The sequence below is a fragment of the Haematobia irritans genome, chromosome 2 (genome assembly GCF_050003625.1).
Source record: "Haematobia irritans isolate KBUSLIRL chromosome 2, ASM5000362v1, whole genome shotgun sequence".
Lineage (NCBI taxonomy): Eukaryota > Metazoa > Arthropoda > Insecta > Diptera > Muscidae > Haematobia > Haematobia irritans.
Genome location: NC_134398.1, coordinates 105,641,256 through 105,785,434, shown reverse-complemented (window position 1 = coordinate 105,785,434; position 144,179 = coordinate 105,641,256). Strand labels below are relative to the sequence as shown.

The window sequence follows — 144,179 nt, the reverse complement described above, 5'->3', positions numbered from 1 at the left end:
AATGGCTCTATTAACCATGTTCCTTAATCTATATCTGTCCATAAAGCTCGAAAAATAATTGTATAATTAGATATAATGCATTTGGACGTCAATTGCCTGTTTCGTTATCAGGCTAACATGAAATATAATAAGCAACGATGAGCCCGTCGTAAAACTAGGAAAAAACACGACTAATGTACGCGTTAGAATTGTTGTTGTATCCTGGAAACCAGTTTCTGTTAATCGTCATATGTTGTAGTTGACTGTAGAAACAATAAGCATTGTTCGACTGTTCACCACTTAGGTGAATTCTAACAAATTAGCTTTCTAAAAATAAATTTCGTGTTGTTGCATTACTATGTAACAAAACGAAATAAAAATAAGATTAAGGGACTTGTAAGTTATATGAAAAGATGATGTACAGTGGGAGAAAAGATGATTCAATTTGTAAGAGGAAATTTCCCAAATGTTTTCTCCATAAGGAGTTAGCATAAAGGGCCCAAAATTGAGTTATCTCTCCCAGCCAGATCTATACTAAAGGCTGTGGAAAGGTTCATTCGCCCGAACCGAAACATGTACAGTCCAGGCGTGTATAGATTGGTATCTGGCGTTTTCTTTTCAATGGCTCTATTAACCATGTTCCTTAATCTATATCTGTCCATAAAGCTCGAAAAATAATTGTATAATTAGATATAATGCATTTGGACGTCAATTGCCTGTTTCGTTATCAGGCTAACATGAAATATAATAAGCAACGATGAGCCCGTCGTAAAACTAGGAAAAAACACGACTAATGTACGCGTTAGAATTGTTGTTGTATCCTGGAAACCAGTTTCTGTTAATCGTCATATGTTATAGTTGACTGTAGAAACAATAAGCATTGTTCGACTGTTCACCACTTAGGTGAATTCTAACAAATTAGCTTTCTAAAAATAAATTTCGTGTTGTTGCATTACTATGTAACAAAACGAAATAAAAATAAGATTAAGGGACTTGTAAGTTATATGAAAAGATGATGTACAGTGGGAGAAAAGATGATTCAATTTGTAAGAGGAAATTTCCCAAATGTTTTCTCCATAAGGAGTTAGCATAAAGGGCCCAAAATTGAGTTATCTCTCCCAGCCAGATCTATACTAAAGGCTGTGGAAAGGTTCATTCGCCCGAACCGAAACATGTACAGTCCAGGCGTGTATAGATTGGTATCTGGCGTTTTCTTTTCAATGGCTCTATTAACCATGTTCCTTAATCTATATCTGTCCATAAAGCTCGAAAAATAATTGTATAATTAGATATAATGCATTTGGACGTCAATTGCCTGTTTCGTTATCAGGCTAACATGAAATATAAAAATTTTATTCCTATAGAAAATTTTTTCCAAAATTTTATTTCTATAGAAAATTTTTTCCAAATTTTACTTTTATAGAAAATGTTGTCAAAATTTTATTTCTATAGAAACTTTATATATATATATATATATATATATATATATATATATATATATATATATATATATATATATATATATATATATATATATATATATATATATATATATATATATATATATATATATATATATATATATATATATATATATATATATATATATATATATATATATATATATATATATATATATATGTCCTTTATTTACATATCGTGCATACATGTACAGTTTAAAAGTTCAGTTCTCTGAACATAGGGCGATTACAAAATCTTTCCATTTTGTTTTGTCGTAGGCAATGTGTTTTACTTGGCTCCACGACATATGCTGGCTTTCGCACTCGCGTCTTACCGACCTCATCCAGGTATTTCTTGATCTTCCCGGTCTTGGTCTTTAAACTTAATTATATACGTATTTAATCGGCCTTTTTTTAGTTTAGTATATACTACGTATGGACTACCTTGTAATTTAGAAGACGGTGTCAGGAAGTTTTAAGATATCTTGCCATCGGCAAGTGTTACCGCAACCCAAGTAATTCGATTGTGGATGACAGTTTTCAGTAGAAGTTTCTACGCAATCCATGGTGGAGGGTACATAAGCTTCGGCCTGGCCGAACTTACGGCCGTATATACTTGTTTTTAAATGTCTTTTCTCTGGGTTCCGAATGAATTTTCTCTCCGAATACTTATTTAATCTTTTTACTTAAGCATATACATTTTTTGGCGGTCTTATATCCCAACATATATATGTTTACTCCAAATTTGTAAATTTATACTTGTTTCTATTCACACATAGTATTTTTCCAATCTTCAATGGAATATGTGTATATATTCTATATATTCTTTGTGTATATATATTTTTTGTGTATATATATTTGTGTATATATATTTTAAAGGCGCCAATTGGTTACTTTCATTATTTTACTTCCAGCATACACTTTATGTCTCTCATTGTAAACACATATATGTTTATAGTCTATTTCTAAATTAATATATGTTTGCATCCAAGCATATTATATTTACAAACATTTTATGTCCCAAACATAATATGTTCTAACATATTAACATATATGTCCAAAACATATTATGCTAGTTTATGAACATTATATGCTTGCACTTAAAAATATTGTGTTTAAAAAATTGAGTTCCAAACATATAATTTTTACACCCAAACATATGAAGAACAGTCTTTTTCGTCAGTGTAACTATTTTGTCCTCATAAACCAATTTTTCCACAAGAGGTTAGCGTCACTGAATATTACCTAATAAATGAAGATCCAAAATGAAGACGAATGGAATGGTTGCTATTCTGCTGATGTTTTCTTTCTTTATACGCCATCACCAACATTGACAGACTTATTGTTTGTTATTTATGTTTAATAATCTTCTAAAAACGAAACATTTTCTCACTAATTCAAAATAACAAATATTTTATTTGTTATTTATTATATTATTTTTTTTAACAATCTCCCCGTAACAGGTTGGCTGATAAGTCCCCGGTCTAACAAAGAAAAACACATTTTTTTGTCAAATTTCGTTTTTATTATTCAACATAGTTCCCTTCAAGAGCGATACAACGATTATAACAATCTTCCAATTTGTTGATACCATTTTGGTAGTACTCCTTCGGGTTTGCCTCAAAATAGGCCTCAGTTTCGGCGATAACCTCTTCATTGCAGCCAAATTTTTTCCCTGCGAGCATCCTTTTGAGGTCTGGCAACAAGAAAAAGTCGCTGGGGGCCAGATCTGGAGAATACGGTGGGTGGGGAAGCAATTCGAAGCCCAATTCATGAATTTTTGCCATCGTTCTCAATGACTTGTGGCACGGTGCATTGTCTTGGTGGAACAACACTTTTTTCTTCTTCATATGGGGCCGTTTTGCCGCGATTTCGACCTTCAAACGCTCCAATAACTCCATATAATAGTCACTGTTGATGGTTTTTACTTCCTCAAGATAATCGATAAAAATTATCCCATGCGCATCCCAAAAAACAGAGGCCATTACTTTGCCACCGGACTTTTGAGTCTTTCCACGCTTCGGAGACGGTTCACCGGTCGCTGTCCACTCAGCCGACTGTCCATTGGACTCAGGAGTGTAGTGATGGAGGCATGTTTCATCCATTGTCACATATCGACTCGGGTGTATTACGAGTTAACAGCTGCAAACACCGCTCAGAATCATCAACACGTTGTTGTTTTTTGTCAAATGTGAGCTCGCGCGGCACCCATTTTGCACTGAGCTTCCGCATATCCAAATATTGATGAATGATGAATGAATGAATGATCTCGATCAACTTCATTTTACGGTCATTCAAAACCATTTTGTGGATTTTTTTTTTTTGATGTTTTCGTCGGTAACCACCTCTTTCGGGCGTCCACTGCGTTCACCGTCCTCCGTGCTCATTTCTCCACGCTTGAATTTTGCATACCAATCAATTATTGTTGATTTCCCTGGGGCAGAGTCCGGAAACTCATTATCAAGCCAAGTTTTTGCTTCCACCGTATTTTTTCCCTTCAGAAAACAGTATTTTATCAAAACACGAAAATCTTTTTTTTCCATTTTTTCACAATAACAAAAGTTGCTTCACAAAAGACGCTCTATCTCACAAACTAATTGACTTACAGACGTCAAATTTTTACACGAATCATTTGAATGTTATTACTATATAAAAATAATATGCATTTAATACTAGCGACGCCATCTATGTGTCAGACATAGATGGTTGAGTTATCAGCCAACCTGTTATACTATAACAACATGATTCCAACTAGAAAAATAAACTTAAGCACAAACATATCGATTAAATCGGTGACAGGTATCGATTACAAGTAGATAAAAGAAATAAAGGAAAATTTCCTATATTCTAACGAATCAACTAAGATATTTTTATGCCAAGTGTTATTTGTATGTATGATAAGCTTTTTATAAAAAGGAAGTCAGAATTATCATTTTATAAGAAATTTTACTAAATTTGGTTTTAGTTCAGTTTTTGTTTATTTTTACGAATGCTTTGTTATCAGTGAATAAAATTTTCTTGTTCATTATTAAATTCTTATACCCAGCGAAGAAAACAGTATTAGTAAAATGTCATGCCTTATTCTAGTTACTGAACTATTCCTAACTGCTTTCAGTTTAGGATGGTTAAACTAAATTTATGAAAATTTTTTCCTTTAGTTTCGGATGCACTTTTTTCTGGGTGTATTTTCTCTTTTAAATAGCTTAATGTATTTTAATTATCGTGGGCCCAAGCTCACTAATACTTGAACAATATTTTAGTTTGGCTCCACTCTCACTAATACTAGTACATAGTTTTTCTTTAGTATTTAAGTTATTGACTAGTGGATTTGAGAGCTCAGTTTAAGTTTTTCTTTCGTTGAAGATGTTTAAACCATATGAATTAAATAAAGTGAATTTTAAAATAAATGCCGAAAAGAAATACAGTGCACTCGCGGTAAAGTGAACTTGTTTTTCTTTACTGAATGCTTAGCCCCGAGAAATAAAATAAATAAAACACAAGGATTTAGTTTTTCTTTTCAATAATATTACAGTAAAACGTAATATTATTGAATTTTGGGAGACAATATTTACCTTTTTTCACAATTCGTTCTTACAAGGACGTAATCCAATAACGATCAATAAACAAAAGCTTAGACGTCGAAAGACGGCAATGGCGCGACTCGTTAGAAAAATGTAAAGAATTGTGCTGAAAGAGCAGGGCTGCATTCAACGCTTAGTGTACATTTTCTAACGAGGGAAAAAATTTTTTTTACAATATTTTAAGTCCCCATATAACGAACAAATTTTAACCATACTAATTTGAACTTAAACATTCCGCCCGCTTTGCAACATCCAGCTATGTTGTAATTGAAATTCAATAATTCATATAATGGTACATACAATATATTAATAACAAAATAAATATAAAATACATGGTGTTAGTATATGGTCTCTAACAACCATGCAGAAATTGGTCCATATCGGTCCACTTTTACGTATAGCCCCCATATAAACCGATCCCCCGATTTGGCTTGCGGAGCCTCTAAGAGAACCAAATTTCATCCGATCCGGCTGAAATTTGGTACATGGTGTTAGTATATGGTCTCTAACAACCATGCTAAAATTGGTCCACATCGGTCCATAATTATATATAGCCCCCATATAAACCGATCCCCCGATTTGGCTTGCGGAGCCTCTAAGAGAACCAAATTTCATCCGATCCGGCTAAAATTTGATTCATGGTGTTGGTATATGTTCTCTAATGACCATGCACAAATTGGTCCACATCGGCCCATAATTATATATAGCCCCCATATAAACCGATCCCCTTATTTGACCTCCGGAGCCTCTTGGAGGAGCAAAAGTCATCCGATCCGATTGAAATTTGGTACGTGGTGTTGGTATATTGTCTCTAACAACCATGCCAAAATTGGTCCATATCGGTACATAATTATAAATAGCCCCCATATAAATCGCCAGATTTGACCTCCGGAGCCTCTTAGAGGAGCAAAATTCATCCGATCCGGTTGAAATTTTGTACGTGGTGATAGTATATGGTATCTAACAACCATGCAAGAATTGGCCATAAGTATATATAGCCGCCATATAAATCGATCCCCAGATTTGTCCTATATATATATATATATATATATATATATATATATATATATATATATATATATATATATATATATATATATATATATATATATATATATATATATATATATATATATATATATATATATATATATATATATATATATATATATATATATATATATATATATATATATATATATATATATATATATATATATATACGTACCATATATTTTGGGGACGGTCCTAAAAAAAATGTTATATATACCGCATACTTTGGGGACTTCAGTCTATCGTATAGTTCAGGGACTGTTTTTGAAAAATTTGAGATTGCATTTTTGATTTATTGCTATGTTATCTTTATATATATTTACTTACTGTTTAACAATTTATAACCCTGTTTTCTAATATTTATAACAACTTTCATATTTCAATTTTTTTGGCACTGTTGCCACCTTACCTGTATTAAAAACAAACGTGCAAGACATGTGGCGACATCTTTGAGTACGCATAAAACATTACTATTGGTTCGAAGCTTTACTAAGTTAAACAAGCCATCTAGATTCTGATTCATACAATGATCATTTCTATTTCTAGAGTGCTACTTAAAAAGATTGGACTTATGCAAAACACTATTATTACAATTCATTCAAAAGGATATTTTATTTGTCTAATTAAGTTTCGAACATTTATGCTTTTTAAACTGAGTTAATAAAATTTGTTTGGGACAATTAAATAAAAACTATGAATATGTGGTCTCAGGGTGCAATAGGATTCGAACCCGGACTTCAGGGCTTTCACTCTAATGCGCTACATACTGAGCTATACACGCTCTTTTTGCTGGATGATATTAACACGTATTGCACATGTGCTATATTTGAACCAGTAAACGTAAGCAACAGAACAAAAAAAATTAAAAATGACATAATTAAATCGCAAACATTGAATCACCTTCCAGTGTTACCAAGTGAAAATACATATGAAACTAACCAAATAAACACAGGATGAGCGTTTTTCAAATGCAACAACTTTTCAGTTTGAGGGTAAATATAATTTTCAACATAAATTCAACCTGACTTGAAATAGCTCATCTTCAATACATCTTCAAATTGTTTGCGAATTACTTCCAATTTGCCAAAATGTTGACGAAATCTTTAAAAAGGTGTTGAAGATAATATGAGAAAACTTTGACAAAACACTACCCTAAAATGCAACGAAAAAACCATGTGGTTTTCAATACTTATTTGTGCAACGAAGTTCGTGGTCAATTGCAAGAAATAAAAAAAAAAATGGAAAATTTTAGACAAATAACCAAATAGTTTATAAAAATAGGTAAGTGAAAATAAAAAATAAAATAAAACTTTAAGGAAGTCACTAAATGTATATATATTTGCAGAAAACTAAAATTATGGATTCTACGTTCTTGAAAACATTAAAAAGCTGACCAATGAAAAAATGGTGGACAATTAACTGGAACTGCTTCAAATAGTTTATAATAATTGGTACGTCAATATGAAAAATTAAATCAACACTGTAAAGAAGTCACTAAATTTAAATCTCTTTGCAGAAAACTAAAATCTTTGGATGCTACATTCTTGCAAACAATAAGAAGCACAGAAATTGGTCCATATCGGTCCACTTTTACGTATAGCCCCCATATAAACCGATCCCCCGATTTGGCTTGCGGAGCCTCTAAGAGAACCAAATTTCATCCGATCCGGCTGAAATTTGGTACATGGTGTTAGTATATGGTCTCTAACAACCATGCTAAAATTGGTCCACATCGGTCCATAATTATATATAGCCCCCATATAAACCGATCCCCCGATTTGGCTTGCGGAGCCTCTAAGAGAACCAAATTTCATCCGATCCGGCTGAAATTTGATTCATGGTGTTGGTATATGTTCTCTAATGACCATGCACAAATTGGTCCACATCGGCCCATAATTATATATAGCCCCCATATAAACCGATCCCCTTATTTGACCTCCGGAGCCTCTTGGAGGAGCAAAAGTCATCCGATCCGATTGAAATTTGGTACGTGGTGTTGGTATATTGTCTCTAACAACCATGCCAAAATTGGTCCATATCGGTACATAATTATAAATAGCCCCCATATAAATCGCCAGATTTGACCTCCGGAGCCTCTTAGAGGAGCAAAATTCATCCGATCCGGTTGAAATTTTGTACGTGGTGATAGTATATGGTATCTAACAACCATGCAAGAAGTGGCCATAAGTATATATAGCCGCCATATAAATCGATCCCCAGATTTGTCCTATATATATATATATATATATATATATATATATATATATATATATATATATATATATATATATATATATATATATATATATATATATATATATACGTACCATATATTTTGGGGACGGTCCTAAAAAAAATGTTATATATACCGCATACTTTGGGGACTTCAGTCTATCGTATAGTTCAGGGACTGTTTTTGAAAAATTTGAGATTGCATTTTTGATTTATTGCTATGTTATCTTTATATATATTTACTTACTGTTTAACAATTTATAACCCTGTTTTCTAATATTTATAACAACTTTCATATTTCAATTTTTTTGGCACTGTTGCCACCTTACCTGTATTAAAAACAAACGTGCAAGACATGTGGCGACATCTTTGAGTACGCATAAAACATTACTATTGGTTCGAAGCTTTACTAAGTTAAACAAGCCATCTAGATTCTGATTCATACAATGATCATTTCTATTTCTAGAGTGCTACTTAAAAAGATTGGACTTATGCAAAACACTATTATTACAATTCATTCAAAAGGATATTTTATTTGTCTAATTAAGTTTCGAACATTTATGCTTTTTAAACTGAGTTAATAAAATTTGTTTGGGACAATTAAATAAAAACTATGAATATGTGGTCTCAGGGTGCAATAGGATTCGAACCCGGACTTCAGGGCTTTCACTCTAATGCGCTACATACTGAGCTATACACGCTCTTTTTGCTGGATGATATTAACACGTATTGCACATGTGCTATATTTGAACCAGTAAACGTAAGCAACAGAACAAAAAAAATTAAAAATGACATAATTAAATCGCAAACATTGAATCACCTTCCAGTGTTACCAAGTGAAAATACATATGAAACTAACCAAATAAACACAGGATGAGCGTTTTTCAAATGCAACAACTTTTCAGTTTGAGGGTAAATATAATTTTCAACATAAATTCAACCTGACTTGAAATAGCTCATCTTCAATACATCTTCAAATTGTTTGCGAATTACTTCCAATTTGCCAAAATGTTGACGAAATCTTTAAAAAGGTGTTGAAGATAATATGAGAAAACTTTGACAAAACACTACCCTAAAATGCAACGAAAAAACCATGTGGTTTTCAATACTTATTTGTGCAACGAAGTTCGTGGTCAATTGCAAGAAATAAAAAAAAAAATGGAAAATTTTAGACAAATAACCAAATAGTTTATAAAAATAGGTAAGTGAAAATAAAAAATAAAATAAAACTTTAAGGAAGTCACTAAATGTATATATATTTGCAGAAAACTAAAATTATGGATTCTACGTTCTTGAAAACATTAAAAAGCTGACCAATGAAAAAATGGTGGACAATTAACTGGAACTGCTTCAAATAGTTTATAATAATTGGTACGTCAATATGAAAAATTAAATCAACACTGTAAAGAAGTCACTAAATTTAAATCTCTTTGCAGAAAACTAAAATCTTTGGATGCTACATTCTTGCAAACAATAAGAAGCTGACCAATGAAAAATTAGTGGCTTATCGACAAGAAAAAAAGTTTCCAGAAACATTACAAGTGGAACCAATTAAAAACAACAAATTGTTGAAATCAACAACAATCAACAACTTCTGGATGAAAATGTGCATCACATCGTCAGTTTAATGCATATGCTATTATCAGTTTAAAATTGATATTTTGTGAATTCCTTCTGCTGGAAATCAATTCAAACACGCGGTCCAGTACGTTCCTAATTTCAAATTGCCCGCATGTTAATAAATTTTAATGCTGTTTTATGACACCAAAAGGAAGGAAATCGAATTATCAATGCAAAAGTGTTTACTAATAATGTTTAAGATATTTAAAGTTTTGTTGTTTGTTTGTTTGTTTTTTTTTTGTTCTTATTTGTTGATATGTTTAATAAGATTATTATTTATCAATTGGTATTGTAGTGTATTATGTAGTGTAGTGTAATATTATATATTTTATTTTGATAAAAATGAATAAATTATACAAAATTCATAGAATTTTGGCTTTGACTTTCAATTTGAAGTGGGGATATCATTCATACAAATTTAGGTTGAAAAGTATTTCCAACGATGTTAATTTTGAATTTGACTCGCATCGAAAATTGTTTGACAAATTTTTGAGTAGCGATGCATTTCAATTTGAGGATAACACTTGAGATATTATTGCTAATGTGTTGAATTTCACTGTTGAGGGTAATGTCTGTTTTTTGTTGAGAACGCGATTTTCTCAACAATTTCTCAACTTGAATATTACCCTAATCCTTTGAAAAAATGTTTGAAAAATTGTTGAAATTTAGCATTTTTCAAACGTTTGTGTTTATTGGGAAGTTACCTTTTCGCTGTAGACAAAATAAAGGTTTTTTTGAGGACGTTTCTCAAAATATGATGTAATATGTTAACATACTGTATTATAAACAGATCCAACAAAACAAGAGTGTCTTGCGATAGCGTCAGGTATACTTTATGAAAATACTTTTTATATATATACTTTATGAAAATACGTTTATATGAAAATACTTTTTAAAAAAAATTTATTATAAAACATTGTTATTGTAGAAAATTTTGTATAAAAAATTAGTTTTATATCCAATTTCGTTTGTATAAAAATGTTGTCAAAATTTTGTTTCTGTAGAATGATTTGTCAATTTTTTTCTATAGAAAATATTAACCAAACATTTCTATGGACACAAAATGTTGACAAGATTTTTTACAGCAACAAAGTTTTCTACAGAAAAAATATATTTATAAAAGCATACACTCAGAAAAAGTGAACCCTATTTCACTAAAGCCGTTTTAATTCTCCTTTAGTTCATGGAATTATTACGCTTTACGAAAGTTTAAATTTTCTAAAAAAAAAATCTAAAATTAACCATAATTTTTCTTCCTGGTGGGTTCACTGTTTTTTCAGTGTAACTTTTCTACAAATTTGAAAAGGTATTTCTATAAAAATTCAGTTTAGACATACTAACATGCTGTCACTAGACGCTCTCTTGTTTTTAGATCTGTTTATAACGCAGTGTGTTTATATCTATTTAACAATGCATTTTGAAAAAAAATGTCTCCAAAAAGTCATTTTGCCTACAGCGATAATGTAACTTAATTTTATGTTTATTTTCACTTGGTAACACTAGAATGAGATGCTAGTTTTGCGATATTCCCGCCATTTTTGAATGATTTGTTTTTCTGTTTGTTAAGTTAAATAATGCAAATATAGCATATGTATTGTACGTGTTAATAGCAAGTAGGCATCAACGCTTATGTAGCTTAGTATGTAGCGCAGTGGACTGGGACTCCTGAAGTCTAAGTTCAAATTCTTTTGCACCCAGAGACTATCTGTTTTTAGATTTTATTTAATTTTGATAGTTAAACCTAAAACATTTTTTGCAGACCTTTTTCGAATCTTTATTGTCCTTCGTTGGGAATTTTTAATCATACTATGTTTTTGGAAAACTATTAATAAAAACGATGTTCGAAATTGATTGATTAATAATTTTGTTGATAATATATTTAAAGAATTTGGAAGACATTTTCTAAAGGAATAAAGAATTGATAACATTTTAAATTTTTGAGTAGATTTTCAATAGATGTAAATTTAACAAAAATCCATACATATTACAATGAAAAAATATTGTTGTAAACAAAAAAATCTTGTTCTTCACACAAAGGCGAGTATTTTTCTAACAGAGAGGACACATTTCTCGGATATAAATTGTTGTTTTGGGTAGAATACCGTAGAGTTGAACGATTTGACTGAACAATGGCATTTTATACAATTTATTGAATTATACCATAATAGAAACAAAATTTGGAAAAAAATCTATTGAAAGGGAACTTTAAAAAAAATTTCTTTAAAAGCAAAATTTTGACAAGGTATTCTATGAAAAAAAAAAAATAAAAACAAAATTTTCTATAAAAAAAAGTGTTTTATAAAAGCAAAACTTTCTATAAGAACAAAATTTTGACAAAATTTTATATTGGCGAACATTTTTATATTTTAACCTCATAGGTTAGGTTAGGTGGCAGCCCGATGGATCAGGCTCACTTAGACTATTCAGTCCATTGTGATACCACATTGGTGAACTCTTCTCTTATCACTGAGTGCTGCCCGATTCCATGTTAAGCTCAATGACAAGGGACCTCCTTTTTATAGCCGAGTCCGAACGGCGTTCCACATTGCAGTGAAACCACTTAGAGAAGTTTTGAAAACCTCAGAGATGTCACCAACATTACTGAGGTGGGATAATCCACCGCTGAAAAACTTTTTAGTGTTCGGTCGAAGCAGGAATCGAACCCACGACCTTGTGTATGCAAGGTGGGCCTGCTAACCATTGCACCACGGTTTTAACTCCATAAAAAGTTTGTAAAACCAACATTTTTACAAACTTTTGTATAGCAACAAAGTTTTTTTAAAACTTTAGTTTTATAAAGTTCTTAAAAATATGTTTTTTCAATACAAAAGTTTGTCAAATTTCTTTATAGAAACTTTTTATCAAAATCTTCTTTTTATAGAAAATGTTGTAAAATGTTTGGTTTTACAGAAGATTTTTGTTAAAATTTTGTTTCTGTAGAAAATTTTGTAAATTTTTTTTATAGAACATTTTGTCAAAATTTTATTTCTGTAGAAAATTTTGTTAAAATTTTATTTCCATAAAATGTTTAATCAAAATTTTGTTTCTATAGGAAATTTTGTCAAAATTGTGTGTTTTATAGAAAGATTTGTCAGAAGTATGCTTCTGTAGAAACTCTTTTTTCTTTTTTCATTTTGAAAAACTTTATTTCTTGTTAAACGTTTAAAAAAAGTTTTTTAAAAAATAATTTAATTTAATTTCTTTTGTCAAAATATTGTTGCTATAAAAACTTTGTCATATATATAGATTTTTAAGAGTTTATATGGATTTTTTTCTGTAGAATATCTTGTCAACAGTTAATTTCATGAAAAAATATTTTCAGTTTTTATTTAAAAAAAATATATATATATCAAAACGCATGGTTTTAAGCTGAAATCAAAATAACAATAATGATTGCTCATTTTTTCTTTGTATAGAAAATTACGTTAAAATTTATTTTTTTTGTTATGAAAAAATTTATTTCTGTAGAACATTTTATTTCTTTAAAAAACTTTGTTTTTGTAGAAAGTTTTGTCAACATCTTTTTCTTTAGAATATTTTGCCACAATTTTACTTCTTCAGAACATGTTGGCAAAATTTTATTTTTTTTTTAGAAAATTCAAAATTTTATTTCCTCTAGAAAAAATTGAGAGATCTAATCATATCTAATTACTATGGAATTAGATCTGATCAGATCTCAAAATTGGCGTAGATCTAATGTCTAAGATGTAATTATATCTGCCCCTATATATTATTGGATCTGATGTTAGATCTGGTCATATATGGAATTATATACATTTGTATTTAATTCTATCTTATGATATGTTGGTATATCTGAGATCTAATCATATCTGACTAGATCCCTCAATTTTTAGAAATTTTGTGAAAATTTTATTTGTATAGAAAATAAATAAAAATTTGTTACTGTAGAAGGTTTTGTCAAAATTGTATTTTTTTAGAAAATTATATCGAAAGTTTATTTCTAAGAAAACATTATATTTCATTAGCAAATTTTGTTTCTATTTAAAATTTTTGCAAAATTATATTTCTTTAGAAAATGTTTTAAAAATTTTGTTTTAAAAATTTTATTTTGTTTAGAACATTTTGACAAAATGTTATTTCAATTGAAAATTATGCCAAAAGTTGATTTCTTTGAAAATGATGTTAAAATTTTCTTTCTAAAAATATGTTGTCAAATTGTATTTCTTTGCAAAATTATGTCAAAAATTTATTTCTTTAGAAAATTAAGTCACAGTTTTTTCCTTTTCTTAGAAAACTTTGCCAAAATATTATTTATTTAGCAAATTTTGTTTCTATAGAAAATTTTATGTCTGTAGAAAGTTTAATTTCTTTAGAAAATTTTGGCGAAACCTCATTTCTTTCTAAAATTTTGTCAACAATTTATTTTATTAGAAAATTGTATCAAAATGTTCTACATTTTGTCAAAATTTTATTTTTAGAAATGTTATTTCTTCAAATATAGAAAAAAAGCTTGCACAACTTGTAAATTATTATTAAAAGGACACCCTTAACATACTCCAATAAAAATATTAAATAAAGCTCAAAGTCATGTCCTCTCAGGTGTCCGACGGTAGCGAAAGGGTTAACCAACAGAAGAAAATTATTTAGACAATTTTTTAAGAAATATCAAAAACGCATTTTCTACAGAAATAATATTTTGACAACATTTTCTATAAAAATAAAATTTTTAATGAAATTAAATGTTGAAAAAAGTTTTACAGAAAAAAATTTATATAAAACAAATGTGACAAAGTTTTTATAGCAACAAATTTTTGACATAAGAAATTAATTTGTTAATAAATTTTGATTTTTTTTTCAATGTTTAACAAGAAATAAAGTTTTTTAAAAACGAAAAAAAGAGTTTCTACACAAACAAAACTTTTTATAAAACCAAAATTTTCAATAGAAATAAAATATTGAATAAATAGTTTATGGAAATAAAATTTTGACAAAATGTTCTATAAAAACATAGACAAAATTTTTTAGAGAAACAAAATGTTGACAAAAATCTTTTTCTATAAAAAGAAGACTTTGATAAAAAGTTTCTATAAAGAAATTTGACAAACTTTTGTATTGAAACACAATTTTTACGAATTTTATAAAACTAAAATTTTAAGAAACTTTCTTTCTATACAAAAGTTTGTCAAAATGTTCTCCAATATAAAATTTTGCCAAATTTTTTGTAAAAGACTTTGTTTTTAAAGAAAATTTTTAAAAAATCTTTTCTTTTCATAGAAGACTTCGTCAAAATTTTGCTTTTATAGAAAATTTTGTCAAAGTTCCCTTTCAATAGAATTTTGTTCTTACAATTTTTTTTACATTCGTTTTGTTTTGTTATTGTTGGTTTTGTTCTTTAAGAATTGTTGTTTTTTTTTTATAAAAAACAGAAGGTTTCAAAATTTTTAGGTCAAGTTGACATTTTTATTAATAGTTTTCCAAAAAACATAGTATGATTTTAAAAATTCCCAACGAAGGACAATAAAGATTCGAAAAATGTCTGTAAAAAAATGTTTTAGGTTTAACTATCATACCTTACATATAATTAAATAAAATCTAAAAACAGATAGTCTCCGGGTGCAATAGGATTTGAACCTGGACTTTAAGGCTCCCACTCCACTGCGCTACATACTGAGCTACATAAGCGATGATCCCTCATTGCTATTAACACGTACAATATGTATGCTATATTTGCACCATTTAACTTAACAAACAGAAAATCAAATCATTGAAAATGGCGGGAATTTCGCAAAACTAGCATCTCATTCCAGTGTTACCAATTTAAAATATATATAGGATTAAGTTAACTTATCGCCGTAGGAAAATGAAGAGTTTTTAGGAGTAATTTTTCAATATATATCACAATTTTATTTTAATTTTTGTTTTTAAATTTGATTTTATTTAGAAAATTTTGTCAACATTTTATTTCGTTTGTTAAATTTTTTTTTAAATCTTTTTTCAATATCAAATATTTTGAAAATTGTGTTTCTATAGACAATTTTATTAAAATTTTATTTTTATAGACAATTTTATCAAAATTGTGTTTCTATAGGCAACTTGGTCAAAATTGTGGTTCAATAGAAAATTTGGCGAAAAATTTGTTTAAAAAAAACTTTGTCACATCTTGTTTGTATCGATTTTTTTCTTCTGTAGATCATTTTATTCCTATAGAAAGTTTTGTCGAAGTTTCTTTCTTCAAAACACCATACCATTTTATTAAGAAAATTTTGTTTCTGTATAAAATTTTTCCAAAATTTTATTTATATAGAAAATTAAATTTTTCCGAAGAAAAAAGATTCTTCGAAAAATATTGGTTAACATTTTTTTCTGTAAAATATATTATTTTTTAGCAAATTTGGCTAAAATTTATTTCTTCAGGTGTTCAAAGAAAAACCAGCCCCATCACCATTTTCTATAGAAATACCATTTTTTCAAAATTTTCTGTAGGAGCAGATTTTTTTTAAAATTTTATTGGATTTGCTAAAGAAATAAAATTTAGACCATGTTTTCTAAGAAATAAACTTTCGACATAGATTTCTAAAGGAAGCAAATGTTGAAAAAACCTTCTCTATAGAAACAAAATTTTCTATATAAATAAAAATTTCCAAAATTTCTACGGAAATAAAATTTTGCCAACATGTTCTGATGAAATAAAATTGTGAAAAATTTTCTAAAGAAAAAGATGTTGACAAAACTGTCTACAAAAATAGAATTTTCTAAAGAAATAAAATGTTCTACAGAAAATCTAATTATACAATTATTTTTCGAGCTTTATGGACAGATATAGATTAAGGAACATGGTTAATAGAGCCATTGAAAAGAAAACGCCAGATACAAATCTATACACGCCTGGACTGTACATGTTTCGGTTCGGGCGAATGGACCCTTCCACAGCCTTTAGTATAGATCTGGCTGGGAGAGATAACTCAATTTTGGGCCCTTTATGCTAACTCCTTATGGAGAAAACCTTTGGGAAATTTCCTCTTACAAATTGAATCATCTTTTCTCCCACTGTACATCATCTTTTCATATAACTTACAAGTCCCTTAATCTTATTTTTATTTCATTTTGTTACATAGTAATGCAACAACACAGTCCAGGCGTGTATGGATTTGTATCTGGCGTTTTCTTTTCAATGGCTCTATTAACCATGTTCCTTAATCTATATCTGTCCATAAAGCTCGAAAAATAATTGTATAATTAGATATAATGCATTTGGACGTCAATTGCCTGTTTCGGTATCAGGCTAACATGTAATATAATAAGCAACGATGAGCCCGTCGTAAAACTAGGAAAAACACGACTAATGTACGCGTTGTTGTTGTATCCTGGAAACCAGATTCTGTTAATTGTCATATGTTGTAGTTGACTGTAGAAACAATAAGCATTGTTCGACTGTTCACCACTTAGGTGAATTCTAACAAATTAGCTTTCTAAAAATAAATTTCGTGTTGTTGCATTACTATGTAACAAAATGAAATAAAAATAAGATTAAGGGACTTGTAAGTTATATGAAAAGATGATGTACAGTGGGAGAAAAGATGATTCAATTTGTAAGAGGAAATTTCCCAAATGTTTTCTCCATAAGGAGTTAGCATAAAGGGCCCAAAATTGAGTTATCTCTCCCAGCCAGATCTATACTAAAGGCTGTGGAAAGGTTCATTCGCCCGAACCGAAACATGTACAGTCCAGGCGTGTATAGATTTGTATCTGGCGTTTTCCTTTCAATGGCTCTATTAACCATGTTCCTTAATCTATATCTGTCCATAAAGCTCGAAAAATAATTGTATAATTAGATATAATGCATTTGGACGTCAATTGCCTGTTTCGGTATCAGGCTAACATGTAATATAGTTCTACAGAAAACTTTCTTAAAAAAATACAATTTTAACATAATTTTCTATACAAAAACAATTATGAGCAATCATTATTGTTTTTTTATTTCAGTTTAAAACCATGGGTTGACTAAATTACAAGAGTAGCTTAACCAAAAAAGGAAAATTATTTTGACAATTTTTTTAAGAAAAAAAATTTACAAAGTTTTCTAAAAAAACTGAAAAAAACGTCTACAGAAATAATATTTTGAGAAAAATTTCAATAAAAACAAAAATGTTTAATGAAATTAAACGGTGACAAGATGTTCTACATAAACCAAATGTGACAAAGTTTTTGATAGCACCAAATTTTTGACGAAAGAAATTAAATTTTTAATAAATCTTGAAAAAAAATTTAAATGTTTAACAAGGAATAAAGTTTTTCCAAAACGAAAAAAGAAAAAAGTTTCTACAGAAGCATACTTTTGACAAAACTTTTTATAATAACAACATTTTGACAAAATTTCCCATAGAAACAAAATTTTCTATAAAAAATAATTGACAAAATTTTCCGCAGAAACAAAATTTTGACAAAAATCTTCTGCAAAACCAAAAATTTTACAAAATTTTCTATAAAAAGACAACTTTGACAAAAGTTTCTATACAGAAATTTGACAACATTTTTCTACGAACTTTACAAAAAGAAAAAACTTTATTTCTACAAAACTTTGTCAAAATGTTGGTTTTATAGAAAATTATGTTAAAATGTTGGTTTTACGAACTTTTTTATAGAATTAAAAATACACTGAAAAAACAGTGAACCCACCAGGAAGAAAATTTTGATTAATTTTAGAAAATTTTGAATAGTTTTAGAAATTTTTAACTAAACAGTATTACAAGCGCTGGCATCACGCCGATATCACAAAAATAAGTAAATATTTTTCGACAAATTCAAGAAAATTTATTAGACATAAATAATTTTTTTCACTTTTTAAAGAAATTTTGCAGTTTGAAGGAAAAAATTGGAGTTCAAAATTGCAAGAATGTCTTTAGTGACATACGAAGTTCATGATGGACACGGTTGTAGTAAAATTTACAAATTTAAAGAAATAATGAACTATTTTGTGAGAAGTACGAATTTAGTAAAACTTTTTACTTCATTTGTGTATAATTTTTTCCCGTCTTTTAGTTCATTTAACTAACGTACGCAAAAAATTATTAGAGTAAATGAAACTTTCTCCAAATATAATAATTTCATGAACTAAAATATAGTTAAATTGGCTTTAGTGAAATAGTGAGTTCACTTTTTTTTGAGTGTACATAAATGTTCTCCAATATATAATTTTGACAAAATTTTGTTTTTATAGAACATTTTCATTTTTTTTAATTTTTTTCAAAATTTAGCTTTTATTGAAAAGTTTGTCAAAGTTCCCTTTTACTAGATTTTTTTCAAAATTTTGTTTCTATAAAAATGTTGTTCTATTGAATATTTTGTTAAAAATGTGTTTCTTTTAAAACAATTTTTTTAGGACAAGTTGAAATCAATGGTATAAAATTCCATTGTTAAGTCAAATTTTCTAACTCTAAGGTATTGCAAAGTTTATTGTCTTTTAGACAAGACAACACTTTATTTTATTCTCCGCCAAAAACTACTCGCCTTGGTTTGAAGATTTTTTTTTTAGTTTGCGACAATATTTTTTTCAGTGTAATGTTGAAACATTGAAAATTTTATCAATCCTTTAATTCTTTAGAAAATGTTGTCCAAATTCGTCAAATTTATTATCACCATAATTAGTAATCAATCAATTTCTAACATCATTTTTATTTATAGTTTTCCAAAACCATAATATGATTTTAAAAATTCCCTACGAAGGATAATAAAGATTCGAAAAAGGTCTGCAAAAAATGGTTTAGGTTTAATTATCATACCTTATATATAATTAAATAAAATCTAAAAACAGATAGTCACCGGGTGCAATAGGATTCAGGACTCCCGCTCCACTGCGCTACATACTGAGCTGTTAATAGCAAATGAGCACCAGCGCTCATGTAGCTCAGTATGTAGCGCAGTGGAGCGGGAGTCCTGAATCCTATTGCACCCGGTGACTATCTGTTTTTAGATTTTATTTAATTATATATAAGGTATGATAATTAAACCTAAACCATTTTTTGCAGACCTTTTTCGAATCTTTATTATCCTTCGTAGGGAATTTTTAAAATCATATTATGGTTTTGGAAAACTATTAATAAAAATGATGTTAGAAATTGATTGATTACTAATTATGGTGATAATAAATTTGACGAATTTGGACAACATTTTCTAAAGAATTAAAGGATTGATAAAATTTTCAATGTTTCAACATTACACTGAAAAAAATATTGTCGCAAAGTAAAAAAAAATTCTTCAAACCAAGGCGAGTAGTTTTTGGCGGAGAATAAAATAAAGTGTTGTCTTGTCTAAAAGACAATAAACTTTGCAATACCTTAGAGTTAGAAAATTTGACTTAACAATGGAATTTTATACCATTGATTTCAACTTGTCCTAAAAAAATTGTTTTAAAAGAAACACATTTTTAACAAAATATTCAATAGAACAACATTTTTATAGAAACAAAATTTTGAAAAAAATCTAGTAAAAGGGAACTTTGACAAACTTTTCAATAAAAGCTAAATTTTGAAAAAAATTAAAAAAAATGAAAATGTTCTATAAAAACAAAATTTTGTCAAAATTATATATTGGAGAACATTTATGTACACTCAAAAAAAAGTGAACTCACTATTTCACTAAAGCCAATTTAACTATATTTTAGTTCATGAAATTATTATATTTGGAGAAAGTTTCATTTACTCTAATAATTTTTTGCGTACGTTAGTTAAATGAACTAAAAGACGGGAAAAAATTATACACAAATGAAGTAAAAAGTTTTACTAAATTCGTACTTCTCACAAAATAGTTCATTATTTCTTTAAATTTGTAAATTTTACTACAACCGTGTCCATCATGAACTTCGTATGTCACTAAAGACATTCTTGCAATTTTGAACTCCAATTTTTTCCTTCAAACTGCAAAATTTTCTTTAAAAAGTGAAAAAAATTATTTATGTCTAATAAATTTTCTTGAATTTGTCGAAAAATATTTACTTATTTTTGTGATATCGGCGTGATGCCAGCGCTTGTAATACTGTTTAGTTAAAAATTTCTAAAACTATTCAAAATTTTCTAAAATTAATCAAAATTTTCTTCCTGGTGGGTTCACTGTTTTTTCAGTGTATTTTTAATTCTATAAAAAAGTTTGTAAAACCAACATTTTAACATAATTTTCTATAAAACCAACATTTTGACAAAGTTTTGTAGAAATAAAGTTTTTTCTTTTTGTAAAGTTCGTAGAAAAATGTTGTCAAATTTCTGTATAGAAACTTTTGTCAAAGTTGTCTTTTTATAGAAAATTTTGTAAAATTTTTGGTTTTGCAGAAGATTTTTGTCAAAATTATGTTTCTGCGGAAAATTTTGTCAATTATTTTTTATAGAAAATTTTGTTTCTATGGGAAATTTTGTCAAAATGTTGTTATTATAAAAAGTTTTGTCAAAAGTATGCTTCTGTAGAAACTTTTTTCTTTTTTCGTTTTGGAAAAACTTTATTCCTTGTTAAACATTTAAATTTTTTTTCAAGATTTATTAAAAATTTAATTTCTTTCGTCAAAAATTTGGTTCTATCAAAAACTTTGTCACATTTGGTTTATGTAGAACATCTTGTCACCGTTTAATTTCATTAAACATATATATATATATATATATATATATATATATATATATATATATATATATATATATATATATATATATATATATATATATATATATATATATATATATATATATATATATATATATATATATATATATATATATATATATATATATATATATATATATATATATATATATATATATATATATATATATATATATATATATATATATATATACAGTTCGGCCAACCTGACATCATGATTGCCCACAATCATTTAAATCTAAATTCGATCTACTAGTGTGGCTTTTAGGAATACCGCAAATAATCGACGACTAAGGTGTCACCCATCTTCGAAGTCTTTTTGCTTCAATAATTCCTTTGTAAGGTATTTGCGTTAATTGACAATTATCGATATCCCGCACAACGTAACGATCATGATCTAAAACCTTTTCAATAATGTACGGACCTCGGTACCTTTCACAAAATTTCTTATTTTTTCCAACCGTATTATCAACATTCATAATGACTACTTAATTTCCCTCTTTGTAGCACTTTGCCGGTGCGACTGCGACTTTTGTATGGAATTCAATGCCTTCAATCTCATATCTACCAAATCCACCTTTTCAACGTGACCTATCTTCTCATCTAAATATTCAGACAACGTATCCACCAATTCTCCACGCTGGTTTATTCCAAATAGTAGTTTCGACGGTGTCTCTTTTGTAGACGAGTGAATACAGTTGTTTAAAGCATATTCCACCTGATTTGGACGACCAATCAGAGTGATCTATTGGATCACTCAACTTACTCAACATGGACTTTAGTATATGGTTTATGCGTTCAACTTGTCCGTTTGCTTGAGGGGAGGCAACTGCAACCTTTTTTTTTGTTTTTTTATTATTTTCATCTATGGATTAAACCCTTACAGACTAACAGTTATATATTACATTATATACATATCGTTTGTTAATATATCAAGTATTTAATAATAATGTTATCTTTTTCTTTACATTGTATTTCTCTTCTGACAAATCAAGATAATAATAAAATTAATTGAATTCTTTACAAAGACGGTGAAGTGGATCATTGTTTTCAAAGTTCGTTCGAAAGTATTCAATGTGGAGCAGTTCAAAGTTGCGGGTAGGTCTAAAGGGTACATTGAATGATATGCTGTTAATAAGGAAGTCAGATTTAAATCTCCCGTTAATTAAATCAACCATAAAACAGATATTCAGCATGGTACGTCTACTTTTCAGTGTAGGTAATTTGATGAGCGATAGTCTTTCTTTGTAAGACGGCAAGGTTTGAGGTGTCCAGTTATTCCGACGTAAACAAAACAGTAAAAATTGTTTCTGAACAGATTCAATACGATTGCAATGAATTTGGTACTGTGGGTCCCAAATTACAGATCCATATTCCAGGATAGGACGCACAAGTGAAGTATATACGTTTCTTGTAACAAATGGGTCAGAAAATTCCTTACTCCAGCGCTTGACAAATCCAAATGATCCAGGGGCCTTATTTACAGTCATAGAAATGTGAGATCTAAAATTTAGCCTGCGATCCAAAAGTATTCCAAGATCTTTAAAGGATTCAACAGTTTCAAGCGTTGTGCCATTCAAGTTATAATTCGTGTCGATATAATTTAATCTATAAAAGGAGATATGCTTGCATTTCCTTATGTTCAGTTCCATCATATTTGATGAGCACCATCTGTACATGCTATTCAGATCAGATTGGAGTAAGGATTGGTCATCACTATTCCGAATAACCTTTATAATTTTAACATCGTCAGCATACATGAGAGTGTAACCATATTTAATGGCTGATGGAAGGTCATTTATAAATAAGCAGAACAATAGAGGGCCAAGATGACTGCCTTGTGGAACACCAGAAGGCACATGTATTGATTTTGAAAGAATGTTATCAAATACTACGAATTGTGTACGATTCTTTAGATAACTTTCAAACCAGGATACCATTAATTCACTGAAGTCCATGCGATGCAGTTTGTACAGTAAAAGTGAATGGTTTACTTTGTCAAACGCCTTACTAAAATCAGTATAAATGACATCAGTCTCTAAACGATCTCTAAAGCCTTCATTAACCATTGTAGTCAATTCCAAGATATTTGTTATGGTCGAACAAGATTTACGGAAGCCGTATTGTTTAGGCGATAGAAGGGAGGAGACTTGATGATTCAAAATATCAGAAATAATTTTCTCCAACAGTTTTGGAATAGCACTTAATTTAGCAATACCTCTATAATTCGTAATATCTGACTTGCTTCCATTTTTAAATAGCGGAATGATAAATGAATTGTTCCACAACGTAGGAAAGTGACATGTGCGCAAAGATTCATTAAACAGAAATGAAAGAGCAGTCGAAAGAGAATGAGCACAATATTTGAGGATGTTACTGGGAATCCCATCAGGGCCCGGGCGATATGAACATTTTATCTTTTCCATATAACTCATCACAATATCAGGAGAAATAAATGGAGTAGTGAATGTCGAATATTCCTGTATCTTATATGGGTACGCATCAGATTGCTTGAAATCCTTATGGCAGTAAGTTGTTGCAAAGAACTTTGAAAACAAATTACATATAGATTCATTATCATCCCCTTCAACAGCACCATAGTGAAGGGTTCTTGGATACACATTTGATTGACGTTTAGAATTAACAAATCTGTAAAATGACTTTGGATTAAGCTTCAGTTCATTTTTAATTTTCGATAAATAATTGTTATAGGATTGTTTATTCCACAGGTTGTATTCTGAACGAGCAATTGAGTAGTTTGCATAGTCAGTCACAGATCCAGATTTTTTATACTTTTTATAAAGTTTATTCTTTCTATTCTTCAAGTTACGTAATTTACTGTCATTCCAAGGTGGACCAGTGTGAGAAGTTATTCGAATTAATGGAACAGATTGGGCAATGAATGAATTCAAAGTTTCATAAAATGTATTTATTGATTCATCAAGATTTCTCGCTGGTAAGATTTTATTCCAATCCACATTTAATAGTAATGAGTTCAGTTTTTCGTAATCAGTTCTATTAAAAGAGAATATTTTATCAGTTTTCAATACGAGTTTTTTTCGCATAGATCTCGAAAAAGACATATTTATATTCATACAGACAGTGGGATGATGAACATCTTCAGGATTTACAACGGCGTTGACGCGAGATAAAAACACATCTTTTAGTTCATTTGTAAAAAATAAATCAAGTAATTTATTTTTCGAATTTTGTATGTTGCTAATTTGAAAAAGACCATCTTTTAACAAGTTTTCAACAAATTCAGATTGATATCCATTTCTTAGCATTGGTACGGAGTAATTCATTTCCTCACAATATTTCCATGTAATAGATAGGATGTAATAGATAGGCAGTAGATAGGACCGATTGGATAGCAGTCAAATGAGCATTATAAACATCATTACAAGAACCAGGAGGAATATAGGAGCAAGTCACAAACAATGAATTATGACCGCACCTTATTTTCACTCCTAAATATTCAATTTGAAGTTCATTTGGAATATCAATTTTTGATGAAGCAAATTTCGAAGAAACAGCAATTAGGACGCCGCCACCAGATTTCTTCAAACCATTTGTGCGGTCACATCTATAAATTTGGTACTTGTCGCATAAGATTTCAGTATTTAAGATATTACTTTGAAGCCAGGTTTCAGTAAATATAATCAAATCATAATCAAAGCCAAATCTATCCGTATATAGGTTGCATAATTTTGTGTTAAGTCCCCTAACATTCTCATAAACTAAAGTAAAATTCGTATCAGACAGGGTTTTATTCAATTTTTTATTTTTTATTGCTCAACGGGACGTGCAGGTAAACGGGCAACTCTATCTCTAAAAACAAATTCATGCACCACAGCTCTGTAAGGCCAAAATTCCGGATTGACCACTGTGTCAAAAATGTCCTCAGGTACGAAAATTTTGAATGACGACTTGTTCCTCCTCTCTACAAATTGCAGTTTAGATACCTTAATGTCTACATTTGCATTCAGTTTTGATTTTGACATGCTTTATATTATTCCTTAAAACAAACTCTGAAAATTCCAATGATGTAAAACATGATCCTCTGTCCGAGATAAGTCTTCTTGGTCTACTATAATAATTAAAGTATTTTTCCAGAGAAAAACAAACTTCCTTAGTGCTTGTTGAATTCACCGGATATAAACGTACAAATTTAGGTTAGGTTAAAGTGGCAGCCCGATTAAGATTCAGGCTCACTTAGACTATTCAGTCCATTGTGATACCACATTAACTAAAAGTACCTATTACATATGGGCACTTCTAGTTTTAACCGTTGAACCTTCTCGATTATTTTCTTCTGTTGAACCAGATTGTTCCAAAAACATTAGCAGACTGCTTAAGTTAACGTTTTCCAGGTCCGCCAGTAATATGAAGCTATATGCCCCTAAAATTTGCTTACGCCTTACACAAAATGCAGGACACTGACACAAGAGGTGTTTTATTGATTCCTTTTCCTTCGCATCATGACAGCTCATACAATAGTCATTATACTTCGCACCAATAGTTTTTGCAAAATCGCCTATCAGGCAGCGACCCGTTATAGCAGATATCAGGAGTTAAATCTGGCATCTCGAGAACACTAGCATATCTAGTGTGCGGTTTAAGTTTAAATGGGGCCATATTTGCTTGGTGTCGTTACAACCCTTACAATTCTCCCATCGAACATTTGCCATCTTGACAGCCTTCTCACGCAGTAAGAGCTTGCAGGTAGCCAGAGGCACACCAACAGATTCTAGTTCCCCTGGAATATGTAAGGTAGTTCCTAGCCTTGCTAGCTCATCTGCTTCGCAGTTCCCCGGTATGTTCCTGTGGCCAGGCACCCATATTAGGTGAATATTGTGCTGCTCAGCCATCCCATTGAGAGATTTGCGGCAGTCGATGGCCGTTTTCGAGTTGAGGAACACAGAGTCCAAGGATTTTATTGCAGGTTGACTGTCTGAGTATATATTAATGCCAATATTGCGTGGAGCATTACTTCTCAGCCAATTCACCACTTCTCTTATTGCTAATATTTCAGCCTGAAAAACCCTACAGTGATCAGGTAATCTTTTCGCTATTCGAAGTTCCAGATCCTTAGAATATACTTATACCCACTTGGCCATCCAATTTGGAGCCATCAGTTTAGAAATCTATATATCTTTTATTCCCCGGGGTCCGTGTACACCACGCCTCACTGTTGGGAATTAGAGTCTCAAACTTTTTGTCGAAAAGTGGACTCGCCAAAGTGTAATCCACTACGTTAGGCACATCTGGCATTATTTTGAGGACCGAACTGTGACCGTAACTTTTTTCCGACCACAGCGACCACTACCGCACAGCCGTTGTTGCAGCTGACTGTTTGGCCAAAATGTCTAAAGGCAATAGATGCAGTATGACATTGAGGGAGTTTGTTCCTGTCTTGCTGAATGCACCTGAGATACACAAGCACGCCATACGCTGAACTTTGTCTAAACTTGTCGGCTGGTGAAGTGCCGGCCACCAGACTACAACACCATATAGCATTATAGGTCTAACCACTGTCGTGTATAGCCAATGTACAATTTTTGGTTTTAGTCCCCACTTTTTCCCTATTGCCTTTTTGCACGAGTATAAAGCTACCGTTGCTTTCCTCGCCCTTTCTTCAATATTAAGCTTAAAGTTCAGCTTCCTGTCCAAAATAACGCCAAGGTATTTTGCACACACCCTAAAGGGAATTTCAATACCACCTAAGGAAATGGGCCTAACCGTGGGAGTTTTGCGATCTTTGCAGTACATGACTAGTTCTGTCTTTGCAGGATTTACCCCAAGAACGTACAAATTTGGTAAAGGAGTCAACTACTACTAAAATATGTTTACGTTTTGATTTCAACGATGGAAATGGCCCGAAATGATCAATATGTATTGTATCAAATGGTTCCGCCACTTTTGGAATGCTGAAGATATTTTGTTGATTTATTCTAGCAGGTGCTGCATAAATAATACATTTTATGCAATTCTTTATGTAACCGTCAATTTTTTTTCGCATATCAGGGAACCAATAGTTCTCACGAATCTTATGGTAACATTTCTCTGTTCCAAGATGTCCAATCTTCTCATGTATCATCCGCATGACATTCTCTTCCATTCCTTCGGAACGTACAAACAAAGACTGGTACCTACCTTCTTAAATACAAGGCCATCTACCAAGTCAAATCCACTAACATCCTCTCTTTGCAGGCGTTCACCTATATTTTTTATAATAGGATCTCTGGCTTGGGTCAATTGAATCTGGACATCCAGTTGATTAGAATCTATTGAACAAATCATACTACAGTATGTTTCAGGGGTTTTTTCATCCTTAATACATGTGCTAAGCATATCTACATGTCCCATCGAAGAACCCTTTCGGTGTTCAATTGAGTAATCGTAATTCTCTAGTTCCAATGCCCAACGTGATATCCGTGGGTTAACCTGTCTTTTATTGAGAGTCATAGTTAGAGAATTACAATCTGTCACAATAGAAAAATGTAATCCTTCCAAATATACACGGAAGCGTCGCAATGCATAAATAATCGCAAGTGTCTCTAACTCAAAACTATGATATCTCGATTCCGCGGCGGTTGTCGCCTTTGAGAAAAACGCTACGGGATGAAATTTGCCTTCATCTTGACGTTGCATCAATATCGCACCGAATCCATGAGAGCTTGCATCACAATGCAACTCAGTCTCTCTTTTAGGACTATATATGGCTAACACTGGGGCTTGAAGTAAGCGAGCTTTTAGTTAATTGAACGCCATTACACATTCCTTGGAAAAAATAACCTCTTCTCTTTCCGAAGCAAATTTAACAACGGTCTGGCAATGTGTGAGAATGATTGTACGAACTTCCTAAAATAGGAGAACAAACCAAGACATGTCTGTAACTCTTTATAATTCGTAGGCATCGGTATTCTCTTTACAGCCAGCAAATGGTCATCTGATGGTCGTATGCCTTCCGGCCTAATTACATACTCTAAATATTCTAGACTTTGATATCCAAATCTGCACTTACTTAATTTTAGACTTAACCCATATTCGAAAGCGCGTAAAAGTACAATGGATAATATGTTCAAATGAGTTTCGAAGTCGGTTGATGCAATCAATATGTCATCCATATAAATAATTAGCTTACGTTGTTTTATCAAATCGCGAAATATACCATTAATAAATCGTTGAAAATTTGCCGGCGCATTTTTCAACCCAAATGGCATTTTCAAATATTCATATTGACCAAACGGTGTTACGAACGAAGTGTAAGCGATTGAATCCTTGTCCATATTTAAATGAAACAACCCATCCTTTAAATCTAACAGGGTAAACCATTTTTTGCCGGAAATATTTTCAATACAGTCCTCGATAAGTGGCAAAGGAAAGTTATCTCTATATGTCTTTTTATTTAATGCCCGATAATCAACACACATTCGTGTCTCTCCCGACTTTTTCTTTGTCAATACAATTGCAGACGTATATGGGGAATTACTGGGGCGAATTATATTCCTTTTCAACAGATCTCCAACAATTTTTCGTGCTTCTTCACTATCTCGAAACGACAATCTGCGAGGAGAACAATGTATTGGGGTGTCGTCAGATAACTTAATTTGTATTTTGTAGTCTGATGTTTTCCTAGTAACTCCGATTGGACTAAAGTAACAATTCCGAATGACATTGCTTAAAGCACGTTTCTGATTTGGACTAAGTAATGGATTTAGATCAAGATCGGTAATGTTTTTATTTTCTGGCAATTTAGTGTTCTCAATGCCCTTATTTACCGCCTGAACCAATGACACCGTAGACGTAGAATTATTATTATAATTTTGATTTCTTGTGGAGTCAATTATACGAACATCATCTTCTTTATTTTGTAATAGTAACAATTTTACGTTAAATTTATTCATGAAATTACGACAAAGAATGAGTGGAACATTAATACAATTATTGGGAACAACCAGTATTTCTAAGTGTTCGAACAAGTTCTTAAATTTTATTAAACTAGTAATAGTTCCGAATATTTTCAAATTGTAATTACCGACTCCAGCATATGTGGTCGGTTTTAAGTCCCTCGACTGAATCACGCCAGCCGGCAATACCGACTCCTTAATCAAGCTAATTGGACTACCAGAGTCGATTAAACATGAAATATTTATGTCGTTAGTATACTTGGTTCCACAAGGTTGTCTAAAAGCCACACTTACCATTTGTGTTGTATCTACAATATCATTATTTGAGAATATTGGAGCAGTAATGTGTCTTCTTTTGGGGCAATCTTTAAAAAAATGACCCATTTGATAACAATAAAAGCAGGATCCGGGAGGTCGTATGGGCTTCTGACAGGCATTCTTCGTGTGACCGAATTGAGAACAATTGAAGCAACGTATGATTTTTTCGTTGCTAGCAAATACAGGATCAAAGGATTTATTTGAGCGACGCTTCTCGTATCCTTCGATTCTGCACAATAATTCTTGTAATGAGTTTGAGCCATATAGAATTGCTATATTATTAGATTTGTCTTCCATTCCGTCAATAAATAAATCAATAAGTTCTTGCTCGTCGATTTCGGCATCCGCAGCTATAGTTTGCATTGCGACAATATAAACGACACAAGATTCGGTTGGTTTTAATTTACGCAATCGTAACCTGCGATAAATTTCTTCTCGCGTAATTGTTCTCTTAAATATACCTAAGAGAGATTTGTTTTAATTCTGGATAGTCCACGAGTTTAGAGTTTTCCATAAATTCTCGGGCTGTACCAACCAACAAAAATCTCATGCACAAATATTTGTCTTGCTCCCTCATGTTTTCAGTATATGTTTCGAATATATTAATCCATTTACTAATATCACGGTCATCATTACCAGAATATTTGAGGACCATCTTTGAAAGTTCTTCGTAATTAATACGTCGTGGGGAGTTTCCAGCATCTCTTTCTAGAATACCTATATGGTTGCGAAGAGTCAACATTTCTTGCTTCATTCTTATAATTCTTATCTCATTTTCGAGCTCCAAAGCTTCTCTCGACAACACATTAGGATTGACGGAAACGGCATCCAATCTTGTATTTGGCAGAGTTACGGAAGTTTCAGGAAATACTTGTGATCCTAAGTTTACTAGAACGGAAGTTCAAAAAAACCAAAAAAAAAAAAAAAAAAAAAAAAAATATATATATATATATATATATATATATATATATATATATATATATATATATATATATATATATATATATATATATATATATATATATATATATATATATATATATATATATATATATATATATATATATATATATATATATATATATATATATATATATATATATATATATATATATATATATATATATATATATATATATATATTAGACCTGTCCAGGAAATGTATGAGATTTTTCAAAACACAAATTTTTTAATGAGCACTTACAGTTTTAGAATCTCTCAATGATTGTAATAAAAACTGTGAAAAAAGATTTTGAAAAACTTTTGCCAAAAAATTGCTCAACGCGGTTGAAGTCAGGATTTTGGCAATTTTCGAAAATGTTAAAGGTATACGTACCAACAAAATTTTAAATAATTTATTAGTAAATATAAGAAATATCTAAAAGTGCAATCTTTGAGCTAAATGCTCAAGCAAATAACAAAAAATTCAAAACGTGAAATTTATTGAGCCGTTTGCTTGCTGTAGCCTCTGGAAATAAAAAAATGCAGAAAATTTCCGCAATTTTTTTTTCAATGCTTTATATTTTTTCGAAAAAAAAAATTATATACGTTTGCATATTTTTTGTATATTCTTGGTATAAAAAAAATTTAGATTAAGAATTTTTGGATGTGTCATTAGTCGCTAAAAAATGAATTTCTTTATGAAAGTCTCACTTAAATATTTTACTTTTAGTTATATGTGGCAGATTTTTTCTATGTTCAGCTACGACTTGAAGCAAATATTGTTTTTGCTCTTCATCCTTCGTTGCACTTGAGTTGTATGATGTTATTAGGGCTTCTCCTCTCTCTGCAACGTCGTTCACTATTTGTAAATTTTTAACAATTAAAAGCCCATTTATATAAGATTTGTTGTTTTCCCAATTGTCTACTGCATCGTCCATAAATTCAACTGATAGCTGCAGCTTCTCAAAAAAAAGAGTGTGTTCTTTGTTACAAAATGCTCCAACTTTAGATCTGATATGTTGTTGATAATAGAAGCAGGTGCTTTTTTGGCCCTAGTGGTATTGCCAGGATTGTTTCTGATGGCGTGCACCATATTGTTTCGGGTTTCGTAGCTTAATAATACATCATAAAAAGCTAAACCAACTAATTCTTCACCTAAGTACCAAAAATGGTTGCTTAATTTTTTTAACGCTATATCAGCAGCACTTCTGTAAATTTGTAAAAAAACGTATGAACTTTTTATGTTTAATTCAATTATTATAATTAATCATATCTTATTTGAACGAAGATGTAACTAACCTGTCAAGACTAAAGATCAACTGAAGATCGAACACTTTTCTTTTCTTCCATACGCAAGTATAAATAAGTAAGGAAGGTCTAAAGTCGGGCGGGGCCGACTATATTATACCCTGCACCACTTTGTAGATCTAAATTTTCGATACCATACCGCATCCGTAAAATGTGTTGGGGGCTATATATAAAGATTTGTCATAAATACATAATTTAAATATCACTCGATTTGGACAGAATTTGATAGACTTTTACAAAATCTATAGACTCAAAATTTAAGTTGGCTAATGCACTAGCGTGGAACACAATTTTAGTAAAAAAACAAGTAAGGAAAGTCTAAAGTCGGGCGGGGCCGACTATATTATACCCTGCACCACTTTGTAGATCTAAATTTTCGATACCATATCACATCCGTCAAATGTGTTGGGTGCTATATATAAAGGTTTGTCCCAAATACATACATTTAAATATCACTCGATCTGGACAGAATTTGATAGACTTCTACAATATCTATAGACTCAAAATTTAAGTCGGCTAATGCGCTAGGGTGGAACACAATGTTAGTAAAAAACAAGTAAGGAAAGTCTAAAGTCAGGCGGGGCCGACTATATTATACCCTGCACCACTTTGTAGATCTAAATTTTCGATACCATATCACATCCGTCAAATGTGTGGGGTGCTATATATAAAGGTTTGTCCCAAATACATACATTTAAATATCACTCGATCTGGACAGAATTTGATAGACTTCTACAAAATCTATAGACTTAAAATTTAAGTCGGCTAATGCACTAGGGTGAAACACAATGTTAGTAAAAAAATATGGGAAACATTTAAATCTGGAGCAATTTTAAGAAAACTTCGCAAAAGTTTATTTATGATTTATCGCTCGATATATATGCATTAGAAGTTTAGGAAAATTAGAGTCATTTTTACAACTTTTCGACTAAGCAGTGGCGATTTTACAAGGAAAATGTTGATATTTTGACCTTTTTTGTCGAAATCAGAAAAACATATATATGGGAGCTATATCTAAATCTGAACCGATTTGAACTAAATTTGGCACGCATAGCTACAATGCTAATTCTACTCCCTGTGTAAAATTTCAACTAAATCGGAGTTAAAAATTGGCCTCTACGGTCATATGAGTGTAAATCGGGCGAAAGCTATATATGGGAGCTATATCTAAATCTTAACCGATTTCAACCAAATTTGGCAAGCATAGCCACAATGCTAATTATACTCCCTGTGCAAAATTTCAACTAAATCGGAGCAAAAAATTGGCCTCTGTGGTCATTTGAGTGTAAATCGGGCGAAAGCTATATATGGGAGCTATATCTAAATTTGAACCGATTTCAACCAAATTTGACACGCATAGCTACAATGCTAATTCTACACCCTGTGCAAAATTTCAACTAAATCGGGGCAAAAAATTGGCCTCTGTGGGCAAATGAGTGTAAATCGGGCGAAAGCTATATATGGGAGCTATATCTAAATCTGAACCGATTTGGCTGATATTTTGCAAGTTTTTCGAGACTCATAAAATATTCGGATGTACGGAATTTGAGGAAGATCGGTTGATATACACGCCAATTATGACCAGATCGGTGAAAAATATATATGGCAGCTATATCTAAATCTGAACCGATTTTTTCCAAAATCAATAGGGATCGTCTTTGAGCCGAAACAGGACCCCATACCAAATTTTAGGACAATCGGACTAAAACTGCGAGCTGTACTTTGCACACAAAAATACATCAACAGACAGACGGACAGACAGACAGACAGACAGACAGACAGACAGACAGACTGACAGACAGACGGACATCGCTAAATCGACTCAGAATTTAATTCTAAGACGATCGGTATACTAAACGATGGGTCTCAGACTTTTCCTTCTTGGCGTTACATACAAATGCACAAACTTATTATACCCTGTACCACAGTAGTGGTGAAGGGTATAAAAATTCGCCAACACCGTACGCTTTGTGGGACAATTATCACTGTCCATATTTGTAAGTACATTTCCTACTAAATACACTCTTTTTGAAGTTACCCTGGTTTTAACCATGTTTTTATAACGGATATATTCAGAAAATTTTCACGAATTTATGAGTTCTGGATGCAGCAATTAATTTGCACTTTTTAAAAATTTTACTCTAGCTTATTATTGCTTTGACTTTTAGCTCATAGACTGCTATTTCACAATAACAAATATGGGTTAAGTGAGACTTTCATAAATAAATTAATTTTTTAGCGACTAATGACACATCCAAAATCTTAATCTAAATTTTTTATACCTTATTGTTCCAAGAATATATAAAAAATATGCAAACGTATATAAATTTTTTTTTTCGAAAACATATAATGCATTGAAAAAAAAAAATTGCGGAAATTTTCTGCATTTTTTGATTTCCAGAGGCTACAGCAAGCAAACGGCTCAATAAATTTCACGTTTTATTATTTTTGCTTGAGCATTTAGCTCAAAGATTGCGCTTTTAGATATTTCTTATATTTATTAATAAATTATTTAAAATTTTGTTTGTACGTATACCTTTAAAATTTTCGAAAATTGCCAAAATCCTGACTTCAACCGCTTTGAGCAACTTTTTGGCAAAAGTTTTTCAAACTCTTTTTTCATAGCTCTTATTACAATCATTGAGAGATTCTAAAACTGTAAGTGCTCATTAAAAAATGTGAACTTTTTTTTTTTTTTTGATCTTATGGTTTTTGTTGTGTGAAGTTTTGGTATAGATTATCGGCAGTCGGTATTCTTCGGCGCACTGAGCGTAATTCATTCATACACTGAGAGAAATAGTTCGAAGGCTTTGGTAGAATTTTGATATTTTTGGAATTCGACTTGAATAATTTGCCCATTTTTTGTACACGGGAGGAAATATATTGTGAATTCGGTACGCTGTGCGAAAGTTAATTGTTTCTACACTGAGAGAAAAATAGTCCAGTATTTTGCAAAGTGTTTGGAATTTGTGATTTTAATTTTTGAAGTGGCTGTTTTGCGAATAATTGTTTACACTTCAAGAAATTTTGTGATAATTTCGGTACCGTGTGATAATTTGATACACTGGAAGAAAAATTTCTTTTTTGCATTTCGTGCAAATTTATTGATTTTTTCGGCAAGTTTTCGCTGTAGATAAGTGCTTTTTCACATACTTTACGAGTTTTGTTTTGATTTTCAGTTATTTTCGATATGCCACGTTTCCTCTATCGAAAGGAAGATAGACTGTCTGAAGGCCGTTCCCAGGGCTTCAACTCCTATTCCTCAGGCCCATGTGGCGGATATATCTGCTCGTTCTGAGAATGGTAATATTTCGAGGAATTCATTTTTGTCAGGTGTTGACCAGGGTCCATAGTTTGGCGTTACCACCATGCGAGTGACTGCCAGACGGTGATATATAGAGGATGTATAAACTTAGCATATATTCCAGAAAAGTGGAGGGAAACAGAAGTCGTTTTCATAACTAAAGCAGGAAAAGCCTCTCACTCGAGTGCGAAGGATTTCCGAGAGGATGATAGACATTTATTTTAGAACTAGCGTCGATTCAAGTTTGCTTTCGAAACGACAGCATGCATACTCGAAGGACAAGTCTACTGATAAAAAATTAATTGGACCAATTAATTTGGTGATTGAATCAGAAAAAATTTTTTTGTGTGTAAGCAGACGATGTGGTCCTAGCAGTCAGGGGAAAATTCCCATCCACAATCAGAGATGTTATACAAAGAGCCCTTCGGGTGACTGAGAAATGGGCGGAAGAGAAGATCGCAAAACTCCCACGGCTAAGCCCATATGCTTAGTGGGTATTGAAATTCCCTTTGGTGAGTGTGCAAAATACCTTGGCGTTATTCTGGACAGGAAGCTGAACTTTAAGCTTAATATTGAAGAAAGGGCGAGGGAAGCCACGGTAGCTTTGTACTCGTGAAAACAGGCAATAGGAAACAAGTGGGGACTAAAACCGAAAATTGTGCATTGGCTATACACGGCAGTGGTTAGACCTATAATGCTATATGGTGTTGTAGTCTGGTGGCCGGCACTTCAGCAACCGACAGGTTTAGATAAAGTTCAGCGTATGGCGTGCTTGTGTATCTCAGGCGCATTCAGTAAGACAGGAAGAGATTCCCTTAATGTCATGCTGCATCTATTGCCTTTAGACATTTTGGCCAAACAGTCAGCTGCAACAACGATTGTGCGGTTGCGCGAGCTATCGCTGTGGTCGGAAAAAATGTACGGCCACAGTTCGGTCCTCAAAATAATGCCACATGTGCCTAACGTAGTGGCGAAACCACTTTTCGACAAAAAGTTTTAAACTCTAATTCCCAACAGTGAGGCGTAGTATACACAGACCCCGGGGAATAAAATATATATAGATTTCTACACTGATGGCTCCAAATTGGTTGGACAAGTGGGTTGCGAAGTATATTCTAAAGATCTGGAACTTCGAAAAGATTACCTAATCAGTGTAGTGTTTTTCAGGCTGAAATATTAGCAATAAAAGAGGTTGCGAATTGGCTGAGAAGTAATGTTCCAAAAATTGTTGGCATTAATATATACTCAGACAGTCAACCTGCAATAAAATCCTTGGACTCTGTGTTCCTTTACTCTAAAACTGCCATCGACTGCCGCAAATCTCTCAACGAGATGGCTGAGCAGTACAATATTAACTTAATATGGGTGCCTGGCCATAGGAAAATGACGGGGAACTGTCAAGCAGATGAGTTAGCAAGGCTAGGAACTACCTTACATATTCCAGGGGAACTACAATCTGTTGGTATGTCTCTGGCAACCTGCAAGCTCTTACTGCGTGAGAAGGCCGTCATTATGGCAAATGTTCGATGGGAGAATTGCAAGGGTTGTAACGACACCAAGCAAATATGGCTCCATTTAAACTTGAACCGCACACTAGATATGCTAGTGTTCTCAAGACGTCAGATAACTTCTGGTATCTGCTATAACGGGTCGCTGCCTGATAGGCGAAAAAACTATTGGTGCGAAGTATAATGACTATTGTATGACCTGTCATGATGCGGAGGAAAAGGAATCAATTAAACACCTCTTGTGTGAGTGTCCTGCATTTTGTGTAAGGCGTAAGCAAATTTTAGGGGCATATAGTCTAGAATAGTCTAAGTGAGCCTGAAACTAAATCGGACTGCCACTTTAACCTAACCTAACCTACAACCATGCGATATTGAGGTTTTCGATGGAGACTTTAAGTCTTGGCTGATTGATAGGCGATTTTGCAAAAACTATTGGCGCGAAGTATAATGACTATTGTATGAGCTGTCATGATGCGGAGGAAAAGGAATCAATAAAACACCTCTCGTGTGAGTGTCCTGTATTTTGTGTTAGGCGAAAGCAAATTTTAGGGGCATATAGCTTCAGATTACTGGCGGACCTGGAAAACGTTAACTTAAGCAGTCTGCTAATGTTTTTGGAAAAATCTGGTTGGTTCAACAGAAGAAAATAATCGAGAAGGTTCAGCGGTTAAAACTAGAAGTGCCCATGTGTAATAGATACTTTTAGTTAATGTGGTATCACAATGGACTGAATAGCCTAAGTGAGCCTGAATCTTATTCGGGCTGCCACTTTAACCTAACCTTCAGTCTTGGCCAACTGTTTACTGTAGTTTATGTCAGGAATTCCCGTTTGAGTGATATTGAGCGCTTGTGTCATCTGCTTGTGTCAAAGCCATCATCTTCGTGTTTGTCCGAAATTTAGGAATCTTTCTATAAATGATCGATTAACTGCTGTGAAACGGCACCGCTGTAGTTTCAATTGTCTATCGCATAGACATGACGTTAATAACTGTGCTACATCCCGCAGTTGTGAGAAGTGTCAAGGAAGGCATCATACTTTGCTTCATCGTGATTCTTCCCATTCTACGAATGTGGCGAATACGTCTTCGACAGTTTCGGCCGCTCGTCCTACGGATTCTAGCGGTTTGATTGACCGCAGCCTTCCACTTTTTCTGGAATTGTATCTGGTAATTCGACCAGGCAAGTATTTCATGTTTCCCAGAACAGGTCGGTCCTATTAGGGACGGCATGGTGAACATCGTTCATCAGGGTATGACGTACCCATCTTGGGCTCTTATTGACCCAGCATTAGAAACTTCCTTTATTACCGAAAGTATGCAGAACTTGCTTAAGATTTCGACAACGAGTACGAAGTCTTCAATATCGGGCGTGAATCAATCGGTTTCTATAACTTCTCGCGGTATTTGCCCTGTAAGTATAGGGTCACCAATAGATAAGTCGTTCGTGGTAGAGGCGTTGGTCCTGTCTAAGATTTATGGGAATTTTCCGTCCTTTCAAGTGAGTCGAAATTATATGTCGCGTTTGCCCAATTTACGTTTGGCTGATCCTAATCTGTTCGATAGTCCGGTTGATTTATTGTTGGGGGCTGACGTGTATCCCAGAATTATATTACAGGGGGTTCGTCCCGGTATTTTAGGTTCGTTGATTGCTCAACAGACAGTTTTCGGCTGGCTCATTACTTGTTCAATTCTCACTTCTAATGTGACGGTTCAACGACTGTTGAATATAGAGGAAGATGGTCTTGACAAGACTCTTCGGTTTTGGGAATTAAAGGACTTACCAAGACGGGCAATTTGTTTGCAGACAATTTTTGTGAAGAAAAGTACAAGAATACCACATGTAGGGATTCCAATGGAAGATATGTAGTGACTCTTCCGATAAAACCCGAATTAAAGGGACAGGTCTTGCTTGGACAGTCGCGGGTAAGTTGTTTCAAACAGTTTATTCGTGGTGAGGCTTCGCTTTTACGAAAGCCTGAAACAAAATTAGATTATGATGGGGTGATTAAAGAATATATGGACTGTTGTATCAGACCAGTGTCGTCGACTTCTCCTTCTAACCAAACAGTGTGTTATTTGCCTCACCACCCAGTTATCAATCCGGACAAATTGACGTCCAAACTTCGAGTTGTCTTTAATGCTTCGCATAAGACCTCAAATGGCAAAAGTCTGAACGACATTCTTTATGTGGGACCCACATTACAATTGGAATTGGTTTATTTGATTTTGAGGTGGAGATTTTTCAAATATGTTTTTAATTGCGATATCACACAAATTAGGGTAAATTAGACCCACACTCCTCTGCAGCGAATTGTCTTTAGGGACTCCCCTCAAAAAGATGTATGTATGAGCTGCAGACCGTGACATTTGGAGTGAATTGTGCTCCCTATTTAGCCATACGAACGTTATTGCAATTGGCCGATGACTCCGAAAATGATTATTCCCACGCGGCACATATTCTACGAAGGTGCATGTACGTGGATGATGTTTTTTGACAGGTTACCCGCTGTTGAATCTAGGGACCAATTGATTAGGGTATTATCATTGGCAAAGTTCGAACTGAGGAAGTGGACTTCTAATGAGGTAGCCATTATAGAATCGCTTTCGGCTGACCATTTGGTTAACACCAAATTACTGGCTTTTGTTGAAGATAGTGGTTGGAAACCGTTGGGCATTAGGTGGAATGCGCAGTTAGATTTCTTTTATTTTGATATGAAGCCGATTGAGCGGAGATCTCGGTTTACGAAGAGGTTTTATCGGCTAAAGCTAGACTATTTGACCCTGTTGGCTGGCTGCGCCAGTTATTATTGTGGCGAAGATTATTATGCAACAAGTTTGGTTGGATAAGATAGGATGGGACGAGTCACTTCCGTCACGAACTGAGCGACAATGGGGAAAGTTTGTCGAGAACTATCATGATGTGAATAACGTTCGTATTCCTCGATGGGTCAATTATTCCACAGACTGTGAAGTAGAGGTGTGCACGTGACACGAAATTGTCGTGACTCACGAAAACGGCAACGGCGTGAGTGTGCGTGATTAACCAATCAAATGTCGTGCGTGAGAGTGAGTCACGAAAATGCTATCATAGTGAGTGTGCGTGAATACCAAATTTCGGAAAAACATGCTCACGAAAATAATCCCGCTTACGAACATAAAGTGCTTACGAGTTGAGTTCATTTATAATTTTAGTGACATCCTAGGTGTTAAGAGTTTTATAACGCTCTCGTTTTTAATCATACTCATGTTTTTAGTCAGGTTCTATAGGTAAATTACTCATAAAATTATTCGTGAGTCACGAGGTTTGTCGTGAGTCACGACATTTTTCGCGAGTCACGATATTTTTCGTGAGTCACGACATTTAAAAGATTTTCGTGCGTGAGTACAAATTTTCTTTTCGTGAACGTGCGTGAGCGTGAGTCCTACCTAAAAATATCGTGCGTGAGTGTGCGTGAATAAGATTTCTCCGTCGTGAGTGTGCGTGAGCAAAATATTACTCACGTGCACACATCTACTGTGAAGTAGAATTACATGTTTGTTCCGACGCCTCGGAAAAAGCATACGCGGGGGTAGTATATGTTCGTGTGGTTACGCCGCAGGGACGTATCTTCGCCCATTTTCTATCTTGTAAGACTAAGGTAGTCCCCATCAAATCTATATCTTTGCCACCTTTGGAGCTTTGGGGAGCAGTTTTGGCCTCGGAACTTTACAAGTCTATAGCCAGGGTGCTAGATATTAAGTTTCGCCGTGTTTATTGTTGTACGAATTCTACGATCGTCCGCTCATGGCTTCGAAAGACGCCATCTACGTGGTCTACTTTCGTGGCGAATCGCGTATGTAGGAATCAGGAAAATACTGAGGGTCAGAATTGGTACCATGTTCGCTCTGAGGACAATCCGGCCGACGTGGGAAGTCGCGGGGTGTCGCCTGCAGAGTTACGGTTTCTGCGCTTTTGTGGCATGGATCAGAGTGGCTCTCCTCAGATAGTTCTCGGTGGGATATTAGTGATTTGACCCCGCTTAAAACTGAGGTTGAGTTACGGGCGGTCAAGACTCACGCATCGTTTTTTACGGACTATGAGGATATTTTGGAGAGGTTTTCTTCGTTAGATAGGGCTCTACGAGTCATCGCATATGTACTTAGGTTTCATCATAGAACCCATTATTCACATGCTAGTCGAAATGTGTATCACGACACGACGTTGAGGGCAACCGAATTAAAGGCAGTGAGATTACGTCTAGCTGTTCTTTCTCAAAGGGCCCATTATCCAGATGAGCACTATTGTTTGATGGAGAAGAAACCGTTTGGTTCCAAAAGTTCGCTGTTGTCATTGAATCCATTCCTGGATGAGGAGGGGACTATGAGGTTGAATGGTCGTTTGGAAAGGTGTCCTACCCTTTCGTAGAGTGAACGGCATTCCATTATTGTGCCGCATAATAGAAGGTTCGCTAGGATACTGGTGACATATGTTCACGACATATCCATTCACGGAGGGAACTAGTTGGTACTACGTCTTATTCGGATTGAGGGGTGATTCCTCGTTTGACATGTTTGATTAGGTCGAACTGTGCTTACTAGATTATGGGACGACTGGCGTTGATTTTGCGGGAGTTATGTTTGCGTTTTTGTATGTTTTTCGACGAAGGCCATACACTTGGAAGTCACATTAAACTTGTCTACGACAACGTTTCTGGCAGCCTTTCACAGATTTATATCTCGGCGTGGTTGTCCCAAGACCATTCTTTCGGATAATGGTACAAATTTTGTAGGCGCTTCACGCGAAATGCAGAAGGAATTGAGATGTGTTCTTAAGGAAGGACGTGATAAGGTGTGTTCCGCGTACCAGTTCAGCAGCTTTTATGGCAGTTTATCCCTGCCGCAGGGGACTTGGTAGTAATTCCCCAGCAAAAAAAGCAACGCCAAAAAAGCAATGAAAATGTTCTTTTTGGATCCGGAAGTGGTACAAAATTGACGCAGAAGCGATGAATTGAACATGGGCTTGTCATAGGACGGAAGTCCTCCATTTCAACAGCCGTTGCACTGAATTTGCATCACTTCTTTAGGTGTAATCCGAATTCAATGTTTTGGATGTAAATTAAAAAATTCTGTGATATTTTGGCAAATAAATATTTTTTATAATTTTTTATCATTTTTAATGGATTTTATCGCTTGTCGGAACCGTTTGACCTCAAATATTTTCAAAAAATCACAATTTTTTTAGATTGGATTCTGCATTTTTTTCGACAAAATTTAAATGATTTGTACCATTTTATGAATTCTTACTCTGTTTTTAACCTTTTTGAAACAAAAAAAGTTAAAATTACCCATTAAAAGTATGAACAAATCAAGTTAAATAAATTTAATTAAAAGAACTTCCTGGGTAGTTAAAATAAAGAACATCATTGGAAGTGCATCTTCTGGAAGTGATTTTAAAGTTGTGCCTTTGGAAGAACTTCCAAATTTTTTTGCTGGGTAGTGATGAACAATTGCCTCCTACATGGAAGCTAGGCGTCGATGACTTTTACCCGGGTTCTGAAAGTCGCGTTAGAGTTGCTGACGTGAGAACGGCAAACGGTGTTGTAAGACGACCGGTGGTAAAATTGGTCATACCGACCGAGTAGTTTTCGACAGTTCGTATAGTAAGCGTCATCTTTCTTTTCGCAGTACAATGGAAAGTATGAGGGAAATTGTTAAGACTCTCCCTGATTATGAGGATGACGTCCCGATGTCCGATGAGGAGAGAGAGTATTGAAGTTTATGTTGCACCGGTTCTTCGCGAGCCGTTACCGGCCATCGTGCAGGTGCCTGACCCCAGTCGTCGCCTCTTCACAAGAGGTAGTACCGACGCAAACAGTTGTCCCTCTGTCGGGGCCTGATACGGCTGCTGCTGACGTATCCGCAACCAACCCCTACGGGGACTGCCCAAAAGAATTCAGGTGTGAATAAAAGGGTGCACTCGAATGTCTGTGTGTTGTATAAGCGAAAGCACAATCTCCGGTCGTGTCGCACATTTTTGGACATGCGTTTAGAGCAACGATTGCGCACCGTAGTGTTGCATCGGGTATGTTCAAACTGTCTGGGCAAATCTCACATGCGATCGACCTGCAATAGTCGGGAAAGGTCCGAGAATGTGGAGATAGTCACCATACGCTGCTGCAACTCAACGTCAATAACGTCCTTCCGCTCCATCGTCCATATTGTCTAAGAGAAAGTCCAAGTCAAGTTCGTCGGTTACGCGTACTGTATCACGAATACAGCTTCCATACCTGGTCCGATGTTGGTTCTACAATAGACCGTCACGCTTGGTCCCACTACTGACCTCTTGCTTGTCTTGTCCGATCGTCGAATTCCTGTCCAAACTGTCCTCGACCCGTGTGCGGGTTACAGTATTATTTGTAGAAGCCTAGCCCTCAGCCTACGGCTTGTTTCAGCGATGGCGTCGCAGGACACATTTTGTCTACTTATTGCTGTCTCCCTACACAATGCAAAAAATAAATTCGTTTTCTCTGCCCTGGTAACGTATCTAACCCGTGTCGGCATCAGATTCGATACGGGAACATTTCGAGAGCTGGCCGACCCAATGTTTTACCGTCCTTCTGGGGTTGGTCCTATGGCCCGACGTATACGCAAGGATTGTAAAACCACAGATATTTTCGAGTCCTGGGATCGCATTGGCGCAGCGAACGATGTTCGGCTGGGTAGTCAGGTCAATGTCAACCATAAGTGTCTTAGGTCATCCTGTCCAAAAATCGAGACACTGCAGACCTTCCGGGTCAACGGCTCTACGAGCATTTAGTTAAGACAATGAAATTTGAAAAAATTAATACATGAACTAATAAAAACAAGTATATACGGCAGTAAGTTCGGCCAGGCCGAAGCTTATGTACCCTCCACCATGGAATGCGTAGAATTTTCTACTGAAGACTGTCATCCACAATCGAATTACTTGGGTTGCGGTAACACTTGCCGATGGCAAGGTATCTTAAAACTTCCTAACACCGTAATATATACCACATAGTCCATACGTGGTATATATTAAACTAAAAAAGGCCGATTAAATACGTATATAATTAAGTTTAAAGTTTCAATAGAAATAAAATTTTGAAAAATAAAATTTTGACAACATTTTCTATAGAAGTAAAATTTGGAAAAAATTTTCTATAGAAATAAAATTTGGAAAAAAATTTCTATAGAAATAAAATTTTGACAAAATTTTCTACAGAAAAGAATTTGGAAAAAAAATTCTATAGAAGTAAAATTTTGACAAAATTTTCTATAGAAATAAAATTTTGACAAAATTTTCTATTGAAATAAAATTTTGACAAAATTTTCTATAGAAATAAAATTTTGACAAAATTTTCTACAGAAAAGAATTTGGAAAAAATTTCTATAGAAATAAAATTTTGACAAAATTTTCTATAGAAATAAAATTTTGAAAAAATTTTCTATAGAAATAACATTTTGACAATGTTTTCTATAAAAATAACATTTTGGTAGATTATTTTTGGCTCGAGTGGCAACCATGATTATGAACCGATATGGACGAATTTTTGTGTGATTGGGGATCGGCTATATATAACTATATACCGATACGGATTAATTTTGGCATGGTTATTAGCGGCCTTATACTAACACCACGTTGCAAATTTCAACTAGATCGGATGAATTTTTGCTCCTCCAAGAGGCTCCGGAGAGGCTCTGGGGAACGGTTTATATGGGGGCTATATATAATTATGGTAGCTATATATACTTACGCCGACGATATATGCCTTATTGAGCACAATGGCACAGAAATCCAAGGTATGCTGAACGATCTTAATAAGTATGCGGCGACTGCTGGAATGTCCATAAATATCCAAAAAAACAAAAGTCATGCGAATCAATGCGAGCAACAATGATACAATTGCAGTAGATCGGAAGCCAATTGAAAATGTAAACACATTCTGCTACCTGGGAAGCATTATAACATCCGAAGGTGGTACATCTGAAGATATAAAAAATCGCCTCAATAAGGGCCGAGCCGCTTTCGCGTCCCTAGAGAAAGTATGGCGTTCAACATACATATCGAGGACCACGAAAATTAAAATCTTCAACGCAAGCATAAAATCAGTAATACTGTAAGGCTGTGAGACATGGAATTCCGCAATCAAAGATCTACAGGCTATTCAAGTATTTATTAATCGCTGCCTAAGGAAAATAATACGAATATTTTGGCCAAATACTATTACAAACGAAGAACTATGGCGTACCACCAAGCAGCAATCTGCATTATTGGAAATTCGAAGAAGAAAATGGATGTGGATCGGGCATACCTTAAGGAAGCCGCACGATGACATAACCAGAATAGCACTTGACAGGAATCCACAGGGAAGCCGAAGAAGAGGTAGAGCAGCGAACACGTGGAGAAGACTAGTAGATGCCGAAATACACGATGCGGGATACACATGGCGAGAAGTAAAAAACTTAACCAATGGCAGAACAAAATGGAATGCATTTGTTTCGGCCCTATGTTCCTCCTAGGAATCTCAGGAATATATATATATATATATATATATATATATATATATATATATATATATATATATATATATATATATATATATATATATATATATATATATATATATATATATATATATATATATATATATATATATATATATATATATATATATATATATATATATATATATATATATATATATATATATATATATATATATATATATATATATATATATATATATATATATATATATATATATATATATATATAAAGGGTGATTCTTTTGAGGTTAGGATTTTCATGCATTAGTATTTGACAGATCACGTGGGATTTCAGACATGGTGTCAAAGAGAAAGATGCTCAGTATGCTTTGACATTTCATCATGAATAGACTTACTAACGAGCCACAACGTCGACTTTTCAGTGAATGGGCCCTAGAAAAGTTGGCAGAAAATCCGCTTTTTTATCGACAAATTTTGTTCAGCGATGAGGCTCATTTCTGGTTGAATGGCTACGTAAATAAGCAAAATTGCCGCATTTGGAGTGAAGAGCAACCAGAAGCCGTTCAAGAACTGCCCATGCATCCCGAAAAATGCACTGTTTGGTGTGGTTTGTACGCTGGTGGAATCATTGGACCGTATTTTTTCAAAGATGCTGTTGGACGCAACGTTACGGTGAATGGCGATCGCTATCGTTGGATGCTAACAAACTTTTTGTTGCCAAAAATGGAAGAACTGAACTTGGTTGACATGTGGTTTCAACAAGATGGCGCTACATGCCACACAGCTCGCGATTCTATGGCCATTTTGAGGGAAAACTTCGGAGAACACTTCATCTCAAGAAATGGACCGGTAAGTTGGCCACCAAGATCATGCGATTTGACGCCTTTAGACTATTTTTTGTGGGGCTACGTCAAGTCTAAAGTCTACAGAAATAAGCCAGCAACTATTCCAGCTTTGGAAGACAACATTTCCGAAGAAATTCGGGCTATTCCGGCCGAAATGCTCGAAAAAGTTGCCCAAAATTGGACTTTCCGAATGGACCACCTAAGACGCAGCCGCGGTCAACTCTTAACAAATCACCCTTTATATATATATATATATATATATATATATATATATATATATATATATATATATATATATATATATATATATATATATATATATATATATATATATATATATATATATATATATATATATATATATATATATTTTTTTTTTTTTTTTCGGGTTCAAATATTGGCTATCCCTATATCTGGAAAGGGGATTCGTTTTGTGGGGTTAAGGCGAACAAGATTCCGACATTTTTTTGCCCCATATAAGTTGCGGTCACTCTAGTAGGCACAATGTATATTGAAACCTTGACTGCAGTGACGATCGATGTATGCTTGCACTGGTAATACGAACACAGAGCCTTTGGAGTCTGCGTGTATTTTGTTATTGTTTTATTTACTTCAAGTTAAAAGCAACGTAATTGCAAATAATATTTTGAAGTAAATAGACACTTGTCAACGTTTAAATTCACCACACAACACCAGTATATACAATTGAATTTTTCACTTTTTATTTTGATTATTCTTTCACTTAAATATCTTTTAATAAAACGAAAGAGAACGTACGTATGTATGTAGTGATCAATGAATTTTAGGAGCATACAGCATTATATTACTTGCGGACCTGTAAAATGTTAACTTAAGCAGTCTGCTAATGTTTTGGAACAATCTGGTTGGTTCAACAAAAGAAAATAATCTAGTAGGATAAGCGGTTAAACTAGAATATGTAATAGGTACTTTTAGTTAATGTGATATCACAATGGACTGAATAGTCTAAATGTGCCTGAAGCTTAATCGGGCTGCCACTTGAACCTACTCTACCCTAAACGTACAAAAAGTTAATTGCCTAATTAGGTCGCCATAGGCACCTAATTGATTAAGTATAATCAACATATTAAAAACCAAAATATCAAAGATTTTAAAGTTGGGGTACCACAAATGAATTTCGGGAAAATCAACTGCGTCTCGAGTTATATACAGTAGATGCAAAAAAACTGTACATTGAGTTAGAAGAAAACCTAAGACAAAGCCAAAAAAAGATCGTATAATCAAATGAACTATGCAACAATTCACTCAAATATCACCTAAAGGAGTCAAGAATTAAACTAAACTGGATGTATCAATTATAGCGACTACGTCTGATCGCTTTAGAAGTGGGAGTGCGATTATAAAAGAATGTCAAAAACCATTTACTTCCAAGAAAAATAGGTTAACGTGCCATCAGTTTGCACAAAAATACATTAAATGGCCTGAGGAGCAGAGGAAATGTGTTATATTTTCCTACGACTCAAAGTTTCACTTGCATAATTCGGATGATAGAAATTTAGTTCGAAGGCTGGAAGAAAGTCTTAATTTTAGAAATACAACAAGTATATACGGCCGTAAGTTCGGCCAGGCCGAAGCTTATGTACCCTCCACCATGGATTGCGTAGAATTTTCTACTGAAGACTGTCATCCACAATCGAATTACTTGGGTTGCGGTAACACTTGCCGATGGCAAGGTATCTTAAAACTTCCTAACACCGTAATATATACCACATAGTCCATATGTGGTATATATTAAACTAAAAAAGGCCGATTAAATACGTATATAATTAAGTTTAAAGTTTCTATAGAAATAAAATTTTGACAAAATACAATTTTGACAACATTTTCTATAGAAGTAAAATTTGGAAAAAATTTTCTATAGAAATAAAATTTTGAAAAAAATTCTATAGAAATAAAATTTTGACATAATTTTCTATAGAAATAAAATTTTAACAAAATTTTCTACAGAAAAGAATTTGGAAAAAATTTCTATAGAAATAAAATTTTGACAAAATTTTCTATAGAAATAACATTTTGACAATGTTTTCTATAAAAATAAAATTTTGGTAGATTATTTTTGGCTCGAGTTGCAACCATGATTACGAACCGATATGGACGAATTTTTGTGTGATTGGGGATCGGCTATATATAACTATAGACCGATACGGATTAATTTTGGCATGGTTATTAGCGGCCGTATACTAACACCACGTTGCAAATTTCAACTAGATCGGATGAATTTTGCTCCTCCAAGAGGTTTCGGAGATCAAATCTGGGGAACGGTTTATATGGGGGCTATATATAATTATGGACCGATAGGGACCAATTCTTGCGTGATTGTTAGAGACCACATTCTAACAACATGTTCCAAATTTAGACCGGATCGGATGAATTTTGCTCCTCCAAGAGGCTCCGGAGGTCAAATCTGGCGATTTATATGGGGGCTATATATAATTATGTACCGATATGAACCAATTTTGGCATGGTTGTTAGAGACAATATACTAACACCACGTACCAAATTTCAATCGGATTGGATGACTTTTGCTCCTCCAAGAGGCTCCGGAGGTCAAATCTGGGGATCGGTTTATATGGGGGCTATATATAATTATGGGCCGATGTGGACCAATTTTAGCATGGTTGTTTGAGACCATATACCAACACCATGTACCAAATTTCAGCCGGATCGGATGAAATTTGGTTCTCTTAGAGGCTCCGCAAGCCAAATCGGGGGATCGGTTTATATGGGGGCTATATGTAATTATGGACCGATATGGACCAATTTTTGCGCGGTTGTTAGAGACTATATACTAACACCATGTACCAAATTTCAGCCGGATCGGATGAAATTTGCTTCTCTTAGAGCAATCGCAAGCCAAATTTGGGGGTCCGTTTATATGGGGGCTATACGTAAAAGTGGACCGATATGGACCAATTTCTGCATGGTTGTTAGAGACCATATACTAACACCATGTACCAAATTTCAGCCGGATCGGATGAAATTTGCTTCTCTTAGAGCAATCGCAAGCCAAATTTGGGGGTCCGTTTATATGGGGGCTATACGTAAAAGTGGACCGATATGGCCCATTGGCAATACCATATGACCTACATCAATAACAACTACTTGTGCCAAGTTTCAAGTCGATAGCTTGTTTCGTTCAGAAGTTAGCGTGATTTCAACAGACGGACGGACGGACATGCTCAGATCGACTCAGAATTTCACCACGACCCAGAATATATATACTTTATGGGGTCTTAGAGCAATATTTCGTTGTGTTACAAACGGAATGACAAAGTTAATATACCCCCATCCTATGGTGGAGGGTATAAAAAGTTCCGTCAATCATTGTGGGTGCAATATTATGGTCTGGCGGTATTTTTCTGGGCCAGTTATTGGCCCAATTTATAAGGTCGAGGGTATTGTGTTGTCGGAAGTCAGCAAAGACCTTTTTCCCATGTAATATTGCAATAAGAATTCCGGGAAATGCCGTCTGCTTGGAATATTCAGCGCGATTATGACCTCTAGCACACGTGTAAGGTGGTAAAACAATGGATTGCCGATGAAAAATTGCGGGTGCTTGACTGGTCTGCTTAGTCGCCTAATGTAAAAGTTGGTATTAAAGTTTTGCAAAAGGCTTATGATATGTATTTAAACCTGAACCATAGGATATCATTGACCATTTAATCCTAATCAATGGCAAGATGTTGCGCAGAAGTAATCAAACGGCATGACTATAGCATGAAAAAGTTCCAAAAAATTATTATTTTTAAATATATGAGACACTTAATATTAGTTGCAAATGTTTTGAACAGGGTGAAGACTCTTAATTTTAAATAATTGTATAAATTATCAAAAAGTCTTTATCGTTAGTTCCCTTATTTCCTAAATCTTTAAAATTGGCATAATAAGCAACAGTTTGGTCTTAATATTATTATTTTCATTATAATTACGGTTTATTTTCAACAGGCGGTGTGGTTGCAAATGTTTTGAACAGCACTGTATGTGTTGAGTGTTTTTGGATCTTTTCGGATTTGTTTTTCTTCGTCTCAAATATATTAAAAATATATACCCGATTATCTGCATCTTATAAAGAAAATAATTGTGGATTGAATGTTAAACTGTTTCTTGCGTTCATTTCTATATTTGTTCATGTGTTTTGACGTTTTATGATGTTGTTTTAAACGTTTGTATGCCGTATTGAACTCTTATTTACGATGTGCTCTCCGTTATTTTATCTTAGATTAGTCGTTCACTTTATTTGCAACGGCTAAATTTTTTGCTAACATATCAAAACCAGCATCCACTTTTGGCTTCACACATTTTATTTTGATACAATTTTCGTCACTTTTAGACATAAATCAAAATATCGGTCTTGCTTTCATGTTGAAACTGATTTCAGATGTACTTTATCAGTAATAGTGTCAAACATTAAAAAAACTAGCTAATGAACATTACAATTGCCAGTCGCAAACAAATTGGATTGGATTGGGAAGCTCTAGTTGTATCTGATAATATCTGGAACTACAAAAATTAAAAACACGAAATAAAAAAAAAATTACACATAGTCCATTAAAATTGAAAACATTTATTATAATTTGTAATGATTATATCGTAATTTTAATAGAATTACTTATTTAACAAAAGGTTTTTTGTTTGTTAATAACATTGGTTGACATGCGGAAGTACACAGATTTTGTACAAATATTTTTCTTGGTTCAACACGTATACATTTTAGTCTTCAAGGAGACGTATTCATATACAGTTATTTATTTTCTTTTTAAACATTGTATGTTGATGGTAATGGATGTCATCACACAGAGTATGCATACCATACTGCAAAATATGAATTATTCGGATGATGTAGATGTAAATCAATTACATTTTCGTTGCTTAAATTACAAATACAATAAAGATTTAGAGTTTAAATGAGTTTACAGATCAAATCTTAGACTTCCTTGGAGGCTACCGTCCAGGAACTTGGTGCATAAATATGAAGCTATTTTACAGATACATATATCACTTGTGGACTAGATCGGTGCTTTTTCATATATATTTAAGAGGGGGAGGTCACTAAAGCATTCTGGGAGAGTATGCATATATTTGGAGATCGGGGAATCTTCGTGATAAGTGTACGTTAACATTTGAAATGCTAATATTTTTATGGGATTTTTGTTTTTGACGAGTTAAGTTCCTTGATTTTTATCGAAGCAGTACAATATGCGGGATCCACGTCATTTGGGAAAATTTACTTCCTGAAACATGAAATTGGATTGAAGTAGCACTGTCGATATCTTACTTGACGCTTCGCTTCAGGTAGACGATACAATTCGTTTGCAGATGGAGAACGCAAGTAAGAACTGGAAAAACAAAAGACACATTAAAATTTAAAAAAAATATGGATGCATCTGTGATACTGCGGATTAACATACGTGGGTCTATATTGAGCTATCATCATTTGTAGTCGGTCCATTGGTAAGTTGGGGTACACATTTGGTTGCATTGGTACGTCATAGTAAAGACTTCTCAGATCATCGAGATCTATATCGACGGTATCAATATTCTGTAACAAAATAATTCGTCGATTATTTGAATAAATTAGTTAATCTGGTCATACCTGATTTGCGTCTGGTGTGTTCTGTGGCCGACCTTCTGTTAGAGCCATCGAAGAAGATAGAGCAATAAATGCAACGACAAGTAAAGTGCAACTTTTTGAAATGTTCATGTTTGCGATCTGAAATGTTAAAAAATAATTGATAAATAAACAAATAAAGATTGTTATTAGTTTGATAGAGCCACAGTTCTCATGCGCCCTACCATGTATTTGAGTTGTAAGGTTTTCTTGGGAAAATCTTGAAATTGTAGAAGTAAAAGTGGGAGATTAAATACAGAATTAGGTGTTAGAACTGTGTTGGAGCAAAGCAAATGTTGATATAAAAACGTTAACCTTTAGGTTAGGTTAGGTTAGGTTAAAGTGGCAGCCCGATTAAGATTCAGGCTCACTTAGACTATTCAGTCCATTGTGATACCACATTAACTAAAAGTACCTATTACATATGGGCACTTCTAGTTTTAACCGCTGAACCTTCTTGATTATTTTTCTTTGTTGAACCAACCAGATTGTTCCAAAAATATTAGCAGACTGCTTAAGTTAACGTTTTCCAGATCCGCCAGTAATCTGAAGCTATATGCTCCTAAAAGTTGCTTGCGCTTTACACAAAATGCAGGACACTCACACAAGAGGTGTTTAATTGATTCTTTTTCCTCCGCATCATGGCAGCTCATACAATAGTCATTATACTTCGCGCCAATAGTTTTTGCAAAATCTCCTATCAGGCAGCGACCCGTTATAGCAGATATCAGGAGTGATATCTGACGTCTCGAGAACATTAGCATATCTAGTGTGCGGTTTAAGTTGAAATGGGGCCATATTTGCTTGGTGTCGTTACAACCCTTGCAATTCTCCCATCGAACATTTGCCATCATAACAGCCTTCTCACGCAGCATGAGCTTGCAGGTAGCTAGGGGCATACCAACAAATTCTAGTTCCCCTGGAATATGTAAGGTAGTCCCTAGCCTTGCCAACTCATCCGCTTCGCAGTTCCCCGGTATGTTCCTATGGCCAGGCACCCATATTAGGTGAATATTGTACTGCTCAGCCATCTCATTGAGAGATTTGCGGCAATCGATGGCCGTTTTCGAGTTGAGGAACACAGAGTCCAAGGATTTTATTGCAGGTTGACTGTCTGAGTATATATTAATGCCCACATTTTTTGGAACATTACTTCTCAGCCAATTCGCCACCTCTCTTATTGCTAATATTTCAGCCTGAAAAACACTACAGTGATCAGGTAATCTTTTCGCTATTCGAAGTTCCAGATCTTTAGAATATACTCCGAAACCCACTTGGCCATCCAATTTGGAGCCATCAGTGTAGAAATCTATATATCTTTTATTCCCCGGGGTCCGTGTACACCACGCCTCACTGTTGGGAATTAGAGTCTCAAACTTTTTGTCGAAAAGTGGACTCGCCAAAGTGTAATCCACTACGTTAGGCACATCTGGCATTATTTTGAGTACCGAACTGTGACCGTAACTTTTTTCCGACCACAGCGATAGCTCGCGCAACCGCACAGCCGTTGTTGCAGCTGACTGTTTGGCCAAAATGTCTAAAGGCAATAGATGCAGTATGACAGTAAGGGAGTTTGTTCCTGTCTTGCTGAATGCACCTGAGATACACAAGCACGCCATATGCTGAACTTTGTCTAAACTTGTCGGCTGGTGAAGTGCCGGCCACCAGACTACAACACCATATAGCATTATAGGTCGAACCACTGCCGTGTATAGCCAATGTACAATTTTTGGTTTTAGTCCCCACTTTTTCCCTATTGCCTTTTTGCACGAGTATAAAGCTACCGTTGCTTTCCTCGCCCTTTCTTCAATATTAAGCTTAAAGTTCAGCTTCCTGTCCAAAATAACGCCAAGGTATTTTGCACACTCCCTAAAGGGAATTTCAATACCCCCTAAGGAAATGGGCCTAACCGTGGGAGTTTTGCGATCTTTACAGTACATGACTAATTCTGTCTTTGCAGGATTTACCCCAAGACCATTGTCTTTCGCCCATTTCTCAGTCATCCGGAGGGCCCTCTGAATAATATCTCTGATTGTGGATGGGAATTTTCCCCTGACTGCCAGAGCCACATCATCTGCGTATGCCACCACTTTTATCCTTTCTTTTTCTAGAGTAACCAGAAGGCTATTTATAGCAACATTCCAAAGAAGAGGTGATAGAACTCCTCCTTGGGGAGTGCCTCTGTTCACATACCTTTGTATGTTTGCTTGTCCTAGTGTGGCTGAAATACGTCTCTTCATTAGCAGTTCGTCTAACAGCCTGAGTATACATGGATCAACATTCAGAGTTGTCAGTCCATTTAATATCGAGCTCGGATGGACATTATTGAACGCCCCTTCGATGTCTAGAAACGCCACGATTGTGTATTCTTTGACAGATAGTGAGCTTTCAATAAAGCTGACTAGTCCATGTAATGCGGTCTCAGTAGACCTGCCCTTCGAGTATGCATGTTGTCGTTTCGAGAGCAAACTTGAATCGACGCTAGTTCTAAGATAAATATCTATCATCCTCTCCAGAGTCTTAAGTAGGAATGAGGATAAGCTGATTGGTCGGAAATCCTTCGCCCTCGAGTGAGAGGCTTTTCCCGCTTTAGGTATGAAAACGACTTTTGTTTCCCTCCACTTTCCTGGGATATATGATAAGTTGATACATCCTTTATATATCACCGACAACCAGGGGATAATTTTGTCAGTTACAGCTTGTAACTCCGCCGGAGTAATTCCATCAGGTCCAGGGGACTTGAATGGTCCAAAGCTATTTAGCGCCCATCTTATTCTAGTTTCCGATACAATTTCCTCGACAGGAAACGACCGCTGAGCAACTGTGGCACCGCCAGTACATGGTTCAACCGTCTGATTTCCAGGAAAATGTGTGTCCAATAGTACCTCCAGCGTCTCCTCACTGGACGTTGTCCAATTGCCCTCCGAAGTTTTAATGAAACCTGGAGCGGAGTTGGTGGATGCTAGAACCTTCCGTAGTCTGGAAGCCTCGGACGTATTCTCAATACTGCTGCAGTAAGCATTCCAAGAGTTATGCTGAGCCTTTCTCAGTTCTCGCTTGTATCCTCTCAGATTCTTCTTGTAAGCGTCCCAGTCCTCAGGGGCTCTGGTGGACTTTGCCTTGTTAAAGAGCTTCCTGCAGGATTTCCTCATATTACTTAATTCCGTAGACCACCATGGTGGTCGATGTTTCCCCCTTGGCTTTCCTCTAGGGCATGCAGCTTTCAGTGAGATGTTGAAGGCCTTAGTAATCCGCTCCACTGCGTGTTCGATATCTTGCACATTTCTCATATTTGTCTCTGTTATTTCCGGTATCATCATATTGAACGATTCCCTATACCTATTCCAGTCAGCTTTCCTAACATTTGGCGGAAATATGATCTTGGTGATATGAACATCAAATTTGAAACTGATGTAGCGATGATCTGAGAAGCTGTGTTCACTTAAAACCTGCCACTCAGATATCATTTCATTTAGTTCTTGCGAGGCCAAGGTGATGTCCAAAACCTCTTGCCTGTTTTTAGTGACAAAGGTCGGGACATCTCCCTTGTTGCAAACTACCAGATTAGTACGCAAAATAAACTCTATTAGCGACTCTCCCCTTGCATTAGTATCACTACTTCCCAATATACTATGCTGTGCATTCGCATCGCATCCCATAATGAGTTTCGTCTTTGTTTTCAGTGACTCCTCCACTAAGGTCTTAACGGCATATGGAGGCATCTCCCTGTCATGTCCCATGTAGACCGAAGATACCCAATATTTGCATTTGGCTATTTCTAAACATGCAACGACAGTGTCTGTATTGCACATTGAAGGAAGCAGAAACAAATTGAGCTCGTTTTTAGCAATTATACAGGCTCGATTTACATCATTACCAGTATACTGCAATAGTTTGAACCCCGGAGTACTTAATTCACATATTTTGTTTTTATAAACATATGGTTCTTGAATAAGAACTATATCTATGTCCCCTTTCATCAGGAGAACTTTTAAGGCAGCACATGCAGCCTTACAATGATGAAGATTTATCTGGAGGATCCGTAGGACCATCGAGATTTTCAACAACCGTCACATCAGCCGCTTCAATCGAGTCATCAAGAATGTCCTCTTCAGAGATATCGGTGACTCTCGCAATAACCATAGGTTCAACTTTGGTGAGTTCTGAGGCAGTAGAAGCCTCCTCACGCATACGGTATCTACACGCACAGAAAAAACATATTTGGACATGGTTGCCGCATCCATTTAATGCTTATTTAGAGTATGTAATTGTCGCGAAAACCATGTATTTTGTCTTTGTAAAAATAATTTTCGAGCGGAGAAAAATATATGTTGGTAATAAGCATTTAAATGGTTCTCAAATGCCGCAAACATGTTCTATTATTTAAATGATAGAATTTGAGACCATTATATGGTCAGGAAAATCATGTATCTGACCATTCAATTTTTTGACTTTTTTGCAGAGAAAAAAATATTTTTATAGTTTGCGTATAGACATGTCTACAACCATTACATGGCCATAAAGACCATGTACATTGTTTTCGTGACCATTTAATTTTTTAATTTTTTTGCAGCGACAAGAATTTTATAAAAACATTGAGCAGGTACACACGATTTTCATTTTGCGCGTCAGTCGTGTGTTGATTGTTTCTTGGAATGGACGGAGAATACGGAATTATTGTGTTTTGTGTTAATTTATTTATTCAGAAATGGCACGTGGTTTTATGTGAATACAAAAAAGGAAAGTGTAATTGAAAAAAATATACCTGGTTTTTGTTCTGCATTTTGATATATGGTATAATTTATTTTTATTTGCAGTTACATGATGTCTGCGTTTGTTCATTTGATGGGCACGAAGTAAATATGGAATGATTACTTATTGTTGAAATTGAACCAAACTAGAGTGTGTAAAAATATGTGAAGTTTGCTTGCACGACATTATAAATACAAATAAACAATGAATTAGTTTATAAATAAATAAAAACAAATAAATAAAGTTGATTTTGTGTTTTCTTTTCTCAAGTGGCGTCCTTTTTTCGACGACGAAAAAAGTTTTTTCATAAAAATCAAAACATTTTAGGTTGTGACCATGTTCTTTTAACTAGAAGAAAAACATTTTTGACGAATAACATAACATTTTAGATCGTGACCATTGTCTTTTAATGGAAACAAAATTCTTTTTATCAATATAATAACATTTTAGATGAGGACAATTGTATTTTTCTTAGAACCATGTTCACTGAGCCAACATGGTTGCAGGTTAAAATGTTACATGGTCGCCGCAAAAATAGCTGCTATCATATTATTTTGCTCTTCGAATATGATTGTGGCAATCATGTTTCTTCTCTGCGTGTATCCATGTCTTCAAATGTCTTGGTATCCCCCTCGACTTCGCAAGAGGATCCGCTTACTTCTGATTCAGACAGAGGCTTGTCCATTTCTGAATCCTTTAGCTGATCGTTTTTATACACCTTCATTTGGATATAATGAAAGCCATAACATACACGGCCCTGGGACTTTGCTAGATGTGGCAAAGACTGAGTGTTCAATATAAACACTGCATGCCGTATTGGCCCATCCACTTCATCCAAACGGCCAACCTTCCAATCAGCTGTTGGAAGATCTGGATTGCATTGTTTCAGTCTATTTAAAATAGATTCAGGGTCAGGAGGGTTTGCAGGTATCCACGCATGTGCTCTTGGTCTAGCCGGTATGTCTTAACCTTTATTTGAAACTAAAAATTCTGATCTGCATTTAGGTGTAGGTTAGGTTAGGTGGCAGCCCGATGTATCAGGCTCACTTAGACTATTCAGACCCAGGGATCCGGAGCGGTCCATTTTTTTCGCTCTGCTCCGCTCCCGCTCCGGAGAAAAAAAATCGCTCCGCTCCTCGCTCCACTCCGAGAAAAAAAAAAATCGCTCCGCTCCGCTCCACGCTCCGCTCCGCTCCTCTTCGAGAAAAATCGGGCGGTACATATATATGGGAGCTATAGCTAAATCTGGGAAAATCGGGCGATACATATATATGAGAGCTATATCTAAATCTGAACCGATTTGGATGAAATTTTGCAGACTTGAAGGGCGATGAAAAAGATTACCTTTTGCCAAATTTGGCGACGATCCGTTTGAAAAAAAGCACAGCGTGACCCCATTTATCGAAATCGGGCGATACATATATATGGGAGCTATATCTAAATTTGATCCGATTTCTTCCAAATTCAATAGCGTTCGTCGTTGTGCCCAAAAACTCCCTGTACCAAATTTCATCAAAATCGGTTAATAAAGGGTGATTTGTTAAGAGCTTGATAACTTTTTTTTTAAAAAAACGCATAAAATTTGCAAAATCTCATCGGTTCTTTATTTGAAACGTTAGATTGGTCCATGACATTTACTTTTTGAAGATAATTTCATTTAAATGTTGACCGCGGCTGCGTCTTAGGTGGTCCATTCGGAAAGTCCAATTTTGGGCAACTTTTTCGAGCATTTCGGCCGGAATAGCCCGAATTTCTTCGGAAATGTTGTCTTCCAAAGCTGGAATAGTTGCTGGCTTATTTCTGTAGACTTTAGACTTGACGTAGCCCCACAAAAAATAGTCTAAAGGCGTCAAATCGCATGATCTTGGTGGCCAACTTACCGGTCCATTTCTTGAGATGAATTGTTCTCCGAAGTTTTCCCTCAAAATGGCCATAGAATCGCGAGCTGTGTGGCATGTAGCGCCATCTTGTTGAAACCACATGTCAACCAAGTTCAGTTCTTCCATTTTTGGCAACAAAAAGTTTGTTAGCATCCAACGATAGCGATCGCCATTCACCGTAACGTTGCGTCCAACAGCATCTTTGAAAAAATACGGTCCAATGATTCCACCAGCGTACAAACCACACCAAACAGTGCATTTTTCGGGATGCATGGGCAGTTCTTGAACGGCTTCTGGTTGCTCTTCACTCCAAATGCGGCAATTTTGCTTATTTACGTAGCCATTCAACCAGAAATGAGCCTCATCGCTGAACAAAATTTGTCGATAAAAAAGCGGATTTTCTGCCAACTTTTCTAGGGCCCATTCACTGAAAATTCGACGTTGTGGCTCGTTAGTAAGTCTATTCATGATGAAATGTCAAAGCATACTGAGCATCTTTCTCTTTGACACCATGTCTGAAATCCCACGCGATCTGTCAAATACTAATGCATGAAAATCCTAACCTCAAAAGAATCACCCTTTATAAGTCGTTGATGTTTTTACATAAAATAATAAGCACATGCAAGCCACATATAATAAACTGAATTTTGCCAGATCTTCTCGTGGGAGAACTACTATACTATAATAGTTGTATGATTTATCTTTACTATTTTTATACCCACCACCATAGAATGGTGACGGGGTATATAAGTTCGTCATTCCGTTTCGATTTCCGACTATATAAAGTATATATATTCTTGATCCGGGAGAAATTCTAAGACGATATAACCATATCCGTCTGTCTGTTGTAATCACGCTACAATCTTCAATTATGTCTGCAGGCAGGTTAAGTTTGAAGATGGGCTATATCGGTCCAGGTTTTGATATAGTCCCCATATAAACCGACCTCCCGAAACCGAAGTTTTTATCCAAGTCGCCTGAAATTGGAAATCTAGAGGTGTTTTAGGATCATAAAACGGTGTGCCGAAAATGGTGAGTATCGGTCCATGTTTTGATACAGCCCCCATATAGACCGATTTCCCGATGTTACTTCTTGGGCTTCTAGAACCCTTAGTTTTATTTCAAATCGCCTGAAATTGGAAATATAGAGGTATTTTAGGACCATAAAGAGGTGTGTCAAAAATGGTGAGTATTGGTCCATGGTTTGGTATAGCTCCCATATGGACCGATCTCCTGATTTTACTTCTTGGGTTTATAGAAACCGTAGTTTTTATCCAATATGCTTCAAATTTAAAATCTAGAGATATTTCAGGACCATAAAAAGGTGTCCCAAAAAAGGTGAGTATCGGTGCATGTTTTCATTTAGCCCCCATATAGACCGATCTTCAGATTCTACTTCTCGGGCTTATACAAACCATACTTTTTATCAATTTGCCTGAAATTGGAAATATAGAGGTATTTTAGGACCATAAACGGTGTGCCGAAAATGGTGAGTATCGGCCCATGTTTTGATATAGCCCTCATATAGACCGATATCCCGAGTTTAATTCTTGAAACCGTAGTTTTTAGCATTATTATTATTTTTGGATCATAAAGAGGTGCGCCGAAAATGGTGAGTATCGGTCAATGTTTTAGTATAGAAACCGTAGTTTTTATCATTATTATTATCTTTGGATCACAAAGAAGTGCGCCGAAAATGGTGAGTATCGGTGAGTAAAATCTAGATATTTCAGGACCATAAAAAGGTGTCCCAAAAAAGGTGAGTATCGGTGCATGTTTTCATTTAGCCCCCATATAGACCGATCTTCTACTTCTCGGGCTTATAGAAACCATACTTTTTATCAATTTGCCTGAAATTGGAAATATAGAGGTATTTTAGGACCATAAACGGTGTGCCGAAAATGGTGAGTATCGGCCCATGTTTTGATATAGCCCTCATATAGACCGATATCCCGAGTTTAATTCTAGAAACCGTAGTTTTTATCATTATTATTATTTTTAGATCATAAAGAGGTGCGCCGAAAATGGTGAGTATCGGTCAATGTTTTAGTATAGAAACCGTAGTTTTTATCATTATTATTATTTTTGGATCATAAAGAGGTGCGCCGAAAATGGTGAGTATCGGTCAATGTTTTAGTATAGCTCCCATATAGACCGATCTCCCAATTTCACTTTTTGGGCTTGTAGAAACCGTAGTTGTAGTCCAATTTGCCTGAAATTGAAAATCTGGAAATTTTTTAGGACTATAAATAGGTGTGCAAGAAATGATTTTATTGTTTGTCCAATTTGCTTGAAATTTGAAATCTAGAGGTATTTTAGTACTCTAAAGAGGTGTGCCGAAAACGGAGAGTATCGGTCCATGTTGTAGTATAGCTCCCATAAGACCGATCTTCCGTTGTAACACCTTGGGTTTCTAGAAACCGTAGTTTTTATCCGATTTGCCTGAAATTGTAAATATACTGGTATTTTAGACTCATAAAACCGAGTATCGCACTGAAAGGAAAATGTACGTCATGAGAACGAATTTTTTCGTCCCGGTGACGAATTTTTCGTTAAAAATGAGCTAACGTAACATTTCATCCCGGCGATGAATTTTTCGTCATGGTGATGAATTGTAATTCATCTCTGTGATGACAATATTGACATCCAATAGATCACTATATTACGTCCAGGTGATGAAAGAATTTCATCTATGCGATTTTATTTTTCGTATCTGCGATTGTTCTCTTTCATCCATGCAATAATGAAATTCTTCAAAAGTGTGATTCTCCTTCGTCGTCGCTACAAACGCTATCGTCACTTTGTTTTTCCTAAATTTGACGTAATCCATTCATCAATTTGATATAATCGATTCATCAATATGGTGTTCCGTTCATAAATTTGATGTAATATATTCATCACTATAAATAAATTTTGTGGTAAGGGATATGTTCGATACATAGACAAATTTATATTAATGAATGGACAGGTTCATTATATTCGTCCACTCGATAATATCAAATATCCTTATCACAAATTTGGCTTATATTGGTGAACAAATTACATCAAATTGATAAATGGATTATCAGAAATATTTTCTACGACATTTTTAATAAACAACCATATTGTTTTTTTAATTAAACTTAAATTTTATTTATTTGAAATAAAGTACAACTAACGAAATAAATACTTATATAAAATTTATCATACACATCTTCCAAAGATGTTGATTTTGATAAAATGACCATCTACACTGTTAGAAAAATATGTTTTTCATATGTTCCGATATAAACAAAATGTGTTTCGGTCACGATTTTAAACCACAATATATTTAAGTGCGAACATGTAATGTTCCTAAACTAACACTAAATGTTTGGGACATCTATGTTAATATGTTAGAATATATTATGTTTGGGGCATCAATGTTTCATAAAAACCATATGTGTGAATACAAACATATATAAATTTACAAATTTCGACTAAACATACATATGTTGTGATATTTTATTCAAAGCGACAGAGAGAGTATAGAGAGAAATAGAGATGGAAATCGGGAGAGTTGACGAAAGATATCAATATAACACAGCAAAAGAGTCAAAAGAGAACAATTTCTGTGAAACCGCTTGTATGTTGTTTCGGAAAACTGTTTTATGATAAGGCCAAAAATTTGATATGTTTAAGTCTAAATATTATTTAATTTGAATAAAGAGAATATACATTCTGAACCAAGAGAATAGACATTTGAAAAACAAACAGCTTATGTTTTCGCCTTGAGAGCAGCATTTTATGTATGTGTGGACATGTGTTTTGTTTATCATTTTGGCATTATGGGCACAATTTTTTTCTTGGTTCGTTAAAAGAAATCAGGGGTCTTCATAAAAATAACGAAAGGGCACTATACTCTTTTTAGAGTTGGGACAGTAAAATGAAATAAGCAGGAAATAGTGAAAAATTACACAGTAAAATGTAAAAAAACAAACTTTAGTTCCTCTTTATTAAAAAGTAGTCCACGAGGAGTTGACGGACACCATCAAATATAAAAGCGGGCATTAAGTTCGAGTTTTACAGCTAAAACAATTTAAAAAGTTTATTTTCTTTAAAATGAATTATTAAAGAAAAATAAAAGGAATTTTAGAGCGATGGTGTTAAATGCCAGTAAAAAACTGTTCACTCCTAAATAAATTTATGTTTATATTTTAAAATTATGTATGTATGTTTATACTCGACTCCACGTTCTTCTTTTGTTAGTTTTTGAATTCCTTCCAAATTTTAAAGTTTTGTACAATCAGTTTTTTATTACAAGATTGTTATTTTTGCAATAAAAAATAATATTTTATCCAAAAATCAGTCAATTTCGTTTATATCAAGCACTGTTACTGACTATAAATCACATTTCGAAGTTTCATTTAAAAAAAATTAATATAGTATAAATATAAATGTGTAAATTAAAAAAAAAAAAAAAAACAAAAAAAATGTTCGGTCGGAGCAGGGATTGAACCCACGACCCTTTGCATGCAAGGCAGACATGCTAACCACTGGTCCACGTGGCAAACAAATGTATGTTTCTGCTAAATAATGTTATGTTTGCATGGGCTCGTGGGCGCTGCAAACTATGCTATATAAATGTAACTTAAAACGATAATTATCTACTGGTGACTATAACAGCTACGTAGCCCAGTGGATAGTGTGTTGGCTTACAAACTGTATGGTCCTCGGTTCGATTCTCCGTGCAGGCGAAAGGTAAAATTTAAAAAATTTATAAAAGTGAATAATTTCTTCAACATTATTTGTATTACAGAGAAAGGTTCCAATAACTAAAAAATTTCGTGGAAGTGAAAATTACGAGTATGTTAGGGAATGAGCACAATCGTGTTTGGGAAAAATTCTTCCAAGCATATAATATTTTTGGCTCAAAATGCTTCCAAACATGTAATATGTTCACATAAAACAAACATATTAATGTTTCGGCAGTATGCAATAATATATGTGCTTCCTGCAAAATATGTTTGGAACATATGTTAAAGAAGCGATTTTTTTTGAGGGTGTAGATACACAAACATTCTGTTACTTTAACCTTTAACCGGTGAGGTGAAATTTTTTTGCGTAATTTGCGACGTGTGGTAAATTTTACCCCCTCTTTTACATTAATATTTTTTCTGTAAAAAAATGGTTTTTTTTGTATCATTATTATAGTTGTTGATTAGTAAACATTGTATTTAACGAAAATAAAACAATATTTCGAAATATTATATGTTCTTTCAATGATTAACATATACTTTATTTCACACGTCTTTTTTAAAATATATGTAAACGAGTGTTCGAGGTGGTAAATTTTACCACCACGTACCCAGTTAAAGGTTAATAGTGTTTAGATCACCATTAGCAAGTTTTATGGGTTCATCCTGGGGATTAAAAAAAATTATAAAAAAGAATTTAAAAATTGATATTTTGAATTATTGTAAAATATATTGGATCCTTTTAGAATTTTCAACTAAATTTAACTCACCCCTTTTGTGCCCAAATGTTCCTTTTGAATGTTTTGTTCATTCAATTCGTCTTTATCTTTTAATTTCAGTTTGAATTAAATTCATCAACTGAAAAGAACCATTTGAAATATTCTTATCGCACAGAAAAAGAAAATATTTCTACCACACAATTACGTATGGATGTGTTATTGCAGTAGTATTTGAATACATATCAACGGGGTAGATGAAATTTTTCGTCTACTCCGTTGTGTACAGTTATTTGAAAAAAGAAACGTCCCGCTTGTTCGGGTAAGTAGTGAATGCCTACTTATATGGCTACCTATTCGTAAACACCACTACTTATAATCCTGACTACCGCTCTTGTATTTGAGCGGAGAATTTAACAAGGAGATGTCGCTCAAAATAACCAATAGACTATTCTCTGCATTATCGGTAAACTCCCATTTGGTAACTGAAAGTTATCAATTAATTTGTACGCACATTTCTACTCACAGAAAAGGGTGGTGAATATGTGGTAGCCAAATAAGCACTTTAGGTCTATACACCATTTGCTGGTTTATTCTGAAAATTAATTTTATTGTTTTTAATCAAGGATTTTTTATTAAATAGTTTTTTGATACATAAATAACAAAATTACGTCAAGATTATATAAACAAAAAGAAAAAATGTTAACATTGGTCTAAAGATGATTTTACTACTAAATTGGCCCTTCTTTTTCCGCTGCATTGCCTTGCGTAATTGTTGTTGTGGAGGTCCATTGCTGCTAGGAAATGGAGACGCCGCTTCTGAAATTAGAATATAAATATGAAATACATATGTATTAGAATTATAATTAATTTTTTAACTTACATTTTTGAATTTCTTTCCTTTTGAATCACCATAAGCACTCCGTATTCAGCCAAACGCATTGAAACCAAGAGAACAACTGAACAAATTATTTGACTTATAACGTGTTCTAGCGGGACTTCGTTTTTTTTTTTGTTCTTTCAACATCTCTATACGATTAGGACAAGCATAATATCTTTTTATGCATTACGCGTAAGCATCAAAACCAAATTAAGAACATAATTGCTTTTTTGTTTTGTTTAATTTTGCTCGAGAAACTATTTCGTACATTACTTTTAGATACTGAAATTAAATGATCACTTTTTTAATTTGTCTCCCTTTTTTTGTGAGACTAACAGGGTCTTTCTAATCGATTTCATCCTCAACTGGTAATGCCCAATATAGTCTATCGACTATTTAATAGATTACTTTTTGGTGCTGAATTGGGTGAAACGAAATGGTGTATTATATGCATTTAGAAAAGGGGTCTTTAGCACTTTTTGAAATCATTATTCTATACCAAAATAACCGCCTGCACATGTGGATTGCTTATATTTATAAGCAGGGAAAAAGCGACAATAACTATTTGCCGAACAAGCGGGGTAGCAAGCGCATTTGGCTGTGTATGTTTTTTAGGTAGAAAAATAAATACACATAAAGGGTGATTCTTTTGAGGTTAGGATTTTCATGCATTAGTATTTGACAGATCACGTGGGATTTCAGACACGGTGTCAAAGAGAAAGATGCTCAGTATGCTTTGACATTTCATCATGAATAGACTTACTAACGAGCAACGCTTGCAAATCATTGAATTTTATTACCAAAATCAGTGTTCGGTTCGAAATGTGTTTCGCGCTTTACGTCCGATTTATGGTCTACATAATCGACCAAGTGAGCAAACAATTAATGCGATTGTGACCAAGTTTCGCACTCAGTTTACTTTATTGGACATTAAACCAACCACACGAATGCGTACAGTGCGTACAGAAGAGAATATTGCGTCTGTTTCTGAGAGTGTTGCTGAAGACCGTGAAATGTCGATTCGTCGCCGTTCGCAGCAATTGGGTTTGTGTTATTCGACCACATGGAAGATTTTACGCAAAGATCTTGGTGTAAAACCGTATAAAATACAGCTCGTGCAAGAACTGAAGCCGAACGATCTGCCACAACGTCGAATTTTCAGTGAATGGGCCCTAGAAAAGTTGGCAGAAAATCCGCTTTTTTATCGACAAATTTTGTTCAGCGATGAGGCTCATTTCTGGTTGAATGGCTACGTAAATAAGCAAAATTGCCGCATTTGGAGTGAAGAGCAACCAGAAGCCGTTCAAGAACTGCCCATGCATCCCGAAAAATGCACTGTTTGGTGTGGTTTGTACGCTGGTGGAATCATTGGACCGTATTTTTTAAAAGATGCTGTTGGACGCAACGTTACGGTGAATGGCGATCGCTATCGTTCGATGCTAACAAACTTTTTGTTGCCAAAAATGGAAGAACTGAACTTGGTTGACATGTGGTTTCAACAAGATGGCGCTACATGCCACACAGCTCGCGATTCTATGGCCATTTTGAGGGAAAACTTCGGAGAACAATTCATCTCAAGAAATGGACCGGTAAGTTGGCCACCAAAATCATGCGATTTGACGCCTTTAGACTATTTTTTGTGGGGCTACGTCAAGTCTAAAGTCTACAGAAATAAGCCAGCAACTATTCCAGCTTTGGAAGACAACATTTCCGAAGAAATTCGGGCTATTCCGGCCGAAATGCTCGAAAAAGTTGCCCAAAATTGGACTTTCCGAATGGACCACCTAAGACGCAGCCGCGGTCAACATTTAAATGAAATTATCTTCAAAAAGTAAATGTCATGGACCAATCTAACGTTTCAAATAAAGAACCGATGAGATTTTGCAAATTTTATGCGTTTTTTTTTAAAAAAAGTTATCAAGCTCTTAACAAATCACCCTTTACAATGTTTGCATTACAGAAAAAGGTGCTAAGAACTAAAAAATCTCGTGGAAGTGAGAAAGATGTGGAGGAATATACAATTAGGCAGAAACAACATTTTGAGCATTCAGATCGAAAACCTATGTTGTTAGCACCTATATTACCTGTTTATTTTCATAATTCATTATGATTGTAAATATATTTATATATAAATAAATAAATAAATAAAATTTTGAGCACAATATTGTTTGGGAGAAATTTTTTAAGCATATAATATTTTTGGGTGCAAAATGCTACCAAACATATTATATGTTCACATAATAACATATTGTTTTTTGGAAGACAACATTATTGAATTTGGATGCAAAAATACAAAATGTTTGGAACTTAGACTACCCAAACATATATTGTTTAGACCAATATGCTTTCAAACATATTATATATTGGAAGAGATCAAACAAATAAATGTTTGGGCAATACCCAAAAATGTATATGCTTGAAGCAAAATATGTTTGGGAGTATATGTTACAGAAGCGATTTTTTGTGAGCGTGTATGTACGATGAAGATGTCCAGGTATAACTTAGCAAGAATTTTTTTCAATGATTGTTGATTCTATAAATGAGGACTGGAAACACTATAAAATATGTGCCCTCATCCACCAACCTTGGAATAATACACTGTTAGAAAAATATGTTTTTCATATGTTCCGATATAAACAAAATATGTTTCGGGCAAAATTTTAAAACACAATATATTTAAGTGCAAACATGCAATGTTCCTAAACTAACACTAAATGTTTGGGACATCTATGTTAATATGTTAGAATATATTATGTTTGGGGCATGAATGTTTCATAAAAATCATATGTGTGAATGCAAACGTATATAAATTTACAAATTTCGACTAAACATACATATGTTGTGATATTTTATTCAAAGCGACAGAGAGAGTATAAAGAAAGAAATAGAGATGGAGAGTTGACGAAAGATATCAACATAACACAGCGAAAGAGTCAAAAGAGAACAATTTCTGTGAAACTGCTTGTATGTTGTTTCGAAAAACTGTTTTATGATGCCAAAAATTTGATATGCTTAAGTCTAAATATTATTTAATTTGAATAAAGAGAATAGACATTCGGAACCAAGAGAATAGACATTTGAAAAACAAACAGCATATGTTTCCGATTTGAGAGCAGCATTTTATGTATGTGAGGACATGTGTTTTGTTTATCATTTTGGCATTATGGTGCCAAAATGATAAATATGGTTTCTTGGTTCGTTAAAAGAAATCAGGGGTCTTCATAAAAATAACGAAAGGGCACTATACTCTTTATAGAGTTGGGACAGTAAAATGAAATAAGGAGGAAATAGTGAAAAATTACACAGTAAAATTTATAAAAACAAAGTTTAGTTCCTCTTTATTAATAAGTAGTCCACGGGGAGTTGACGGACACCTTCAAATATAAAAGCGGGCATTAAGTTCGAGTTTTGCAGCTAAAACAATTTAAAAAGTTTATTTTCTTTAAAATGAATTATTAATGAAAAATAAAAGACATTTTAGAGCGATGGTGTTAAATGCTAGTAAAAAACTGTTCACGCCTAAATAAATGTATGTTTATATTATAAAATTATTTATGTATGTTTATACTCGACTCCACGTTCTTCTTTTGTTAGAGTTTTTGAATACCTTCCAAATTTTAAAGTTTTGTACCAAAAACAGTTTTTTGTTACAAAATTGTTATTTTTGCAATAAAAAAAAATAATATTTTATCCAAAAATCAGTCAATTTCGTTTATACCAAGCACTGTTACTGACTATAAATCTTTAATAACCCACATTTCGAAGTTTCATTATAAAAATTTAATATAGTATAAATATAAATGTGTAAATTAAAAAAAAAATCGGTCGTAGCAGGGATTGAACCCACGACCCCTTTGCATGCAAGGCAGACATGCTAACCGCTGCTCCACGTGGCAAACAAATGTATGTTTCTGTTAAATAATGTTATGTTTGCATGGGCTCGTGGGCGCTGCAAACTATGCTATATAAATGTAACTTATAACGATAATTATCTACTGGTGACTATAACAGCTACGTAGCCCAGTGGATAGTGTGTTGGCTTATAAACTGTATGGTCCTCGGTTCGATTCTCCGTGCAGGCGAAAGGTAAAATTTAAAAAAATTATAAAAGTGAATAATTTCTTTAACGTTATTTGTATTACAGAATAAGATGCCAAGAACCAAAATATTTCGTGGAAGTGAAAATTACGAGTATGTTAGGGAATGAGCACAATCTTCTTTGGAAGAATATTCTTCCAAGCATATAATATTTTTGGGCTCAAAATGCTTCCAAACATATAATATGTTCACATAAAACAAACATATTAATGTTTCGGCAGTATCCAATAATATATGTGCTTCCTGCAAAATATGTTTGGAACATATGTTAAAGAAGCGATTTTTTTTGAGGGTGTAGTCAATGAAAAACTTAACTGGTCTAACCACATTAATTCAAAAACTGCCAACTTCGAATTTTAACATTATGGCGCTGAAGTATTTTCCAATTGTAACTATGCCGATTTTACTAAATTAAAAACTCCATTATTGGAAGTTGCACCCAAATTACAGTCATTGATGGATTGAAGAACTCAATGGAAAAAATCGTAAATATATGTTTATTTACAAAAATATAAAGTGTTTTTAAAATTTAGGTTTGGCCGGAGTCGAGTAAAATTTTTCCGTCTCCAGCAAAATCTTCAGACTCCGGCTCCACAACCCTGGCTCAAACACACACATTTATTCGAGTCCGGGTTTCCCCTTGGCGCAGCTGACAATATTCGGCTGGCCAACCATAAGTCCGGGTCAACGGCTCTACGAGCGCCTAGTTAAGTTGTAAATTTTTGAAAAAATTAAAATATACAATAAAAAATTGCTCAATTTGAAAATGAAACAGACATCGCATTTTATAATTTATTTTGTTCTGAATATATGTTGCAAGGAGGGGGAATGTTTCAGATTTGGTGGCCAATTTTGAAATACGCCTTAGCATGTTATTTGCGGAACATAATGTAGCAGTACACGTAGTAGCCCATTTAGTCCCACTGTTGAAAGAAATTACCCCGGATTCCGACATAATACAAAAATGCAAACTCGGCAAAACCAAGTGTTCAAAAATAATTGAGAATGTATTAGCTGAGGAGCAAAAGGAAAAACTCTTCAAAAAACTACAAAAATGTAAGTTTTCAATTCTTGTTGATGAAAGCACCAATATCTCATATAACAAAACCTTGTGTGTAATCACACAATTTTATGATGAAGTAATGGGGAAAGTTAATATTCAACTGTTAGACCTGCTGCAAGTTTGATCAGACGGAAGTGCCGAAAGTCTTTACAAGAATTTTAAAGAACTCCGCAGTGGTTATAAAATACCCTTATCTAAAATCATTGGATTGAGCACAGATGGTGAAAACAACAATTACCATAAAATGTTTGTTCCATTCTGCTGCCATTGTGACAAACAAAGCATGCATGGCTTTGCCCAAAGCATCTGAAGATCTTATTCGTCAAATTGGAACGTATATGTCGGGTAGCGCCAAGAGATGCTCAGAGTTCCAAGATCTTCTCAACGAGGAAAAAGAAGAATATTAAAGGTTTCTGAGACTAGATGGTTTATATATATATATATATATATATATATATATATATATATATATATATATATATATATATATATATATATATATATATATATATATATATATATATATATATATATATATATATATATATATATATATATATATATATATATATATATATATATATATATATATATATATATATATATATATATATATATATAAACCATCTAGTCTCAGAAACCTTTAATATTCTTCTTTTTCCTCGTTGAGAAGATCTTGGAACTCTGAGCATCTCTTGGCGCTACCCGACATATACGTTCCAATTTGACGAATAAGATCTTCAGATGCTTTGGGCAAAGCCATGCATGCTTATATATATATATATATATATATATATATATATATATATATATATATATATATATATATATATATATATATATATATATATATACACCCTCATAAAAAATCGCTTCTGTAACATATACTCCCAAACATATTTTGCTTCAAGCATATACATTTTTGGGTATTGCCCAAACATTTATATGTTTGATCTCTTCCAATATATAATATGTTTGAAAGCATATTGGTCTAAACAATATATGTTTGGGTAGTCTAAGTTCCAAACATTTTGTATTTTTGCATCCAAATTCAATAATGTTGTCTTCCAAAAAACAATATGTTATTTTGTGAACATATAATATGTTTGGAAGCATTTTGCACCCAAAAATATTATATGTTTAAAAAGTTCTCCCAAACAATATTGTGCTCAAAATTTTATTTATTTATTTATATATTTACAATCATAATGAATTATGAAAATAAACAGGTAATATAGGTGCTAACAACATAGGTTTTCGACCTGAATGCTCAAAATTTTGTTTCTGCCTAATTGTATATTCCCCCACATCTTTCTCACTTCCACGACATTTTTTAGTTCTTAGCACCTTTTTCTGTAATACAAACATTGTAGAAGAAATTATTCAATTTTATGATTTTTATTTTATTTTAATTTTACCTTTTGCCGGACGGGGATTCGAACAGCGGACCACACAGTTTGTAAGGCTCAAAGAAGTAGCTGATCAATTGCCCAAGGAAAAATAAAATGTTAATTTTGTAATAACAAGCAACAACCACCAACTTAATTCAATATCGCTCCCTGTTAAATAGCGCTCCAAGCTACTAAACACATATATGTTTATAGACTATTTCTAAATTAATATATGTTTGCATCCAAGCATATTATATTTACAAACATTTTATGTCCCAAACATAATACGTTCTAACATATTAACATATATGTCCCAAACATGTTATGCTAGTTTATGAACATTATATGCTTGCACTCAAAAATATTGTGTTTAAAAATTTGTGTTCCAAACATATAATGTTTATAGCCAAACATATGAAAAACAGTCTTTTTCATCCGTGTATATATATATATATATATATATATATATATATATATATATATATATATATATATATATATATATATATATATATATATATATATATATATATATATATATATATATATATATATATATATATATATATATATATATATATATATATATATATATATATATATATATATATATATATATATACCGTATATCGTTTTATGTTTTATTTAATATTGCGATTTTTTCGACACATATTTCAGAGAAAAGTGTGTTTCATCAATTTGAAGAATCTCTCATCGCATTGACGAAAACCAGAAGCCTTGATACATCATGGAAATAAAACACTTAAAACTTTTGTCCAAATTATATTAAAATGTGGAATTCATATAATGGGACGTCATATAAACGAAATAAATTTAAATCAAATGTTAATTTTGGTTAACTTTCGCTGGATCGAGAAGAAAATAATTTCGTCTCGTAGACGAAACTAGATCGTCATTGTGACGAACTATGAAAAGAACAAAAATTGACTTTGATAATTGATTTCGTCACGTGGACTTCCGAAATACTCACATGGACGAAAATTTTCATCGCATAGACAAAAACACGTTGAAAAAAAAACTCAAACAAAATTGGTTCTTATAAATCCATAGTCTTCATAGGTAAAATCTTTAAATTTATCTTCGGGAAGTGTACTAGTTGAACTGCTCTGCTTGGGAGAATATCTGTCATCAAACCCCACTGAAATTTCAAAGGAAACCAAATAACTTTGACAAACATTCTTTTCCTCTGTTGGTTAAGCTACACTTGTAGTTTAGTCAATGCATGGTTTTAAGCTGCAATCAAAAAAAAAAAAACAACAACAACAATGGAAACTATAATATTTTATTCATGGTGGTGGGCATTGAAGATTCGGCCCGGCATAAACTTACTGCTGTATATACTTGTTTATTTATACCCAAGTAAATTTAGTACTAAATTTATAAGATTTGTATCTTATTATACTGAAAATCCAAATGAAATAAATGAATTGAAATGAAAAAACTCTGCACGGTAGGATACTCTTGATAATAATTAACGTTCAAATGAAAACAATAGCAATCTTATGCGATGCATCAGGTAGATGATCTTAAATGTTCACGTATTAGTCAACATTGCCATTACACATACCTGCTTGCTTATCATAGTCATTAGCAACGTCATGGTAATAATTTGGTTTTGGGATTAAAATCACATTACACTTGTCAAGCGTTCCTAGCATAAAAAGTTTGGAAATAGTAGCAGTAAACGACATACGATTATGATCAGTGCTGCCGCTACTACTTCAATCGAAGTATTTTGCTTCATTTTCACAAAATTTACTTCGTCACTCCTTCTTCCAAAAATCTGCTTCACTTTTTGTTCTGCTTCAAATTTTTAAATTTTTCCCCATATTACCTAAATGTTTTTCCTATTCCTTTAATTACGATGAACATAGCGGTTTTAATCATTGAATTATTAACCGATTTGGACCAATTTTTGCATAGTTGTTAGAGACCATATACTTACGCCATGTACCAAATTTCAGCCGGATCGGATGAAATTTGGTTCTCTTAGAGGCTCCGCAAGCCAAATCGGGGGATCAGTTTATAAGGGGGCTATATATAATTATGGACCGATGTGGACCAATTTTTTCATGGTTGTTAGAGATAATATGCTGAAACCATGCACCAAATTTCAGCTGGATCGGATGAAATTTGCTTCTCTTAGAGTCCCCGCCAAGCTAAATTTGGGGGTCCGTTTATATGGGGGCTATACGTAAAAGTGGACCGATATGGCCCATTTGCAATACCATCCGACCTACATCAATAACAACTACTTGTGCCAAGTTTCAAGTCGATAGCTTCTTTCGTTCGGAAGTTAGCGTGATTTCAACAGACGGACGGACATGCTCAGATCGACTCAGAATTTCACCACGACCCAGAATATATATACTTTATGGGGTCTTAGAGCAATATTTCGATGTGTTACAAACGGAATGACAAAGTTAATATACCCCCATCCTATGGTGGAGGGTATAATAAAATGAATTCTATTGTTTTGTTTTCAAAAATGTATGCTACTTCAATTTTATTCAATCTACTCCACTTTTTACCAAAATCTACTTCACTCAATTTTTCACTAGCGGCAGCACTGATTATGATGTGCAAATCTGCAAGAGAGATTTTGGTCACACACATACACATAAATGTTCCCCTGACTATGAATTAGTTATCCGTTATCAGGCATAAACTTTTCGACGACGTTCATATGTAGGTAACATGTGTTGGAAGCACGGTTGCCAATCTACCAAAATTTGGAAAAAATACCAAACACTACCAAACAAAATATCTTATTTTGCAAAATTTTATTTCTCAGATTTTTTTTCAAAATTTTATTTCTATAGCAATTTTTTTCAAATTTTATTTCTATAGAAAAATTTATCAAAATTTTATTTCTATTTGTCAATATTTTAATTTTGTCAATATTTTAGTTCTAAAGAAATTTTTGCCAAAATTTTATTTGTATACACCCTCATAAAAAATCGCTTCTGTAACATATACTCCCAAACATATTTTGCTTCAAGCATATACATTTTTGGGTATTGCCCAAACATTTATATGTTTGATCTCTTCCAATATATAATATGTTTGAAAGCATATTGGTCTAAACAATATATGTTTGGGTAGTCTAAGTTCCAAACATTTTGTATTTTTGCATCCAAATTCAATAATGTTGTCTTCCAAAAAACAATATGTTATTTTGTGAACATATAATATGTTTGGAAGCATTTTGCACCCAAAAATATTATATGTTTAAAAAGTTCTCCCAAACAATATTGTGCTCAAAATTTTATTTATTTATTTATATATTTACAATCATAATGAATTATGAAAATAAACAGGTAATATAGGTGCTAACAACATAGGTTTTCGACCTGAATGCTCAAAATTTTGTTTCTGCCTAATTGTATATTCCCCCACATCTTTCTCACTTCCACGACATTTTTTAGTTCTTAGCACCTTTTTCTGTAATACAAACATTGTAGAAGAAATTATTCAAATTTTTTTTATTTTAATTTTACCTTTTGCCGGACGGGGATTCGAACAGCGGACCCAAGGCCGTATTCAGGGGGGGATGAGGGGGATCAAACCCCCCCGAAATGAATGAATATTTTTATATAAATAAATATATATGTTTAGCTGCATAGAAAAATCTTATCGAAGATGTTGAAGAAAAGCTGGAGGTTTTATTTTGAAAAACGCTTACCTATAAAACTTGCACAAATCATAGAATACTAGTTGAAAAGTCCGTCAAACGACGTTCGAAAAAAAAAAAACAAATTATTTTTGTTCTCGCACCACAAATTTCATTTTTGGAAAATGTATTTCTGCTTTTTATGTGTGTTTGTTGTTCTTTTTGTGAACATGACTCGCTTTGTTTGGCCATAGCAACAACAACGAAACAGCCAAATACACATGTGTAAATGAAATGGCGCAAAACCTGCGAAAAGAACCTGCCTAATTCAGCGATGGAAGCAATAAAGAGATTTTTCCAAACGTGCATATTCTTTTAAAAATTTTGGTCACTTTGCCAGTTACTCAGGGATGGAAAATACAATTTTTAAGAAAGTACAAAAAAGTTATTTTTTGAGCGGAAAGGTACTTTTTACTAAATTTCAACAAAAATTTCACTGGAAGATTATTGTCAAGAGACTGAATTTTAAAGAAAATAAAATTTTAACAAAATTTTCTATAGAAATAAAATTTTGCAAAAATTTCCTATAGAAATAAAATTTTTACAAAATTTTCAATTGAAATAAAATTTTGACAAAATTTTCTATAAAAATAAAATTTTGCAAAAATTCTATATAGAAATAAAATATAGAATCGCATTCTTTTTTCGACTAAAACTTTCTTGAAGTTCAATGAAATCCTGTTTTTGACTATGTCTTTTACAAAATCGAGATTTTCTTCCCACATGAACATGTCTGTTTTGCCATATTTGTAAAAGACTATTAGCAAATAAGGTTGATAAAGACTTTCTCAAAATATTAAAATATTTTGTCAAAGCTATTGTACCATAAATCTGATATCGACTCAAAAATGTCTACACAAAAGGTACTAAATCATTCGCGGGGGTACTACGGTACTGACCGGGGTGGAAAAGGTTTGAAAAAGTACTATAGTACTGCATTTTCCATCCCTGCAGTTACTACGTGCTCATCCGAACGTTCATTTTCAACAATGAAGAGATTAAAGACGTATCTTAGAAATTCGACTAGCGAGAGTAGACTCAAAGGATTGGCATTAATGTCGGTTCATCGCCGAATAAATGTGCCGACTGAAGAAGACATTGATTTATTTGCTGCCCAAAAAGCCCGTCGGCTCAATTTAATATTATAACAAGTATATACAGCACTAAGTTCGGCCGGGCCGAATCTTAAATACCCACCACTATGAACCAAATATTAGGGTTTCCTTTGAAATTTCAGGAGGGCTTGAGGACTTGAGGATATTCCCGAAGATAAATTTAAAGATTTCACCTATGAGGACTATATCAGATCCTGGATTTATAAGAACAATTTTTGTTTGTTGCAAGAAAATTATAAAATAAAGTCTTGATTTGAAATCTTAAATCTGTAGAAGTAAAATCTGGAAATTTTACATTGAGTTTCAAGCAATTTTCATGATCAGTGCGCCTTCTACACCCTCAAGAAGTGAAGTCGGTCTATATGGAGGCATTACCAAATGGATCGATAAAAACTTAATCCGATACACGTTTTTGTGAGCCTAAAATACCAGAATATTTACAATTTCAGGCAAATAGGATAAAAACTTCGGATTCTAGAAGCCCAAGAAGTAAAATCTTGAAATCGGTCTATATGGGGGCTATACCAAAATATGGACCGATACTCACCATTTTCGGCACACCTCTTTATGGTCCTAAAATACCTCTAGATTTCCAATTTCAGACAAATTGGATAAAAACTACGGTTTCTATAAGCCCAAGACCCCAAATCGGGAGGTCGTTTTATATGGGGACCATACCAAAACATTGACCGATACTCAAAATTTTTGGCACACGTATTTGTGGTCCTGCAATACCTCTAGATTTCCAATTTCAGGTAAATTGAATAAAAACTGCGGTTTCTATAAGCCCAAGAAGTAAAATCGGGAGATCGGTCTATATGGGGGCTATACCAAAACATGGACCGATAATCACCATTTTTGGCACACCTCTTTATGGTCATAAAATACCTCTAGGTTTCAAATTTCAGGCAAATTGGATAAAAACTACGATTTCTATAAGCCCAAGACCCCAAATCGGGAGGTCGGTTTATATGGGGACCATTAGCGTTGCTAGACAATTTTCCTAGGGGGGGCTATAGCCCCCCTGGCTAAAACTTTATAGACTATACTTAAGACATCAAAATAGCTCAACAATCAATTTATAATAAATCAACTAAAAGTACCCTACGGGAAATTGGTGCAAATTGCCACTGACGGACCTATCACAGAACTGGTACCTGTGCTCCAGTTAGTTACAATTTTCACATTTAGTGAAATAAAATTATCAGAATAACCTTTTTTTCGACATATTTCAAGTTTTTTTTTTTCATTTCGGGTTCGATTAGGAGCCCACATTGAAAAAGATTTTGATTTTTTTTGTGTGGATATTCTTTAGTAACTAATTTGCATTTCTGTCCGAGACTGGTTCCTGAGGACCTGTTTATGAGTTGCTCCTGCTAAATTGCCCCAGGACGTGTCGTTTGGGATGAGTCCAAGACTCGTCCTAAAATGTAAGTTTACTCCGTCAATGACAAACCCATGTTTCCATACGTTTTGATCAGAACTGGGACTGGTCCCTACACACCAGGGACTAGTCCTGTACCAGTTCTGTGGTTGATCCATTTCCCGTAGGGTAGTTCCACACTTTTCCCAGCAAAAAATTGGGAGTTGTTCTAAAGTCACAACTTTAAAAGCACTTCCAAAAATGTCTTCACAAAGAAGTTAACTATTTTATCTACACAGGAAGTTTTTTACTTCATTTTTTATATTTTAATGCGTAATTTTTTGTTTTCTTTTTTTTTAAATATTTAAAAAAAGAGTAAGAATAAATAAAATGGTACAAATTATTCAAATTTTGCCACAAAAATGCTAAATCCATTATAGAAAAATCGATAATATCTGAAAAAACGTTTCAAACAAGCGTTAGAATGCATTAAAAATCATAATAAAGTATAAAAATTATTTATTTGGGAGAATATCACAAAATTTTTAATTCAAATTCAAAACACTGAATTCGGATCACACCTTAAGAAGTGATGCAAATTCATAACAACGGTTGTTGAAACGGTGGACATTCGTTCTATGACAAGTTCATACTACATTCATCGCTTCTCCGCCAATTTTGTACCACTTCCAGACCCAAAAAGAACATTTTCACTTCTTTTTTGGCGACGCTTTTTTGCAGCATTATTAAGATATTAATTTATGAAAGAATAGTTTTAATATCAATTACTATTTTATATTCAGCTAAATCATAAGTTCAACCACAGCTTTATTTCATAAATATCAGACTTCTACCACAACCCAAGTAATTCGATTGTGCATGAAAGTCTTTAGTGGAACTTTGTGCGTTGTACGAGTATATACTTGTTTAATTTTTATAAAAATGTAAAATCGTAAATAGGTTTTCAAATTCTGGGGGGGGCTACAATTTTTCTGGGGGGGTCTAAGCCCCCTCCCCAGAGGCCTTCCTACGCTTATGATGGGGACTATATCAAAACCTGGACCGATATAGCGCATCTTCGAACTTGACCTGCCTGCAGACAAAAGACGAGTTTGTGCAAAATTTCAGTACGATTGCTTCATTATTGAAGACTGTAGCGTGATTACAACAGACAGACAGACAGACGGACATCGTTATATCGTCTTAGAATTTCTCCCTGATCAAGAATATATATACATTATATAGTCGGAAATCGATATTTCGATGTGTTACAAACGGAATGACAAACTTTTTATACCCCCGTCACCTTTCTATGGTGGTGGGTATAAAAATATTGTATACATACCTATGCATAAATAAAATTTTCTACACATGAGATTATATGAATATTTTTTTTTTTTAAGTTGAACCCCTCCCGAATTAAAATCCTGGCTACGGCCTTGAGCGGACCACACAGTTTGTAAGGATCAAAGAAATAGCTGATCAATTGCCCAAGGAAAAATAAAATGTTAATTTTGTAATAACAAGCAACAACCACCAACTTAATTCAATATCGCTCCCTGTTAAATAGCGCTCCAAGCTACTAAACACATATATGTTTATAGGCTATTTCTAAATTAATATATGTTTGCATCCAAGCATATTATATTTACAAACATTTTATGTCCCAAACATAATATGTTCTAACATATTAACATATATGTCCCAAACATGTTATGCTAGTTTATGAACATTATATGCTTGCACTCAAAAATATTGTGTTTAAAAATTTGTGTTCCAAACATATAATGTTTATAGCCAAACATATGAAAAACAGTATTTTTCATCCGTGTAGAAAACCTCTTAATTGGAGAGGTATAATTCGCAAAATCTAGCCATTCTTGGTAGAATTCTACCAACTATGGCAAGCGTGCTTTGAAGTTATATTATTATGGATAATTCATAATTTACGAGGCAAATGACATTGCATAGTATGAATACGGATGGCAAGAATATTGAAGATATTTCTATAAAAATATTTTTATAGGTTTGAATTGATGGAATTTCTAAAATTATGTACACAAATTGGTAAATGTGTATGTACATAAATTAACTATTAGATATATTTGGTGGACAACCATAAATAGTTGTGTAAATATGTGGCGAGTGTTGTTTGGGGTTGTTCACTCAATCCCAGCAAAACAAAAAATGGAAGTTCTTCCAAAGGTATAACTTTAAAAGCACTACCAAAAATTTCCTTCCAATGATGTTCTTTATTTTTTACTACACAGTTGTTTTAATTCAACTTTTTATAACTCGATTTTTTCATATTTTTAATTCCGCCACTTCCGTATCCAAAAATAGCATTTTCACTCTTTTTTTGGCGACACTTTTTTTTTTTTGCTGGGATACAATATCAAAGTTGGTCCTTATCAATAAACAATACATTTAGATAAAAAAATGTTCATAGTTTGTTTCTATTTTATAAAGCGAATTGTAGCACAACTCCCTCTCATATAAACATATCCTGAACAACTTTGGTTGTAAGTAAAGAGTAAATTTCGATCGGCAGTCAAAAAGTCCACTTTTACAATATTTAATATGTCTAAAAACCGATCTTTGGATACTCGTGACAATCTCTAACGACATATGAAAAAGCAGTGTGACAAATAAATATGGCATGATACAAACCTCCCAGTAAAAAAATTGGAAGTGCTTCTAAAGGCACAACTTTAAAAGCACTTCCAAAAATGTTCTCCCAAAGATGTTCTTTATTTTAACTACTCAGGAAGCTCTTTTAATTACATTTTTTGTAACTCGCTTTTTCAATATTTTTGCAAGTAAACTTTAACTTTTTCTGTTTCAAATAGGTTTAAAACAGAATAAGGATAAATAAAATGGCACAAAATATTAAAATTTTTGGAATAAATTGCCAATTTTTGAAAATATTTGATGTCAAACGTACACTGAAAAAATTATTATCGTGAGGTCAAAGATTTCATGTCTTTAAATTACGAAGGCAAATTTTGCTTACCATAGAAGACGCATTTCTCTAATATAATTTTTTTCCTTGTCCAAAAGTCGATAAACTTTTCAATGAAGTCGTATTGTCCTTATAATTAATTGATTTCGCTTAAAAATGGGTATCGTAATATAAAAAAAAATGTTTGGGCCACGGTCAACTTGACTTAAATAATTCAGAAAAATTCTTTAAAATTAATGAAATTGTCTTTAAATTTGTTGCCTGCATCTTGACTACAAAGTAAAAAAGTGTTCAAAAATACGATATGTTTTCAACACTTTGTTTTAAAGACGTTTTTTACTTAAAACATAGCATAATTTCTACTGGAAGCCGAGTCTTAATTTGGAAAATAAAGTTGCCGTTAACACGTTTTTAATGGACTTTGATAGCATATGAAGAAAAATAGCTGAAAAAGCGAAAAATTAAAATTTGCTTTCTAGAAGCAAGTACACAAAACCCAAATTTAAAAGAGAGTTGTGTCTTAAAAGTATCCTTACTTGTATTCTCCGCTTCTTTGGCTCGGAATCAATACTAAAATTTTTAAAGTAAAGACAAAATTTTTGGAACCGGGCATGCTTTTTTTTAGTGTATCTGACAAGCGGTACAATGCTTTAAAAATCATAAAAATTTATAAAAAATTATTTATTTAAGAATTGCTGCAAATGCAGTGCAACGGCATTTGAAATGGTGGACATCAGTCCTATGACAAGCCCGTGTTAAATTCATCGCTTCTGCGCCAATTTTGCACCACTTTTAATGCTTTTTTGGCGACGCTTTTTTTGCTGGGCTATTAAATAGATTTGTATGATTACGAATATAGAGATAAAATGTATATACGGCCAAAAGTTCGGCAAGGCCGAATCTTAGGCACTCTCCACCATGGATTCCGTACAAAGTTCTACTAAAGTTTGTCAACCATAATCGAATTACTTGGGTTGTGGCGACAGTTGCCGATGACCATGGATTCCGTACAAAGTTTTACTAAAATCTGTCAACCATAATCGAATTACTTGGGTTATGGCAACAGTTGCCGATGACATGTCATTTTATTTCCTAAATTTGCCTTCATAATTGCATGTTAATCGATATTAAAGTTTAGTTGGATCTAAAGATTTTAAATCTAGAATCAATAATATTAAAATTAGGATACATATCTCAATTATGGAACTTTTCATTCGCCTTTGGCGATTTTGTCAGTTTAAAAATGCAAATTATAATACGTACTTCAAAGTAAGAACTGTTTTCTTAATTTCATGAAGACTTTAAACCCCAAAATAAGTCTTAGCCTACATTTGAAGCTTTTTTATCTTAAATCTAAACATTAAATATTTCAGTTAATTTAAGGACGATTTCTCCAAATCAAAAATGGTGGGCAAATTTGCCTTAGGTCAAAGACATACGACTTTGATGGAGGGACGAAAATTTCCAAAAATTGTGTCCTAACTTTAATAATTATTTTTGGTCCCCGGGAATTAAGTGCGGATTTCCCAAGTTTTTTTCTTGGGCCCATTACATATTTCGATGTGGATATTTTTTCACATTTTTCACTAGTTTGACTGTGGGAAATTTTAAGATTTTCCCGTTTTCCCAGGAATCGAAATGGTCCGAGAAAAAATCCATAGGAAGAAACCACGACAAAAAATTTCCAACATAACCGATTAGTAATCCGAACCGATGCTGGATGTGGACTGAATGTGCGAACATCGGTATCCATTTTTTTGAAATGGTGTTTACGTGCTACCTCAAAGTTGCATCTTTCAGTTCAATGTGATTCCTACCAATATGCGGAAGATCGATTTTTTATCGTGCAGTCTTTCATCAACAAGACAAGAATTAAGAATTATTTAAAATTAATTGAGTTTTACATATTAATTTTTTGAAATACGCTTATAGTTACAGCATACAAACCCGAGTACATGATCTATACTTCTGAGTTGAAATACCTTTAAAAATATAACCACCCAACATAACTCAATGTTTCTTTTTGGCAATTTACTTTGGGTGTAGTTCTAATAAGATTTTGTATAAAATTATTTTGTGTTGCTTTTGGTGGGTATTTTCTTAGCCGTCTTTTCAGAATTGATCACCAATTTTCAATGGGATTGAGATAAGGGATTGTGCCGACTATGGAATATTGCTAGCATAGCCATTCTTTAACAATTTTCATCAAAATAAACCTGCAGAAGAAATACTTATACCCTATTAGCAATATAAATTTGCTAATTATTCTAACTCTCATATTTATTTTTTAATGAATTTGCGCAGCATGTTTGTTAGACTTTCGTAACGAGTAAAATGTATGCGCTTCATTGTTTCCTAATTTACAGATAATAATTATACTCAACAATGCTTTTATTTTGTAACTTGATTTTTACTGGTTAGATCAAATACAGATAGGGTATTCTCAACTTGCAGGTGATGATGATGCATTTTTGATTATAAATAGCAAATGCATAATCTAACTCCGTATTACATAACATAGTTATATTTCAAAGAGATAAGAGATTATAGGCCTATGTGCTAGATCGGATGAAAATCATTCCCTCAGTATTTATTACATATGTTCCCAAAATTTCATTTTTGGATTCATTTATACTCGTACGCTATGATTAGCATAACGTCTACTATGAGAAGCTTTGCATCAATATTACAGACACTAATCCCAATTTAGACGAAGTTTTTACGGTATTCTTGAATAAACTACGAAATCCTGGCAGAAGGATGAAAAAGAAGTGCTATACTACTCCGAAACTCTAATATACATATTTGTTTTAGAATTTCCAGATATGTATCCAATATTACATACAGCGAAACCTCACAGAGGTGGACACCCACGGTCGCATTATTTTGTCCAAATTTGGGAAATGTCCAGCAATGAGAGGTTTTAATTTAATAATAATAATATAATATAGCAAATGTATCACAAAAACTGTCCACTTTACCGAGTGTCCAAGTTTGAGAGGTTTCACTGTACATGCCAAATGCCTTGCTCGGATGATCTTTTTGGATTGGTCTTACGCAATAAAATTTAACCGATGTCACAATAATATAACCGACGCCCAAATAGATTGGCATCACGATCCCACGGCGGCGGGTTCTGTGTACCGGATCGACCCGATGGACCCCATCCATTGGCCAGCGGCTGCCACATCAGTGTACGTGTTGTTTCGTCCGTCTTTTTGTGTTGGAGAAGGTGCATCCCGGGGAGCCTTCTCCGTTTGCTGTTGGTCCGAGCCGGGATAGAGGAGAACCCCGGACCATGGTATTGTTCAGTCTGCCGAAACCTGATCCACCACCGTTCGGTTTCGGTCAGGTGTAACCGGTGCTTGGAGTGGGTGCACTTCCGGAACTGCTCCGGCTTAACATCGCTGCGGGAGTATAGTCATACTGACTACGTGGCAGGATGCTGTGCCAGCGATAGCAGCAGCGGGTCGTCTGACTATGCGACTCCCCCGACATCTCCCGTACAACAATATACTCCGCCGCAGCATCTCACACCCAATATTGTTGTTCCAGTTCCAGATAGTGCATCGTTTTTGCAATTTAATTGCAACGGGCTCCGGGGTAAGATTAGCGAGATCGTGGACTTTATGAATCGGAAAAGGATAAGGGTCGCGGCGATCCAGGAAACAAAGCTGAATTCCACCTGCAGCCTACGCCATTGTGATGGATACAATGTGCTTCGAAAGGATCGTACGAGAAGTAGAGGTGGTGGCCTGGCTTTCATATTACACCGTTCCGTGCAGTATAGACCTATCCCGCTTGTGCCAGACACTAGTGACCCGTATATGGAATGTATGGGGGTAGCAGTTAAGTCTGGGGCTACCGAGATAGAGCTATACAATGTGTATATACCGCCGGTTGGTAGCTGTGCTCCAGGTTACAGCCCAAACATTGAGTGGCTGTTGTGCGGGCATAACCGATTGGTTCTAGGAGACTTTAATGCCCACCATGAACTTTGGCATTCTCTCCTAGGTAATGACCAGAGAGGCATAGCTTTGGCAGAGCAGATAGATGACTCCACATTTTGCACGGTGAACGAAGAGGCCCCCACGAGGATTATGGGTGACTGCAGCAGTTCGCCAGATTTATCTTTAGCGTCGCCTGATCTGATGAATGACGTCTCCTGGCAACCCGTCATTTCATTGGGATCGGACCACCTCCCCATAATTCTCACCATCAACCGACCCTCCGATTTCATAACCTCTGAACGCCGGACGTTTATTAATCAAAAGAAAGCCAACTGGGAAGGATTCAGAGATTACACCGATCGCCGCTTCAGTGAGCTCCCGTCCCCCTCTCATGTTTATGTTGCCCAGAGGGCGTTCCGGGACATCGTCAACGCAGCAGCCGCTCGCTTCATACCCGCTGGTCGAATTGCCCAAGTGAGGCCCAACTTCCCAGCCGAAGCGGCGGGACTCGCAGACGAGCGTGATGAACTCCGTCGTGCTAATCCTGCTGATCCTAGAATCAGAGAACTAAATCTAGAGATTAGTAAGATAGTCGACGAGCACAAGCGGAACACTTGGTTAGAGCATCTGAAGCAATGTAACTTAGGCACAGGGACAGGTAAATTGTGGTCAACAGTTAGAGCCCTCTCGAACCCCGCTACGAGGGATGATGGGATTTCAGTCACCTTTGGCGACGTGACTGTTATTGATACGAAGAGATGCGCCAAATACTTCAACCGACAGTTTGTCGAGCATCCCGAGAGTGATAGAGCGAAAAGGAGACGACACACCACAATTTACTGTAGCCGAAGTTACCAGTGTCATCAACAGCGCGAAACCATTCAAGGCGCTGGGCCCCGACGGAATTTCAATGCTAATGGTGAAGCATCTGGGAATACTGGGAGTTGAGTACCTGACCAGACTCCTCAATTTGTCCTTAGAATCACTCATTATACCCGATATCTGGAAGATGGGAAGGGTGATTCCACTACTGAAACCAGGCAAAGATGCGAGTAAAGGTGAATCGTACAGACCGATTTCCCTTCTCTCGCCAGTAGCCAAGACACTTGAGGCACTACTCCTCCCTAGCCTTGTGGAGAATTTTCCAGCTGCCCACCATCAACATGGATTTTTATCACAATGGACTGAATAGTCTAAGTGAGCCTGAATCTTAATCGGGCTGCCACTCTAACCTATCAACATGGATTCCGTAAGGTACACAGTACGACGACAGCCTTACATGCCATTTCGACACATATCAATAAGGGACTTAATCAGCCCAGGCCGTGTCATAGGACGGTGCTCGTGGCGCTTGACCTATCGAAAGCATTCGATACGATTAACCATGCCAAATTATTTGAGGACATCGACAATACGTCCCTACCGGCAGGAGTGAAACGTTGGGTGCTGAATTATATGTGTGGACGCCAGTCGTACGTGGAATTCAGGGACAAAAAGTCAAAACCCCGTAGAGTTAAACAGGGAGTTCCCCAGGGTGGGGTGATATCTCCGGCACTGTTTAACCTCTACCTGTCCTCGATTCCACGCCCACCTGACGGCGTCGAGATTGTATCATATGCGGATGACTGTACAATCTTGGCATCTGGGCCCAATATTGATGACACCTGCGATCGTTTAAATGTCTACTTAGCTAATCTTACCAGTTATTTCACTGCGAGAAACTTGAGGATATCCCCCACCAAATCCTCAGCCACACTATTCACTACATGGACGGCAGAAGTGCGCAGGCAGTTGAATATTAGTGTCGATGGCGAAATAATTCCGACCACAAATTACCCCAAGATTCTTGGGGTCACATTCGACAGCCTTTTCAAGTCGTCTGCCCATGCCACTGCAATTTGTAATAAGCTCCGTGGTAGAAACAAGGTCCTCAAGTCACTTGCCGGCAGTACTTGGGGTGGGGACAAAGAAACCTTGTTAGCTACCTATAAGGCAATTGGCCGGTCAGTGGTAAACTATGCAGCTCCAGTGTGGACACCGCAGACTAGTGATACGCAGTGGAATAACATACAACGCTGCCCTTAGAACTGCGACTGGGTGTCTCCGCAGCACACCCCTGGATCACCTTTATGTGGAGACAAAGATCCTCCCTGTGCGAAGACACAACTACATGTTGTCTAAGCAGTATCTCCTGGGTTTGTTATCGCAGTAATCATCCAAACCACCATCTCATAGATGCACAACCACCACCCAGGAACGTAAGGGTTGATATACATAATCTAGAGCGCGAGATCCAGCGCTACAAAAGAGAACCTCTAGATCAAGCAGCGTACCAGGCAGGTTTGAACAGGATTCATGAGGATACTGTAGCTGAAGCGGTGAGAAGCTACAAGGTTAATCCTGTTCTCGGAGTCCGTCCACCGCCCATAGCACCGGAGGAAAGAGACCTCCCACGGCAGACTAGGCTAGTTTTAGCCCAGTTAAGATCAGGCAAGTGCAGCCGCCTCAATTCCTATTTGTCAGTGATTGATAGCAGCGTAGCTGACGTATGTCCAATTTGCAACCAGGGGCCACACAACATGCGTCATCTTTTCTCTTGCCCAGCTAAACCAAGCCGACTTACCGCCAGGTCACTCTGGACACACCCCACCCTAGTCGCAGAGTTCCTCGATCTGGCCATAAGCTGAAGTACCAAAGCGTATAACATAAAAATGGATGAAATCACAATAAACTGTTACAACAACAACAACAACAACATTGGCATCACACTACTGACATTGAAAATATATGACAAACGATTTTAATATGCTCACGTAGACAAAGTACAATTAGAAATAAATTGCGACGTAAAATCAATTATTGCCACTTAAGATTGTACTCTTTGTACTCCCATGTCCTTGGTGGAATAATATTTTATGTCCTTCTATCAATTGCTAATATAACAGACATATGGGTGTTTGCCCTGTGAAACGTTTTCATTCTTATCCTACCGTAACAAAATGAATTTTCAACAAAATAACTTAAACATGGTGACCAGATCGCTCTATTCATGTGCAATGATATACTACAGATGCCCATTTTATTTTACTCGCCTCGTTAGATGAACAAAATATATGCCTCAAAGTTGAGACACTTCATGCGTAAGAATACCATCAGCACTTGTATAGCCGTAGCTGAAAAATGTCCATCAAATGTGAAATGCAATACTACTTCCAAAGCACAAATATAATAGGATGGAAACCGTTAATTATATACGGAGTATTCGAGATTCAAAACCAAAAAATGGGATGGGAAAAAATCCTTGTTTTAAAGCTGTTGAATTTGGGTGTGAAAGGTTTTTAAAAGATTTATATGTTTCCCATTGGATTAGCTTTAAAGACAATTAATCACTGGAGACATGCATTGCGTAGACGTTGAAGTGGCCGCCTAATGAACACACTGGTATGGTGAAGGTCAACAAACCTTATTGTGCGCTCTTATATATATGGCATATATTCGCATATAGGAATTTTCTTTCCACAGGTTCAGCAACCATAGCCAATACTTTTGTTTAAGCTTACACACAAAAATTTGTACACAAATGTGTATACTTTTGAAAATTTATGGACTCTTTCATGAAATCGATGTACGTCTACGTATTTTTTATTCGTAAATACTTGTTATCAAATTAAGAAATTATTAATAATGCGCATGTATTCTTTCATAAAATTAATGAAACTGCACCCTCAAAAAAAATCGCTTCTCTAACATATGTTCCAAACATATTTTGCAGGAAGCATATATATTATTGGATACTGCCGAAACATTAATATGTTTGTTTTATGTGAACATATTATATGTTTGGAAGCAACCAACACACTATCCACTGGGCTACGTAGCTGTTATAGTCACCAGTAGACAATTATCGTTTTAAGTTACATTTATATAGCATAGTTTGCAGCTGCCACGAGCCCATGCAAACATAACATTATTTAACAAAAACATATATTTGTTGGCCACGTGGAGCAGTGGTTAGCATGTCTGCCTTGCATGCCAAGGGTCGTGGGTTCAATCACTGCTCCGACTGAACACCATTTTTTGTTTGTTTTTTTTTTTTAAATTTTTTATTTATATTTATACTATATTACATGTTTATAACGAAACTTCGAAATGTGGGTTATTAAAGATTTACAGTCAGAAAAGAACAGTGCAAACGAAATGGACTGAGCTTTTGGATAAAATATTATTTTTTATTGCAAAAATAACAATTTTGTAACAAAAAACTGTTTTTGGTATAAAAGTTTGAAATTTTGGAAGGAATTCAAAAACTCTAACAAAAGAAGAACGTGGAGTCGAGTATAAACATACATAAATAATTTTATAATATACACATAAATTTATTTAGACGTGAACAGTTTTTTACTAGCATTTAACACCATTTTAAATGCATTTAAAACTTATCTTGTTTTGTACTTAAATTCATTTTTACCTTTAAGGCCGGTATTAAGTTGGTATTATCGCTCTAAAATGACCCTGTTTTGCCTTTTACTTTTCTTTAAAAATTCATTTTAAAGAAAATAAACTTTTTCAATTGTTTTAGCTGCAAAACTCGAACTTAATTGCTTGAATATTTTGACTTACTCCTTGTACGTTCCGACTTCTTTTAACGAACCAAGAAAAAAATTGTTCCCATAATGCCAAAATGGCAGTGTTGCCAATTTGGTGCTTTTAGCACCAAATTTAGTGCTTTTTGATTTCTAAAAAGCACCAAATTGCCTTTTTGGTGCCTTTTCAAAAAAAGCACCAACTTGGTGCTTTCTGGCATTTTCATTTAGTGCTTTTGGTGCTTTTTTTATTTTGAACAGTATTAAGTTTAATTGATACAAAAATTTTGATTAGACTTTCAAGAGCCGAAGAAACTCAAATTTATTGCCAAATATAGAATTTGTTTGTTTTGAAGTTGGTATTGATTATTTTTTAATTAATATTGATATTTAGGGTATTCTATAGGACAGTTGAGCGATGAGTATCGAATTTTCGAATTTGGTAAAGATGTCATTAAAAACGTTTGTATTAAATTCACAAAAGCACGCACAACTGAAATAAGACTCCTTCCATATATTAATATAGACTCCTTCCATATATTAATATTTTGAAAGTTGAAAAACATCACTGATCAAAATGAATTGGACGAAAGCATTAAAACTGATCAAAGTGTATACTTGAATAGCGGTTCATAATGGGTAGTACTAAGTTCGAGTTTTGCCGCTAAAGTGAAAACTATATCAGTAAAAAAGGCATAAAATTATGCATATTTGCTGCAAATTTTATTATAACTTGATGGGGAATAGCCAAAAGCAAATTTTCACAGTTTGTATTCCTTAAAATGAATTATTAAAGAAATTGTAATTGTCAAAAAATGACTATTTTAGCAGCTAAACTCGATCTTAATACCCACCTTAACTTCTTAAAATTCAATTCACAAAAGTTCTATAATAGGTACATCTTCGGAAGTTTTTTTTTTTAGTAGAACATTTAATTTTCGATTTTGTGGTGGAAGGTGGTATGTTAGAATTTATAATATATTTTTGGTGCTTTTTGGCCTTGGGGAGTTGGCAACACTGCAAAATGGTAAACAAAACACATGTCCACACATACATAAAATCCTACTCTCAAGGCGAAAACACATGCTGTTTTTTTTCAAATATCTATTCTCTTGGTTCAGAATGTCTATTCTCTTTACTCCGAATACTCATTCTAATATTCAAATTAAATAATATTTAGACTTAGCATATCAAATTTTTGGCCTTATCATAAAACAGTTTTCCGAAACAACATTCACAAATAGCTCTCTTTTGATTCTCTCGCCGTGTTATGTTGATATCTTTCGTCAACCCTTCCGGTTTCCACCTCTATTTCTTTCTCTATACTCTCTCTCTCTCTCTCTCTCTCTCTGTCGCTCTCTGAATAAAATATCACAACATATATATGTTTACTTGAAATTTGTAAATTTATATATGTTTACATTCACACATATTATTTTTATGAAACATTCATGCCCCAAACATAATATATTCTAACATGTGAATATATGTATCCCAAACATGTAGTGTTAGTTTAGGAACATTACATGTTTGCACTTAAATATATTATGTTTAAAAATTGTGCCCTAAACACCTTTTTTTTATATCGGAACATATGGAAAACATATTTTTCTAACAGTGTGGATATATCCAAAAATACTGGTTTTCTGTAAGCATGAGAGAGCCACAATATAGAGTTACTCTCATATGTATACAATGCAAACATATAATATAAGACAAAAAACCAAACATAACGTTTTTGATGGCAACATCTGGCTTTGCTGTGTTTGGTTTTTTCAGTTCAGTTTGAGTCGCCATCGGAATTCGAAGATTATTTATTGCTGAAAATTTGGAATATTTTTAGAAAATTTTAACAAAACAGTATTACAAACGCTGACATCACGCCGATGTCACAAAAAATAGTAAATATAAAATAAAAATTCGAGAAAATTTATTAGACATAATTAATTTTTTTCACATGTTAAAGAAAATTTTGTAGTTTGAAGGAAAAAATTGGAGTTCAAAATTGCAAGAATGACTTTAGTGACATACGAAGTTCATGATTTGTGTGTAATTTTTTCCCGTTTTTTAGTTAATTTAACTAATGTACGCAAAAATTATTAGAGTAAAAGAAATTTTCTCCAAACATAATAAATCCATGAACTAAAATAAAGTTGCATTGGCTTTAGTGAAATTGAGAGTTCACTTTTTTTTGAGTGAATATTTATAAGTAATAAAAAACATTATAAAATGTTTTTTTTTACTCGCAGGACCTTAATGCGTTTTTTAATAAATGGGTTCACACATTTTGATCAATTATGCAGGCATTAATAATTAGGGAAAAATCGAAAAGAAAAAACACATTTGATGCATGACGTTTTTAGTATAGTATATTATGTAAGAATACATATTTTTCAATATCGAAAATTATGTATACTCATTTATAATATTAAATTAATATTAAATTTCATTATTGTTATGTATACATTCGTAGTCAATGAAAACCTGTATTTTTTATTTATGAACTATTTTCATACAATTTATGAATTCCGTGTTTGGAAAATTTTAGGGAACACTATACATAAAATAAATTAATTATTTTTGTGTGTGTATGCAGAAATCTTAAATTTCGCCTAAGCAGCTATATAAAAATATGAACGAAATAAAGAAGAAATGACATAGCTTTTAAAGGACCTAAAATAACTCTAGATTTAAAATTTCGAGCAAATAGCATATTAATCACTTCTTTGGCGCAGAATCACTACCAAAATCATTAGTAAAGACGACATCTTTGGACACGGGTATGTTTTTTTTTCAGTGTGCCACTAAACATATAACCGAATTCAATTCGCATGCATGATTATGTTCGCGAACGGGATTGTTTTCGTTTTCGTGACTCACGCCCACGAACGGTATTTGCTTGGTAAATCACGCACACTCTTGATATTAGCGACTCACTCGTGGTAACGATCAACGACAATTTCTGTTCACATTCATACCTCTATGTCTTACCTCTTCTTATTGTAAATTATATGCTAATGATTCCAGCGTACTTCTCTCATTTGTATTTTTTTACTAAATTTCAATGTAAACGTTATTATAAAAACACAATGTACAAATTCGAAGTGTTCAGTATAGGAATAGGTGGATTAGCTTTAGATTTACCTTAAGACCTTAAGAATTTGTGATGAAGTTAACGAAGTACATTTAAGCGAAATATAGGAGTACCGAGCAAAAATTCATTATACTTTACAATATTAAATTTGGGTATTCATTGCGAGGAATTGTTTAAACTACTTCAACTAAAACATATATTTACTTGAAAAACAAATCATAGAGAGGGGGTTTCACGTAATTAAGAAAAGTATATACTTCGGAAAATTCGGCTAGTCGGTGTCTTATGTACCCCCTCTGTGCGTTGCGACAGTCGTCCACAATCCAATGACATCTATTGTGATAGCAAGTACGGATGACATACTGCTTATGGTTATTATTTTACATTTAAAGTTCATTAATATGAATTAATATGATAGATATAATAATTGCAGACTGTAAGCCTATGTAACACAATGATTAGATATAAAGAGACTCTCGAGGATGCTTAGATGGATAATTAGAATATTGAATTATACGATTTTGAAACTTATGTTTATCCTAACATCATATATCAAATATAAAATCGATCGAACACAATATATCTCACATATCTCTGCAACAAGAACTGACCAATCGATCAGGAAATCAAATGTGGGAATCAATCTATATTTTTACTTTTGTTTTTCACGTCTAAAACAACGAGGGCATTTTTCAAAGTAATAGGCGTTTTAATACTTAATGTTCTTCTTCATATATACATACATTATTTCTAGAGCGTACAAATGAGAATAAACTTTATATTTTTTTCTCCCTCTAGTTTCTCTAACAAAAACAAGAGTTTTTGCACTTCAGTGAGCACTAATTTCTTATGTATAGCTTCCCTGAGCTTGATTTCCTTAGATGATCTCTTCTCAATTTGATTAAAGTAAAAAATATTGCATACGTATTTAAAATTTCAACTACAAATCTGGACTAAAACCAAGAATTTAAAACTCAATTTAGTTTAGTATTATTCTTTGTGTGTACCTTTATAAAGGGTGATACGATCATTTAGTCAAGGGAAAACGCGTGTAAATCGGTGAAATCGTTTATTTAAAAAATCAAATTAAATTTCTTTTTCAAGTTCAATTAGTATAAAATTCAGGAAAAATTATTCAGGTAGGCCTTCGCTTTTCCAAATCCGAATTTGCCGGGCCTCACGCTTGACACCTGCCATCAGATTTTGTACAGCCACCTTGTCGACCTTCTTCGCCGCAGAAAGCCTTGAATTGCTGCTCGTCCTTAGCAGTTTTTTTGGTCTTCTTTAGGTTCCGCTTGACAATAGCCCAGTATTTCTCAATTGGGCGGAGCTCTGTCGTGTTGGGAGGGTTCTTGTCCTTGGGAACCACCTGCACGTTGTTGGCGGCTTACCACTCCATGGCCTTTTTACCGTAATGGCAAGATGCCAAATCCGACATAAAAGGCAGCAGACGTTTATTCAAACACTCTTTCACGTAAATTTCTTGGTTGACAGTCCCGGAAGCTATGAAAATGCTGCTTTTCAAGCCACAGGTACAGATGGCTTGCCAAACCAGATATTTCTTTGCGAACTTCGACAGTTTTATGTGCTTGAAAATATCTGCTACCGTTCCCCTTCCTTTTGCCGTATAAACATCCTGTCCCGGAAGCTGCTTGTAGTCGGCTTTGACGTATGTTTCGTCGTCCATTACCACGCAGTCAAACTTCGTCAGCATCGTCGTGTACAGCCTCCGGGATCGCGCTTTGGCCGTCGTATTTTGTTTATCATCGCGATTTGGAGTCACTACCTTCTTGTAAGTCGATAGTCCGGCTCGTTTTTTGGCTCGATGCACGGTTGTAGACGATACACCCAGCTTATTTGCGGCATCTCGGAGAGAGAGGTTAGGGTTTCGCTTGAAACTACCGACAACTCTCTTTGTCGTCTCAGCGGCTTCCGGATTTCGTTTCCCCCGATCCAGACTTCCTGGCTGTCGACAAATGTTCCCCAAACACTTTAATTACATTTGTAACGGTTGATTTGGCAACTTTTAGCGATTTTGCCAGCTTTGCGTGCGAGTAGCTCGGATTTTCGCGATGCGCGAGCAAAATTTTGATACGCTGCTCTTCTTGCTTGGACGGCATTTTGACAACTGAAGAGTGAATTCCAAAATCAAAATAGGAGCAACATTCTACACACACACACCTTCAAAATGAGCGGTGTTCAGGTGTTTTAAATGCAAAATTGAAAGAAATACGTCAAGTTTATATTGACCAAATTTTGACCGTATCACCCTTTATTATTTACCACTAAATTAAAGTAAATAAATTACAATAGTGACAATAGTGACAAATGTTTTAAGCGACCGAATCTGACTTTACAAATATAATTTTTCACCATGGGCTTTAATAACACCGAAAGAAATATCACCTAAATATTTCCAATTAAAAAGTTAATTGAATTTGAAAACGTAGTCAATTAAAAACTTAACTAATACTATTAATATTTTAATTAAATTAAAAAATATATTCAATTAAGAAAACGATTATAATTTTTGTCATTTAAATTTCCCGGTTACCATTTTAATTAAATAAACAAAATAATAGAATAAATATTTTCAATTAAAAAATTTATAAATAATTGATAACTTCAATAAAAAATTAATTGGATTTTTTGATCGAATAAAAAATTAATTAAAAGGGGCGGACGAATTCAATTAAGTTTTTAATCAATTACATTTGTATTTTCTAATTAATTCTGTTATTCTGTTATTATTTTCGTGATTGAAGAAATTTCTATTAAAAATTTAATTCGATCAATAAATTTCGTAACTGAATCAGAAAAAAATTTCTGTGAAGCTTATCTATTACCAATTTATGGAATAACCTTAATAACTCTTTGATAGATTTTAAGTTGCCCAATTAATCGTGCAAAACTTATAATCCAGTTATATTCTACTTTGTAACAATCTTCCAAATGAAACGCCAATGATTGCTAATATGTCTAATTTCAAAGGTGAAATATCTAAAATATTAGAATATATACCAATGAATTGCAAAAAAGTTAACGTGGTTTCAAGAGACGGCCGGACATCTCCAGATCGACTCAGAATTTCACCACGACCCAGAATATATACTCGTATATACTTTATGGGATCTGAGACCGATATAAAGCCAGTATAACAATTATAGTGTATTTCACGAAGCATATCACTCTAAAAGCTGTTCGGTCTGAACGAATGACGCTAATTACCGAATGTATAAACTACAAAAATTCTTACAACCGAATTCGAAAGATTGAATGTAGCTAAAATCGTGACCATATCATGGGACAATAGAAATTGTTGTTAAGTTGATATTTTTGTACTTTGTGGGCCCTTATTGAGTAAAATAAGTACCGAGGAGAACCCAGGGGGTATTGGGTACCTTCTTAAAATGCATATATTAAGACATCACCAATTCTAAACCAATTTATCCTTACAACCAAATCCTAAATTTTTCTCAAAGCGAATAGAAAAATTTATTTGTAAACAAATAAAGACAAATAAAGACGTTCCTCTGTCTGTTTGTTGTTTGATGCAACGGAAACGTGTTTCGCTATTAAATGATCGCACAAGCCGCAGACCGAACTAGAACAAGCAATAAAATTGAATTTATTATTCAGAATCGAATTTTTTCGTTAAAGAAGTATTAGGACGACTCTCTGTCATGTTTAGGCCGAATTTTTAAAAATAGATGTTCAATATTGGCTACAATTTTTTTAAGTTGGCCAAAATCGACTTCGCTTTCAACACTAGAGAGAATTCAAATTATATCAATAAATATTTTGAAATATTGGTGAATTTGTTTATACTAACCTATGATTTTTGGCTCAGATTAATTCGATTTTTCGTAATCGCAAACATTTGAAAAATTGTTTATTCCAAACTATGTCGAAAACTACACACGATCTCATAAGTAAATAAATATTTCTTATGGCGATTTCGATTGGGAAAAAAGGTGCATCATTCTCGAAATTTATTGCTAAATATGAAGGATACTGTCGATTTTGGATCCTGCATCCCTCACATTATTATGAATTAACCCTCTAATGCCCAAGAGGGTTAATAGGAAGCTTTTAGTAAAACACACATTAAGACAACAAAAATGTGCTAAATAAAAACGAAATTTATTTGAAACTATTCAAGAGGCTTTGTAGCATATGCTGAATTTTACGGTATACATTTTTCTTGCTTAGTTCTCTTGCTTTTGTGTCGTTAACATTGAAAATTTAATCAGATGGCAAAAAAATTGGGGCATTAGAGGGTTAACAATAACTTTGGAATGGCACTATAATTTGGGCGAAAATGCAGTGAGGGAAAATGTTGTGTAACACCAAGGCAACATATTTTTTGCGAAACGAAAACGCCCTTAGTTTTTTTGAATAAGTTTCACCCATTTGGTTTCAATGCCCATATCGGTAGATTTATAGATAGGCTTGGAGGAAGGGATATAGGGTTTTTTTCCCGGGAACGGGAACCCCTGAATTCCCAATTTTTTCGCTTTCCCGGGAATGAAGTTCGGGAATTCCCTTGAAATTTTCTTAACAGTATTTTATATAAAATGGAGAGATAAATACTACAAATGTTTTTTGTTTTGATTATTTTTAGTACCATTGGGTAAATCATCATTCTCATTACACTTCCAAAGTCTAAAGTCTATTTAAATAATGTACCAAGTAGTAATAGTTGCCTTGTATGACATACAGTCGTGGGTTCTAGCTAGGGATGCCAGATTTTGAAGAGCCAAAAAGAGCACATTCAGCTTATAAAAAGAGCACATACGAAAAAAAGAGCACACTTTTTCAAATAAAATAAAAACATTTAGTTCCAATTTATTGAAATATAATTCATTTAAACATAACAAAAAGGTTTATAACATAAACATAAAATAACCCACTTTCAACTCAAGCTAATTTTCTTACAATACTTTGTAAGTCATTTTTTTGGTGTTTTTGTGAAAAATGTTATTGAAAGAAGTTTGTTTACATTTAGTCAGAGTCTTCTTCGACTCTGTTATATAAAATAAAACACATTTAATTAGAAAATAAAGACGTAGGAAAATCTCGTAGTGACATTTACGTATTTTCAGTTTACTTTTACCATTTATTGAATCGCGTTGGTATAATAATTGTTGTGATGCATAAAAAGAGCACAAAAAGAGTACTTAACTAAAAATAGAGCACTTTTGCGTGCTCTTTTGGCCTATCTTGTTTTTAGAGCACATTTTGTAAAAAAGAGCACATGTGCTCTTTAAAAGAGCACGTCTGGCATCCTTACACAGAAAAAAATATCACCAAAATATTTCCAATTAAAAAGTTGAATTTGAAATTTTTTTCAATTAATAAATTAATTGGTACAATTAACTTTTTAATCAAGATAGAAACATTAAGTTAATTAAGTCAATGATTGAAAATTTTAAAATTTTAAATTAAAAAGTTAATTGATACAATTAACTTTTAATCAAATTCGGAAGACTAAGTCAGTTTATGATGTTGATGAAATTTTTTAAAAATTTTTAATTATTTTTTTTTTCAAACAATCAATTGTTAATCCAAATAAAAATTCTAAGCCAATTCAGAATTTAATTGAAAATAGTTACCTTTTTCTAATTAATAAATTAATTGAGTTTTGCAATAAACATCAATTAAATTTTTAATTGAATCAATTAAAAAATTAATTGAAATATGGCAATGAAATCAATTAATTTTTTAATCAAGAATTTTTTCTATGCCCAATTAAAACTGTGATTGATACTATCATTTTCGTGATTGGAGACATTTCAATTAAAAAATTAATTGTATCAATTAATTTCGTGATTGAATCAGAAAAAAAAATTTTTGTGTGTAGGTCTAGCCCAGGTCCTAACGACCTCCCAATTGTTTAAAAGATGGTTGCTCTTCCTAATTTATTATCGTCATATTTCTGTAAACCGAAAATTTGCATATAGTAAAATATAGTGGCTCTGTTTTATGATGGTGACATCGAAATAAGTTTCTTTCATTTCTATACAATTTTAATGTAAAAAAATCCCACTATATCGAAAGAGACTGTCCATTATAACCATTGCAAACGTTTTTTGTATTTTGTGTAGTACAAAATATTTTATTTTAGTATGATTTATGGCTGATATAAGAGTAACATAATATATATATTGTTAGTTGTCCAGACAGCGACTTATAACCGTAGGTTTATGCGATTTCTAATTTATTCAAACGTCTAAATATATGTCACATCGAAGCGGGTTTCCCTTTGACCGGGATCCCGGGAAATTCGAAAAAATTTCCCGCTTTCCCGAGAATGGAAAAAGTCGAACGAAATTAGCAATTCGTTATTTTGTAATATCTCACGTTGTAAACTCAAATTACATAAGACACAAAATATTTTATCTGTGTACCTATATCAAAATACAATTAAAATAAGTTAAACTAATTGAACTGAAATATTTGGTCTACCCGCCTGGTGGAGTTTATTTTACTTCTATTTTATCCACAAACGTTTTTATTATCAAACAAGTAAGTAAAGTTTAAAGTCGGGCGGGGCCGACTATATTATACCCTTCACCATTATGTAGACCAAAATTTGTGTTACCATCTCAACTCCTTCAAATTTGTTGGGAGTTATTATCAAGGTTTATATTCCCATATACAAATATTTATATCTGAAACGATTTGGAGAAAATTTTTTGTACTTCTACAAAATCGCTAGAATTAAAAATTAAATGGGTGTTAGCCCCCTCGGATGAAACACAATGTTATTAAAAAAAAAATATGGGAAATATAAAGCTAGAGCAATTTTGATGCAATTGTACTAAAGAGTATTTATGATTTATCGGGCAATACATATGTATTCGAGATATAGGACAGTTTGAGTAATATTTACAATTTTTGCTACTCAGCAGTGGCGATTTTACAAGGATATTGGTTAAATCTCGCCAAGATATGTGGTCAATTGTGGAGCGATATTTCCACAAGTCGGAGCTTTATTTAAAATTCTACCATTCTGTGGAAAGTTTGGCATTACTGTGTAGAATATGACTACGATATGGGGAAATCATCACAGAATTTTGTGTAAAATGTGGGTATTTTGGCCATATTAGATTAAGATGGCACACTTAAATAGCATATTAAATGTATTCTCTGTGGAATCTATCGAGTCAATTGGATGAAACTCCCATTGAAAATGGGTCTAAAATATCAAACATTCTACCATATTTCCCCTACTCTGGCGTATATATATATGGGAGGGGTCAATTGCCTGTTTCGGTATCAGGCTAACATGAAATATAATATATGGGAGCTATATCTAAATATGAACCGATTTTGACCAAATTTGACATGCATAGTTAGAATAATAATCCTGCTATCTCAACAAAAAGCGTAAATGGGAGAATAATTTTGGCCTCCGTGGTCATATGCACGGCTGTAGAGTCGGAGCCGGAGTCTTGGAGTCGGAGTCCGAAGATTTCGCTGGAGTCGGAGCCGGAGTCGTATAAATTTAGCTCGACTCCGACTACGGCGAAACAAAATTTGAAGAACTCTTCATATCTTTGTAACTAAAGAAATATTTCGACAAATTAGATTCGATTGGGATTTTTAATCAAACAACGAAAAACGAAGTACTGGAATTTAGGCCATTCAAAGTGTATTTAACATATATGGGTGAAATTTCACGGTGATATAAAAATTAGGTTTTTCTAGAATATGGGCTGAATTGATCACCTATATAGTCCATTTTTAACATATTAAACTATCGACTTTTAACCCTATATATGTTCTTGATAAATTTACAATTTTAAGGCAATATAGCAGTAGAATTTTCAGAATTTTTGGCACACGAAGATGGGTCATACCAGACAATTTTGTGATATAGCATATATATATATCTCCGATTTGTTTTAAGAAAATTTCCCAGTCTAACAGTTTCTTAAGATTTGTCAGAAATTTTGATTTATTTGAGATCCGTAAATAAATGTGGAAATTTCCCGTCGGCTCAGATTTTGTATATGGAGATAATTACCATATATCTCCATATACACCCGATGTCCTTGGAAGCTGAATTTTAAATTAAAACTCTGCCAACGTACCATCTGAGGCGGTCTTTCGGGAGAATGTTTGTTTAATCAAAGACACTCGAAATTCTTTACATTAAATTAATGTCCTCTAATGCCCATAACTGATAGACCATTTCTAAATCGATGTTTCACCATTTTACTTCTAAAGAAATAATATTCGTAACTCTCCAGCTATTCCTGTCATCTGTTTTATGGTAGTGGTTATTTAAAATTCCGCCCGTCCTAATTTATGGCAGTTTATGTTTGTTTTATATATCCGACACATCCATTTTTTAACATCTGAACTTTCTATCTGATTAGCCCGACATTTTGATTTTTGTGTATTTTTCTTTTTTATATAGATTAAAATTTTATAAAACGCCTATATATACCAATACCACGATTTTATTTCTTAAAATTCTGGAAACCTAATTATTTTTTTCAAATTTTGTGCTTTTATAAATTTATATGATGGAGATTGTTGTTTTCTACATATATTTTTATGTGGTCTCTATATAGTCTTGTGTCGTATTTTAATTTATTGGCCTGAACTAAAAATGTAGAGTTCTTTACATCCCTAAAATGATGAGATTTGTCGTCGAGTCGTATCAAAAATTAAAATTAGAGTTCTTTTGCGCCCTCAAAAAAAATCGCTTTTCTAACATATGTTCCAAACATATTTTGCAGGAAGCACATATATTATTGGATATTGCCGAAACATTATTATGTTTGTTTTATGTGAACATATTATATGTTTGGGAGCATTTTGAGCCCAAAAATATTATATGCTTGGAAAAATTTTCTCCCCAAGAAGATTGTGCTCATTCCCTCACATAATTTTCACTTCCACGAAATTTTTAATTCTTGGCACCTTTTTCTGTAATATAAATAATGTTGAAGAAATTATTTTATTTCATGTTAGCCTGATAATGAAACAGGCAATTGACGTCCAAATGCATTATATCTAATTATACAATTATTTTTCGAGCTTTATGGACAGATATAGATTAAGGAACATGGTTAATAGAGCCATTGAAAAGAAAACGCCAGATACCAATCTATACACGCCTGGACTGTACATGTTTCGGTTCGGGCGAATGAACCTTTCCACAGCCTTTAGTATAGATCTGGCTGGGAGAGATAACTCAATTTTGGGCCCTTTATGCTAACTCCTTATGGAGAAAACATTTGGGAAATTTCCTCTTACAAATTGAATCATCTTTTCTCCCACTGTACATCATCTTTTCATATAACTTACAAGTCCCTTAATCTTATTTTTATTTCGTTTTGTTACATAGTAATGCAACAACACGAAATTTATTTTTAGAAAGCTAATTTGTTAGAATTCACCTAAGTAGTGAACAGTCGAACAATGCTTATTGTTTCTACAGTCAACTACAACATATGACAATTAACAGAAACTGGTTTCCAGGATACAACAACAATTCTAACGCGTACATTAGTCGTGTTTTTCCTAGTTTTACGACGGGCTCATCGTTGCTTATTATATTTCATGTTAGCCTGATAATGAAACAGGCAATTGACGTCCAAATGCATTATATCTAATTATACAATTAGATATAATGCAAGAGGAAATTTCCCAAATGTTTTCTCCATAAGGAGTTAGCATAAAGGGCCCAAAATTGAGTTATCTCTCCCAGCCAGATCTATACTAAAGGCTGTGGAAAGGTTCATTCGCCCGAACCGAAACATGTACAGTCCAGGCGTGTATAGATTGGTATCTGGCGTTTTCTTTTCAATGGCTCTATTAACCATGTTCCTTAATCTATATCTGTCCATAAAGCTCGAAAAATAATTGTATAATTAGAAATTATTTAATTTTATAATTTTTTTTAAATTTTACCTTTCGCCTGGACGGAGAATCGAACCGGGAACCATGCAATTTGTAAGCCAACACACTACCACTGGGCTACGTAGCTGTTATAGTCACCAATAGACAATTATCGTTATAAGTTACATTTATATAGCATCCCAGCAAAAAAAGCTTCGCCAGAATAGTAGTGAAAATTTTCTTTTTGGATTCGGAAGTGGTGCAAAATTGGCGCAGAAGCGATGATTTTAACATGGGCTTGTCATAGGATGGAAGTCCTCCATTTCAACTGCCGTTGCACTGAATTTGCGTCACTTCCTAACGTGTGATGCGCATCCAGTGATTTGGATGTGAATAAAGATATTTTGTGATATTTTGACAAATAAATAATTTTTACAATTTTTGTATGATTTTTAACGCATTATAACGCTTGTCTAGAACGTTTGACATCAAATATTTTTAAAAATTCGCAATTTTTCTAGAAAGGATCTAGCATTTTTTTCGACAAAATTTAAATAATATGCACTATTTAATTAATTTTTAATCTGTTTCTAACCCATTTGAAACAATAAAATTTTAAATTTCCCATTAAAAATATGAAAAACTCGTGTTGAACTCTGTTCAACAACACTTATTTATTTTATTTTTCATAATTTTAAGAATCATATATTGAACTGAATTAATATGAATTGAATTTGAATGAATTAATGATGTAATGAATATATAAACCTTTGAAATGAATTCTTTCTAAGCGGCAACCCTTATCGCTTTCTCTGTCTCACAGTGAAAGCTTTCACTCAAAACCCTTGTTTAATATTTGTCCTTTTCATTTTAACTGGATTGAAATATTTGTTGTATGTACTAAATCATAATGTCTGATCAATGCTTTGATTTTGTAACCTTACTTGCGTTTCAACTTCCAAAAGGGTAAGCCGCAGCTATCCAACAATAAACCATTTATATTGCAAACTGAAAACTGAAATCTTGACTTTCTTTTTCTCATTCTGGTTTTTTCATACGATTCTGGGAGCACTACTAACAATAACACTACAGTCCATTCCAGTATACCCGGAATTGTACAACTCGAGTTATAAAAACGTGACTCAAATGAACTTCCTGTGCAGTTAAATAAAGAACATCTTTGGGAGGACATTTTTGGAAGTGCTTTTAAAGTTGTGCCTTAAGAAGAACTTCCAAATTTTTTTGCTGGGATAGTTTGCAGCGCCCACTAGCCCATGCAAACATAACATTATTTAACATAATATTATTAGCATACGTTCCGATTTCTTTTAACGAACCAAGAAAAAAAAATTGTGCCCATAATGCCAAAATGATAAACAAAACACATGTCCACACCAGATGATGAATGAAGCCGCCGAGACGCGCCGCCGATTTTAGCCGCCGCCGACCAGTTTCTTCCAGCCGAAGCCGCCGCCGAATATATCGACTCATCTCGACTCATAATTAGCCGCCAAGTAATCAAAAATATTGATTTAAATCAGAAAAATTTATTAATAATTGTTGTATTTTATGTTAAAATGTTTAACTTTCAACCCAAAATTCATCAGTATCATGTTTCTATAATAGCTTTGCAACCATTTAGCTCAGAAAATGTAAATGAAATGAAAATTTGATTGTAAGTTTGGTTGTACAACTAATCTCATTACCATTCGGATTACCTCAAATCGATTTTATAATGGATAATTGTCCGCCGCCGAATAGACGAATTTATATCGGCTTAGCCATCAAGCCGCCGCCGCCGGAGGCAAAAAATTTGTGTCAGCCGCCGCCGGCAAAAATGGGTCGGCTTCATTCTCTGGTCCACACATACATAAAATGCTGCTCTCAAGACGAAAACACACGCTGTTTCTTTTTCAAATGTCCATTCTCTTGGTTCCGAATGTCTATTCTCTTTACTCCGAATACTCATCCTAATATTCAAATTAAATAATATTCAGACTTAAGCATATCAAATTTTTGGCCTTATAAAACATTTTTCCGAAACAACATACGCAGTTTCACAGAAATTGCTCTCTTTTGATTCTCTCGCTGTGTTATGTTGATATCTTTCGTCAACCCTCCCGGTTTCCATCTCTATTTCATTCTCTATACTCTCTCTCTCTCTGTCGCTCTCTGAATAAAATATCACAACATATATATGTTTACTCGAAATTTGTAAACTTATATATGTTTACATTCACACATATTATTTTTATAAAACATTCATGCCCCAAACATAATATATTCTAACATATTAACATATGTGTCCCAAACATTTAGTGTTAGTTTAGGAATATTACATGTTTGCACTTAAATATATTGTGTTTAAAAATTGTGCCCGAAACACATTTTGTTTATATCGGAACATATGAAAAACATATTTTTCTAACAGTGTGGACATGTAAACACATATGGCAAAATAGAGTACATATATCGGTCTATTTTTGGAACACTACACCTTAAAATTACAATTGGAATACTGTTAAAATGAGATTTAGGTACACCACTTGGATCGACTCCGGAGTCGGAGTCGAGGATAATAAGAAATGCTGGAGTCGGAGCCGGAGTCGAGCAAATTTGACTCGACTCCACAGCCCCGGTCATATGGGTGTAAATCGGGCGAAAGATATATATGGGAGCTATATCTAGGTTAGGTTAGGTTAGGTTAAAGTGGCAGCCCGATTAAGATTCAGGCTCACTTAGACTATTCAGTCCATTGTGATACCACATTAACTAAAAGTACCTATTACATATGGGCACTTCTAGTTTTAACCGCTGAACCTTCTTGATTATTTTTCTTTGTTGAACCAACCAGATTGTTCCAAAAATATTAGCAGACTGCTTAAGTTAACGTTTTCCAGATCCGCCCGTAATCTGAAGCTATATGCTCCTAAAAGTTGCTTGCGCTTTACACAAAATGCAGGACACTCACACAATTGATTCTTTTTCCTCCGCATCATGACAGCTCATACAATAGTCATTATACTTCGCGCCAATAGTTTTTGCAAAATCTCCTATCAGGCAGCGACCCGTTATAGCAGATATCAGGAGTGATGTCTGACATATCGAGAACATTAGCATATCTAGTGTGCGGTTTAAGTTGAAATGGGGCCATATTTGCTTGGTGTCGTTACAACCCTTGCAATTCTCCCATCGAACATTTGCCATCATAACAGCCTTCTCACGCAGCATGAGCTTGCAGGTAGCTAGGGGCATACCAACAGATTCTAGTTCCCCTGGAATATGTAAGGTAGTCCCTAGCCTTGCCAACTCATCCGCTTCGCAGTTCCCCGGTATATTCCTATGGCCAGGCACCCATATTAGGTGAATATTGTACTGCTCAGCCATCTCATTGAGAGATTTGCGGCAATCGATGGCCGTTTTCGAGTTGAGGAACACAGAGTCCAAGGATTTTATTGCAGGTTGACTGTCTGAGTATATATTAATGCCAATATTGCGTGGAGCATTACTTCTCAGCCAATTCACCACTTCTCTTATTGCTAATATTTCAGCCTGAAAAACACTACAGTGATTAGGTAATCTTTTCGCTATTTGAAGTTCCAGATCATTAGAATATACTCCGAAACCCACTTGTCCATCCAATTTGGAGCCATCAGTGTAGAAATCTATATATTCTTTATTCCCCGGGGTCTGTGTGCACCACGTCTCACTGTTGGGGATTAGAGTCTCAAACTTTTTGTCGAAAAGTGGACTCGCCAAAGTGTAATCCACTACGTTAGGCACATCTGACATTATTTTGAGGACAGAACTGTGACCGTAACCTTTTTCCGACCACAGCGATAGTTCGCGCAACCGCACAGACGTTGTTGCAGCTGACTGTTTGGCCAAAATGTCTAAAGGCAATAGATGCAGCATGACATTAAGGGAATTTGTTCCTGTCTTGCTGAATGCGCCTGAAATACACAAACACGCCATACGCTGAACTTTATCTAAACCAGTCGGTTTCTGAAGTGCCGGCCACCAGACTACAACACCATATAGCATTATAGGTCTAACCACTGCCGTGTATAGCCAATGCACAATTTTTGGTTTTAGTCCCCACTTTTTTCCTATTGCCTTTTTGCACGAGTACAAAGCTACAGTTGCCTTCCTCGCCCTTTCTTCAATATTAAGCTTAAAGTTCAGCTTCCTGTCCAAAATAACGCCAAGGTATTTTGCACAATCACCAAAGGGAATTTCAATACCCCCTAAGGAAATAGGCCTAACCGTGGGAGTTTTGCGATCTTTGCAGTACATGACTAATTCTGTCTTTGCAGGATTTACCCCAAGACCATTGTCTTTCGCCCATTGTTCAGTCATCCAGAGGGCCCTCTGAATAATATCTCTGATTGTGGATGGGAATTTTCCCCTGACTGCCAGAGCTACATCATCTGCGTATGCCACCACTTTTATCCTTTCTTTTTCTAGAGTAACCAGAAGGCTATTTATAGCAACATTCCAAAGAAGAGGTGATAGAACTCCTCCTTGGGGAGTGCCTCTGTTCACATACTTTTGTATGTTTGCTTGTCCTAGTGTGGCTGAAATACGTCTCTTCATTAGCAGTTCGTCTAACAGCCTGAGTATACATGGATCAACATTCAGAGTTGTCAGTCCATTTAATATCGAGCTCGGATGGACATTATTGAACGCCCCTTCGATGTCTAGAAACGCCACGATTGTGTATTCCTTGACAGATAGTGAACTTTCAATAAAGCTGACTAGTTCATGTAGTGCGGTCTCAGTAGACCTGCCCTTCGAGTATGCATGCTGTCGTTTCGAGAACAAACTTGAATCGTTGCTAGTTCTAAGATAAATATCTATCATCCTCTCCAGAGTCTTAAGTAGGAATGAGGATAAGCTGATTGGTCGGAAATCCTTCGCCCTCGAGTGAGAGGCTTTTCCCGCTTTAGGTATGAAAACGACTTTTGTTTCCCTCCACTTTCCTGGGATATATGATAAGTTGATACATCCCTTATATATCACCGACAACCAGGGGATAATTTTGTCAGTTACAGCTTGTAACTCCGCCGGAGTAATTCCATCAGGTCCAGGGGATTTGAATGGTCCAAAGCTATTTAGCGCCCATCTTATTCTAGTTTCCGATACAATTTCCTCGACAGGAAACGACCGCTGAGCAACTGTGGCACCGCCAGTACATGGTTCAACCGTCTGATTTCCAGGAAAATGTGTGTCCAATAGTACCTCCAGCGTCTCCTCACTGGACGTTGTCCAATTGCCCTCCGATGTTTTAATGAAACCTGGAGCGGAGTTGGTGGATGCTAGAACCTTCCGTAGTCTGGAAGCCTCGGACGTATTCTCAATACTGCTGCAGTAAGCATTCCAAGAGTTATGCTGAGCCTTTCTCAGTTCTCGCTTGTATCCTCTCAGATTCTTCTTGTAAGCGTCCCAGTCCTCAGGGGCTCTGGTGGACTTTGCCTTGTTAAAGAGCTTCCTGCAGGATTTGCTCATATTACTTAATTCCGTAGACCACCATGGTGGTCGATTGTTCCCCCTTGGCTTTCCTCTAGGGCATGCAGCTTTCAGTGAGATGTTGAAGGCCTTAGTAATCCGCTCCACTGCGTGTTCGATATCTTGCACATTTCTCATATTTGTCTCTGTTATTTCCGGTATCATCATATTGAACGATTCCCTATACCTATTCCAGTCAGCTTTCCTAACATTTGGCGGAAATATGATCTTGGTGATATGAACATCAAATTTGAAACTGATGTAGCGATGATCTGAGAAGCTGTGTTCACTTAAAACCTGCCACTCAGATAACATTTCATTCAGTTCTTGCGAGGCCAAGGTGATGTCCAAAACCTCTTGCCTGTTTTTAGTGACAAAGGTTGGGACATCTCCCTTGTTGCAAACTACCAGATTAGTACGCAAAATAAACTCTATTAGCGACTCTCCCCTTGCATTAGTATCACTACTTCCCCATATACTATGATGTGCATTCGCATCGCATCCCATAATGAGTTTCGTCTTTGTTTTCAGTGACTCCTCCACTAAGGTCTTAACGGCATATGGAGGCATCTAGAGGTGTGCGCGTGAGGGAGTTTTCACGCACGCTCACGCACGCTCACAAATTCAAAATGTCATTCACGCACAATCAGGCACGCCTGTTTTAGAATTGCTCACACTCACGCACGCTCACGAATGAATTCGTAACATTCACGCACGATCACGCACGCCCGTTTTTGAATTGCTCACACTCACGCACGCTCACGAATGAATTCGTAACATTCACGCACGATCACTCACGCCCGTTTTGGAATTGCTCACACTCACGCACGCTCACGAATGAATTCGTAACATTCACGCACGAAGGTTTTTATTGATTCACGCTCACTCACGTTCACGAACCAAAATCCTGCAAAGATAAACACTCACGATTGCAGAATAGTGACTACCGCACGCTCACGACGGGATATATCAACTCACGCACGTTCACGAACAACAAACTTATTCACGCACACCCACGCTTCGAAAAAAAACTACTCACGCACGTTCACGAACAATGAAACGTACTTCCACACACTCACGAAAAAAAACATAAAAAAACTATTCACGCTATTCACGCACGATGTAAAATGCAACTCACGCACGTTCACGACTATTATACTTACAAAACAAACGAAAAAATGTAATTCACGAATGAGTACGAACTTAAAAACTTACTCACTCTCGCTCGTGATACAAATGAGCTACCCACACAAATTCGCCAAAATATTTCTAATTAAAAATCTGAAGTTGAAAACGTACTCAATTAAAATATTAACAGATACAATTAACATTTTAATCAAATCAAAATATAAATTCAATTAAAATTTGGATTGATTTTGGCCGAAAAACTTAGTTAATTTTTAATTGAGGCAATCAATGATTTATAGTGTTATTGTTTACTTATTTTATTTTTTATTATATTATAATTACATATATTATAATTATACTATATAGAATTATTTTTTTTACATCTAAGCCAAAATTTAATGAACCAATGAAACCAATTATTTCCGAAAATTATTAATTTTTTATTTGGAAGTATGTTTTCAATTTAAAAATGTTCAATCATTATTATACCCTTCACCACTACTGTGGTACAGGGTATAATAAGTTTGTGCATTTGTATGTAACGCCAAGAAGGAAAAGTCTGAGACCCATCGTTTAGTATACCGATCGTCTTAGAATTAAATTCTAAGTCGATTTAGCGATGTCTGTCTGTCCGTCTGTCTGTCTGTTGTTCAGATTTAGATATAGCTGCCATATATATTTTTCACCGATCTGGTCATAATTGGCGTGGTTCAGATTTAGATATAGCTGCCATATATATTTTTCACCGATCTGGTCATAATTGGCGTGTATATCAACCGATCTTCCTCAAATTCCGTACATCCGAATATTTTATGAGTCTCGAAAAACTTGCCAAATATCAGCCAAATCGGTTCAGATTTAGATATAGCTCCCATATATAGCTTTCGCCCGATTTACACTTATTTTCCCACAGAGGCCAATTTTTTGCTCCGATTTAGTTGAAATTTTGCATAGGGAGTAGAATTAGCATTGTAACTATGCGTGCCAAATTTGGTTGAAATCGGTTCAGATTTAGATATAGCTCCCATATATAGCTTTCGCCCGATATGAACTTATATGGCCCCAGAAGCCAGAGTTTTACCCCACTTTGCTTAACATTTTGCACAAGAAGAACGTGAATTTCATCGTGAGTGTGAATTTTTCGTGAATGTGAGTTTCTTCGTGAGCGTGAATTTTCTCGTGAGCGTGAATTTTTCGTGAACGTGAATTTTTTCGTGAATGTGAAAGTCATCGTGAGTGTGAAGTTTTCGTGAATGTGAATTTCTTCGTGAACGTGAATTTCTTCGTGAGCGTGAATTTTGTCGTGAGCGTGAATTGTTCGTGAATGTGAATTTTTTCGTGAACGTGAATTTTGTCGTGAGCGTGATTTTGAAAAAAAATTACTCACGCACATTCACGAACAGAATTTGATGTTCACGCACGATCACGCACGACACATTTTTGTTCAGTCCCATTCACGCACATTCACGTGATTTGGTCAAAATTTCATTCACGAATCACGTGACTCACGCGTGAATCACGCGTGTCACGAAAATTTCGTGTCACGCGCACACCTCTAGAGGCATCTCCCTGTCATGTCCCATGTAGACCGAAGATACCCAATATTTACATTTGGCTATTTCTAAACTTGCAACGACAGTGCACATTGAAGGAAGCAGAAACAAATTGAGCTCGTTTTTAGCAATTATACAGGCTCGATTTACATCATTACCAGTATACTGCAATAGTTTGAACCCCGGAGTACTTAATTCACATATTTTGTTTTTATAAACATATGGTTCTTGAATAAGAACTATATCTATGTCCCCTTTCATCAGGAGAACTTTTAAGGCAGCACATGCAGCCTTACAATGATGAAGATTTATCTGGAGGATCCGTAGGACCATCGAGATTTTCAACAACCGTCACATCAGCCGCTTCAATCGAGTCATCAAGAATGTCCTCTTCAGAGATATCGGTGACTCTCGCAATAACCATAGGTTCAACTTTGGTGAGTTCTGAGGCAGTAGAAGCCTCTTCACGCATACGGTATCTATCCATGTCTTCAACTTTGGTATCTCCCTCGACTTCGCAAGAGGATCCGCTTACTTCTGATTCAGACAGAAGCTTGTCCATTTCTGAATCCTTTAGCTGATCGTTTTTATACACCTTCATTTGGATATAATGAAAGCCATAACATACACGGCCCTGAGACTTTACTAGATGTGGCAAAGACTGAGTGTTCAATATAAACACTGCATGCCGCCTTGGCCCATCCACTTCATCCAAACGGCCAACCTTCCAATCAGCTGTTGGAAGATCTGGATTGCATTGTTTCAGTCTATTTAAAATAGATTCAGGGTCAGGAGGGTTTGCAGGTATCCACGCATGTGCTCTTGGTCTAGCCGGTATGTCTTTCTTCTCGACTAACTCTAGAGCAGCTCCTTCCCAAACTTCACCAAGTAGTATCAGAGCAGCTTTAAAACATTCTATAGACCTCTGGTCCTCAAATGCGACTAGCTTAAATCGTCCTTGATACCAACCAGCCTCTTGGTGTCGAGGATCTGGGCCGGGAAACTTTTCCAGCACCTGTGAGTAGACGCCAGACAAAGCATTCTCAATTTCCCCCCATTTTTGCTTTGGAACCATACCGTCCAATGCTCCTTTATTTATGATAGCCATCACAAGGCTGTCTTTAGCAACTGAGGCAAACGATCGTTAATCCCTTTTGGAGGATGGCAGCTTATCCGGTGATCGTTCCCTTTTTCCAGCCTCAAGAATTCCTTGAGCCCATTTTAAGGAATCGCTTTGTTTAGCCGACAACGTGCTTGGGTCGACTGATCCTAATTTCTTTAGGATAAACAAAGCATTTCTACGTTCTTTGAATCTCTTTCGTGAGGGATTACCTCCTTTTGATGCCGTTACCTTGGAAAAGGTCCGACTTGTCAAATTGTCGCCACCTGTCGACCCGTCTACAGGTCGACTAATTGGGCCTAACTCTTGGTCATTACCCAAATTTATAACTTCAGTCGATACCCGTCCACTGGGCCCTGAAGTTAGCAACCCAGTAGATGTCTTTGAATTTCTCTGCATGGTGGCCTAATATCCCACCACACTTGAAATTTGTAGTAGGTACTTATTACGATGATTTTATCCGCTATTATCCGTTCCGTTCGACGGTTGAAATAATAAGTCTAAATCTGAACCGATTTCAACCAAATTTGACACGCTTAACAATACTATTAAACGTACTCCTTGTGCAAAATTTGAAGCAACTCAGGGCAAAACTCTGGCTTTTGGAGCCATATAAGTGCAAATCGGACGAAAGATATATATGGGAGCTATATCTAAATCTGAACTGATTTTAACCAAATTTAGCACACTGAATGATATTCTAAAACATACTCCTTGTGCAAAATTTTAAGCAAATCAGGGCTTTTGCGGTCATAGTAGTCGAAATCGGACGAAAGATATATATGGGAGTTATATCTAAATCTGAACCGATTTCAACCAAATTTAGCACAATTAACAATACTATTAAACGTGCTCCTTGTGCAACATTTGAAGCAAATCAGGACAAAACTCTGGCTTTTTTTGCCATATAAGTTCAAATCGGACGAAAGATATATATGGGAGCTATATCTAAATCTGAACCGATTTGGCTGATATTTTACATATCTTACGAAAGCCTCAAAATATTTGGCTGCCCGAAATTTTTAAAAAATACGTTGATAAATACATCAATTAGAACCAGATCGGTGATAAATATATATGGCAACTATATCTAAATCTAAACCGATTTTTTTTCTAAATCAATAGCTATTGTATTTTAGCCAATGTGCCAAATTTGAGGACGAACGGACTTAAACTGCGTGTTGTACTTTGCACACAAAATTACATATACAGACAGACGGACGGACAGACAGACAGACAGGCGGACATCGCTAAATCGACTCAGAATTTAATTCTAAGACGATCGGTATACTAAACGATGGGTCTCAGACTTTTCCCCCTTGGCGTTACATACAAATGCACAAACTTATTATACCCTGCACCACAGTAGTGGTGAAGGTTATAATCAGAATATGCACTGAAAAAACAGTGAACCCACCAGGAAGAAAACTTTCGGTTAATTTTAGAAAATTTTGAATATTTGTAGAAAATTTTAACTAAACATTATTACAAACGTTGGGATCAAGCCGATGTTATAAAAATAAGTACATATTTTTCGACAAATTCAAGAAAATTTATTAGACATAACTAAGTTTTTTCACTTGTTAAAGAAAATTTTGTAGTTTGAAGGAAAAACTTGGTGTTCAAAATTGCAACAATGTCTTTAGTGACATACGAAGTTCATGATGGACGCATTTTTGGTAAAATTTACAAATTTAAAGAAATTCTGAACTATTTTGTGGAAGACACGAATTTAGTTCATCTTTATGCTTCATTGGAGTATATTTTTTTCCTCGGGTTTAGTTAATTTAACTAACGTACATAAAAAATAATTAGAGTAAAGAAAACTTTCTCTAAACATAATAATTCCAAGAACTAATGTAAAGTTAAATTGGCTTTAGTGAAATAGAGAGTTCACTTTTTTTTGAGTGTGAATTGGAGCAGAGAATAGAAAATACATAAAGCGCCTTCCTCTTAAATATTTTGAAGAACTTTTCGATTAGGAAAATATAAAACATTTTCCTGTCGAGTAGAAAATAATCCATTTTGTATGCATCCATACCAATAACCGAAGTATATGTGTAATATTTAAGTTACGTAAGAGATACCCATGGTAAATACCATTTAGTGTAAACCTTTTGAGTGGACTATTACGCTTCACCATTTTGAGAAAATCTCGGAAAGGTCAGAGGTAATACATTGCACTAATAAAGATAAATAATAAAATGCAATATACATGAGAACATTTGGCAGTTATGTAAGAAAAAGGAAAATTTCGTGAAAACCTATTTTATTCCAAAACTTTACTTCATACAAATCTTTTTATAACCTAAACCACATAGTGTTCAGAGCATAATACGAGTAACTTTGATCTGGAACGAAATGTGTCTACCAGAAATATTAGTTTACGATTCCATAAAATTTATACCGACGGACTTTGGTGTCCGTCCGTCGATGGACATTGGTGCCTGTGCGTCTGTTCATGTATTTGTCGTTCGCAAAATTCCGGTCGTAATTATTGACCGATTTTGATGCAATTCGGTACACAGTATTTATACCCTGCGCCACACTGTGGAACAGGGTATTATAAGTTAGTTTGAAATAGGTTCAGATTTATATATAGCTCCTATATATATGTGTTTCTTATTTCGGCAAAAATGGCCAAAATACCCAAATTTACCTGTAAAATCGCAGCTGCTAAGTCGAAAACGTGTAAAAATAACTTTAATTTTCCTATACGTATAATACATGCCTATTGACCGATAAATCATAAATACAGGAACAGAAATCTTTATATATAGCATCCAACACAATTGACAGATTTTATATGGCGAAAATGTGGCTCTACAAAGTGGTACAGGGTATATTTTAGTCGACTTTAGACTTTCCTTACTTGTTTTTGGCTATTTTAAGTAAAAAATTTAATTTTGGATAATTAAATTTCACAAAAAAAAAGCAAATCAATAAAAAAGTAATATTAAAAAAATAATATGGGAATTGAACCTGTGCCGTTAGACTTTTCACTTCCATGGAAGTTCTTTTAAGCAAATATTATAAACTTGAGGAGATAGGAAGTTGGCTTGCGTCATACCAAGTGTTGCATTTACTATGATAGTTCAATACATGTTTGTAATCGTTTAGTTGTTATTCGTTTTTATTTTTTAAATTAAAAATTTAATTTTCTTAACAATGTTAAATTTTAGGCAACAACAAAATAAATTACATTTTTCCCCTTTATGGAAATTTATTTCGTGCACTTAATTTATTTTTATTTGCATTTTAATGCTATGTCAATACTTGTCGTATACGCGTTTGGTTCGAGTATTAAACTAATCTGGTAAATGGTTCGATATCCTCAGTAGCTAATTTCCTATCTTCCTCAAATCTATAATCTTTGCTTTTAAGTAGGTTTTGCTAATTACGTTTATTTTTAATTTTTGTTGAATTTTAATGGAAAAATATATTTATACAAAAATATATGCAGAAAATAACAAAATAAAAACGATGTATAACATAAAAAAATATTTTTTTAGAAAAATATTTGATTGGCCTGGTGAGATTTGAACCAGCCTTCTTTATTTGTTTCGTTCATAATAAAGAAGAACATATCAGGAAGTAGTTGGAATGTTATGCCGTGGTGTCATATTGGGTTCGTATCACAAACATTTGATGCAACGTGTGAAATTGGAGAAAAATGTTAGTTTTTATTTTCTTAATTCCTTCATCCAAATTAACTTCCAAGGCACAACTTCTACAGCACTGCAAAGGATCCAAAAATGGAGAACTTCCGTCCTATCACAAGCCCATGTAAAATTCATTGGAGACAATCCAAGTTTGCACTGTTTCCGGATCACCGGACTATCCGATTTCGGTTTGTGTAATTGAAAAAAACTCTTCTAAAATTTCGTTTGAGCACATCTTGTAACATAATATATAAACAAATGCGTTATCATTTGGAGAACAGGATTCTTAGAAGATGATGGTTAGGTTAAATTGGCAGCCCGATTTATTGCCAGGCTTACACTATTCAGTCCATTGTGATACCACATTAACCCTCTAATGCCCAATCCCGCCTTTTACGAAGCCCCCTCGTAAAATAAGGAAGCTTTTAGTAAAACACACCTTAAGACAACAAAAATGGGTAAAATAAAAAGAAAACTTAGTAAAATCTGTTCAATAGGCTTTGCAGCATATACCTACTAAATTTTACCGCAACAAATTTTTCTTGTTTCGTTTTCTTCACCCAGAAAAAAGTGTCTTCGAAACTAAAGGAAAAAATGTTCATCAATTTAGTTTAGCCATTTTATTTCCACTCAGTTAATATTTTGTGTGAAATAATAAAATTTACTTGTTTCAGTAAAAAAATCCTAAACTGAAAGCAGTTAGGAATAGTTCATAAACTAGAATAGGGCATGGAATTTTACTAATACTGTTTTCTTCGCTGGGTATAAGAATTTACTACTGAACAAGAAAATTTTATTCACTGATAACAAAGCATTCGTAAAAATAAACAAAAACCGAACTAAAACCAAGTTTCCTCAAATTTAGTAAGATTTCTTATAAAATGATAATTCTGACTTCCTTTATTATAGAAAGCTTATCATACATACGAATAACACTTGGCATAGAAAAATATTTTAGTTCATTCGTACTAAGAAGTATTCAATCCTTTCAAAACTTAAGGAAACACACTTGTTAGAATATAGGAAAATTTCCTACATTTCTTTTATCTACCTGTAATCGATACCTGTCTTTGATGTAATCGATATGTTTGCGCGTGGGTTGTTTTTTTAGTTGGAATCGCGTTGTTATGGTATACGGAGAGATTGTTAAAAAATAATATAGTAAAATAATATTATAAAAAACAAATAAAATATAGAAAATATTTGTTATTTTAAATTAGTGAGAAATATGTTAGTTTTTTGAAAATTGGTTTATAAAAAAGAAAACACCAACAGAATAACAACCCCTTCATTCAACTTCATTTTGGAATCTTCAATTAACAGGTAATATTCAGTGACGCTAACCTTTTGTGAAAAAATTGGTTTTGGATTTTTTTGTTTATATTTGTAGGTATTGAAATTGTAGAAGGTGGACAAAATTGCTAGGCAGCAAATTATTCAAAGTGAAAGGTACTACAAGAAGAAAAAATAATAATAATTAATATTTCAAGGCCAGTCGATGCTGTTGATTCTAAATAAATATATTTAATATATTAATAAAACATGTCTTTTATTGAAGAAAAAATTGCTTATATAAATACATAAAATTGTATTTAAAAACGAAGGTAAGCAGATCTAACTTTGAAGTAAAAGGTTTACCACAAATATGTAAGATTTGTCCAAATGAATGAAAAAAAGTTCAATAAAATCATTCCATATATGAATTCAATTCAGTTGAATTTTTTCATTCTGTAGTATAGTGGTACATAAATATAGGAAAATGTTAACTATTATACGGAATGCATTCTACCTAATTTCTACGAAAATCACATCATTCAAACAACTAAAAATGTCTTTGGCGCTATACGAAGTTCAACTTTCTTCACAATGAGTTCATTTTAACTTAAAGAGGGGGTCACTTTTTTCTGGGTGTTGCTTTTGTGTCGTTAACATTGAATATTTAATCAGCCGGAAAAAAATTGGGGCTAAAAAAAGTACCTAATACATAGGGTCACTTCTAGTTTTAACCGCTGATCCTACTCGATTAACATATTTTCTTTTCTTGAACCAACCAGATTGTTCCTAAAAACAATACAAGACTTAAGTTAACATTTTACAGGTCCGCAAGTAATCTAATGCTGTATGATCCTAAAATTCGTTTACGCCTTGTACAAAATGCAGGCCACTCACAGGTATTTAATTGTAATAGTTTTTGCAAACTCGCCTATCAGGCAATGACCCGTTATAGCGGATATCAGGAACACTAGCATATAGTGTGCGGTTTAATTTTAGATGGGGCCACATTTGCGTAGTGTCGTTGCAACCCATACAATCCTCCCATCGAACATTTGCCATCATAACAGCCTTTTCACGCAGTATGAGCTTGTATATAGCAAGAGGTATACCAACAAATTCTAGTTCCCCTGGAATATCTAAGGTAGTTCCTACCCTTGCTAACTCATCCGCTTCGCAGTTACCCGTATGTTTCTATGGCCAGGCACCCATATTAGGTGAATATTGTACTGCTCAGTCATTTCGTTGAGAGTCGCCAGTCGATGGCCGTTTCGAGTTAAGGAACAGAATCCAAGGATTTTATTGCAGGTTGACTGTCTAAGTACATATTAATGATAACACTTGTTACAGTGATTAGGTAATCTTTTCGCTATTCGAAGTTCCAGGTCTTTAAAATATACTCCGAAACCCACTTGTCCATCCAATTTGGAGCCATCAGTGCAGAAATGTATATGACGTTTATTCCCTGGGGTCTGTGTGCACCACGCCTCACTGTTGGGCATTAGAGTTTCAAACTTTTTGTCGTAAAGTGGTTTCGCCAGAGTGTAATCCACTACGTTTGGCACATCTGGCATTATTTTGAGGACTGTGACCGTACCTTTTTTCCGACCAGAGCGATAGCTCGCGCAACCGCACAGCCGTTGCTGCTGACTGTTTGGCTAATATATCTAAAGGTAATAGATACAATATGACATTAGCAGAATTTGTTACTGCCTGAATGCGCCTGAGATACACAGGCACGTCATTCGCAGAACTTTATCCAAGCTGGTCGACGGCTGAAGTGCCGGCCACCAGACTACAATACCATATAGCATTATAGGTCTAACCACTTCCGTGTATAGCCCCACTTCGGTTTTAGTCCCCACTTTTTTCCTATTGCTTTTTGCACGGGTACAAAGCTACCGTGGCTTTTCTCGCTCTTTCTTCAATATTAAGCTTAAAGTTCAACGTCATGTCCAAGATAACGCTGAGGTATTTTGTACACTCACCAAAGGAAATTTCAATACCCCCTAAGGATCTTAACCGTGGGAATTTTGGGATCTTTGCAGTACATGACTAGTTCTGTCTTTGCAGGATTTACCCCAAGACCATTCTCTTTCGCCCATTTCTCAGCCATCCAGCTTTTCCCGCTTTAGGTATGAAAAACCACTTTTATTTCCCTCCACTTTCCTGGAATATATGCTAAGATGATACATTCTGTATATATCGCCGACAACCAGAGGATAATTCTGCCTGTCACTGCTTGTAACTCCGCCGGAGTAATTCCATCAGGTCTGGGTGATTTGAATGGTCCAAAACTATTTAAAGCCCATTTTATTCTAGATTCCGATACAATTTCCTTGATAGGAAATGACCGCTGAGCCGCTCTGGCACCGTCAGAACATGGTTCAAACGTCAACTTGCCCTCCGATGTTTTAATGAAACCTGGAGCGGAAGTAGTGCATGCTAGTACCTTCCGTAGTCTGGAAGCCTCGGACATATTCTCAATAATGCTGCAGTAATCGTTCCAAGAGTTATGCTGAGCCTTTCTCAGTTCTCGATTGTATCCTCTCAGATTCTTCGTGTAAGAGTCCCAATCCTCCGGAGCTCTGGTGGCCTTTGCTTTGTATAAGAGCTTCCTGCAAGATTTTCTGATATTACTTAACTCCGAAGATCACCATGGCGATTTCCCCCTGGTTTTCATCTAAGGCATTCAGCTTTCAGTGAGATGATTAAGGCCTTAGTAATCCGCTCTACTGCGTGTTCGAGGTTTTGCACAGTGCTCATATTTGGCTCTGGTACTCCGGTATCATATTGAATGATTCCCTATACCTATTCCAATCATCTTTCCTAAAATTTGGCGGAAATATGGTTTTGGTGGTATGAACATCAAATTTTAAACTGTTGCAGTATACTGCAAGAGTTGAATCAGCTGGGATCTGGGCCGGGAAACTTTTACAGCACCTGTGAGTAGACGTCAGACAAATCATTCTCAATGTGAACATATTATATGTTTGGAAGCATTTTGAGACCAAAAATATAGTATGCTTGGAAGATTTTTCTCGCAAAGAAGATTGTGCCCAAAAAATATTTCTGCCTAATTGCATATTCCCTCACATCTTTCTCACTTCCACGAGATTTTTTAGTTCTTATCACCTTTTTCTGTAATACAAACAATGTTGAATAAATTATTAAATTTTATATCACACTATCCACTGGGCTACGTAGCTGTTATTGTCATCAATAGACAATTATCGTTATAAATTTATATTTATATAGTATAGTTTGAGGCGTCCACGAGCCTATGCAAACAAAACATTATTTAACAGAAACATATATTTGTTGGCTACGTGGAGCAATGGTTAACATGTCTGCCTTGCATTCAAAGGGTTCAATCCCTTCTACGACCGAACACCAATTTTTGTTACATTTATTTTTACATATATCCCAAAAATTCCGAAAAGATGTTCGACATTACATAACATATGTTATTACGAGTACTATATTAAATTTTTACAATGAAACTTTACAAGATTTACAGTCAGAAAAGAATAGTGCTTGATATGAACGAAATGGAATGAGCTTTTGGATTTTTTTTTTGGCAAAAATAACAATTTTGTAACAAAAAAAATGTTTTTCGTATAAAAGTTTGACATTTTCGGTGAAATTCAAAAACTCTAAGAAGAGAAGAACGTGAATTCGAGTATAAATAAATAATACAATATACACATAAATTTATTTAGGCGTGAACTATTTTTTAATAGCATTTAACACCATTTTAAATGCATTTAAAATTTATCGTATTTAGAAATACAAATAATTATGCATTTTTATTAACGGATAATTTTGTACTTAATTTCATTTCTACCTTTAATACCGGTATTAAGTTTGCATTATCGCTCTAAAATGGCCATGTTTTCACGTTTACTTTTCTTTAATAATTCATTTTTAAGAAAATAAACTTTTTCAATTGTTGCTTTGGATTATTCCCCACCGAGTTATAATACAATATGCCAAAAAATTATTGTGTTATTCTGCTTTTTAAGATTCGAGTTTTGCCGCTAACCTAACTTAACCTAACCTAACTAATCTTGGATTATTTATTAATAAAAAGGAACTAAACTTTGTTTTTATACATTTTACTGTTTCCCCTTTTTTTCAATTTTCTGTCTCAACTCTAAAAAGAGTATAGTGCCCTTTCGTTATTTTTTATGAAGATCGCTTTGTAATTTTTATATATTTTATTTTTTTTTTAATTTCCTTTGTCTGAATATTTTGATTTACTCGTCGTACGTTACGATTTCTTTTGACGATCCACGAAAAAATTGTGTCCATAATGCTAAAATGACAAAACATGCCCACATATACATAAAATGCTGCTCTCAAGCCAAAAACTTATGCAGTTTTTTTAATGTCTATTCTCTTGGTTCCAAATGTCTATTCTTTTTACTCCGAATACTGATTGCAATATTCAAATTAAATAATATTTAGACAAAACATATCAAAATTTTGGCGAAGCCTAATTAACATGCCAAGCGCATAGCCAAAACAAATGAATTCATAAGACGGTTTTCCTATTCTCTCGCTGTGTTATGTTGATCTCTATTTCTTTCTCTATACTCTCACAACATATATTTGTAAATTTATATATGTTTACAATCACACATATTATTCTTGTGAAACATTCATGTCCCAAACAAACAAAACATTTAATGCTAGTTTAGGAACATTACATTTTTGCTTAAATACATTGTGTTTAAAAATTCTGCACGGAACACATTTTGTTTATATCGGAACATATGAAAAACATATTGTTTTAGCAGTGAACAATACCTTCCACTGCTCCAAATCGATTAATAACTATAGCTCAGGATCCTTATGACAAATACAATTTTTTGCAGATCTATTTCTTTTTAAGTTCTGAACAGAAGATGTGTAATTACAACGGGACGGCATTTCTAAATCATTTTTTGTATGAAACACACAGAAAAACAATGAACACCCCAATGGACTAAATCCAGTTTAACATTATTTGAGTCCATATACATTATTACATTTCAGTTAAAATTTCCCCACTTCACTTTAATAATTTTTTTCTGTACGCTAGTTAAATTAACTAAAAAAGAAAAATTTACACAAATGAAGCATAAAGATTTACTGAATTCTTCTTTGCCACAAAATAGTTCGGAATTTCTTAAATGTTCTACTCGTTTGCAGGTACACGGACAAAAAAAACTATTTTTCACATGTTTGGGTGTAACAATTATATGTTGGAACTAAAATTTTTGGCACATTATTTTTAAGTGCAAGCATATAATGTCCATAAACTAATATGGTATGGTATGTTTATATATTTAAAAAGAAATATTTAAATCTTAAGTAATTATGAGGCAACTTTACAAAACTGCATTTATGATTTGTATGTCCATAGATATATATTATAGGTATAGGAAAATTTGAGTAATTTTTACAAGTTTTCGACTGGCAATTTTTGCCCAAATCGGAAAAACATATTACAACCACATTTGACAAACTACCAGTTTCACTGCTTCTGTAAAATTTATAGCAAATCAGGGTAAAAATCATGGCTAGATTGACTCAAATGTCGGCCCTGAGCATTATTGCCAAAGGTACCATGTGTCTATCTCGTCTCCTTCTGCATGGACGAAAAAGACTGTTTTTCATATTTTTGGATGTAAAAATTATATGTTTGGAACTCAAAATTTTTAACACAATATTTTTAAGTGCCAGCATGTAAAGTTCATAAACTAGCATAACATGTTTGGAACATATATGTTAATATGTTAGAACATATTATGTTTGGGACATAAAATGTTTGTAAATATAAAATGCTTAGATGCAAACATATATTAATTTAGAAATAGCCTATAAACATATATTTGTATAGAAAGAGGGACCTAGAGAGTATGCTGCAAGTTAAATAATGGAAGTAACCTTAACCTTTTGGCGCCTTAAAAATATATCCAAACAAAGACAATTTCATTAAAACTTTTTTTCTACCAGTGTATGCCCTAAGGTGAAACATAATATGTATTAACAATACAAACAATATTTTGTTTGGACCAATCCTGAAAATATATATGCTTGAAACAAAATGTGTTTGGGGTATATGTTACAGAAGCGATTTTTTTGAGGTTGTGGTGGTTGCAAACATAATACCCTGTTCGACAGTGTGGCACAGAGTATATAAAATCAGTATCGATAGTCTAGTAGTGGTACACTTATGTACTTCGTACAGCAACAGTTTCGAATGCGCATTATAGATGATAAATGTATTAAACATAACTTAATACAATGATTTAGTTTTCCTCCAGAGCCAGTTCAAAATTAAAGACAAATTTGGAGCCAGCCAGTGAACCGGCTCCAGCTAGTAATTCAATAATTACAAAACCCCGAGAGAATGGCCGTAATGATCAATTCATATAGTCACCTTTCCTTAAAATAACATAGAAAAGAAACAATGAAAATGTTTCATTTCACGTTTGTGAAATGATGGCCAGATATCTGGCCATCAATGCAATTTGAACAAAATTCTAAATTTTGTTATAATCGGACTTAAACTGAGTGAACAGAGATGAACCCTATATGCCCCACAGAACGCACATTGCACAAGAAGAGCAACTAGTACTATAGTCAAGTGTGCCAAATTTTATTGAAATCGGTTCAGATTTAGATATAGCTCCCATATACATCTTTCGCCCGATATGGACTAATGGTCCCAGAAACCAGAGTTTTACCCCACTTTGGTTGAAATTTTGCACTAGGAGTACAATTAGTAGTGTGGTCAAGTGTGCCAAATTTTATTGAAATCGGTTCAGATTTAGATGTAGCTCCCTTATATGTCGTTCGCCCGATTCAGATTTAGATATAGTTCCCATTTATAGCTTTCGCCCGATTTACACTCATACGACCACAGAGGCCAATTTTTTGCTCCGATTTAGTTGAAATTTTGCACAGGGAGTAGAATTAGCATTATAGCTATGCGTGCCAAATTTGGTTGAAATCGGTTCAGATTTAGATATATCTCCCATATATAGCTTTCGCCCGATTTACACTCATATGATCACAGAGGCCAATTTTTAACTCCGATTTAGTTGAAAATTTGCACAGGGAGTAGAATTAGCATTGTAACTATGCGTGCCAAATTTGGTTGAAATCGGTTCAGATTTAGATATAGCTCCCATATATATGTTTTTCTGCTTCGACAAAAATGGTAAAAATACCAACATTTCCTTGTAAAATCACAACTGCTTAGTCGAAAAGTTGTAAAAATGACTCTAATTTTCCTAAACTTCTAATACATATATATCGAGCGATAAATCATAAATAAACTTTTGCGAAGTTTCCTTAAAATTGCTTCAGATTTAAATGTTTCCCATATTTTTTACTAACATTGTGTTCCACCCTAGTGCATTAGCCGACTTAAATTTTGAGTCTATAGATTTTGTAGAAGTCTATCAAATTTTGTCCAGATCGAGTGATATTTAAATGTTTGTATTTGAGACAAACATTTGACGGATATGATATGGTATCGAAAATTTAGATCTACAAAGTGGAGCAGGGTATAGTATAGTCGGCCCCGTCCGACTTTTGACTTTCCTTACTTGTTTTTTTTTTTACCAAAACCATCAAAAACCATGGTGTTTTGATATAATTTTTTTAAATGCGTTTTTTTTATATGGAATGTGGTTAAATATGTTACCTACTGTACAATATTTGGGACACGTCCCTATAACATAGCGTTATAGGGACGTATTTTGAATGAATATTGTGCTTACATTGGATCTCCAATTTTTTAACACTTATGTTAATAAAAAATTTCGGTTACAAGGAGTCATATATAGGGCGAAAATCGCAAAACTTATACGATTTCTATCAATATTTCCAAAAGATCGATACAATCACCTAGGTCTAAAATTAAATTAAAAATATAAATAATCATAAGCGATTGCATTGTCTTATTTCATCAATTCTATAATTATCAACATATATTTAAAGAATGAAAATGCAAAATAATTTATAATGACTATCCGATTTTTTTAAAGGAAGTTTTAGCTTCGTGATATATTACCGTGATTTGTACAAGCCATAATCTCAGTGGATCAAAAGACTTAAGCCCCAAAAACATAGACTTCCTTCCGGACAATATAACCATTACTACAGCTCATTGGCAAAATTAGGAAATTTGTCTTAGCCATCGCATTGAAATTTTCGATTCAAATTTCAAATTAAAGCAGTGATTAATAAAATAATACATGAAAAAGCACGTCAGGTTCTAAAAACTTAATCTTAACACTTTCGTTCAGTATAGTAGTTTAGTTTAGTAGTTTAATAGTAGGATAAACCAGCTTTCGTAATATTGCACTATGGGTCTAATGAACAAAATTTCATGTTTCATGCAAAATTTCATGTTTCATGCCGCGGAAGTGGCAACTCTTTCTTATTCAATTTTTTCTTGAATTCACAGGTTAGTAAAGTGCTTTAGATTAATTGTGCTCGCAAGAAAACAATTTTAAAGTTATAAACTTTTAGTAAAACTTGAAAAGGATTGTAAATACGTTTTGGTTATGTAAGAAGAATGTGTGATAAGAAGCATATTTTTTCGTTACTAGATTTAACGTGGGCCCCATATTATCTGGAGTAGAACTATCTAACTTGGAACGGATTGTATTCTATACATCGTCGTGATGTCGTCTTCCTGGGAAACACAAATTTGTCGGCTTATACGTCCTAAAGAAGGTACCCCACTACAATTACAGTTTGTGTTGCGGGCCCAAATGCAGAAATTTTTATGTATAGTAGATAACCGATATAAGAAAGAAAGAAAAAAAACACAACTTTTATTCTTATCTACATTTTCTTTCTTATAGGGAATAATTACTTATAAGAAAACGTTGTTTTTAAGCATACGTATGAATAAAAGAAAATTCTTTCTTATAGGGATATATTCTGTAATAATATATAGGGATATATTCTGTAAAAGAATAATAAATTATCATCTTTACATTAGATAACTTCTATAGCTTGTCTCCGTCTGATTAACTTGAACTATTCCTTCTTCTTCCGATTCCAATATACAACAAGAAGGTGTGGTGTTTCGCCAAACTTTCTTATATGTTTTTTTAAGTGGTATTCGAGTGTGTTAGAAATAACCAAAGTCCCTGTCTTATTTATTCACTAATATGCATAAAGATTAAAAAGTGTGAATTACTTGACTCCTCCACTCAAAGGTAGTGATCAAATTGGAGATCAGTGTGCATCAGATGTGATCATGATTTTGAACAGTTTCCCACATTACTAGTTTAAAGAAACTTTGACACACTAACAAATGTCACCAGAAGAAACTTTTTGGCGTTCGTTCGAAGCTGGGATTGGACCCATAACCCTTTGTATGCGAGGCGGGACTGAAGACCATTGTACCACGATGGCTGCACACCATATTTCAAAATATCGATGCATTTAATTTCGTAAAACTGGTAAGTTGAGTCAAACCTTTCATAAGCAAGTGTGCGTGGCAGTAGGTGGATCGGTCTAAAAAATTGTCCATTTTCCATTAATATGATAGAAATTCATAACTATCAATGTTTTGCTATGGCCATGGGAAATACGAGTTATTTAGTTTTATCACACATATAATGTAACGTACATTGAACAAATTAATATAAAACATTTTGTTATATACACTGAATGAGTCAAAGAGTTTTCTTTTCTGACGAACGAAATTTTAGACAATTATTTTCTTTTCACGCTAAAGCTTTTTCTTTAAAAACAAAATAAATAAATTATAGACAATTCTTTCAACACTTCTCATAAATGCAAGCTTATATTATAAGAAAATAATTTATAACAAGGGAGTTTTCGTTTGTCTAAAATTTCGTTCGTGGGTGTATTTAGTATATTCACTGCAAGAAGAGTCTCCTTTTCTCTGGAAGATATTTCGGACAAACAAAACTCTTTGAGAACACACAAATATAAATAAATCGATGCAATTTTAGACCAACTGTTGAAGGTAATCATTCTAATTAAACCAAATCAGATGCAATATGAACTTCTAAATTATCGAGATATAAAATCTAAAGGTATATAAAAGTATACGACATAAATATCGACGCTACTCTTTTGCAAAACAAACCTAATTTTAAAATTTTTTCTTTACCCCCCCAAAAAAAAAAAAACAAATTCTCAATACACTCAAAAAAAGTTTACTTGGAAAGATTTTGAACTTCCTTAAGGAGTTTGGTATTGATTCCGATCCAAAGATGCGGTTTCTTTAAAATAAAGACATTTTTACGGGCCTCCCTGGCTTTAAACCTAGGATCAATAAAAATAAAATTGGATACAGATCTCATTCATCGAGTTTTTGATTTTCTTTTTGCGATATATTAATAAGGGTATTTATGTACAAACAAAGGGAGCCACCGTGGTGCAATGGTTAGCATGGCCGCCTTGCATACACAAGGTCGTGTGTTCGATTCCTGCTTCGACCGAACACCAAAAAGTTTTTCAGCGATGGATTATCCCACCTCAGTAATGCTGGTGACATTTCTGAGGGTTTCAAAGCTTCTCTAAGTGGTTTCACTGCAATGTGGAACGCCGTTCGGACTCGGCTATAAAAAGGAGGTCCCTTGTCATTGAGCTTAACATGGAATCGGGTAGCACTCAGTGATAAGAGAGAAGTTCACCAATGTGGTATCACAATGGACTGAATAGTCTAAGTGAGCCTGATACCTAACCTAACCATATACAAACTAATTCCAATTTCAAAATCCAAATTATGCCAGGTACTTCAAAGTAAAAACAGTTTTCTTAATGCTAAAAAAACTTTAAACTAAAGATGCAAATCCTTAAAATAAGTCTTAGCCTATATTTGAAGCGTTTTTATCTTAAATTTAAAAATTCAATATGTCAGTTGAGTTGAAGACGATTCTTTAAATTAAAAATGTTTTTATTGATTTTAAGGAAAATTTGACTTTCTTCAAAGATCTACAACATCAGCAGAGAGACGCAAAATTTCAAGATTTGTGTCCTAAATTTAATGAAAAAAAAAATTTTGAAGCAAGGTTTATAAACTTTCTTTTAATTAAAATGTCATTGTTTTAAATAATTTTGTCCTTAGCATTGCGTAAATTTTGAGTTCTAAAATTTAAGTTGCATAATCTTCCATATTAGGTTAATATTTTTTTTCAGTGTAAACTTAACGATTATGTTTTCTTATATTAAAGTAATTTTGCCTTTCTTCAAAGGCACGATACTTTAACGATATGACACAAATTTCGAAGATGAGTACCCTAAACTTAATTAAAATTACCATCTTACCTTTTCTGAACTTCTTGTAGATATTTATCCAAACAAATATTTCCAACTCGCCAGAAACGGTAACTATCACTAAATATTTTGTTAAAACTCCAAAAAAGTGTGGCGTTTACGTGCAATTGTTTCGAATTTTTATACTGGTAGGTTGATGTAAACACTTGGAAATTGAGTTGTTAACTTGGTATCATTCATTGACAGCAGGTGCCTTATATACAAACTGGGACCATCGTTTGCCAACAACTAACCGCCAACACCTACAACACCAGCAACATGAACATATAACGAATACCCTGACAGCGATACTCCAACTCACACAGATACATGCACTAGCTATGTTTATCATAGATAACCTAACTAATAGATGACCCATCGGTGTCAAACACAGTCTGACAGTTCCCAAAATGAGGAATAAACGAAGAAAATAGGGGGAATTACAAATTCTCTATTAGATTTGTTTTTAAAATTTTCCTATTTTATCCACAATTTGAATTTTGATATACTAGATGATTTATAATCAAATTAAATATTCAAAAGTTCATATTTGAACAAAAAATTGCGACCAAAACCGCGAAAAAACAAAATTTAATTTTGGACAAATTTTCTCTTTACGAAAAACACAAAACTAAAATTCATTTGGGCTTCTTCAACATTTTCTTGTCGGAGAGCGACGGGCCATCTATTAGTTAGGTTATCTATGATGTTTATGGAAGTTTGTTGTTAGCTGTTCCTTTTTTAACGTTAAGAAAAACAAAACATTTGAAATTGTTTCCAAACCAAAACAGTATGCAACAAGAAATTCAAGATACTTTGTCAGAGATGGGAATTATTATTTTCAGGCTAAAAGCTATATTATTAGTACCCACCTGACCACAACGTTCGTTATCATATTCGATATAGAAATATTCTCGTTTTTTTTCTCGAAGAAAACTATCGAAAACGATATCGAGAATGGTTCGAAAAACGTTCATCTTTCGTGCTCTTACTGCCAGCAAACTCTTCGTTTTCGAAGGCTTGCTAGTGATTCGCTAAAGAAGGTTTCGCGATATCTATAATTGATCGTTAACGAATCTATTTCGAATTCGTTTTCGAGTTCGATAGCATTTCGATTTCGAATGTTTTCTGTACTGTTTTATTCCCATCTTGTTCCATTATAAGTTGCGTAGTAAAAGAAAAATTTCAAGTTTGTTTTTATTTTATAACAACACAATATAGTATTAATATATATAATACAAAATAATATAGATATTAGTCTTGCGAACAAAATACTTAAAATATTTACATTTAGGAATATATATTTAAAGTTATTTAAGGCACTGCATTGACTTTTTTATTAAGCCGGTCGTGGCTATGTCATTGAAAAGGACTATAATCAATGAGTAACATATTCCTGGATACATCTGCAAACTAAACAAGAAAGAAAATTGGTAGTTTTTTAAAAGATATATAAATAAATTACTTACCTCTTTTAGATTCGCTAAAACACTTCACCCGCACTTAACAATTTCTTAAACTGAAATGACTTTTTAATCTCTTTCTTTGTCAAAAAAAAAAAAAAAAAAAACATGGCGGAACACCAAAAAATATTCGTTATTACTTCGAAACAACGAACGTTCGAAACGTTCGAAATTATAGTTGGGTATAGCCAAACATGAGCTTTAGTGATACGCGTCATAGTCGGAACAGAGTGTTCAAAGTTGCGATGTACAGTTGAACTTTTTTATGATGAATATTGACGGAATTAGGATATTGATTCATTATGTAGAAAAAAAAACATTATTTAGAAACTCCAAATCATTCATTTTTTCCATTTTTTTTACTTCAGTAACTACAAACAAAAAAACTAATAATTATTTGCGCAAACATTTTATAAAAAAAAAAAAACTATTGGGACGAAAAAACTGTTTTTGGCATGTGCAAGCGGGTAGCGCTCAGTGATAAGAGAAAAGTCCACCACTGTGGTATCACAATGGAGAGAATAGTCTAATTACCACGAAATAACGAATTACAAATCTAACAATTTTTTTAACTCAGTGAAATATAATTGAGATACAAATCAAAAGCCACGACTGAGAAAAAAACTCCTGAAAACATCGTATATAAATGGTGCATATTGATGAATAGGCTACAAAACATTTTAATAACGATTTAAAAGAATATAAAATATTTATAGTTCATTTAATTTCCCAATTAAATACAGAGAAATTATTTCATTTACAAATTTCAAATGAAACATCTCTGCTCAGAAAACAAGAATATGATACGGTAAGCCAATAAAGCAACGGGGAGTTACTTCGTTTCATTTCGTGAGTTTGACCGCATACTTGATAGCGTGAATGTTCCATAGCACGAGAAGGCGACATGGAAAATATGTTAAAGGCCGAAACATAGCGAATGTGTTTTCATGCTGCGCAACATGTTGCCAATGTTTCAACGAAGTCACGCAGCCGAAAGATGTTCATTTGATATGAGGTGAGTTTTATTTAAATTGCTCATACGCCTAAACAACCTGTTGACTTCCGTTTAGATTGAAGTCATTATTCCTCGACTTATGTATGTGTATTGTGTGAATGTGTGTGAGTCGTTCATCAATTACACATGTATTCCACTGTTGTTTGACATGTTAACTGACAGTGTTGATGAATGTAAAACATGACGCAAATTGCAAGCATTGTTGACGCTTTTAATCTAAATTCCCTGTTTTTGGAACTTTTTGGGGTTGAGATAAGGAGCTGAATAACGAAAATTTCACCCACTGATCTATCATGAACTGCAATAACAGAATTTTATATTTCCTCCTCAACTTGGCCATGTGCATGCTATGGTATAATACGCATGTTGAGTCAATAAATAATCGATTAAGGTATATAATATATGACTCCTAGCGATAATTGAAATCCACATTAATAACAAAGCTTCATTTACATTACACCTTTCAATATAATTTATAGTGTATTTCCCGCACTCCAGATGGTTGACAACAGACACTCTGATCTTGTGTTCGTTGATTTTTTCTAGTCATTAACCATTAGCGATGTGGGCATATACACCCAATCGTTTATCTACATCAGGCCTACAGTTGTATAGTGAAATATTAACGCAGTGGATGAGGAGTTGCAATGTTTTGAAGGATTTCTGTCATCGAATTCGGGCAGATGGACAAATAACGTACTCGCTTTTTGAATGTCAACGAACAGACATAATTTTTAAATAGAACTCAATAATTTTCCCTTCTACAAATTCCTGCCAAGTCTAAGATGGGAGGCATTACGGTAGGCACACACGAATAAACAAACCGCAACATCGTAATAATGTTAAATGCTCTTCTTTGAAATGTAAGGCCTTTTCTAAACTCTTAGAAAGATTTTCTAAATTCTAAATTTAATTATAAATTTTCATAGTCTCAAGAAGAAATCCGATTTCCTTAAGTTCTTCCTAATTTCGTTTTCGAGGCAAACTTAAATATTTAAATTTGTTAAAATATTTTAATTTTCAAAAGTGATATATTAAAAAATTAAAGAAAGTTCAGTGAAATTATTAATTGGAGCTCTTCTAACATATGTTTAGGGGCTACAGATACAGTGAATATAAAAATCACGTGATACATCCATAAGCGTAAACCCTCAAAAAATTGCATCTCTAACATATTATATTTTTTTATTGCTTTTAGAGATTATATTTTTTTATTGCAAAAAGAAAAATTTTGTATAAAAAAATGTGTTTGGCACAAAAGTTTTAAATTTTCGAAGAAATTCAAAAACTTTAACAAAAGAAGAACGTGAAGTCGAGTATAAACATAAATATTTTTCCATAGAAACCTAAAGTTATTTAACACACTGTTAGAAAAATATGTTTTTCATATGTTATAAACAAAATATGTTTTTCATATGTTATAAACATATAATATAAACAAAATGTGTTTCGGGCACAATTGTTAAACACAATATATTTAAGTGCAAACATGTAATGTTCCTAAACTAACATTAAATGATTGGGATATATATTTTAGCATGTTAGAATATATTATGTTTGGGGCATGAATGTTTCATGCAAACAATATGTGTGAATGTAAACATATATAATTTTAAAAAATTTCGAGAAAACATATATATGTTGTGATATTTTATTCAGAGAGCGACAGAGAGAGAGAATAGAGAAGTAAATAGAGATGGGAGAGTTGACGAAATATATCAACATAACACAGCGAGAGCATCAAAAGAGAGAAATTTCCGTGAAACCGCTTGTATGTTGTTTCGGAAAACTGTTTTATGATAAGGCCAAAAATTTGATATGCTTAAGTCTAAATATTATTTAATGTCAATATTAGAATGAGTATTTGGAGTAAAGATAATAGATATTCGGAACCAAGAGAGTAGACATTTGAAAAAAAAACAGCATGTGTTTTCGCCCTGAGAGTAGCATTTTATGTATGTGTGGACATGTGTTTGTTTATTTTGGCATTATTGGCACATTTTTTTTTTGGTTCGTTAAAAGAAATCGGAACCTACGAGGAGTAAGTCACAATGGTCAGACAAAGGAAATTAAAAAAAAAAAAAGTGGAAAATATACAAAAGTTACAAAGGGATCTTCATAAAAATAAAGAAAGGGACTATACTCTTTTTAAAGTTGGGACAGTAAAATGAAAAAAGGAGGCAATAGTGAAAAATTAAACAGTAAAATGTATAAAAACAAAGTTTATTTCCTCTTTATTAATGAGTAGTCTAAGAGGAGTTGACGGACACCTTCAAATATAAAAGCGGGCATTAAGTTCGAGTTTTGCAGCTAAACAATTGAACAAGTTTATTTTCTTTAAAATGAATTATTAAAGAAAAGTAAGAGGTAAAACAGGGTCATTTTAGAGCGATAATGCCAACTTACTACCGGCCTTAAAGGTAATAATGAAATTTATTTCGAAGTTTCATTATAAAAATTTAATATAGTATAAATATAAATGTGTAAATTAAAAAAAGGATATTCGGTCGGAGCAGGGATTGAACCCACGACCCTTTGCATGCAAGGCAGACATGCTAACCACTGCTCCACGTGGCCAACAAATGTATGTTTCTGTTAAATAATGTTATGTTTGCATGGGCTCGTGGGCGCTGCAAACTATGCTATATAAATGTAAACTTATAACGATAATTGTCTACTGGTGACTATAACAGCTACGTAGCCCAGTGGATAGTGTGTTGGCTTACAAACCGTATGGTCCTCGGTTCGATTCTCCGTCAAGGCGAAAGGTAAAATTTAACAAGTATATACGGCCGCAAGTTCGGCCAGGCCGAATCTTATGTACCCACCACCATGGATTGCGTAGAAACTTCTACGAAAGACTATCATCCACAAGCGAATTACTTGGGTTGTGGTATCTTAAAACTTCTTAACATCGTTTTCTAAATTGTGATTTAGTCCATACATGGTATATATTAGACAAAAAAGTTATGTATAGTTAAGTCTACAAATAATTACGAATCGATATGGACTTTTTGTACGTAGAGAGCCAGAATTGAAATATGGGGGTCGCTTATATGGGGGCTATATACAATTATGAACTTGATATGGACCAATTTTTGTGTGATAGGGGATCGATTTATCTGAGGGCCATATATAACTATAGACCGATATGGACCTAGTTAGGCATGGTTGTTAACGACCATATACTAGCACAATGTACCAAATTTCAACTCACTCGGATGAAATTTGCTCCTCCAAGAGGTTTCAAAACCAAATCTCGGGATCGGTTTATATGGGGCTATGTACGATTATGGACTGATATGGACCACTTTTGGCATGGTTGTTAAATATCATATACTACCACCACGTACCAAATTTCAAGCAGATCGGATGAATTTTGCTTCTCCAAAAGGCACCGGAGGTCAAATCTGGGGATCGGTTTATATGGGAGCTATATATAATTATGGACTGATAGGAACCAATTCCTGCATGGTTGGTGGATACCATATACTAACATCACGTACCAAATTCCAACCGAATGGGAAGAATTTTGCTCTTCCAAGGGGCTCTGGAGGTCAAATCTGGGGATCGGTTTATATGGGGCCTATATATAATTATGGACCGATATCGACCAATTTTTGCATGGGAGTTTGAGGCCATATATTAACACCACGTACCAACTGAATCAGATGAATTTTGGTCTTCCAAGAGGTTCAGGAGGTCAAATCTGGTGATCGGTTTATATGGGGGCTATATATAATTATGAATAATTATGGTTGTTAGAGACCATATACTAACATCACGTACCAAATTTCAGCCGGATCGGATGAAATTTGCTTCTCTTAGAGGCCTCGCAAGCCAAATCGGGGCATCGGTTTATGTGGGGGCTATATATAATTATGGACCGATGTGGACCAATTTTTGCATGGTTGTTAGAGACCATATACTTACACCATGTACCAAATTTCAGCCGGATCGGATGAAATTTGCTTCTCTTAGAGGCCTCGCAAGCCAAATCGGGGGATCGGTTTATGTGGGGGCTATATATAATTATGGACCGATGTCGACCAATTTTTGCATGGTCGTTACAGACCATATACTAACACCATGTACCAAATTTCAGCCGGATCGGATGAAATTTGCTTCTCTTAGAGGCCTCGCAAACCAAATCGGGGGATCGGTTTATATGGGGGCTATATATAATTATGAACCGATGTGGACCAATTTTTGGATGGTTGTTAGAGACCATATACTGACACCATGTACCAAATTTCAGCCGGATCGGATGAAATTTGCTTCTCTTAGGGGCCTCGCAAGCCAAATCGGGGGATCGGTTTATATGGGGGCTATATATAATTATGGACCGATGTGGACCAATTTTTGCATGGTTGTTAGAGACCATATACCAACACCATGTACCAAATTTCAGCCGGATCGGATGAAATTTGGTTCTCTTAGAGGCCTCGCAAGCCAAATTTTGGGGTCCGTTTATATGGGGGCTATACGTAAAAGTGGACCGATATGGCCCATTTGCAATACCATCCGACCTACATCAATAACAACTACTTGTGCCAAGTTTCAAGTCGATAGCTTGTTTCGTTCGGAAGTTAGCGTGATTTCAACAGACGGACGGACGGACGGACGGACATGCTCAGATCGACTCAGAATTTCACCACGACCCAGAATATGTATACTTTATGGGGTCTTAGAGCAATATTTCGATGTGTTACAAACGGAATGACAAAGTTAATATACCCCCCATCCTATGGTGGTGGGTATAAAAAAATATTAAATTGAATAATTTCTACAACATGATGTGTATTACAGAAAAAGGCGCCAAGAACTAAAAAATGTCATGGAAGTGAAAACTATGTGAGGGAATGAGCACAATCAGTAGGTAGATATGTATGTTCTGGTCCATTTAATGGGCTTTCTATGATAGGTCACAAGGTCATTCAAAAATTTTCCCGGTCTGATATGGTTATTGAACTTGGGAAATGCATTGTGTTGGGTATGCAAGAGTGTCATTGTGTTGAGTGCATTGGCTGGCTGTGTGGTATGCGTTGATGGTTGAGTGTTGAAGTCAAGATATGGTGACTGTCCATGTGTGGTTGATGTCTAGATTTGGTGCATGTGCATGTATGGAGAAGATAAGGTAGGGAGGGGAAGAGATAAGAGTTTGGCTGAGGAGGAAATATGTTTTATTCTGTTTAATTTTTTGTTGATTGGCTGTGTGGAGTTGCTGATCGCTTAGGAGTTAACAATCGCTGAAACTTTGATTTGGTGACCGCCCGAGATTCTGAAGAAATGGGATGTTAATGATTGGCAAGGTTGCGAGATAAGTGTTTGACTGTTGGGAAAATTTGTGTTTTTCGGTTTCATTTCTTGGTTGGCTGTGTGGCATATGCTGATCGCCTAGGATTGAACAATCGCTGAAACCTAGATTTGGTGTTTGTCCATGTACCATAGAAGAAGGGGTAGGGGGAAGAGAAAAGTGTTTCACTGTTGGGAAACATATTGATTTGTTTTACATTCTAAAATGGGAGACTGCTGGGAAAAATTGTATTATTCGGTTTCATTTCTTGGTTGGCTGCGTGGAGTTTTCTGATCGCCTAGGATTGAACAATCGCTTATAAAAGCCTTAAGCTCTCTGGAATTATACCACAGTTCAGAAAACGTAAGTGAATTAGAATAAATAAATAAATATGTCCGGTGCTATAAATGTCGTATCCATTTTCAATGAAAAAAATTTAAAACGTATCCTACATATTAAGGATATGGTTACTCATAAGGACTACTCTATTGAAGGATGCTATAGGACAACCACAAAGTACGAGGATTCAATAGTGCTGCGTTTGGCGGAAGACCAAATCATATATTTACCAAAAAGATTTAATAGCCTGGATGATGATGCAATTCAACGTATAGATTCTGGAGAATTTTCTGTTTCAAAAGTGTCTATTTCAGACGATAAGGAGAATCCAATCAGCGGATTGGAGTTGAAACAGTATTTGTCCTCCGATCCGTTTTATGCACCATATTAATTGTTTAAAAAAAAGCAAATGAAAATTAATATGTAAATAAAGAATAAAATTCTAAACATTATAAACCACTGTGTTTTTATTTTCAACACAATTAGATAACGTTCGAAAAAAAAAATATATTTTTTTTGTCATAGGTTGTGAGAAACAACAAACATGTAATAGGAATAAAATTTCATAATGTATTGCTTATGGAATATTTTGAATGTATTGATTTCACTTTAAATATTTATAATTTTAAATAGAAAAAAGAAACCACAAATGTCTAAGCAAAAATTATCTCAAAATGCATCGAATTTTCATTCACTACAATGGAATTCTAAAATGTACGGATTTTCAGTTTTTCAAAGAGTGTCCAAAAGAAATTCACAGCAACCGTTTCTATTCAACTTTCATCATTTTCACATCAAGAGAAAAAATGAGCTTGCCACCATCCCAAATTGTAATCAGCGATGATGAGGATGAAAACGTAGATGCGAATAGCCGAATGCTAAATAGCATGGAAGTGGAAGAACTGGATATACCGGAGGGCCAACATTTCCTCACTGAAATATCGGCAGAGGATGACTTATCGGTAGAGGTTGATTTATCGGTAGAGGATGACTTATCGGTAGAGGGTGACTTAATGATGGGTGCAAATTCTTTCAATCATGACAAGCACCCCGAAAATCACAGGAGAATGGTGGAAGAAGTCTTCTATTTAGAAGATTTATATTATGGTGAAAAAAATTTAATTATGATTTAAGTTTAAACACAATAAACCTTATAATAGCATCATTTGATATGCCAGTTAAGAGAAAAAAACAAATAAATAAAAAATATAAAAAATAACATTTTAAATAATTTTTAAAAACTAAATAATCTCACAGTAATGTACATATTAAAACACATATGGGTTACTATTGTGAACAATTTTCATTTTTTATTGCCTTACTAATCATGTCATCTATACAATCATGCCCTTCTATATATCTTAGTAATTTAACTAGGCTACTTACAGCACACTTAAATTTCCTATCTTCATGCATAGGACAATGGGTATAATAGTTTCTCATATTTGCAAAAACAGTTCTGTATTCTAGATTTACAATATTTGTACTTAAATATTTTTCAATGAACTCTTTTTTAATTTTTCCAAAGACCAACACATACCTATAACTATTTAAGAGTGCTAAGACCTCGCCAACTTCAGCGTAATTTACATCGCCATCTTTCCAATCTAAGCCATGAATAAATTTCTTATAATGATCATTTTTCCGTTTGGCTTCCTTGGTAGCTTCCCTCCTATCGAAAGGAGGTTTGAATAAAAAATAGTTTGGTACAACGGAACCGCCTTGCATATACGCCAATTCCTTTATATACACGCAATCATTATTTCCAAAACAATGTTGAAAATCCACCAATACAAAATCTGGTTTATGCAAATTGACCATGATGAGAAGCCATGGGAGCCACCGTGGTGCAATGGTTAGCATGCCCGCCTTGCATACACAAGGTCGTGGGTTCGATTCCTGCTACGACCGAACACCAAAAAGTTTTTCAGCGGTGGATTATCCCACCTCAGTAATGCTGGTGACATTTCTGAGGGTTTCAAAGCTTCTCTAAGTGGTTTCACTAGAATGTGGAACGCCGTTCGGACTCGGCTATAAAAAGGAGGTCCCTTGTCATTGAGTTTAACATGGAATCGGGCAGCACTCAGTGATAAGAGAGAAGTTCACCACTGTGGTATCACAATGGACTGAATAGTCTAAGTGAGCCTGATACATCGGGCTGCCACATAACCTAACCTAACCTAAATATAAAAAAGTCTCATCTTGCTTTTATATTCAAAGAATGAGAATGTTAAATATTAAGATTACAGTTCAGAGCTTTACACAAACTGATAATTATATATTATATTGGAATACATATAAAATTTTTAATTGAAACACAGATAGATTTTATTGTATTTACATATATTTATTTATTGTTTGTTTTGTTTAGAAACATTGTTTAGTTTTGTATTTCTTCATAAATAATTTCCTCTACAGATTTTATATATATATATATATATATATATATATATATATATATATATATATATATATATATATATATATATATATATATATATATATATATATATATATATATATATATATATATATATATATATATATATATATATATATATATATATATATATATATATATATATATATATATATATATATATATATATATATATATATATATATATATATATATATATATATATATATATATATATATATATATATATATATATATATAATGTCATCATTCCCATGACAGTATTGAAAGTCCAGCAATCCGGTACATACATGATTCGAAGTATAACGGACATTATTTCGTAGCCAACTAAATCTAGGAAAGTCTCATCTTGCCTTTATATTCAGAGAACATTAAACATTATTTTGTTTTTTTTTTTTTGTTACAATTTGGAGTAAAAATTGTAAATATAAATGACCACAATTGAATGTATTAAACCTTTGCACTCTTTGATAATTATATTTGATATTGGGACCTAAATAAATCAATATTTCTAGTGGGGGTTGAAGATTTCCAAATCTGTCAAAGTATTAAATTTCTTTGTTGTTTTTATAATATGCTACCCAATGAGTTCCAGATCCTATGCTTGAGTCTGAGTTTACTACACCACATTCTTTTGTTTGACATGTTTTTGGAAGATTATCTCGCATAGAGACTCTTCGAAATGGTGGTATAAATTCTTTCCCAAATATTTGGATGTATATATCTGTCAGCGGTGTGTTAGGTAGCTTAGATATTAGTTTTTTGTATCCGTATTATTATATACCACTTTTGTATGGTTTAAGGTAAAGTCCTTTACCCATAGCAATTGACTCCATACTTTTGTTGTGACGCATACTCTCTTCTAGTTGCGTTTTAGCATCTTTAGCAGTGTTAATTGTTCTTGCTATCGTTGATACACCGGAAGATATTGCACCCAAGGCACCTAGTGCTGTTATAATAGGCACCAATGGCAGAAAACCGTCAATTTTAGGAACATTAATAACTCTTGGACTGACTTTTTCCCTTTGAATGATTAATTAATAACTTTTCGAGCGATTTTTATTGCAGAATTAATATCAGCAGGTTTTTGCTTCTTTAGTAGTGTGTTGGCTTTTTTAATTGTTGAATTAAAACTTGTACGTCCGCATGCTTTTTTCTTCCTCATACCCATATCAAGTTTTAATTTTGCTTTCATTGCGTTGGAGACTAAATAAGCATTTAATTTTTCACCCCAAGTACTTTCGTTAGCTTTTACTCTTTCTCACGCCCTCTCTAAGAGTTCCTTATTTGCTTTGTGGCGTTGTTCAATATCTGAGCTTCGTGAATAAGCTATATCCAAAGCATTTAGCCCTTTATCACCCCTTTTCAATCTTTTATCAAGTCTTGTTCCTGGTCCACAAAATTGGTATCCGGGTAAATGTAGCTCAATGCACGCAGAGAAGGAATATGATCACCTCAACCATGTTTCAAGAGCAAAATGTTATTTTTGGATGGTGACCATGTAACATGCTTATGGCAAAAATGTTCTTTTCTCGCCAAAAATAATATGTTTGCCGAAATCAGACACATGATCTTCAACAAAATAACATGCTTGCGACAAACATGTTACATGGTCACCATTCAAAAATAACATTTTGCTCTTGAAACATGGTTGAGGTGATCATATTCCTTCTCTGTGTGTGGGCAAGGCGTTGATTAAATTGTTTACGAATCCTCTTCAAAATCGTTATATCAACCCAAATATGAATACCTGAGAAGACTTATTGAGCCTATAAGTGGTACGGGATACTTCATATATAACAACAACGATGATGTTATACCGCCACATGAAGCAAAACGAAACTCTATAATGATATTTGATGATGTCGCATGCGATAGGTTAGGTTAAAGTGGCAGCCCGATTAAATTTCAGGCTCACTTAGACTATTCAGTCCATTGTGATACCACATTTAACTAAAAACACCTATTACATATGGGCACTTCTAGTTTTAACCACTGAACCTTCTCTATTATTTACTTTTGTGGAACAAACCAGATTGCCCCAAAAAAACATTAACAAACTGCTTAAGTTAACGTATTCCAGGTCCGCCAGTAATCTAAGCTCCTAAAATTCGCTTACGCCTTACACAAAAAGCAGGACACTCACACAAGAGGTGTTTAATTGATTCCTTTTCCTCCACATCATGACAGCTTACAATAGTCATTATACTTCGCACCTATAGTTTTTGCAAATTCGCCTATCAGGCAGCGACCCGTTATAGCAGATATCAGGAGTGCTATCTGACGCCTTGAGAACACTAGCATATCTACTGTGCGGTTTAAGTTTAAATGGGGCCATATTTGCTTGGTGTCGTTACAACCCTTGCAAATCTCCCATCGAATATTGGCCATCATAACAGCTTTCTCACGCAGTAAGAGCCTGCAGGTGGCCAGATGCATGCCAACAGATTCTAGTTCCCCTGGAATATGTAAGGTAGTTCCTAGCCTTGCTAACTCATCTGCTTCGCAGTTCCCCGGTATGTTCCTATTGCCAGGCACCCATATTAGGTGAATATTGTACTGCTCAGCCATCTCGTTGAGAGATTTGCGGCAGTCTATGGCCGTTTTCGAGTCAAGGAACACAGAGTCCAAGGATTTTGTTGCAGGTTGACTGTCTGAGTATATATTAATGCCAATATTTGTTGGAACATTACTTCTCAGCCAATTCACCACCTCTCTTATTGCCAATATTTCAGCCTGAAAAACTCTACAGTGATTAGGTAATATTTTCGCTATTCGAATTTCCAGATCTTTAGAATATCCTACGAACCCCACTTGTCCATTCAATTTGGAGCCATCAGTATAGAAATCTATATATCTTTTATTCCCCGTGGTCTGTGTACACCACGCCTCACTGTTGGGAATTAGAGTTTCAAACTTTTTGTCAAAAAGTGGTTTTGTCAGGGTGTAATCCACTACGTTAGGCACATCTGGCATTACTTTGAGGACCGAACTATGACCGTAACTTTTTTCCGACCACAGCGATAGCTCGCGCAACCGCACAGCCGGCCACCAGACTACAACACCATATAGCATTATAGGTCTAACTACTGCCGTGTATAGCCAATGCACAATTTTTGGTTTTAGTCCCCACTTTTTTCCTATTGCCTTTTTGCACGAGTACAACGCTACCGTGGATTTTCTCGCCCTCTCTTCAATATTAAGCCTAAAATTCAGCTTCCTGTCCAAAATAACGCCAAGGTAGTTTGCACACTTACCAAAGGGAATTTCAGTACCCCCTAAGGAAATGGGCCTAACCGTGGGAGTTTTGCGATCTCTGCAGTACATGACTAGTTCTGTCTTTGCTGGAGTTACACCAAGTCCATTATCTTTCGCCCATTTCTCAGTCATCGGGAGAGCTCTCTGTATAATATATCTGATTGTGGATTGGAATTTTCTCCTGAATGCTAGCGCCACATCATCTGCGTATGCCACCACTTTTATCCTATCTTTTTCTAGGGAAACCAGAAGGTTGTTTATAGCAACATTCCAAAGAAGAGGTGATGGACATTATTGAACGCCCCTTCGATGTCTAAAAATGCCACGATTGTGTATTCTTTGACAGATAGTGAGCTTTCAATAAAGCTGACTAGTTCATGCAATGCGCTCTTAGTAAACCTGCCCTTCGAGTATGCATGCTGTCGTTTCGAGAGCAAACTTGAATCCACGCTAGTTCTAAGATATATGTCTATCATCCTCTCCAGGGTCTTAAGTAGGAATGAGGATAAGCTGATTGGTCGGGAATCCTTCGCACCCGAGTGAGAGGCTTTTCCTGCTTTAGGTATGAAGACGACTTTTGTTTCCCTTCACTTTTCTGGAATATATGCTAAGTTTACACATCGTTTATATATCACCGTCAACCAGGGGATAATTCTTTCAGCCACTGCTTGTAATTCCGCCGGAGTAACTCCATCAGGTCCGGGGGATTTGGATGGTTCAAAGCTATTTAAAACCCATTATATTCTAGATTCCTACACAATTTCCTCGATAGGAAATGACCGCTGAGCCTCTGCTACACCGCCAGAACGTGGTTCAACCGTCTGATTTCCAGGGAAGTGTGTATCCAAAAGTACCTCCAACGTCTCCTCACTGGACGTTGTCCAATTTCCCTCCGATGTTTTAATGTAACCTGGAGCGGTGTTAGTGGATGCTAGTACCTTCCGTAGTCTGGAAGCCTCTGACGTATTACCAATACGGCTACAGTAATCATCCCAAGAGTTTTGTTGAGACCTTCTCAGTTCTCGTTTATATGCTCTCAGATTCATCTTGTAAGTGTCCCAATCCTCCGGAGCTCTTGTGGACTTTGCTTTGTTAAAGAGCTTTCTGCAGGATTTCCTCATATTACTTAACTCCGTAGTCCACCATGGCGGCCGATCTTTTCCCCTTGGCTTTCCTCTAGGGCAAGCAGCTTTCAGTGACATGTTGAAGGCCTTAGTAATCCGCTCCACTGTGTGTTCGATATCTTGCACAGTACTCATATTTGTCTCTGGCATTTCCGGTATCATCAAATTGAACGATTCCCTATACCTATTCCAATCAGCTTTCCTAACATTTGGCGGAAATATGGTCTTTGAAGTACGAACAGCCAATCTGAAAATGATGTAGCGATGATCTGAGAAGCTATGTTCCCTCAAAACTTGCCACTCAGATATCTTATCATTCAGTTCCGGAGAGGTCAACGTGACGTCCAAAACCTCTTGTCTGTTCCTGGTGACGAAGGTTGGTGCATCTCCCTTATTGCAAACTACCAGGTTAGTACGCAAAATAAACTCTATTAGCGACTTTCCCCTTGCATTAGTATCACTGCTTCCCCAAATACTATGATGTGTATTTGCATCGCATCCCATAATGAGTTTTGTCTTTGTTTTTAGTGACTCCTCAACTAAGGTCTTAACGGCACAGGGTGGCATCTCCCTATCATGTCCCATGTAGACCAAACCTCTGCCACGAAACAAAAGCGAATACTTCAAGCACACGCCACACAATTCGAGTAGTAACTTCATTGTCCATTTCTCAAACGAATGAAACAGAAACCTTGCACATTGTGAACCAAAACAAATAGAACCAAATAAATCAAGCACCACAAAATGTTTTGAAGTATTCGAATGTAATCGGAATTTCAATTTCATTCGCTTTACAATTTCCATTGCTGTATACCAAAAACAATAGAAAAGGAAGATTGGAAAATGGGCGACGTCATACCAAAAGCTGCATTTACGGTGTTCGATACATACACGTTCGTTCATTTTTAATTTGCAATATTTTTTGTTAAAAACTCACAAATGATATTAAATTTTGTGTAAATAATAATGAGAAACTTTTGACCGATTGTTCTACGTCATTCCCTGATATAAATTTCTTTTTATTCTTAGTTTAATTTGTGGAACAAAAAATCATAAACGACACGTTTGCATCGAACGCCTTCAATGGTTTGATACCCTCTGCTGCCATTTTCCCATCTTCATCTTCCATTGTTTTTGCTGTATACTCAAAGTTTTTTTCGTAGTTTAACTGAGAGCGAATGAAATGGAATCATTCGTTCTCTCAACTATAAGAATGTGCAACACACACTCTCCATTTCTATGACAAAGAGCCATAGTATACCGATATGCACAATGGGATGTTAACGCTTAGATAATAAATAATAAAAGTAAATGGATTTCCATGTTTGAACAATTTTTGTGTGTAAGGTTGGATATTAAATTATAATAACTAAATGAATTATTTAATTTATATACAATCAAAACTTCTTTTATTATTATTTGTACTTTTTATCAATAATTATCACTATTTTTTAAGTATTTGGACGATGTTGCCATAACAGGATTTTTTTTGCAAATTTTCCATGTTTCCAAAGTTTTGTGTTGAATATGTATGCAACACAAAATCTAGATGTATGTTAAAAGCTATCTAAAACAAGTCGTAAATTTTATATAACTTGAATTAAAGACCTTCATTTAATATATTGTTTATACATTTTATTATTCATTAAAGTTTTTTTTTTTAATTTCCATTCAAGGAAATTAAAATTTATTTTTTAAAGGAACATTGTATAAAATCTTGAAACTAAAACATTTTAAGTTCAATTTTTAAGACAAACATAAA

The 144,179-nt window shown here is 34.2% G+C and overlaps 1 protein-coding gene and 2 long non-coding RNA genes across 3 annotated transcripts; 2 read left to right on the top strand and 1 right to left on the bottom strand.

Moving 5' to 3' along the window:
• The first annotated feature begins 7,011 nt into the window (after positions 1-7,011).
• Positions 7,012-7,524, top strand: LOC142223633 (uncharacterized). The gene is made up of 3 exons (XR_012718838.1): positions 7,012-7,065; positions 7,185-7,354; positions 7,419-7,524. It is a non-coding gene; the product is annotated as an uncharacterized LOC142223633 (long non-coding RNA).
• Positions 7,525-9,163: 1,639 nt separating this feature from the next.
• Positions 9,164-9,676, top strand: LOC142223632 (uncharacterized). The gene is made up of 3 exons (XR_012718837.1): positions 9,164-9,217; positions 9,337-9,506; positions 9,571-9,676. It is a non-coding gene; the product is annotated as an uncharacterized LOC142223632 (long non-coding RNA).
• Positions 9,677-50,761: 41,085 nt separating this feature from the next.
• AstC (Allatostatin C) lies at positions 50,762-127,658 on the bottom strand. Its single transcript, XM_075295801.1, has 4 exons — positions 127,495-127,658; positions 51,807-51,923; positions 51,622-51,752; positions 50,762-51,549 (listed from the first exon to the last, which is right to left on the bottom strand). The coding sequence occupies exons 2-4, from the start codon at positions 51,912-51,914 to the stop codon at positions 51,438-51,440; spliced, it is 351 nt and encodes a 116-aa protein (XP_075151916.1). The 5' UTR covers positions 51,915-51,923; positions 127,495-127,658; the 3' UTR covers positions 50,762-51,437.
• Between the last annotated feature and the right edge of the window lie 16,521 nt (positions 127,659-144,179).

Bases quoted from the DNA above. Each gene is read 5' to 3' on its own strand.
- AstC (XM_075295801.1), bottom strand. From the start codon at position 51,914: ATGAACATTTCAAAAAGTTGCACTTTACTTGTCGTTGCATTTATTGCT. The intron at 51,753-51,806 runs GTATGACCAGAT...ATTTTGTTACAG, and splicing joins ACACACCAGACGCAAATCAG to AATATTGATACCGTCGATAT. The intron at 51,550-51,621 runs GTATGTTAATCC...TTGTTTTTCCAG, and splicing joins ATAGCTCAATATAGACCCAC to TTCTTACTTGCGTTCTCCAT.